This window comes from Protopterus annectens, chromosome 2.part1 (assembly GCF_019279795.1).
Source record: "Protopterus annectens isolate FY-2018-M chromosome 2.part1, PAN1.0, whole genome shotgun sequence".
Lineage (NCBI taxonomy): Eukaryota > Metazoa > Chordata > Ceratodontiformes > Protopteridae > Protopterus > Protopterus annectens.
The window spans coordinates 1361089953-1361234131 of NC_056729.1; positions in this window are offsets into that span (position 1 = coordinate 1361089953).

Sequence of the window (144179 nt, forward strand, 5' to 3'; positions counted from 1 at the left end):
TTCATCAAAAGAACTTTTTATAAGTATAAAATAGCACATTTTAACCATTCTGTTTGCTCCTTCATTGAAATTGCTAGTAAGGTGTTAGTAAGTGCCCATTTGTTCAACATTATGAGAAGCAGTGTCTGTAATTTTTGAGATGGAAGGTTTAAAGCTATGTACAGTACCAGACCCAAAATGTATGCTGAGGCCATAAAGAAAAATTTGCCAGAGCCTCAAAGATCCCAATCTTAAAACATAACAGCTTGCAACACACAAGACAACATCTATTTCTGCTCCACTAACACATTCTGAAAACCTGCATTGCTTAACCAGGGGTCACCAGGAAAGCAGGCTTAAGTCCATAAGGTCCAATAAATCTGCTTATGTGGCATCAGAATCAGTAGCATTACAAGGGCCTTAAGGTCTCTTAAACTCAAGAAGTATGAATATATTGAATCCCCAAATGGCTTAGCCATTCTGCTGTAAGGTTTGTCCCAAATAAATAATTGGTTCCAAAATCATGGACTAAAACTAAATGCCTATAAATGCAATACTGTATCCTTTGAGAAGTCATCTGCCCTAGGAGACTACCACATTGATAATATGCCCCCAGCTGTTTGGGATTTGGGAACTTATGTGAATAGTGACTTAACTTTTGACCAACATGTGTCCATTGCTCTAAGAAATTCCATCTATATTGCAGAACTTATAAACAAAAGGATTGTGTTTAGATCTAGGGATGTCATTGTCCCATTTACTCAGATCTCATTAGGTCAGTAATTGAATATAATGCCCCTTTTGGAATATATCTGTCCAGACAAATGCAACAACTGGGATGCTCACAGAGATACCTTACTAAAAGGATATAAGACCTAAACAACATATCCTATATGGACTAACTCAAAGCCCTGTTACTATACTTGGTATCCTACAGACAGTCCCAATAGTAAGTCAAACGGCATCAAAAATACTCAATCTAGGGATATAAACCTCTTCTGCAACATCAACAGAATGGTTTGGAAGGACAGGTATATCTCACAGAGGATACCACTGCCCTGGAACAGACTCTCTATCCACATAAAACAAAGTTCATCCCTGTCCATATTCAAGCACAACTTAGATCTATGGATGAGAAACAGAAACTTTACCCCAGGACTGCCCCTGTACTACTAATGAACTGAGACAGCTCCTAAATGCTGTATCCCATGCATGGGTCCTCTCATATTATCTACAGTATGATCGTAGTATTCTCATTAAGGGTAATATATAATTATCGACCATGGATGGGTAGGGCCAACATATAACCAAATGGGCTAGGCTATTTCGAGCACAAAAATGGAAATTGCTAGGCTTAAAATGGCTCACAAGGGCAGCTAGCCTATACTTACCTATGAATCTATGAACCTATTATGTATATATGGCCCCATGATCACTTACCTAGCATTTCTCTTACATTCCTATGTTTCTATCAACTAAAATATGCTTCATATTTTGAAATCATTTAAAACAGTAAACAGAAACATAAAATTATCGTTATAGTTAATTAGGAGTCATATTTGAGGCTGGGTCAAGACTGTTCATTCCATTTATTCATGAATAGCCTCAGCTGACATTTGTTATTACTACTGCCAATGCTGCATTCTCACTGCTTCATCCTTGTCATAATTCATTTGTTATAAATCAAATCCACGTTCCAAAGCCTAATAAGCTACTTTTAAGTACCACAATACGAATCACATTAAATGATGAGACTTTTTTATCATGAGTGTCACTACACCATACCACTGAACCTCTAAGCACAAAAAAATATGGAGAAAGCTAAAAATAATTAGGGGCAAAGAGCCAAAAACAGGGGCACATTTTAAACATTGCTGTTATAAACTCAAAAAGTTGATAGAATAAAAGATGCTGCGTTACCATGTATTTTCTGAAAGATATGATGTCTGAAAGTGAAATGTTGTCATTATTTAATGACATCAGCCCTCAGTAATTCAACAGAAAGCAACAGATTCTTTGAGGAACAGACCAAAAATAAGAAGCAAAAATCTACAGACCAAAAATAAGAAGCAAAAATCTGGAAATTGTGCAAAATTCTGGACAGTTGAGAGTTATGAGTCACACACACACACACACACACACACACACACACACACACACACACACACACACACACACACACACACACACACACACATAATCTTTGGGCACTTCATTTTATCGCATGTGCCCCATGTACCATGGTGTATTTGGGCACTACTGTGTGTAGTACATATGCCTGATGTACTGTGCTGTAATGTGTATCACATAATCAATTCACATGCGATGGATGTATTTACACAGATATGGCGTGATGTGAGTTTGCTCACTTTGCTATAATTTGGGTGTGGTATGCATTCTTTCTGGCAGTGGTATGGATGTTATTGATACCATCACCACTTGTGTAATGTTAAGACAGCTCTGCTGAAATGTATCCAGGTGCATAGTACAGTGGAGGGTTCCGGCGTTTAGGTCGTGAGACATTTCACTGCAAGTTGCAGCTCTGTAACCAGAAGGCCAGAGCACTACTTCATCATAGAGCTGAATAGCCAAGAAACATAATTACTACTGTGTTAAACACTGATGAGAAACTTGCCATATCGCGATGATCTTTAAAGACAGCTACTAGCTGTATTCTAACAGCAGAAACAGTTGTTCTAGAAGAGTTATTGCCACAATGTACACAAGTGCAAGGAAACTGGACAAAGTCTAACAGTCTGGGCAAATAGTTTCAATAGTTTAGCTTGTCCCTATTTTGAGACTTTGTCCACTCACTATTTTAGACTTTGTTCAGGTTCTTCATACTTGTGTACATCATGACAATAACTGTTTCAGCTGTACAGCTCTACAATGAAGCAGTGGTGCAGCCTTATGGTTTCAACTTTGTAGCTTGCAGGAAAATGTCTCATGACCTAAATGCCAGAACACATCGTGGAGTATACCACTGATGCCTGTGCTTTCTTGATGCATGACATGAGGAACACATGATGCCTGCTGTAACACATGCCCTCATTGACAGGAGCTGTGGAACACATACACCACCACTGCCCCCACAACAAAGTGTTCTAGACACTTGGACATATACATGCATGCACAACACTACAGCTACTGCCTTAGCCCTTACTCTAGCCCTACCTTCAAACAAACACTCCCACACCTTAAAGCAGAGATCTTCAGAATATCTTGAAGTTTTGAAATTAGTTTCCCAAACCCATACTTTACCCTCATGCAGTTATTAAATACCAGTCATGCTTCAATACATTACATTTGTGGTCAGAATCAAAGTGCTTAGTTCTCTATGTGTGGCATAAGCTGTAGCAATTGCTTCCTACAAATGTAGCAAATGGTTTGCTACAATATAAAACAAAAGAAAGAAGAGCTTTTTTAAAAAAAAATAAGTTGAGTGCTTTAGTCATCCATGTGCATAAACTGCAGCAACTGCTTGCTACAAATTTGGTAGCAGTTTGTTGCAGTTTAAACCAAAAAGTTTTTTTTTTCTTTTTTCTTATATAATTTAAGCACTTCAGCATCTCATGTACATAAACTGTAGCAAACTGTTTGTTACAAATGTAGCAAAGTGCTTGTTGCAAAACTAGCAAGCAGTTTACTACAATTTAAACTAAAATATTTTTTTTCTTTTTTGTATTATTTAAGCACTTTAGAATTCTGTGAGCATGAACTGTAGCAACTGCTTGCAACAGTTTAAGGAAAGAGAAGAGCTTTTTTGGTCTTCAAGTTGAAAGAGCTGTTGATAGGAGGTATCAGATTAAGAAACAGCGCAAGGCACCAGAGTAACTAGCTACTCCTCTGTCCTCATGCATTTGATGCTCTGTTCATTCAAAATCTTAATATTTTGATAAACAGAAAACTCAATGGCATGTCAACATAACAGATATAGATTGTCTAGGCAACATGTTGCTTTCTGTGACACCCGCATGACCCACATGTGAGAGAATTGCTGCATGACTGCACACACACACACACACACACACACACACACACACACACACACACACACACACACACACACACACGCACACGCATGCACACACACACATACACACACACACACACACACACACACACACACACACACACACACATGTGTGTGTGTATATATATATATATATATATATATATATATATATATATATATATATATATATATATGTTCCCTACGGTAGACCGACAGCTCAGAAGATCGACAGTCACATCACCGACGCCAGAAGACTGATGGAGCAAATAACCGTCAGCTTGTAATCCCGACAGCGAAAACACTGACATGGGAAACATGTGAGCACGACTCGGTAAGTGTGCAATAGTGATGGATTTAGGGTTAGGGTGCGGGTAACGTAAGTGTGCGATAGTGAGGGATTTAGGGTTAGGGTGCAGGTAAGGTGAGTGTCCGATATTGAGGGACTTAGGGTTAGGGTGCAGGTAAGGTAAGTGTGCGATAGTGAGGAATTTAGGGTTAGGGTGCGGGTAAGGTGTGTGTGAGATAGTGAGGGATTTAGGGTTAGGGTACAGTAAGGTAAGTGCACGATAGTAAGGGACTTAGGGTTAGGGTACAGGTAAGGTAAGTGTGTGATAGTGAGAGCTTAGGGTTAGGGTGCGGGGTAAGGTAAGTGTGCAGTAGTGTCAGACTTTAGGGTTAGGGTGCAGGTAAGGTAAGTGTGCGATAGTGACAGACCTTAGGGTTAGGTTTTGGGTTAAAGTTAGTGCATAGATAGTTGTGTGTAAGGTACACTGTAGGTTTTTAGGTTGTTGGTGTGCTTGTGTTGTGTGTGTGTTGCGTGGAACAGCGAATTTTTTGTTTTGTTAACTGTCGGGATTGTGGTTTGTCGGGCATGTGAACTTTCGTGTTTTTGCGATTTCGTTCTTGTGGTGTCGGTGTTTATATATAGCTAGATAGATATTGACCATCTCATGCCTGTGGGTGACTCTGCACTTCAGCATCCATCTGATGTATCTTCTATGTGTGGGCCTGCAGCCATACATGATGGTGGTGACTTGAAGCATGCTGGTGTGCTCACCTGTTTTTCATGGTACATGATGTGCCAGGGTGCTCCATGTGATGTGCACACATGGGAGTGTATACTATGTAGGAGGGTAACACAGTCTGACTGTGTTATATAGCATTTGGCATGCCATATACACACACCACATGTGTTTGTTGTGTAGGTTGTTTGTCACAAGGAAGCATGCATTGTTTGTTGCATGATATAATATAATGTGATGTGAAGTCACAGTTGCATTGTGTGGAGACATCCCCTCATGCACTGTTGACATGAACAGTGTGCACACCTCCTTGATATTTGCTGTTCTACTGATATGATTGTGCTGTCAACAAATGTGCCACTAGCCAATTTGTCCAATGTGTTGTGTGATTACTTTCATGTCATCTGCCACAGCGCATATAGTGGCACATTATATGCCATTAATAAGCACTTCTGCCATTGTTTACATAGCTGTTATCCATATATGTATAGACACATCTTCTCTGACTCTATATGGTGCATTAAATATACAGTGCTGTATTACAGTTGTGTAGTGACAAAGCTTCTGCGTTATATATGATAGAGGCATGTGGTATATTGACAAGAAATGCCTGTGTTCAGCATTCTTTTCAGAGGACAGCCTTCCTACTGGGGCATCCAGATGATCATGATACACCACACTATCATGGACACTGATATGAAGGAGCCAAAGGCAGATGCACATCTTGCCAGCCTATGCCAGTGATGTACCCAGTAATTTGGATGTTCATAGGTTCACAGATTGTTACTAGCCTCATGACTGCTAGGATCCTTACAATCTGGCCATGCAACCTAAACCATTTGGGTTCCCCAGTATCATGGCTGTCTAGATTTGAACACCAGCACCCCCTTTATCATGGTAATAAAACTTAAGATGCACATGTTAGTAGGGAGGCAAGGAAGGAATTTGTTGGGGGGGGGGTGTTAGAATAAAACTTTTCTTACTGATGGCCTCTGTCTAGAAGGGTCATGGGGCCAGACTAGGGGTAAATTTACCATTTTTCATCCAGTTGTCAAGGCTTTGTTTTGAATAGGGTGAGGGATGATGTCTGTTTTACATGGATGAGGAGCCTGTTCCTTAGTGCAGGGATCCTTTGGGACACACATCTGTCTCTCCAATATGTCCTTTTTATGTCACAAGTGAAGTTCATATCTTTGGATATTGTGTTTCTGGTGCTGTTTGTTTTGCACATGTGCAACAAATCCATCAGGGCTGGGTCTGAGGAAGCCCTGTAAAGATCCCCTCTCTCCAGCCTGTAGGAGACTGAATACGGTGACACAGCCTTGAGGCAATCAGTGTAGGGCAGGGTATTCATGCCCTGAATTATCTTTGTGAGAAACCTTTGTGGGCATTCCAACTGTTAAAAGTGTCTGGTTAGATACTGGACAAATGGAAGACTGTATTCAGCGTTAGGTCTGATAAGGTGAGTAGAGTTGTACTATAACTTCCTTGGACCTGGATGCCATACCCTTACTTATAAGTTAGGTGATATAGAATGATTTCCTAATGATCTTAGCTATATGTTGATCAAAGGCCAAATTGCTGTCTGCATATGTTCCCAGATCCCTTACTACTGGATCAACTCTTAGGGGTGTTTTATCAATGGAGTAATTAACTTTGGTTGACAGTTTCCCAAAGGAAATTACAATGCAGTTCTTGGCATTGACTTTCCGGCCATGGCTTTGGAACAAATAACTTGTTTGTGTTAAACTCTCTTGTAAAACATTGTTGTCTTGAGGGGAATCTATAATAGCTCCCAATTAATAACAATCTGCAAACTTGGTGAGCTAGATGCCTTGAACATTAGCCTTGACTTCCAAGAAGTAGATGCCAAACAGGAGTGAGCCCAACATGGAGCCCTGGGGTTCTCTGCTGGTGACCGGTCTCTTGGTGGAGGTGGTCTCACCAATACTGAATTCTCAGGTTCTGTCTGTGAGCCAGACGCAATCCAGTGAGTTATGTAGGGACTAATGACTAATTCAGAGACCTTGTCAAAAATGTCTGAGTAGGGTATTGTATCAAATGCCTTGACCAAGTTACATTAAGCAGTATTTACTGTTTTATACTCATCCATTGCCTTGGTGATGCTCTTGAAGAAGTTATCCAGGTTAAGTAGACATGACCTTCCCTTAGCAAAGCTAAACTGGGATGTGTCCAGCGTCTGCAGATTAACAGTGGTCTTGTTTATCATTCACATAATTCATTCCATGACTTTGCATATTAGACTTGTTAGACTGATGAGTCTGTAGTTCCCTGGGTCGGTTGATGGTCCACCCTTATGGAGGGTAAGGAATGTTGTGGTCCTCCATTCACTTGGAACATAACCTGTTTCAAGACTGTAGTTGAAGAGTGCCTGAAGTAGTCCTGATAGATCATGTTTTAGACTGTTGTCAGGAACCATGGAGGTGGTGTTCCTGACTTTAGTGAGTGCTGCCAGCACCTGGTCACTGCTGATGGCGGGAGGAAGAATATTGGACAGGATTCCACTTAATGGAGCTGGTGGGAGTGGGGAGTAAAGTTTGAGCTGAATTTATCAGCTGTGTCACTCTGATCTGGGTAGGTGGCACTGTTCATCATAATAATAAAACCTAAGATGCTCAACCTACAAAACACTGCTGTGTGCTACCTCTAAGGTTCCAGACAAAGCTGAAGAATGCCTTCTGATTGCCCTTATCCTATGAGGCTATCCTGACCTCATTGTTGGCCTTGTTGGACTTAATCACACCTCTTAAATTACTGTTTATTTGTATAAGAAAGCACTTGTCTTCAAGGGAGTTGCTCTTCCTGATTTTGGCCATGAGTTTGTTCTTTTATTATATACCCTTTTTAAGTGAGGATTGCACCACTGGGGTTTGTTTTTGCTGGGTAAAGTGACTTGCTCAATGTCACACAGTAAGTATAATCAAACACTATATCTTAGCTTCAGGGGTAGGAGCTTTAATCCTTCACACCATTATTCCCATTTTGTTACAGGTAGTGGACTGTGTCATTTGGATGGTATATGTGCACCGCTACATATGCATACACTGTATCTCCAGAATTGCTGGGTATCATAGGCTCATATCCCTACTTAAAGAAGGACATGGAGCTACCATGTTTTATATCCAAAGGAAGTCTATTCCATAAAGGAGAGGGGTTCTCTGGGGGAAATATATATATTTATAGATATAGATAGATAAATATAGTTATAGTTATAGGTATCTTGCTAGCAGGTCCTATTTATATTTCAGTGGAATTTAAGATTTCAGTCCAATCGTGGCTTTCTTTTGTCTTTTGTACCCTCTACAGACCGCTACCCATGGTAGTCCCTCAATATCATGATGTGACATGCATATTATCCCTGAAGGACCTTGTCATATACGCTTTGTGATGCATCTTGCCATACTGCAGTATAATTTGCCATATGCTAGCACTGTGTTGTCACTGTTCTGATATGGTGCAGTGTGGCAATGAGGACATGGCCTCCACTATGTATGTTACATACGTATTCCTTTTGCATACCTTTCCACTGAAGCCGACAACCATCATATGACAGTAACATCACCTGTTTATCTGAGTATGTGTCCCTACCCTGCCATATCCCATTGCCTTCAGTTTCCTGCAGCTGTCCTATACAAAGTTCTGTACATTACCTGTCCCTGTCATGAGTACAACACACCTCTGGGATAAGTGTGGGTACATTACAGTGATAGTGGCATTCATGGTAGCAGCACATGGAACAACATGGCTGCTGGCATCTCACAACCATGACTATACAATTGCAGGAAACTGTCCCTAGTAAGTGGCGTATGGGGGTATCTGTGTGTGTGTGTGTGTGTGTGTGTGTGTGTGTGTGTGTGTGTGTGTGTGTGTGTGTGTGTGTGTGAATTTTGAGAAATTCAAATTATACATCAGATTCTCATGCTTTTTGTAACACAAATACTGACTCTAACGATTAATTTTCTGTGGGCAAAAAAGTTACCCCTTTAGTTATAAAAAAGGGGTAGGAAACATAGGAAATATGGACTTAAAAGGTTTTGTAGGTTGAGCATCTTAGGTTTTATTATTATGATAAGTGGGGCACTGGTGTTCAAATCTAGACAACATTCTAAATTTCATAAACGTAATTTTCAACATCCTACAGTACTTATGTTTGAACAGTCTATTATGAAAGAATGGCACATGTACCAGGGTAAAACTTTAGGAGGAATGGCAAGAACATCAACCTTTGGTCAGACTTCAGAATGACTCTTCCAGTGTTGTCATATGAGGTAAAAGTCAATATGACAATGAGACACAGAGACAGCTCACTGATGACAAGTTTTGTGTAAAATTATACCAAGAACCTATTATGGACAAATGTAACATGTTCACTATAGAATACTTGGATAAACAGTTTTTACATTAGTGGATGGAGTGGTTAAGACTTCTTTGTTCCAGAAACCTTTTACCAGAAATAACTTGCCAGCTGCCAGCAGCTGCCATCTGAAGAAATTATCCAAAAGATCCCCACAGCCCAGTTTTTAAATATTCACAGGATATGCAGTAGTAACCTGGATGTTAATAACTGGTTTGACCAACTGTAAAAAAAAGTACAGTGAGAGGGGGCTATAAGCTTAACTCCATTTCTAGAGGAAGGCAATCCCTGGACATGAGTTGTTGAAGTACAATGAATGGATGAACAATATATATTGATAGTATTTTTTATTACAACTTACAAGTCTAATACTCAGATGACGATAACAGATTATTAATAAATTCTGGCCTATATTAACAACTGACATTTTTTTTTATCAGTTGTTCCCATTTTTTGCCAGTTTTCTTATGAGAGGGATAGAAATGTTGCGTAAAAATTGTCAACATTTAAGAGACTTGTGACAGAGGTTTCCCACATTCATGAGTTTAGGGGAAGTTCACACTGTCGGCATTACAGTATGTGCAATTATGTATGCAAATCAAAGTATTTTACCAGACAATGCTCATAGAATCGAGGAAATTATGCATCTCATCACTTGCAGAACTATTGTGCATGAGACTAACTGCAATTTTGACCATATACTTCTATACACATCACTGATTTGAGATGTGAAAAGTTATGCAGAGCTTTGTATGACCACAAGGTGGCCCATCAAGATGTTTGTTTTGTTCTAACAGCTATTGGTCCCAATGGCAATAAAAATCTAGGCAGGAGAAATATGAAAAAAAATGAGTTAAGAAAGTAAAACATGGATTGGAAATGTGAGAACATTATATTTCCCTGGACTTAATGAAGTTTTATAGACCAATGTTTGCCTTAGCTTAATGTTATAATATATTTAACAAATAGATAGGATCTGGAATAATTCAGATGTATGACTAAATGGGTATTTCTATGTACATTTATACATTTATTTATTTATTTATTTAATTATATTGATACCATTGGTAAAACAACTTCAGCATGAATGAAAAAAAATAGATAAGAAACAGAAATGTGGCTTGCCAGTTTAGGGGTATTCTATCTGCTTGGACTGAAAGAAATGTTATACAAGGGTCTTAGATTCTTGCTATAATATATTTAACCACTAGATGGAGGCAGGAATAAATCAAATGTGTATCTAAACGGATACTGCTTGTGTGTTTACTCATGTATTTACTCATTTTAATATAAACATTTTATTACATGAAATATTTACAAGGTTCTCTGTATAGAAAAGATAAGACGGCAAATTTCTTTTATGTTGTGTGGTTTTGCTTTCTACATTTAGGGAAACTATTGCCATTATATTTTCATGTGTTGTAAAAAAAACAGAAACATACACCATGGTGAGAAAGTCTTCTGATTTGTTGATGAGGAACATATGACATTGTGATTAGTTTTTATATATAACAAAGTGCACTGTGGTGTAAATTGCAGTGAAAAGGCTTGCTTAGCCAAAACATGGCTTGCTGTGTTTTTTTTTGGATTTGTGGTTCATAAAATTTTGGACTTATTTACACATTTTGAGGTACAGACATTGTGTTTTCTTTATATATATAAAATCATCTTGATCATGTATTTAAGAGACAAGATGGAAGGACAGAGTAGTAAAGCCACTTGGGTTGGGATCCACAGTCTGCAACTCAAGAGGGGACAGGCTAGGAATGGTGTGGGTATTGTGGTGAGAGGGATGCTTCAGAAGGCAGTGAGGGATATCATCAGAATTAATGACAGACTCACAGCAGTCAGTCTCCAGTGTAATGATAGGGCAGTATTCATAATCTCAGCCTATGCTCCACAGGAGGGTTGTGATAGTGAGGAAAATAGTGCATTCAGACAGCAGTTACAGGACCTACTAGATAAAGCAGGACAACATGAATTGGTGTTGATAATGGGTGACTTGAATACACATATCGGGACAGACAGAACAGGATATGAGGACTGCCTAGGTCCACATGAATGGGGCAACAGGAATAAAGAAGGAGGAGCCATTCTAGACTTCGGTCTGGCAAATACCCTGGTATTAGTCAACACATGCTTCAGAAAGAGAGACCATCACAAGATCACATACAAGAGTAGCCAACATGCAACTCAGGTAGACTTTTTCCTAGTAAGGAAAAGGCACTAAGGTAGAATCCACGATTGCAAAGTCATCTCTAGTGAAACAGTCAGCCCACAGCAAAAAACACTGGTTGTCACAATTAGCTGCAAGCAGTGGTCAGGGAAGGCTCTAAGCTCAACAGAGACCAGGCAGAAGACCTGCAAGTTGACTGGTGAGAAAGTACAACAGTTCAAGGAATCACTCAGGGCTCTAACCCCCCAAGAAGAGGAGGAAATAGATGGAGTTGAAGAAGAATGGCAGCACCTCAAAACATCATGTGTGAGGACTACAGAACAGATATGCGGCTGAGACAGGTTTGGAAATAATGGTACATAAGGAATGCTGGTAGTGGAATGCAGAAGTCCAGGAAGTCATCAAAAGAAAGGAGTGCAGGAAAAAGTGTGAGATAGAAAAGACTAACCAGGCTAGGAAGGAATACTGGTTGGCTAGGAAAGAAGCTAAGAAAGGAGTTACAATAACAAAGAATAGGGCATCAGAGGCACTCTACCAACTTCTGGAAAGTGACTCAGTAGGTGGTACAAAGAAACTCCTATCAGGATGCAAGGCAAAGACAAAAAGATAAAGAAGATATTCAAACCCTTCATAAGAAATGTCAGCAACAACCTACTCACCAGTCTACAGGACATCAGAGGCAGATGGAAGGAGAATTTCCAGCAGCTTCTGAATGACGAAAACCCCACAGATGCTGTACTGCCCCAGAAACAGCATACAATGACAAAGAAGAGGAGACCACCTTAAAAGAAGTAAGAATAGCACTAAGGAAAATGAAGTCATGGAAAGCAGCAAGCTCAGATGAGGTCACAGCAGATATGCTGGGTGAGATACAGGAGAAATGGCTCCTGAGGGCACCTACAGCAGTATGGAGAGAAAGGTGTATCCCAGAACACTGGAGAATAAGCATACTCATGCCAGTGTACAAAAACAAAGGGGCATCCATAACTGTGGGCAGTACAGAGGCATCAAACTCCTATCACATTGCATGAAAGTTCTGGAGAGGGTGATTGATAAATGGATATGTAGAGTAGTAGAATGTAAGATGGGAGATGAGCATTCAGATTCAGATCAGGATGCAGCACAACTGACCTGATGTTTGCAGTGAGACAGATAGTTGAGAAGATGCTAGAGATGAGGAAAGAGTCCAAGTGGGCATTCCTAGACTTGGAGAAAGCATATGACAAGGTAACAAGAAAGCTAATCTGGGGAGTACTGCAGTGGTTCGAAGCTCCAGAAACACTGGTAGAATTAGTGTAGGCTATGTACAAGGACTCAATGACTCAAGTGCGAACTGCTCTCAGCCTCACAGAGGGGTTCTCAGTGGGAGTGGGTGTACACCAGGGTTCAGCTCTGAGCTCACTGCTGTTCATACTGATGATGGACTACATTAGCAAACAGGTTGGAGTTACTGTATGCAGACAATGTGGCATTACAGGCAGACTCTGAGTAAGAACTTCAGCAAAGGTTAGATGAATGGAATGTAAAACAAGGCATATGGGATGAAACTAACACAGATAAGACAGTGGTAATGGCAGCAAATTGGGGAAATCAGAAGAACTGAGATAGAAGGGAAGATAGTGGAACAGGTGAATAGTTTCAAATATCTGGGGGATGGTGGAGGAGAAGGGAAGTCTGAATGAAGAGATCAAAGCTAGAATCAGAGGGGCTGCAGCCAACTGGCATAGAGTCTCAGGTGTAGTCTATGAGGGAAGAATGCCAAAGAAGTTGAAAAGTAAGGTGCAACCAGTACTACTGTATGGTACTGAAACCTAGGCAATAAAGGCAGAGCAGATGAAGAAGCAAGAGATGGTGGAAATGAAGTGGTTGAGAAGGGTGGTAGGATGCACACTGTGGGACAGATGAAGAGATGAGGACATAAGAGCAGGAGCCAAAGTAGCTCCAATTGCAGAAAAGACCAAAGAGCACAGATTACGGTAATTCTGTCATATGTGCAGAAAAGCAGAAGACAATCTGGTAAAGAAGATTTGGGACAGACAGGAAGAAGTTAAGAGGAAATGAGGACATCCAGAAAAGAGGTGGATGGATTGTTTGAAAGAAGATCTGTGACAGTCAGGCATGAGTGTTGAAGAAAGCAGGAGTGCGGCACTGAATCGAAAGAGATGGCAACAGTTAACATGATACCCTGACACACGCACACACACACACACACACACACACACACACACACACACACACACACACACACACACACACACACACACACACACACAGATACATAGATACACACACACACACACTATATATATATATATATATATATATATATATATATATATATATATAGGTCTCCTTCAGAGCATCGAAATTGCAGAACATCAAACTCCACAGCACCCCCCCCACTCCCTGCTACTTAAATATGCCAACACTGAGATTGCACTAGAGTGAAGAAAAGCGCACAGCATGGAACAGGAAATTTACTGTTCTCTTCAGTGTAGTGTGATCTCGGAGTTGGTATATTTAAGTAGCAGGGGTGTCCTCTGCAAAAACTTACAAGAAGACTTTTTATCTGTTTTAATTTGTTCTGCTTTAATGTTCAGTGTTATAGAACATCGATCATTTTGTCCTCGATGATCTGTGTTTCGACGTTCTGCAACTTTGATCATTTAAACTGGACCTATATAATTGCTTATGTTCTTTTTTTTTTAAAGATAAGGCTGGCTATTCGTTTTTAGGCCACTTTGCCATCTGTTTGTTTACTAGAGTAGTACACTGATCACAATGGACCATTTGCAGGCATAGCCCAGGTGACTAGTGAATATGGAAGGCATCAGCAAGTGAGAACACAAGGAGGCAATACAGTTAATTTAGGTGAGTGTAATAGTTAGGTGATGTGTCCAGTGCTAAAACCCTTATGTATTATTTATGTATTTATTTGTCTTTGTTGACTGGGAATGTATGACTGGGCTGAGCTCATTTTCAGTGGAGAGGCTGAGAGAAAAGCTCTATCAACTACAATTTAATTTAATTTACAGCTTCTTTAATGCATATGTCACTGCAGTTTCATTTATGACATTCTCTCAGTTTCATTAAGACATATTTACAGAATTATTCAATAGGTAGAATTACATTACAGATCAATAAGAGGTGTTGACTTACATGTAGTAAGAAAGTGTTTCAAAAACAGTATAGAGGACTTACAGTGTCTTGAGAGTTTTACACAGAAAGGCTTAGTAAGAAGTGTAGGTAGTGTAGGAGTATAGGAGTATAGTAAAGACGGTTTGAGGAAGGTAAGTTATCATGTAACTAGTAGGTAAATAGTAGGAGATATAGGTTTAAGTGACAGTGTGAAGGTACCGGGATTTTGGTGGGAAAAGCAAGATGTGGGACTAGTCATACAGTAATGTGAGTTTAGAAGGAGCTGCTCATTAGACTAATTAATAGGACTGATTAGGAATCTGTTTTCGGATCTTACTTAGGTGTGTACAGAAATGCATGGGAGTGAAGAGAAATGTATTAGTGAGCTCGTTACAGATGAGGTTATAGGAGAGGAGAGGGGAGTATTTTAGTGAGGTGATGAAGAAAAGAAAGAAGAAGAGAGGTAAGTTGTGAGTAGAAAGTGCTGAATATATAAACCTGTCAGCCTGGAGTTGAGCATGTGCGGGACCACCATGGTTTAGATATTGTTTAAACAGTGGTTTTAAAACCTGGCAGTTTGTCAGCATGTTTTATTTGTAAGGGGATAGTATTCCACAACATAACAGGAGTATATTCATTCACCTGATGAGTTATTTGACTTACTTGCTATTAATAACTTTTCATCAGAAAAGCACCTCTAGTACAGAACTGGAGCAGTAAGATATGTTTAGTGCCGAGCATTTATCTGGATAGTAAATCAGTTTGTATGTATATACTAACTGTGAGTATTTTAGGTAGTTATTTAGCTTCAGCCAGTTCAGCTGTTTTAAGGGTTGGCACTGCAGGGTTCTATGTCCCACATTAGTGACAAATTTAGCAACTTTGTTAAAGCTGGAAGCTAGCTTGCCTTTATGTGTGGTGTCTAAGTTTTATCAGGATGGGTGAAGCAAGTAAGTTGGTTGGGAATAGATAGGATGAGGTCAGAGTTTTTCTTGGTGTGTCCGTAAGGTATTGTTTGGTCCTGTAAAGGGAGCCTAGTTTCTGATGAGTCTTTTTAATGGTTTGCAGAATGTGGTGGTCAAATTAAGACTGACCTCTATCATGATGCCCAGTGAATTGGTACGGGTTATGATTTCAATTTTAGTGTTATTTGCTGATGTTGTTAAGAAAGATTGGTTTTGATTATAATAGTTTTAAGGGGTGAAGAGCATCAATTTTGTTTTTTTTGGGGGGGGGGTTAAGAAGCACAAATTCATTTTTCAGCCAGGTTTTGACAGAAGAAAAGAGGTTTGGGTGTTCTCTTGGAGTTTAGATATTGTTGGGGCTGTGCATATTAAAGTTGTATCATCTGCATATTGAAGTATAGTAGCTTGATGTATGCAGTATGGAGCTTATTTATGAAGATGTTGAAGTGTAGGGATCCTAGTACTGAACCATGTGGGACTCCTATGGTAACCTGTAGAAATAGGGAATAATCCTGTTACTTATTTAACTGCTTGTTGCCTTCTAGACAGGTAACTAAGGAACTATCTGAGGGAAGATTGTGAGAAACCTATAGAAGAAAGTTTAGAGAGCAGGTGTTGGTGTCATACATTGTCAAATGCTTTAGATAAATGTAAGAAGATAGTGAGCCCTAGAATGTTATTCTTCCTATGTTGGTTTATAGCATTTGTGAAGTTTAGGAAAGCAGCAGTTGTACTGTCATAGGGTCTAAAATTGTTCTATGTTTTGGAGAGAAGGTTATTTGAATTTAGCTGCTATATAAGCTGCACATGGATACACTTTTTTTGAAAGTGGGGAAAAGATTTTAATAGAGTCAATTCCAAATAATAATTCAAAAAAACACCACAGGAGCAAGACGCAGGCTGTAAAGTCTTTTATTTGCAGCTAATAACACATTGGTACCTCGGCTTCTCGCCTTCAACGGATAAAATACCTAATCCACAGCCATTCATTTATACCATAACCCAAAACCCTTAAACCACTAATTAACTTAAAGTGACATAACCCTAATTTCATAAATACTCTTATTTAAATATACGAAAACTTTTTTTTTATAAATTTCAACAATAACATATTATAATGTTCAATTACCTTCATTCAATGATTAAAAATACAATTTAAATACATCTGCTTTTTGAAAAATGAGCATCCTAAATAGTACAAATTAATGCAAACTTTTGTCCAAGATTACATGGTCTTAAATGGACAACACCTAATACACTAAATTTACCTCTAAATTCAGACCCCTCGGTGACAATGTTCTATAATTTAAAAAAACTTGCTCTCTAGTTCCAGTAATTTCCTAACTATATCACCCCTCCTCATATGATATGGGCTGGGGAATAACAGTAAAGAAAAAACAAGAAATATCCCCCTCATGCTTATTAATAAAGTGCTCTGCAACTGGACTTTTCATATTTTTGTTCCGAATGTCCCTCAAATGTTTCATAATTTTAACCTTGATGCCCCTCTTGGTTTGACCAATATACCATCTAATATTCTCACACCCACAACCTATAGCATAAACTACCCCACATGAATGGGAGCTAAATTTACCTTTGCATATAAACCTCCTGCCATTAGTAAAGTTACCTGAAATATTTTTAATATATATGCAAACTTTACAATGCTCGCAGGCAAACACACCAAAACTTTCCTGTGAACCATTTGAACACCCCATATTTAAAAGTTCCTTCAAATTAGCATAATGCCCATAAGAGAATCTAATAAATTTGGGAATTCTCACATTTATAACTTCACATACAACATGCCACATATTCAAAATAATTTTCCTCATGGTCTCTGAAAACCCAGAAAATTCCATTACAAAAAAATATATATTTTCCTTCTACCTCACAAGTCCTATTACTGCAAATCCTCGCACTCATTTTTCTACATTCAGATTTACCATTTATAACTTCATCCAGGGCATGTTACAAAATTTCTTCACTATATCCTCTTACACAGAGCCTAACTTTAGCTTCCAAAAGAAATTTCATCTTATAAGCCTCCTCAGATGTATTACAGGCAACGTGCTTAAACTCACCCACAGGCAAAGAATTAATTAAATGTGGGGTGTGCATACTATCTGCATGTAAAATATTATTTACTGCAGTAACCTTTCTATAGGGTCTAAACTGAATATTCTTTTCCAAGTCTACATAGAATTCAATGTCCAAAAATTCAATTGTTGACTTAGCTTTAACCATAGAAAACCTCAGGTTATGGTGATTAGAATTTAGGTCAGAAAACAATAAGTCAAACTCACATGGTTTACCCTTACAAAGAAAAATAAGATCATCAATATATCGCTTATACAGCACAACATGATTCTTATAAAAATCTGTAGCATAAATGAATTTTCTTTCAAAGAGACCCATGTATAACACAGAATACGTAGGAGCATATGATGCCCCCATTGTCGTCCCTCTTAATTGAAGGAAAATCTCATTCTCAAACTTAAAATAGTTGTGCGTTAAGCAAAATTTCAACAATCTTACCACAAAAGCAGTTTTAGGGCCATCACCCATAACATCACACACAGTCTCCAAACCCCACTTCATCTGAATATTAGTGTACAGCAAGTTGGCATCAACTACCACCCAATAATATTCCTCATGCCAAGACAGTTTTTTAACTTCCCTACATAACTCTTCAGTATTTACTACATAGGTTCATAGGTAGGGTAATAGCTAGGTTTTCAAATAAAAGTAACCAAAACCAAAGCCAGCAAGGTCCCAAGCTTACTTCAGCAGTTATTTTCCTGTGCTCCCGTCATCCAGTATCAGATCAAGAGTTTCTATTTCCTATTTTTTCCTATTTCCCACAGACTCATCAAGATTTTTGCTAAATGCTTGGGTTGAAGAACTTGGCTTGCAGAGCTTAGGAAGCTTCAGAGTCCTCTGGGAATCCTCTCTATGTGTCATGTTCCTTGTAGGTCCAGTGGAGGTGAGTGGTGAGGCTTGCGTGTGGCTATTGGGTAGGTCTTGGATTGTTACTTTTAGGTCTGGTGCAGCATACAGCTCTGGGTGATAGTAGGCATGTTGGCAGCAGAGCACACCTCGAGACAGTCAGCTTTGTGATTTTTTTGAGGCAAGGTGTAGTGTAGGGGTTTTGAGCCCTCCTTGTAACTTGCAAAGGTACTCTGGTTCCCTTTCATTCCAGTGATGTGTCTTGTGAGGTACATTCCAAAAGGGGCTTAATGATATAATGGGTCTAATGAGTGACGAGTAGAGGGGAACCTTTTTTTTTTTTTCCTGGATGAGAAGAATTTTTAAGATGAGACTGAGGATAGAAGGACTACATGTGAGGTGTGATGTGGGAACTACTGTCCACCATGGGTCCACCTTCCTTATCATGCATTCATATCATCATAGATAAGTAGATTGCTGCCTATGTGTGGGTTCATAGTTTTACCATTTTTAGTTTACCAAAGCATTTGCTGCATTTTTTTGGCATTGAGCTTGAGGCCATGGCTGCACTGACCATGCATCTGTCTCAGTGAGGCCCTTTGTAGATGTCCATCATCATATAGGGGACTGACTATGGTCTAGTTTGCAGTCATCTGAACTTCATCAACCAGAGACCTGTGCCTGTACTTCAGAGAAGTAGATACCAAACAGGAGAGGTCCCAGGACGAAACTCTGTGGCACTCCACTTGTCAGTACCTGTGCAAGAATCCTCTTCAGATACTTTTTCAACAAATAATCCTAAAACATACCTACATATTCTAAATATGAACCCACCCCCAAGACAATAGCTCTCCCTGGTGAATTCAACACATCCTTATGTATTTTTGGTAGGGCATAACAAGTGGGATAATTAGGTTTCTCTATATACAATTTCTTAACATTCTCCCTAGTCAGAAAACATGGCCTCTCCCCTCTTTTGAAAAGTTCAAGCAACTGCTCATTAAAATTTTGCACAGGATTAGAATTTAACTTTAAATAATCTTCCTTTATCAACAAAAGCTTGTGCACCATGCTATTTTATTTTTCCTTTGACATAACCACCCAGTTACCTCCTTTATCTGCCTGCTTGAAAAAAAATTTAGAAAACTGACCCCTGAGTATGTTTAACATATTCCATTCCTCCTTAAATATGTTATAACATTTAACATTTCTAATGAATTTTTCATACTCATGTTCAACGTTTTTTAACTAACATTTGCTCAAATAAGACAACTACTGGTGATAACTTGGGTGGCATAAACCTACTTTGGGTCAAGAGGTTAGGGTCAATAAGTCTGCCATATCCTGTTGCAAAACTATTACACTTCTCATCTTCTTCAGAAACATTTTCTAACAAAACATTTTCTAGCAAATCATTATAAATGGAAACATTCAGAAGTGTATCATCATCCATTACATTATTTTCATCACAATTCACATCAGTAGTAACATTTTTATTTTTACTGTGATAGAATACTGTTAAATGTAATTTCCTACAAAATCTTTTTACCTCCAAAATTAAATCTGCAAGAGTAGATAACTTGCAGGGCACAAATTTTGTTAATCTAGAAAGCAAGTCTATAGCAATACTATTTAACTCTAAATCAGATAAATTCAGAACTTTCAGTGCGTTATCAGCATTATTTTGTACATTCACAATATCAGCATTAATTTGCACACTTACATTGCCACCAAAAAAAGAGTCGATTTTACAAACTTTATTTAATGAATCCTTTACCTTAACTAAAGTATTGATAACACTAAATGTAAATGAAGGTCCCTACCTGAATAAGACAAATACATATTTGTTATGGACAATACTTGCTATTTCTAGGAAATGCGTAACCAGAAGGTAGAATTCAAATACACCCCCGACCTTGGAAGAATTCTACACTTTACTGAAGACAACTGCATTGATGGAAATAAAAATCAATGAACTACGAATTTATCCCAAGCTATTGGTAAATAATCCTTGGAAGAAAGTTATATCTTTGTTGGACACTCTGCAATAATCAATATTGTATCTCTGATAACTGATCTGTTAATTCTATATTTAATAATATACAGTGTATATAACTGAAACTCAGGCTATTGTAAATATTGTATATAGTTGTTTAAAATGATATTTAAAAATATTATGTAAATGTTATTTTAACTGAAAATAAAAAAAAAAAAATTTGATAAAAAGAAAGAGTCTATGGAAAAAGAGTCCAAAAAGGAAAAATCCAAAGAGGAAAAAGTCTTTTGTACTTTTAAACAGGAGAGACACTAGTTGGTTCTCTGCTCCATGGTGTCTCACTGATCCTTCTTCCCTCTGTAGTGATTTTGTTTTAACTTTCCCTCCACTGAACAAGAGCTTGATGAACCAGCTTCACTTACAACAACATGAGAGGAATCTGAAAGGGATTCCCCCTCAATTGTTTCAAACAAAACACTTTTTTTAGATTTATTTTTTATTTATTTCCAGTTTGATTACCGGGGAATTCCACTGGGCCGAAATTACCCATTTTCAGTGGAGGCCCGGGGAGAAAAGCTCTAGAAAGAAAGAAACATCTAACAAAGATGCTGATGAATCCCGTGCTGCTTTGTGACTGGAATCAAACTTCCTGCCACTTTTGGATCACCCTCTACACTGAGAATGCTGCCAACCATATATAGATCCATTCTGGAAGTCATTTACATCACATAGCAGTTTTTTTCTTTTTTCTGTCCATAACCAGTCGTTCATTTTCCTCCCTTTAATATCACTCATATATTTAGAAAACATATCATTTGACAACATTCCAGCCAGCTTTTTTTGCAAGTCAATAATTTGAAGCTGCAATTTTTTCATTATTATGAAGATTTCTCTTAACAAGTTCCCGAATCCACCCCAACATGCATTCAAGAGAAATCTGTCTCCATTCCTGTAACAAATCCTGTTCCTTCTCAGAAAAGTCCTATGCAGGCAAATTATCAATTCTAAAACCCCTAGGAGTCACATTCAAGCTCTAATACTTTTCCAAGAGCTTAGTATCATAAAAGAGATTCCTCTCTTACCATTAGACGTTCTAATTGAACAAACTGCACGTTATGATCAGGCTTACCAATAGTTTACCATAAATCCTTTTCAACGAGCTTAGCTTTATGCTCTTTCAAAAGTTCAGTAAAAAGCAGCCTATTCAAATCTGCTGCGGATTTGAAGATACCTGGCATAGCATCAGCTTCTTCCAATGACATTATAAAGACCATTCTAAATAAAAATTTGAAAAAAACGCCACAAAAACAAAAAACAAAAACTTTTAAACAGTAACATATAATGTTTCATTACCTTCATTCAATGTTTAAAAATACAATTTAAATACATCTGCTTTTTGAAAAATGAGCATCCTAAATAGTACAAATTAAGGCAAATGTTTGACCAAGATTACATGGTCTTAAATTGTTAAAAGTTTTTGTATATTTAAATAAGTGTATTTATGAAATTAGGCTTATGTCATTTTAAGTTAATTAGTGGTTTAAGGATTTTGGGTTCTGGTATAAAAGAATGGCTGTGGATTAGGTATTTTATCCATTGAAGGTGAGAAGCCGAGGTACCAGTGTGTTATTAGCTGTGAATAAAAGACTTTACAGCCTGGGTCTTGCTCTTGTGGTGTTTTTTTGAAAAGATTTGAATAGGTCTGTAGTCATTGAACTATGTTGACGTAGTTGCTAAATAATGCCAAACTTTTTCCAAATGGATGGGATGGATTTTTCAGATATGGACCTATTTATCAATATGTAGATTGGAAAAGCAATAACATCAGCAGTCATTTTTAAGTAGTCAGAAGGAAATTTGTCAGCAGAAGAAGTGGTAAGTTTTAGATTAACTAAGAGCTTTTTTAAAACTAGAGGTGATACAAGTTTGAACTTACATAAATGAAGAATGCTAACACAAGACAATGGTACTAAGAGGGGACCAGTGGTATCAATGTTTACTAGAGACAGTACAGTCCAAGATTAGGGTACATAGAGGGGACCAGTGGTATCAATGTTTACTAGAGACAGTACAGCCCAAGATTAGGGTACATAGAGGGGACCAGTGGTATCAATGTTTACTAGAGACTGTAGAGTCCAAGATGAGGGTACCTAGAGGGGACCACTGGTATCAATGTTTACTAGATTCATAGATTCATACATTAGTATTAGGCTAACTGACCTTGCGAGCCATTTTAAGCCTAGCCAATTATCCCTTGTGAGACTCAAACCCTGTACCTTGTGTTTATAAGGCAAACACCTTAACCATTAGGCCACCCTCCCAACTGGGTACTAGAGACAGTACCTTCCAAGATTAGGGTCCATAGAGGGGACCAATGGTATCAATGTTTACTACAGACAATACAGTCCAAGATGAGGGTACATAGAGGGGACCAGTGGTATCAATGTTTACTAAAGACAGTATGGTCACCAGGCTGAACAAGGAGAAGGTCACGGTGAGCTGCCTGTCGGGCGCTAGGATCCGCCACATAACACAAGCACTCAGGTCACTCCAAGGCAAGTACAAATATGACTCAGTCATTGTCCATGCTGGTGTGAATGACCTGAGACGTACCTCCCTGGACTACATGAAAAGATACATAGAGGAGCTCTCTGAGCATGTAGCCCAGGCCGGTATGACCCTGACCTTGAGTAGCATCTTACCCTTACCAAGAATGATGCCACAATATGAAGACAAGATGATCAATTTTAACAATTGGCTTAAGTATTGGTGTCATTCAAAGGGGATCCAATGCCTGTCAGCCTGGGATGACATGCTCGACAAGCCACGATGCTTCGCTAGGGACGGCTTGCACCTGTCACCCCTGGGCTTACAGATATTGGCAAAGGCTCTTGCCACCCCCATAGTGCCTTTTTTAGGCAAGGCTCAAAAGACAAACCCACCTACATAGGTATCACAATGGATAAGAAACTAAGAGTAATGCTACTCAACGCCAGAAGTCTAAACTTCAAGATGCACACACTCAAAACTCTCCTTAGCATGGAGAACATCGATATCTGTGCAGTAACAGAAACCTGGTTCAAGGCTCCCAAGAGCACCCCAGCACTACCAGGTTATACCTCATACCATGCTTTTCGGCCCCAAAACTTGGACCGAACCACAAAAGGAGGGGGAGTATCAATATTCGTCAAAGATACCCACACCTCCAGGTTGGTGGCACAGCATGAGGCATCAGAGACTATCCATGTGCAGCTAACAGTGGGTAAAACTGCCTTCCAGTTTATAGCCTGCTACAGACCACCCTCCCAAACCCAGGAACCCCACTCGGCCTTCCTGAGAACACTGGAAAATATGAAGGTCTCTCCAAACACCATTATATTGGGCGACTTCAACTACCCAAACATAGACTGGGAGCATTACTCTAGCTCCAACACCCTAGCCTAAAGGTTCCTAGAATTTATAAACTCAAATGCTATGGAACAACTTGTTACCACTCCCACAAGAGGGGAAAACATACTGGACCTGATCATCACCAACATGGGGACTCTATGCTCCAGACCAGAAGTGTATCCCTCACTGGTAAGATCAGACCATAAACTAATCTCACTGGATATTCACATCCCGACCCCACCCCTGCCCAGAAAACCACAGTGAAAAACTTCTAATGCAAATTTCACACTACTCAAAACCGAGGTGGAATCCTTCAAAGCCCCTGGGCCTGTGGAAAATACGGCCCAGACCGCAGAATCCTTTATAAACACATTCTATGAACACCTTCAGGAATGCATGGATCATGCAATCCCAAATAAAACCAAGACCCAATCCTCCAAAGGCAGACGTCCTGTCTGGCGGACCCCAGCCATAAACAAACTATACAATAGAAGGAGGAAGCTACTACATGATAGAGCAAAATCCCAAAAAGGGAAGGCATCTCTGATCAGTATTAGCAAATAACTACGGGCACTCATAAAATCGTCTAAGGCCAGCTTAGAGATAAAAATTGCACAGGACACTAAGGATAATCACAAAGCTTTCTTTAGTTATGTCAGGAACCTGGGTGGGAATCCCCAGATATGCTCAGAATTAGTCCAAAATGACAAAAAATACACCGAACCCAGAGACATTGCCAACATCCTAGCTGACAGGTTCAGTGCAACCCCCCCCCCCACCAAAAGGGCAAATATCTATCCCAGCAGTGTGCTGCCCCCCTGACATCTCAGATGCTCAGGTAAGAGCTGCCCTCTCCAAAGCAAAAAGCACAGCATCAATGGGACCAGACGGTGTCCCGGACATGAACTCCAAGAAGAGCTAAACCCAAACATAAAACTACTGTTCACTCTCAGCCTTACTACAGGATATGTACCCAAAGAGTGGCGTACAGCAACAGTGATCCCTCTCCACAAAGGTGGTGCCTCAACAGATCCTGGAAACTATCGCCCCATAAGCCTGACTAGCTTGGTCTGCAAAGCTATGGAAAGGATCATCATGGACCTCATAAATAAAGATATTGGGGACCTACAGACACTGCATCCTACCCAGTTCGGCTTTGTTAAGGGCAGATCCTGCCTCTTAAACCTGGTCGATTTCTTTGAAACAGTCACCAAGGCCATTGACGAGGGGAAGGTGGTCCACACAGCCTACCTGGACCTCGCAAAAGCCTTCGATACAATACCCCACTTGGGCATTATAGATAAGCTCACCAGCTTAAATATAATCCCCTATGTCACTAGATGGGTTGCAAACTGGCTCAAGGACAGAACCCACATGGTTAGAATTGCTGGAGCCATGTCAGACTCCAAACCAGTTACAAGTGGTGTCCCACAAGACTCAGTCCTGGGACCTCTCTTGTTCGGTATATATTTCTCGGAGGTACAGGCCAACAGGGGAGGACTGTGGCTGACCAAGTTCGCAGATGACTGCAAACTGGGTGCCATAATTGACTCTCCAGCCGACACAAGCATCCTCCTAAAGGGCCTCATAGAAACAGACAACTGGTGCCAGAGCCATGGCCTCAAGCTAAATGCCAAAAAGTGTATAGTCACCCCCTTTGCCAAAAACAAAGTGCCCACAAATTACCACATAGGTGGTAATCCATTAAGTACAGAAGAAGTAATTAGGGACCTGGGGACCCAAGTTGATAGCAATCTCTCATTTGACAACCACATGGCCAAAGTGGTTAGAAAAACATTTTATATAGCCCACCTAATCATGAAGGGATTCACATCTAGATCAGGGGAGGTCATCGTGCCTCTTTACTCATCCCTCATCAGGCCCATAATTGAGTACAATGCCCCTTTTTGGATGTACCTTACCAGACACCTGCAGCAACTGGAAAGACCCCAAAAGTACCTCAGCAAGAGGATCAAAGGGCTCAAACAGATGCCATATGCTGCCCGGTTAAAGAAACTCCAGCTTTACTCAGTGGCATACTGCCTGCTCAGAGTGTGCCTGACATATAAAGCCATGTCCAACCCGGAATTAATGGACATGCTGCACCTCAGAAAATCCAAATCCCATCGAGCTACGCGCTCAAGAGACTTGAACCTCAGCACTGAAATAAATAGGACATGTTGGAGGGACAGATTCATAACCCAGGGGCTCCCTTCACTCTGGAATAAAATCCCAGTCCAGGTTAGGCAGAGTCCCTCATTGACTCTCTTCAAGAGGAATCTTAATGAGTGGATGGGAGATCGTAGGTTTACCCCGAGTATCACTTCTGTGTCACTGTTAGACAGAGGCACAGTATACTAACCTCGAAAAAGGGCATAGCAAAATTAATTTAAAATGGGTGGCGAAAGCCAAACACACTCTGGCTAGGCTTATAAATGCCCTAGGGAGATAGCCTAGTATGAACCTATGAACCTATGAACAAGGGTACATAGAGGGGACCAGTGGTACCAATGTATATGAGACACAGTATGGCCTGTATGAATTAAAAGTTAAACTGATTGTAGAATCAATAATGTGAATCAATAATGTTTATAGCTGGGTGGGAGGCAGTGGTGATTTGGACAGCTGTAGCATTTTATTTAGGGATATCCAGAAGAGTTTTTGGTTATTTTGATGTTTATGGTGGAGATTGTTATAGTAAATTTGTTGATCCTGTTTATATGCTATTTTGTAAGGTTTCTGAAGCATCTAACTTGCAGAAATATGTTTTCTGTTCTATAATTAATATAATTCGTTCCAGGCTTTATTTTGTTGTAGCATTAGTTTCATTGTTTCCTTTTTTAGCCATAGTAAAAGGTTGGATTTGACCTTTTTAATGTGGATTGGAGCTAGGTTATTAAGAATTTTTAGAAAGATGTCACTAAAGTGTGAAACTGTCATGTCTAGAGGCAAGGACTTTAGTCAAGTCCATGTATACTGTGGTAGTGTTTTGATAAAAATATCTTTGTTGAAACTGATTGAGTTGCAAAGTTGATTACAAATGATTTGTTTGTCTTAGGTATTATAACTTCTAATTACATAAGTTGGCAGATGATCACTTATGCTGGCTGATAGGCATAACTGTCGTTACTTTGTTTGGTGTGTTAGTAAGTACCAAATCTAAGGTTGATTGCCTACCAGAACTTTTGTGGACTGTTGTGGTAGATGTGATTGAGTAAAACCATTTAAAATATAAATTCATGGATTCTTTTGGAGTGTTACTAGTGATAAGCTGTCAGTCTGACTTTTTGATGGAGGAGTTTTTGTATTGTTCTCTGAAAGAGGAAGAAGAGGAATTTCCTTTAAGATAAGTGGTGAAGGAGTCCCAGAGTTTGGGGTCTGGGTTAAGGTTGTCCCTTGGGAGAAGTTCTGGGAGTCATTTTACTTTGAATTTTGTCAGCTCAAGGCAGGAAGGTATTTGATGGAAAGAGTTTGAAGAGAAGGAAACTAGGAGTATCACAACCCTGTAGGTGAATGGGAGCCACCTGGCTTTGCACAGTGTGATACAGTGGTATTCTTGAGGGAGAAATCAATGGATTTTGTTTTTGAGAGACTACAGAGTAGAAGAGTTTCTGTTAGAGGCTGTAACTATGATGGAGACGCCATACTTGAGTTGTGTTTGGAGGACTGCTCCTATTTCCCTTGCTGGTCTTAATAGAAAGGGTGTGATTTTCCAGGATCAGAATAAATGATAGTTTATTTTTTTCCTGGAGTTTTCAATATGGACATGGATGTCTAGAGACTGTTCCAGCCATAAACATAATCTTTTAAAAGATTGATGTGTTTCTTTTGGGTAACCATCGAGATCTGTGACGATGGGATTTTAGGTGCTTTCTTCAACTTTTGTTTGATTACAAATATCAGACTTTTTGTTTTGGAGGAGTTTAAAAGTACCTCATGGATCAAAGGTTGATCATGTCATCTGTGTAAAGAATGATAGGAATGTTTAGGAATTCAGAGGGCAGTTTGTTAATGAAGAATGAAAACAGCAGTGAGGCAAGTATGGAACCTGGGGCACTCCTTTGATGAGGGGAGCCAGAAGTGAAAGGGACAAGTCTGTTATAACTCTAAACTGTCTATCTGTAAGGAAGGCTTGGAAACAGGTGACAATGTTTGAACTAACTCTGATTTCTTGAAGGAAGTGAAGGAGAAGGGGGTTGTCAATACAATCAAAGCTTTGGAAAGGTCAATGAAGAGGGTTCCAAACCATGTTTGAGAAGAATGTCATCAGTAAGTGACCATGTTCATGTCATTGACCTGCCCAGAAACAATTTTGTTTAAGAGTCAAGAGATGGTATTTTTGGATGATACATATTGGTCGACAGGCTGCTCCCACTGACATGCTTATTATGTGGTTTGCCAATATTCCATACCAATATGATCAGCATAGCATGTACGCCAGTTTCAGTGACATCTGAATCTGAGATCCGTTGTTTTAAATCTGGTTCATTATCTTGAATCCTGTCTTAAATGCAAAACAAAACAGGAACTGCATTTCTTATTCCATTTACCATGACTACATTGAACTTTAAAATAATAAAACTAGTTGGCTGGGAAGGAAATGTGGCTAGCAGAAGTGGGGTATACTGATGTCAATAATGAATGAGGTCAATGACCATGGAGTAGGAAGACATTTCTGAAATCAGTTTGCCTTGGCATTTGCTGTTGACGAACAGCAATAAGTAAAGGTGTAGTCAGATTGATGCAAAAATATGAAACCCCACAAAGTTATAAACACTAAATTAATTATGCAAAGATAGGTATGTTGTTCTGGTGATTTCTAACATTTGCCGCAGCAATTAAACGGCTGTTTTTTTTTCTTTTATTCCTTTCTTTTGTGTGTGTGTGTGTGTGTGTGTGTGTGTGTGTGTGTGTGTGTGTGTGTGTGTGTGTGTGTGTGTGTGTGTGTGTGTGTGTGTGTGTGTGTGTGTGTGTGTGTTTATTGACACTGTGGATTATTGGAAAAGGCCAACTGGATATGTGCTCATTTTCAGTCGAGGCTAGGGAGAAAGGCTCCAAAGTATTACAAAAACATTCAAAAATAATACAAAAACATCTACAGTCTAAATAATTACTTTAAATTAGATATTTTATGTATTATTTATTTTATTTTACATTTGTTAACCGGGTAGAGTCAGGCTGGGCAAGTAGCCCATTTTCAGTGGAGACCCGGAGAAATAGGCTCCATAACAATTGTACAAAAAGATTACAAACATTTTTAAAAGATTTACAAACAATATATAACAAGTTTGACAGTTGCCAACAATCACAATTTACAATAATGTGAATGTAAAACAGAAAACATTACATTTCTTAAGCATTAATGCAGACAGTAATATGAAACTCATTAGATATATATAACTAAAAACCATTGTGGTATTTTTATTTTGTAGAAGACAAGAAGATAGCAGAATAGAAGACATTTGATCAAAGCCATGAGAAACTAGCCAGGTGTATTACAGGAGCATAGCCATTGTTGAGTAAGGTATTCCTTTAGGAGTTTTTTTGAAGCCATGACGATCTGTGATTTTTAAGATATTCTGGGGTAATAGGTTCCACTGCTTGGCTATTTTGTAGGAGAAGAGTGAGTCACTGAAGTAATTATGGAACTTTGTTACCTTGAGTATAAGATTATCGGATGATCCAAGGGTCCTGGGGTTGGTATTTAATTGCACTAGGTTGGAGAGTGCATGGGCATTTTTCAGGTTTGTGGCTAATGGAGTGGGCAGTGGTGAGCTGATTGAGCAATAACAAACTGGGAAATCCAAGCCAGTGTAATTTTTGAAGAACAAGTCTATGATGGGTTCTTTTGGGTATATTTGCAGCACATTTTGCTATTTTGTTACAGCAGGAATCAAGTATATGTAAATCAAACTTGTGCAGATTAGTGACAAGTTGAGAACAGCAGAGAACAGTAGATAGGAGGTGGGATCTGGCTGTGGCTAGCCTGGCATTTTGAGAAAGGTAAGGTTTGGCCCTATATAGAGCACCAAGTTTGATGTGAACTTTCTTTACTATGAGTGATATGTGTTTATTGAATGTTAGGTTGTTGTCTATCATGACACCAAGTAGTTTTGTTTGGTTAACGGGTTCTATTATAGTGGCATTAGTGGAGTAGATGGAGAAAGGAGGTGGTTTTGTTTTGGATTTCCTGTTAGAAAAGATCATTCATTTTGTTTTGTTTGGGTTTAGGATGAGTTGAAGTTCATTGAGATAATTTTTAATATCTAGAAATTGCTTTTGCAGTTTATAGGTTCATAGGTTCATAGGTTCATACTAGGCTATCTGCTCTAGGGCATTTATAAGCCTAGCCAGAATGTGTTTGGCTTTCGCCACCCATTTTAAATTAATTTTGCTATGCCCTTTTTTTATTTTAGTATACTGTGCCTCTGTCTAACAGTGACACAGAAGTGATACGGATAAACCTACGATCTCCCATCCACTCATCAAGATTCCTGGACTTGAAGAGAGTCAATGAGGACTCCTGCCTAACCTGGACTGGGATTTTATTCCAGAGTGAAGGGAGCCTCTGGGTTATGAATCTGTCCCTCCAGCATGTCCTATTTATTTCAGTGCTGAGGTTCAAGTCTCTCGATAGGATTTGGATTTTCTGAAGTGCAGCATGTCCATTAATTCAACAGGTGGTATGCCACTGAGTAGAGCTGGAGTTTCTTTAACCGGGCAGTATATGGCATCTGTTTGAGCCCTTTGATCCTCTTGATGAGGTACTTTTGGGGTCTTTCCAGTTGCTGCAGGTATCTGGTAAGGTACATCCCAAAAGGGCATTGTACTCAATTATGGGCCTGATGAGGGAGATGATGAAGAAGAGATGACCTCCCCCTGATCTAGATGTGAAATCCTTCATGATTAGGTGGGCTATATAAAATGTTTTTCTAACCACTTTGGCCACGTGGTTGTCAAATGAGAGATTGCTATCAACTTGGGTCCCCAGGTCCCTAATTACTTCTTCTGTACTTAATGGATTACCACCTGTGGTAATTTGAGCACTTTTTTTTGCCAGGGGATGATGCCACAGGAATCCTTCAAAGCCCCGGCCTGTGTCCTTTATAAACGCATTCTATGAATCAATATGATATGGATCCTGTGATCATGCCCAAGACCACCCCAAAAAAGCAAAACCCAGACCCAGAAGTCTGTGGACCTGTCCTGTCTGGTGGATATACATATACAAAGAAGAAGCTAGCTGAGAAACAAAAAAAAAAAAAAAAAAATTCCAAAAAGGCATCATCTCTCATTATTAAAAAAAAAACGGGCACTCATAAAATATCCTAAGGCTAGCAGAAAAGAAAAAAAAAACAGACAGGAAGGATAGGATAATTTCTTTTTTTTTTTATGTAGGAACCTGGGTGGTAATTCCTAGATATACTCAGAATTAGTCCAAAATGACAAAACCACAGACATTGCCAACATCCTAGCTGACAGGTTACCAAAAGGTTATCTTGGAGTTCTTGGGGTGTGGGAGCAGAACAAACAAGAGTAGCGTTGTCAGCATATTGAATAATAAAAGCAGATTTTGTGGCAGTGTTTAGACTATTTGTGAATATAATAAAAAGGAGAGGGCCAAGGATGGAACCCTGAGGAACCCCAATGGAGGCTGGGAGGAATGTGGAGAGTTTATTATCCCATTTAGTTGCCTGTTGTCGATTAATAAGGTAGCTAAAGAACCAGATTAATATATTGGTTAAGACTAGATACAACTTATATAGGTTCATAGCTGTGTACTAGGTGGCTAATGGCCTTGGAGCATTTACAAGCCTAGCCCATAGGATTACCCTGGCATCGTGCCACCTTACCTTAGTTCCCAGTGCCTCTGTTGAGTAAAGTGATTGGCGTGATCCCTGGGCTGAATTTTCTATTTCTCATCCACTCATCAAGATTTGTCTTGAAGAGGGCCAGTGAGGTGCTCTGTTTGACATGTATGGAAAGTCTGTTCTGTAGCATAGGTAGTCTCTGGGTTATGAACCTGTCTCTTCAGCTTGTTCTGTTGATTGTAGCAATGAGCTTGAGGTCTCTGGAGCGTATGGTGTAGAGGGATTGTGATTTCTTTAGATGTAGCATTTCTAACAGAACTGGGTCAGACATGGCTTTGTAAGTCAAGCAGATATTGCCTCTAAGTAGGTGATATGAGACAGACAATAGTTGGAGTTTTTTGGTCTGTCCATATAGGACAAGTGTTTAAGGCCTAGGATCCTCTTTGTGAGGTACTTTTGCGGCCTCGCCAGTTGTTGCAGGTGTCTAGTGAGGTACATACCAAATGGGGCTTTGTACTAGATGATTGGCCTAATGAGGGAAGAGTAGAGGGAGACAATGACCTATTTCTTCCTGGATGCAAAACCCTTAGTAATGAGATGTGCCACATAGAAGGACTTTCTGACCACAGTGGCAATGGGATGGTCAAAAGAGAAGTTGCTGTCAACCTGTGTTCCCAGATCTCATTTTATAACACCTTCTGTGTTCAGTGGACTACCAGCAATGTGTTAATTCATGGGAACTGGGTTTTTCCTAAAGGGGATGACAACACATATTTTTGGCATTGAGCTTAAGGCCATGGTTCAAACACCAGCCGATGGTTTCAGTGAGGCCTTTCTGTAGGATGTCAACATCACTTGGGGAGTTAATAATAGCTCCCAACTTGCAATCATCTGTGAACTTTGTCAGCTAGAGTCCGTTCATGTTGGCATGGACTTCAGAGAGGTAGATACCAAACAGGAGAAGACCCAGGACCTTACCCTGTGGGACTCCATTCGTGATTGGTCGGCAGTCTGACTTGAAGTCAGCTACTTTCACACTGGGGGTTCTATCTGTGAGCCAGTTTGCAACCCACCTAGTGATATAAGGGTTGATGCCTAGCTTAGTGAGTTTTTCTATGATTCTTGAGTGGGGAAAGGTAAAGGCCTTGGCCAGATCAAGGTAGGCTGTATGAACCACCTTGCCTTCATTCACACTCTGGTGACTGACTCAAAGAAGTTGGCCAGGTTGAGCAGGCATGATCTATCCTTCACAAAACCAAACTGTGTGGGATCCAGAGTTTGGAGATTCCCTATATCCTTGTTTATTAGGTCCATGATGATGCATTCCATAGATTTGCATATCAAACTCGTCAGGCTAATGGGGCAATAGTTCCCAGGGTCTGTAGTCATCCTCCTTTGTGGAGAGGGATGACTGTGGCAGTGCACCATTCGGTAGGGACAAAGCCTGAGGTGAGGCTGTGATTTAATAGGGCACACAGGTGAGGTGCCAGTTCACTCTGTAGTTTATGTAGAACACAGCCAGGGATATTTTCAGGTCCCATAGAAGCTATATTCTTAATCTTGGACAGTGCTGTTTTAACCTGTGCAGAAGGAATACTGGGTGCCTGGCAATCTACTGGTATTGTGACTGGTCCTTTGGTGGGGGAGAGAGGGGTAAAGTTGGCACTGAATCTGTCGGCCAGTATATTGGCAATATCTGTTGGCTCAGTATAGGAGGTGCCATTGTGCAGCAGCTCAGAGTAAATCTGGGTATTGCCGTGGAGATTCTTTATTTAACTATAGAAGACCTTGTGGTTGTTTTTACTATCTGCTGCAATTCTGTTCTCATAGCTAGCTTTAGAGGATTTGATGAGGGATTTCAACTTTTTGTTGAGGCTGATAAGAGAGTTTTTCCAGTCTTGGACTTCACCTTACTCCACATCAATTCCTCCTTCTGTTGTAGAGTTTGTTTATGGCAGGGGACCACCAGATTGGCTTCCTTTTTTTGGAGGAGATTGTCTTGGTTCTATTGGGCATGGAGAGATCCATGCATTGGTGTACGTGTTCATACAGTGCATTGCTCTATGATTTGGTGGTCATCCAACTATTGTCCAATTGCATGGGTGCCGTGAAGTTGACCACCTCTGTTTTTCGGAGCCCAAATTTAGCTTTGGAGAAGTTTTTCATAATTGTCATCTTTCTCACAAAATATTCTTTTTTCTCCTCCCACTATGGATGATGCCCAAAAAGGAGAGCATCATTGACTGGATTCTTACTAATAAGAATCCTAACAACTATACCACAGGGACCCTTACCAATGACCTTAGTGACCACCTTGCCACCTTTATTATAAAACACAAATGTCCTACTACAAATCCCCCCATAACTAGACTAGTTAGGAACAGCAAGAATGTTGTCCCAGACCAATTTCTAGCTGATCTCAAGGCTTGTAACTGGCATATCCTAAAATCCTACCTTAGAGTGTATCATACTTTAATGACACCTTCCTCAAGATACTTGACTCTCATGCTCCGGCTAACACAAGATACTAAATCTAAAAGAGAGACCTGGCCTGGAAACAAATGAACCAAAACCCCACCCTAGATCATCAAAGTTCTCTAGCTAGAAGAAATTCAAAAAAAGCAGCCATTATGTCTGATTAGACCAGAGACCTGGCCTGGAACAAATGGAGAACCACAAACCCCCCCTTAGATCCATCAAGTTTCCCAGCTTAGAAATCAACCAAAGCAGCCATTATGTCTGGATAAAAACAATATTTCTGTCACCTCCAAGATAAACATCAGTATAATCCTAAAAGGGCTGGTTTCATACATCCAGGTAAACCCTGAAAAGATCCACTCATGGATAAAGATCCAACTGAAATAGCTAACACTTTTAATTATTTTTGGCAACCTCAACCAAAGATCCAACCCAAACTGCCTTCAACCTACAACCTGACTTGCTCCCAGCCAAATAGCATCTGACGCCATAGCCTACCCTGTCCACAAACAACTCATTACCCTGGTCAACCACCAACAATTGCTCCACACACTGGAAACCTTTCATCTTAGCAAACCAACCATAAGTTGGTTTAATCAGTGGCAAAATAAGCTATCAGACCTACTCCCTCCAACAATGGTTAAATTGATATGCATGTAAATCTAACCATTGGTCCATGTATAGAATAAAGACCTTCCCTCATTGAACAAACTACTTCAGGTCTTCCAAAAGTCTACAAGTACTGACCATTAAATCTAACAACTGGTGAAGCACTATATGCTAATTCCATTGGCAAATCCTGGAATGCCCTCCCAAACAACCTAAGACTTAAGTCTTATGTCCTCTCTGCACCAATTTAAAACCTAGGCCTCTCTAAGCCTCCACCCAACCCTAAAACCTAAGGGTCTACAATATAGCCCTGTTAGTCCTTCTGTTCAAGTCTGTATCTCTTTTAAATTATATATATAACTACTTGCTTGCTTTATTTTGCCTTTAATCATCAGTGTATTTACTTGTTTCAACTTTGTCTTTGTATTTGTTTATGTAACCATGATCTTGGCCTCCACTGAAAATGGACATGTATCCAGTTGGACTAGCCCGGTCAACAAATGTAAAATAAAATAAATAAAATAAATAAAATTGTTGGGGGGGGGTGTTGGATTTCCAAGGTGACTAGTTTGTGGTCGGATCTAACCATGGAGGAGTTGACTATTGGTGTAGAGCAACAGTTGCCCATGTTAGTAATAACCCAGTCAAGGATGTTGCTACCTCTAGTGGGGGTAAGAATGAGCTGGTCCAGGGCTTTGGAATTAATGAATTCCAGGAAATGTTGGTCAAGTGTACTGGTACATGAGCAGTTTTCCCAGTTAATGGAGGGGCAGTTGAAGTCACCTAGTATGAGAGTGTTAGGTTGGACCCTAATATTCTCCAGGGTGCTTAAGAACATGGAGCATGAGTCTTGGGACATGGTTGGGGACCTATAGCAGGCTATGAGCTGAATCACTGTCTTACCCAATGTCAGCTGCACCTGTAATATCTCTGATGTATTATGCTGGGCTACCAGTTTGGAGGTGTGCACATCCTTTATGAATATGGAAACACCACCGTCTTTGGAGCTTCGGTCCAAGTTCTGAGGCTGAAAGGTGTGGAATGAGTTATAGCCTGATAGTGAAGGGGTGCTTTCTGCTGCCTATACCAAATCTCTGTTACAGCACAAATGTCAATGTTCTCCATTTTAATGAGTGCTTCAAGCGAGTGCATTTTGAGATTTAGACTTTTAGCACTGAGCAGCATAACCCTCAGACTGCATTTGTTTGTAGCTGTTTCAGTGGTAATTTAGTCTTTGGAACACCACCTAAAAAAGGCACTATAGGAGTGGCAAGAGCTTTGGCCAGTATCTGGAAGCCCAGGGGTGACAGATGCAAGCCATCTCTGGCAAAGCATTGAGATCTGTCAATCATGTCATTCCAGGCAGACAGATACTGGATCCCCTTAGAATGACACCAGAGACTTAGCCAATTGTTGAAATCAATAATTTTCTGCTTGTACTGTGGTATCATTCTGGGTGATGGTAGGATGCTGCTCAGGGCTAGGGTCATACTTGCCTGGGCTACATACTCCTGAGAGCTCCTTCATTCTCTTTTCATGTAGTCCAGAGAGGTATGTCTCAGGTCATTCACACCCACATGTACAATGACAGAGTCATACTTGTACCTGTTGTTGAGGGACCCAAGTGCATGCATTTTGTGGTGGATCCTGGCACCTGACAGGCAGCTGACTGTTACTTTCTCCTTATTCAACCTAGTGAGTGGGACTTCAGTGTGCCTCACTATTGAGTCACCTATGACTAATGTGTTGGGCATGCTGTTTTGCCTTAGGGGTTTTGGCTGAGTGGAACACTGTTTAGGAAAGTTATGTCTCTCGTGATTAGTGTTGTATTGTGGTGGTCGAGTTTATTTCTGCCTTGGAGGTCTCTGCTGTTTGGGTAGATTTTTATTGAGAGCCTTTGCAAAGGTGGGTGTTTGGTATGTGTTTTTATGTGAAGGCAGTGCTGGTGTGTGTTCTGGTGGGCTATGTGCTCCATGTGGCGTGGTGCAGGTGTTGACTTCTCCTCTTGGCCAGCTATTCTGGTTTTAGCTGGAGAGTGTGTGACTTTCAATTTGGATATATAAGTGCATCTCTCACAAGTCTGAATGTTGGGGGGTAAGAGGAGAGGGTTGCCAGTGTACATGATGCAGTTTCTACATTGCCTCAGGAGGCCCATGTTCACCAGGTTAATAGGAGAAAGCACAGGGAACTGACCTTTAGACATGACTGGAGGGGTGGGCATTAATAATACGTACTGGAGCTGTTTCCCTGTAGAACATTTAGTACTGGTAGCACTTTTGTGTGCTATAATAATTGCTACAAGAAGTCTGGTAAAGCGCTAGTCTAATAAGCTAGTAAAAGTGCAGGAGAGGAGAGAACTAGCAGATCTAAGGTAAAAATTGAAGAGCAGACTTTTATGACAATGGTCTAATTTTTAGAGAGATTTCAGGGAGTTTAGAGAAATTAAAGTTAAATTAGTATAATACAACTGGGAATTGCAATATGAAGTGGGAAAAAATATCATTAAGGCATATTTAGAGTCAGGGGAGAGTAATTGACTGAGTAAGGAAGTGAGTGAAGAAGGGAGAATAAGGGGATGTAAGGTATGAAGAGGTACATGTTCATATTTAGGGATATAGTTTATCCTGGTGATGAACAAGAACAGATCCACAGTTTGGCTAGGACATCTTTCAGGATGGATTCAGAATGCTGGAGGGAAAATATTAACCTGATGGATACAGGTAAGGAGTTCCAGGCCTTAGCAACATGGTATGAGTTCAGACCATGCCCAGCAGATTTGATAGGTTTCTAGACAGACAGGGGTTTTTGGTCACTGGATCATACTTGTATAGAATGGCAATTTACTGCTGGACAAGCAAATAGATTCTGGCTAATTTTATAGGTGTTAAGAAGCTGTGTTTATGTTAATGGGATAGTTCTAACCAATTTAAAGTGCTGTACAGATGGTGAGTTCTGATGGGGGTATTTGTTGCAAATTTAGCCAGTTTATAATAGCATTGTTCAAGCTTTGTTTTTTGTGATGCCTAGAGGTTAATAAGCATGGGAGCAATATAAAGTGGTGAGGGGAGTAAGTAATGGCAAGTGTAGTTTTAGTTGCACTGGTGAGAACAGACGTTTTTTGGCTCTATAAAACATCCCTAGTTTTTGGTGATTTTTTATGCAATTTTGTATATGCAGGTTGAATTTAAGATCATTACCCACTATCATCCCTAATAATTTGCTTTGAGAAGTGACATCAATTGTTGTGTTATTAAGAGAGCTTATTTTAAATTTTGTTTTTTCATGAGAGGGATTTGTGGAAAAAGTAGTTTGTTTTTTTTGGGGGGGTTACGTTGTGAGTCATAAAGCATTGTTTCAGTGGCTGTTACAGCTTCCTGAGTAACTTTTTTGGAGATGTGTTGGGTTGTCTGATGTGCATATGATTGTGGAGTAATCTGCTTATTGTATTAAGGAGGCTTGTTGTGTGGCTGTGTAGAGGGTGAGAATGTTTTAGAGGAGGTGACTGAGGACAAATCCTTGTGGTACACTGGTGGTGACTGGGATGTAAGGAGAGAAGGTGAAGTGCCCTTTTACTGACTGACACCTATTGGACAAATACTTGTTGAAGCATAGACGGGAGGACCAAAATAGACCTAGAGAGGACATTTGAAGTAGAAGTTTGGATGACAAACTTTGTCAAAGAGTTTAGACAAGTCTAGAAATAAGTAGTTTTCCATTAGCTCTAGCTTTATTAAAAATATCTATAAAGGTTGTAAGTGCTGTGTAAGTACTATGGGAATGATGGAAGCCATATTGTGTGGGGTATAGGAATTCTTCCTGCAAGAGATAGTTTAGTAATTGTTTCAGAACACATTTTTTGAAGTATTTTGTTGAAAGGGAATAAGATTGCTATATGTCTAAAGTTAGTAATGTCTGTTGAATTTCATCCTATGTTTAGAGGGGTGATATGTGATTTTTTGAGAGAGAGGTAATGTGGGATTCCAGGATAGATAGACCTTTTATAAGGATTGAGACAGGATAGGCAATGTTATTGACTTCAGTTTTAAGGTGCTCCCTTTGAAGGCCATCAGCTGAAGTAGAATATGGTTTCAATTTATTAAAGAGTCATTTTAAATACAATGCGGGATAGGTATGAAAGTGAAAGTGGATGTGGTGACATATAGCTGTTAGGCATGGTTGGAGTTAGATGCTGGGGAATCCTTGGGTAGGGGTGCTTACCACTTATGAAATAAGAGTTTAATTCTATTGTGGTTTCAAGTCACGAATTATTGGCAGAGGGGTTGAATTTGTGGCCTGAATGTAAGATTTCTATAATGAATATCCAGAATTTTTAGAGTTGTATTTACTATTGTTCTGAATGTTGTTATAATGTAATTTTTGTCTTCATTTATTTGCTCTTTAGTATGGTTATGGACATTTTGAAGTTTTTGACATATTGTGGTGTTTTATGTTTTTGTCATTCTCTCCATGTTTTTTTCTCTATCCTGCATTAGCATTCTACTCCTTTGGTTATACAAATTGATTATTTGTTTTTAGTCTCTTCCTTCCAGGAGGCACACATCTGTTTGGGATATTTAGGAAAGTTGTACTGCATTTCTTTATAGCATTATCTAAGTGGATGATTTTTAGTATGTTTCAGTTAACAGACGACAGGTTAGTAATGAGTATTTCTGGGTTAAACTTGGACTTGTTGCATGTTCTTTTATAAATGTGCTGTTTAAGTGAATTTGTTAGATGTCCAGATGTACAAACTGGGAGATGGTCGCTGAGTGATGGCAAATTTGCTAGGGTCTGATAGTAGGATCCAGTCTAATAAGAAAATATGATGCCTTGCTATAATGTGTGGCACTATTAATTAGTTGTGTGAAACCATATATGTTTATGCTAGATGTAGGGGTGTCACGGGTTATGTCCAACCAACTGATATTGGCATCATCTAGTTGTATTTGTTCTTGTAGAATTGTTATGGATATCCAGTGTAGGATACCTTCTAGTGTAGCTGTATTGTCATCTGGAGGGATGTAAATGACAGAATACATACTTGTTTATATTTATTTTCAGGAAAGTAATAAAAAGCTCTGCTTAACTGAACTTTGTATTGGTTTGTTGTAGAGGAAAATTTGGTAATTGTCGGGGATGTGTAAAACAATATCACCACCTTTTCTCTTTATATAGTCATTACTGATAATATTATAGCTAGGGTGTAATTTCAGAGTCATTTATGCTGGGTTTAAGCCAAATTTCAGTCACAATGAGAATATCAGGCTTGTGTTGGGTAATCCACACACGTGGTTCAGTAGTTTTATTCTTATGCTTCTAATATTTATGGTGGAAATCATTAGTGTGTGGAAGGGAATTGCCTTAATGTTGGTTGTGATAGGTAGGAACAGGATTAGGGTGAATGTCTCTTCCTAGGTAGATTTTAGTATATTGCGGTATTATTGATTCTTGTTTTTTGCAGAGCATTTTTCCTCTTACTTTTATTATGATTTGAGTTGAAATGGAGTTAATTAGTCTATGTTTGGAAAAAAGGCAAGGGATGTCATTAAATAGATTTGGTGCAATTTGTGGAGAGTTTAGGGAGGAAGTATGGATACGCTGTTGGGACAGAGTAGAAGAGATATTGAGAGCTATTATCTAGTCTACTGATGACAGGTAGCGGGGAAGAAGGAATCAAGAAAAAATCGACAAGTTGCAGGGCTGTATGAACTGCAGTGGTGATGGACTCCACTACTACACATTGATAAAATCATACAAAATCATTGGGCTACATACACTTACATTTCATACTATGAATACAGGTATCCACTCCATACCTCTCAACTGTCCCTGATTTTCAGGGGCATCCCTGATTTTGACTCAAATTTTATCTCTGTCCCTCTTAATCCCTCCTAAAACTAGTGACTTTTGGAGGAAAGGTGGTGAATTACACTTAACGAATAATGACAATAATTAAGAGTTATAAATTTCTTTTACTTCAGAAAATGTGTATTAATTCATATGCTCTGATGCTGTCAATGTTTCAAGTTAATAGCACTAATATTTTAAAAGTGTCCCTGACTGTCCCTGATTTTTTCTTGACTTGTCCCTGATTCTGTTGAAATTTGTCCCCAATTGGTTGAGAGGTCTGATCCACTCACTAGAACTCTGTCATATTTTATCATTACATACATGCCTTAATACATAATACATCTGAATCTGCATGCTGTAATCCTCACTGTAATTCCCAAGTATGCTGGTTTACTGACAGCAATTTGAAAAAAAAGTTTGTTTCTTTGGAAACGACACATTTCAGAAAGTGTGTGTGGTTTCTCATTATACTTATAGTAAAATAAACACTCTGAAAAAACTATATAATATAGTATCAGAACTTTTTTAAAATCTCCCTTTGAGTGTTGTGCTGGCAGCCAAAACAACAGCACACATTCAGTGACCTTGAAGAAGTATTTCTTATCGGAAGGTTTAGTGGCAAAACATTCTTAGGAAGAATAGTTTTTCAGGGTCATGATGAGTGATGTGGATCATGTGACACCAAGTTAATTAAAAATAGACGTCCTAGACCAATCCATTTTTAAACAGGTCTTTGCCACAAGGTATCATTGATTCTATATTGTACATATCTGAGGGACTACAGCATTCTTGCACCAGATTGAAAACAACATGTGAAAAAAAAGATTAAATACCAAGGAAGTAGTGTCAGTACAACTGGCAACTTATAAGGAAAAACACTGCAGTGAAAACATTAGATTCTGACTGATCAAACTCCATGACTGTGTTCATCATTCAGTGAATGCTAATCTTTTTTTTCATGATGATTATTGTTTGTAAAAATGTTGAAAAACCAGTTTAGCTGGAAATGGATACCAAGCCTTCCAGACCTTTGTACTTCAAGTGGTATGTATTTTGCTTAAAGACAAATAACATCAAATAATAGAAACTATGAGATTAGCAATAAAGCATTCTCCAAAAATATAAAAAGCATCAACAATGGACTGTGCAAATGAACCTGCTTTATATAAATGCAACGTGTACAAGTGTAAAAGCCTTAGTTTTATATTTAACTATTATTCTAAACAGCAATTACATGTGATACTACAACCAGTTATGCTGAACATACACAAATATCATGACTCAGTTTGTCTGTAAAATATCCAAAACTGTATATTGAAGGCATCTTATGTGAAATTAGATCATAATATTAAAATAATTTTTTACAATCGCATACATTTGAAACTAGATGGTATTACATACATATTGCTTCTGATACAGTCTTTATCTAACAGGAATGTAGAAAAGCACATGAGCATACATAACAAACTTATTTACATACATAACAGATTATCCTGTGCTTCCTTGATGAGTGCTCCCTTGTAAATTACTTGCTCATTCAGGTTACAGTGAAAATAGTGATTGCTCAAGATCGCTGAGCAATGTTTTGGGGAGTTCCTCCTTTTCACAGTGTTGTGTATTCACCGGGCTGGGTAGTTAGTGCAGAGGATTAAAACTGTTAATGATCTACTTCTTGTAGCTACCACTGCTGTTGGACTCCCTCGGTCTTCATTTGCCTTCTGTGAGCAAGTCACTTAATCAGACAGCACTCTGTAACAAGTAGGTTAGGCTTCTCAATGGTCAATGGGATGGTAAGTGTAACAGCTGCCAATGGCATATATATATATTTGGGGTCACATTTGGGATGCAGGTAAGCTTGCACCCCTTGCAAAATGTACTTTTTCAATCTGCGCTATTAGTGCACATGCTATGTGCGATTTCCAAGCAGTTTTGACTGCTGCAGCTATTTTCTGCTCACTGACTCTCTTCATACTGGAAGCACATGGAAACATGCCACCTGGCTCTTTTATTATATTTCTTATCAGTAGGGCTACTAGGTAACATAATAGGAATAATACCTTCAGATTCTCTCTCTCTTTCCCTTAATGTCTACGATCTATTGACTTGTTTCATGTTGGTGACTGGGTAGTTCCCAGTAAGCTTATGGTACGTTTTCATGAGAGACCCAGTGCTGTAGTGATATTAATATAAGGGCACTTTACCATAGGACTGATTAGCAAATTCTCATTGACTGGGTCTCAATAACCAAAAGTTCCACTCACTCTGTACTGCTCTTAGTCAAGTTATCCCAGTTGTCAAGTATACTTTTAGGTCCTTTAACTGACAAAATGCATTGCTTCAGGAGAGATTGTGCATGCATGGGCTAAGGGGCATAGCCAGTTAAATACTGTGATGGCAGTTAACCTTTCCCCTGTTTATTCAATATTGGAGTTAATCTATATGTACATAGGAAAATATGTGAAAGCACAGGCTCCACAAATGGTGAGTGCAGCCAAACTATATAGGTGGCCATTTATGGAACGATGTTTTCATTGTAGGTCACTACTTGATGCATTCTAGTCACTGAGTGGAGACTTGATGAATATTTATATAATATTATGTCGTAGTTCCTTTATAATTACTAGGTAATTTTACTAGTACACTAAGGGTATGCTTTTGGCTCTTTAACACCTTCACAAACTTCAACCAGTTCAGGCTAGAGAGACCTCAGTTTAAGGATTCCTCTGTAGAATGGAATAGGAGGAATGCAGCTGTTCACTCTCAGTGCTGGAACAAGAATTCAAGCCGCTAATGTGGGTCTGGGATCCATAACCCTCTGCTCTTGATAACACCCAAGGCTACTTGATGAAGAAATTACAATGCAATCCATTACATCTGACCCAAGCTCCTTAATACAAGCTTGGACTAGGAGTTGTCATGATTACCCAAGTTTCTTTGACTTCACTATGTGCATTTCTGTAACTGCTACATTACAATTTGCAAAGTACCTTAGAGTATATTTGGTGGGTGGTGGATGTGTCATTCATATGGTTTGACAAACAAGTTTTAAGACGTGCCAACAATCATCATCATAAGGGGCACTAAGTTATGGTTATTAAAAATGACTGCATCTGTTTAATCAAAGCACTACTTGCCAGGTTCTGATCCTTTAAAATCCAGTATTCAGTTGCAGCCATTCCTAGACAAGGATATTTCCAAATCAAGTATTCAATTGTAGACATTCCTGAAGAGACTACTAAAAGAAAGATGACTTCCCTTCAATGTAAATAAAGTGCCAGAGAACTAGTACAAAACTATGCACACAAAAAATTATATTGGAAACTTAACACACAGAATATTAAAGACTCCCCATATGATATCTGCTTTAACCTAAAACATAAAAACAACCTTCAGATGTAACCTTATATGTGTACTCCTCCAGGCTTGCACATTCTAACCAGTGTTTCCCTGACTCCAGCCTCAAAACTGATCACCGATTTACTTTAAGAGCTTCCACTTAACTATACCTCCAGCCTCCCCACAAATATATTTTCTTCTCTTGGGCCACCATTTACTCCACTACTTTAATACCTCAACAATCACCATTCACCATTGGGTTCTTCCAGCAAATTCCTTCTTTTTCAACCTCAAATGAGAAATTGTTACCTTCCACATTTTCCATGGGAAATTCTCATTTGTTTTCTTTTCCCACTAAACCCATCATTACCAGTAATGTCTGACTGGGTGGGTGCCCATTTCCAGTGGAGGCCGAAGGAGAAAAGTTTCAAAGTATTATAAAAACAATTTAAGAACAACAGTTTTACAATATTCAAAAATTATCCAACAAATTCTACAGTTTAAATAATTATAATTGTGAAAATGGTATTTAGTGCTGACAAGCAGATGGATGCCAGATAATTTTACAGGTGGCAAGAAGCTGTGTTGTTTATGTTTGTAGATGGGGTAGTTTTAACCAATTTATGCTTTTTAGTGCTATACAGTGGAAGGTTCTGAATGGTGTATTTTTTTACTTATTTATTTAACATTTGTTTACAGGGATAGTCTGTCTGGGTATGTACTCATGTTTAGCAGAGGTCAGAGGAGAAAAGCTCCGGTTATAGATCACACTGCACATTGTAACACTTGTAGCATTTGCATTTGTAGCAGTAAATACAAAATTACATTTGAAACACTAATATAATGATTCAAATATTTGCAAGAATACAGATAAACTGGGTATATAGAGTCAAATATTTACATAATTGAGATGCAATATGGTAGGGTATGATAGAATGGAATAAGTTGTTGACAAGACCATCTAGGATTGTTATGAGAGTGTTTTAGTTTGATATACAAGTGAAGATAGACATGGCTCCTAATTATTGTGAGAAGAGAGTTGTATTGAATGCAGTAAAACAATAAGACCGCTCTAGACAAACTTTGGTTAAATGTGCATTACAGACAGATGGAGGTTGTGATACAGTTTTCATTGATGATTGAAGCACAATGGGTGAGTTTTTATGTGGAAATATTAGAGTTTAAGGAGAGTTAGAGGAATTATGAAGAAAATACAATGTTTATACAGACACTAAGAGAGATTCAATAGGAATGCTTTCATGAATAAGGGGTTGAAAGTATATTTGAGCTTTAAGTAGGACAGTAGATGGCTATCCTGTTGTAGAGCAGGAGGACTGATATTCCTTTTTTGGTGGTCTTTTACACAGAGGTTGAAAGATTGGTAAAAGGTAGTGTTTCTAATTGAAGTAGGGTGGGAATTCAAGGCTTTGGTGACAGAGTAGGAGTGAAGTGAATCTGATGATTTGTTTGGTCTATAGATAGTAAGTTGCTTTTGGTCATTTGATCACAGAGGGTGACTGGACAAGTATTTTTGTAGGGTTGGATTTAGAGCAGTACACATGTCAGTATATGTAGTGATCTTTTATGCAGTGAGTCATTGAGTATACATTAGGTAGTTGGATAGTTCTAGCCATTTAAGAGTTTTAGTGCAGTTCATTAATAGGTACCATACTGAGCAGTAGTAGCAAAATTAGCAACTTTATTATATTGTATGCAGTAATCAAATCTAAGAGTGTCAACTATTATTATTCCTAGCAGCTTAGTTTGAGAGGTTAGTTCAGTATTGGTGCTATTGAGGTAATATATTTTGAAATAGTTTTTTTCATGGGACTTTGATGTGAAGAAAAATAATAGTAGTTTAGTTTTGCTGGGATTAATCATAAGTTGATAGTTTTGTAACCATGTTTCTGTGGCAGTGAAGGATTCCAGAGTGATTTGCTGTAGGTGGGTTAGATCATTTGATAGGCATGTAAGTGTTGGATCATCGGCATATTGTATAATAGAGGCATGTTGTGTGCATGTATGGAGTGAGTTAGTAACTATATTAAGCAGTTTGTGGAACACCTGTATTTACAGGGAAAAAGGGGATAGACTGTTCTGCCATTTTACTAATTGGAATCTATGTTTGAGATAGCTCTGAAGCCAGTTTAAGCTATTTGCTGTAAGACCTAATGATGATATTTCTGTTAGAAGTTTTGTGTGGCTAACAGTATTGGAGGCTTTTGATGGATCAAGGAATAATGCAGATACAAATTTGTCGCTATCGCTGTCTTTATTAACTGTTTCCATGAATGAGAATAAAGCTGTATGAGTACTATGGGAGGGTCAAAAACCATGCTGGGGTGAGGTTAAAAGTTGTTCCTGTGGGAGATATTGTTAAAGTTGCTTAAGGACACATTTTTCCAATAATTCTGAAAGTGGGGATAGTATTGCTATTGGCCTGAAGTTTGTGATGTCAGTTGGATTCCATCCTTTGTGGAGGGGGAATGATGTGTGACTTTTTCCACAGCTTGGAGACATATAATTCTTGTATAAATCTGTTTATGAGGATGGAAATGGGGTAGGTTACGCAACTAGCTGCTATTTTTAGAACTGACTAGGTAAATTATCTGCAGGGGTAGAGCAGAGTTTTGATCGTGATTATTGGCAAAGTCCGAAGGTTGAACGTAGAAATTTAGCTACTTTATTATAGCATTCTTCATGTCTTGCTTTTTGTGATGCCCAGAGGTTAGTAAGAATGGAAGCACCTTAATGTAGGGAAGGGAGGAGGTATGTAGTGGCAAGTGTAGTTTTAGTTGTATTGATGAGAAAGTTTTTGGCTGTATATAGCAGCCCTAGTTTTTTGGTAAGTCTTTTATGCAGTTTTGTATATGGTATTCAAAATGTAGATTATCATCCACTGTCATCCCTTATAATTTGCTTTGAGAAGTGACTTCGTTTGTTGTATTGTTAAGAGATGGGATTTCAAATTTTGTTTTTTAATGCGAGAGGGATTTGGGGAAAAAAGTAGAAGTTGTTTTTTTTTGGGGGGGTGAGGGTGAGCATGAGTTGTGAGTTACAAAGCCATGTTACAGAGGCTAATAAAGCTTCCTGAATAATTGTATATGTGCCAGGTTCTCTGATATACATATGAATGTGGAATCACCTGCATATTGTAATAGGGAGGCCTGTTGTGTTGATGTTTCGAGGGTGTTGGTGAGAATGTTAAAGAGGAGGGGACCAACGATAGGTGACTGGGACATATGGTGAGAGGATGGAGTTCCATTTTACTAATAGATACTTATCAAACAAGAAGCTTTTAAACTATAGAAGAATAGGTTGAGATAGACCAAGTGAGGACATTTGAAATAGAAGTTTGCTGTGACAAACTGCGTCTGAGGCTTTAGTCAAGCCTAGAAATATGGAAGAGACTACTTTGCCATTATTTCTAGCTTTATTGACTGTATCTATAAAGGTTAGAAGTACAGTGTTAGTATTATGAGAGGGACAAAAGCTGTGTTGTTTTGGGAATAGGAGATCTTCCTTCAGGAGATAGCTTAACAATTGTTTTTGAATACATTTTCCCATACATATATCCCATGTGTCTTCACTACAGGAGGTTTAAGGTATTACACAATGAAGACTCTAGCTTGGCTGAGTCTTTCTTGTAGTCTACATATATATATATATATATATATATATATATATATATATATATATATATATAAGCCGTTTATAACCTCGAAATACTGAAATGTCGAATTTCAGTATCTCGAGACTATAAACCCAAATGTTTAAAATAGTGAAAGTTCATAATCGCGAATTCAAATATCTCAAATTTGCGGTTATGGCCTTACGCTACGTGATGTCCGGGATTGTGTGTTTATGGTGCGTGGTGCCGTGTGTGGATCTAGCTGTTTTGTCAGGTAAGTGAGTGTTTTGTAAGGGATTTGAGTGGGGTTTAGAATGTGTTTGAGTGTGCTGATATGTTTGATGTGTGTCTGAGGGACTGGAGAATGTGTGTGTGCGAGTTTGCTTTTGCTTCCTGTTTGTACAATCTCGGAGTTAGTATATATTAGTAAGGGGGTGTGCAGGGGGGCTTGCCCCCCTGCTTATTTGTGTATGAGTTGTGTATGTGTGTAGGTTTTGTTTGTTTATGTTGTGATGTGGGTGTTGTGGTGTATGTATGGTGTAGTGTATGCGGTTTGTTTGGTGTTTTGAATTTTGCGGTTTTGGGTTCGGGGTTTTGTAGTTTTGGTGTTTTCTGGATTCAGTTTCATAGCTTTGAGATACTGAAATTCGATGTTTCAGTATTTTGAGATTATGAAATGAATCTATATATATATATATATATATATATATATATATATATATATATATATATATATATATATAGGGTAGGTTGCCTTTGCAGAATAGTTTCTAGATGAAGTGTGTATTAATAATATTTTTTTCTTTATTTAAATATAAAGACAGAATGGCTGGTGGAGCATTCTTTCCTTTTCTTTCTATACTGTACTCTGAAAAGTTTACAAGTGACATGCGGAGGAAGGCAGCTTGTGAACAGACATATGCAGAGATAGGCTGACATGGAATGCTAAGATAAAGATGTTGTGGACTCTTGCCAGCAGTGCATCACATAATCAGAGAAGTAAGGACACCTGACTGCATCTTTATATTCTTGGAGGGAATTATGTGGTGTTGATTTCCATAAAAGATCTGTTGATAAGTATGTTGACAGATACATTTTATTTGAAGCAAATATGTAGTGGCGTTAGAATTTAATAGTCAGATATTATTCCAAGGATTATTTGGAAGAAAGGGCTTAGTCATTAATTAGTCTAGCAGCTGGTGCAGAGGATTAAGGAGATGTTAACAATTTGTTTCCTTAAGTCCAATAGTCCAGGGTTTGATTCTCTCAGCTTCCATTGTTTAACTATGTGACTCTGAGCAAGTCACTTAACCAGACAGCGCTTCCAGGCTGAGTCTGTAAAAGGTACGTGGAAATCAGTGCTGTACCCCAGTTAACAAATGCAAACAAACCAATTCTATCAACGAGTTGATTATAGACAGTCAGAGGTAGGGGAGTAGAGGCATTTACAGCCATTAGGCACTATGATCTGGAATATGGCAACTCCTTATGGTATAGAATGGAAATGGTGCACCTCACAAACATGATTTTTGGATCTCTTTCACTTAAACTTATGATTGCTGCTGCAGGACCACCAAGATATAAAATAGAAAGGGGGGGGGTTATAGAGATAGGTGGACAGCGACAAATGTAGGTAAATATATATATATGTGTGTGTGTGTGTGTGTGTGTGTGTGTGTGTGTGTGTGTGTGTGTGTGTGTGTGTGTGTGTGTATACATGTGTGTATATATGGGGATAGTTGGGGTAAGAACATGGAGAAACAGGTTATCATTTATGCAGCACAGAAGATGATGGCCTGGTGGGCAAAAGACAATCTCTAGGGCAGGGTGTTCATACAGAGGGTGTGCAGCCCGGTAGCTTAAGACAGACTATAAGAATTGTTTTAACCCTGTCCCTTCTCTTATTCTACCCTCCATGTCCTTCTGTTTTATTTTACAGTTCTCTGCCCTTTCAAACCTACTTACAACATGTAAACAACTGACCTTTACCTTAAACCATAAAAGCTTATATATAATTAATTTGAAGCAACCCTGCTTCTTCTTTAATGCTATACTGCATTAAATGCATTTTCTTTTTTTTCTTATTCATCCATGTATCTCTGTTGTTTATGTTTGTGAATTGCATCTTTTCCATTCTAAACCATAAGTAATTGCCGTATTCCAAATCACCGAGCCTAATGGTAGCTTTGATTCTCTTTATGAATTACTCTATGGCTATTGTTTTTCTCATTTTTACCTCTAACTCCAAGGGCTGTGGCTGAAATTGGTTCTTCATGGAATAGTCCATTGTCCCGGGCAACAAAGTTTTTAAATAAATAAAAATACAAAAACTAAGGGGTGGATGGTAGAATGGTGGACAAGGGGATGAACTAAAACAAACTGGGTTAGTGTTTCAGGCCGGCTGTGCTATGACATGTCTCAGTTTGAGCAATAAATGCTGATTAAATAATCATTTAACTTACCAATACATTGTAATAAACTGGTCATATGGCACTAACTAATGGTACATTGTTTTCAGGAGGTGGGGGCTAAAGCTGGAAAATGAAACTCTTGGAACATTAATTTGACTCTAAGTCGTATTTATTTATTTATTTTATTTTTTTTACTTCAGTATTTAATATCTCATTTTAATTGTTCTTCAGTTTGAAGTTCTTATATTGAAAAAGACAAAAGCATAACTACAACAAAGGATTTCTTGCAATAAAACTGAGTTATTTATTTTCTGCGCTTTGTTTCTGTTTTGTTTTCATTTTGACTGGGCCCACTTCTCCTGTAGGCCTTAGGTTCTATCCTTCAGTACCATTCCTTATGTTTGGGGCACCACTGTCTCAGTTATCAAGTCATCAGAACCTCTTTCAAATGTAGTGACATATGCTTCTGATTTGCTCTTTATCAGGAAATGATAATCCTGCAAACATAAAATTCATTTGAGCCATGGCCTCATGGCACATGCATTCCTGTAGTAGCCAAGTAGCAGGAAGAAACTCTAGGATTCACTTTGTACTTTCTTTGAACATACTTTCAAGCATTAACTGTCGTAAGTATTACACACTGAAACTGCAGTCAGGCTGCCATACTGTATACTAGGGCAAATGACTTTAGGTATTGCAAGCAACAAACTTTTCTAACCCCGAGAAATTTGATCACAGTGTCAGATTCCTTCTACATAGGGTTAGCTCTTACCCCGTTATTGCCATTCTGCCCCTCCTAAATGAGATTATTACTGCAAGCGATACACTTTACATAGCCCTTTGCTATGAGCTCCTACTCTTTGCCAAAGAGAGATTAAAGAAGGATCCCAGAAATTTCTGTCAGAATATATGTATTTTTGTTTAAACAATAGAGTAACAGGATAGTAGAGGTATTTTAAGAGTTTTAGTTTCCATTCCTGCAGCGTTTTATTTACAAGTGTTTTAGGCCATATACTGTTTGTAACGCATAAAATAATATTTTGCCAACACCAGATGCTTTTTTCATAGCCTTTTTTTTACTTACTCTTAGATCTGTTTGCTGGTGGATTATTTTATTAGGAAGTTATCCCTCTGTACTTGATATGTATAATGCAAACAAAAAAATAAAAAAACACGTAGTGCATGGAGCTTGGTGATTATGCTCAGATATTCTGAAAAAAACAAACCAGTTAAGCACCAGAGTGATGTATGACCCATCCGTAACAAATGTTAAGACTCCTACTAAAATTGTTAAGGATGGGTCTAGCACCAGGCAATAAAATCTGCTTGCAATGACTAGCAAATAGCAGCAGAAGTAAAAGACTTGTTTCTGCCTACTGTCCGTACCAGTAATGTGTCCCTAGGTTCCTCTAATGAACTTAGAAAGTTGCTAGAATAACAGGATCTGTCAGCGTGTATTTTCTGAAGGATATGAACTCTGAAACTCTAATGTATGTCATTATTTAGTGACTACAATCCTCAGTGGTTTGTCCAAAAAGCATATTTTATGAGGAGCAAACCAAAAATATGAAGCAATGATCTGAACATTCTGCAAAAATCTATACAGTTGAGAGGCATGAAAGGTAAGTGTAAACATGACAGACATCATTACACTGACTTTCTGAAGCATCTGCTAAGTGTTTTACAGCTCTGAACGCTGGCAAAACACTTCACAGTTTTTTGCTCTGTAATTAATAGTACATGGAGTAGATAAAGCTCCATGCACTTCAAAGAATTATGATATGGATGCTAAGATTTGTGAATTTCTTGGCATCCATGTCGCAATCATTTAATAAGCAGGCTATAATCGGTGACCTGATCACAGCCCTCTATATTATTGTGCATAAATGTTTGTTACTGGAGTTTTTGATCTGTAGCTGGAACCCATTTATTATGTGATTTTTAGGGCACTATATCTGTTTTCTTTCTTTTTTCATTGGTGGTAAAACTTTTGGTTAAGTATACTGTGGAACATAACTAGGTATTTGATTAGCTAGATCAAACATGTGGCCTACATGTACTTGTTGGGGTATCCAGTAGGGAGAAAGCCAAGAACTAGAGATTATGTTTTTAATAAAGAAAAAATACTTTTGTGATAAATCCATATATTGGCTCCTGTTGACTTCACATGAGCACCAGGTTATTGTTTTATTCACTGACTACAGGAGGGAGTGAGACGAGAGCTTCTTCTTCACTGTTACTTTGTATGAGGTATTTGGATGTTTTACAGAGAAATGTAGGGTAGGAATGGAGGAAGGTTGTTTAGCTGTTAAACTGCAGATAAGGGGTCAGTTCCTGGTGCATTTATCAAATCAATACCAAAAATTAAGGGGGAGACAGGCCAGGAAGCATCAGTAGTCTTGGGGTGAAGCATAGGTACTTCCACAAAAGCTACCCAAGGACACTATGGGTGTAAAGTTTTAAATTTTATCTCTGGGCCATGCTGGTGGAGGAGGGGTGTGGGAGAATAAAGGGAAGGTATGTGGATGTTGTCTATGGGGTCTATGAATAATCCCCATTAAGACAGTGAGGGTTATCAGCAGGTACAAAAGAGAAAAGCTGTATTATTTATTTATTTTATTTTACATTTGTTGACCTGGATAATCCGACTGGATACATGTCCATTCTCAGCGGAGGCCCGGGGAGAAAAGCTCCAAAGGTATACATATACAATCATTACAATGTCATGTCGAACAGGAGTAATCATAACATAATACAAATATAACACATTTTACAGTCTAGTTAAATTTACCACTTATTCTAGTACATTTCAATTTGTACATTCTAACAAACAGCATTATTAATGTAGAATACAAAGTTAACAAGGTGGGAAATGGTCAAACTGAATGATAACAGATTTCAAGCTATGAGTCTGGACTATGCTAAAGTAGGAGATAAAAGAGGGATACAGCTTTTGTTATTGAAGAAGCTGGACTAGTTGACAGATGAGGAAAAGAGAAGAATGGGCAGGCTGGATCCTTATAATATGTTATATAAAAGTTAGGTTTATGCCTAAGACGTGGTGAACCTCACTGTACGATGGGGCTTTCAGGCTACTGAGTCACGTGACATGAAGGAGGAATTTGTGACAGTGTGGTGGGTATTTGTGACATTAGCTGATGAGAAGAATTGAGTCTTTAGGGAAAAACTGTGTCACATAGATGTACTTGAAGCTAGAGTTAAAAAGTTGCAGTCTCAATAAATATTTGATAATTTGTTATAATTCGTCTCACGGAGACCTGGCTAAAACCACAAATCAATGCTAATGAATTTGTCAGCCCCCCCCCCCCGAGACAAGACAGTACATCCAAAAGAGGTGGAGGTATTGCACTATTCTTTGATTTGAGTGATGTGCTAGTCACCAACTAACCAAAATTCAATAATGCAGAAACTTTAATCACCAAGCTAAGAAACAATCCAAAAAACACCTAAATATAATCGGCACCTGTATACCCCATGGCAACAACATTAATACAGTACAATCCATTTTAGACTGTGCTTCCCAAAACATCCTCCAAGTAACAATCTTAATGGGAAACCTAAATATCGACTGGTCATCCTCTGACTCACTCCACCCTTCCAACCACAGAAACCTACATGGTTTCATTAAACTAATAAAAAATGTAACCTGAGTGGATAAAGCATCTACAAAGGAGTCCATCCTAGGTTGGAGCCTCACTAACTGGCCATCTCAACCCTATCACTCCGGCTCCCTTCCAGCCACCCTCAGTGACCACCTACCCACCTTTGTAATAAGACACCAATTGAACCCTATAAAATCCACCACCCTCCAACAAATTAGATGTACAAAGAATTTCAAAACCCAAGATTTCATATCTACACTAAATCAGTGCAACTGGAGACCACTCTCATTTCTCTCCCTGGATAGTGCTGTTAACTACTTCAACAACACTTTCCTTAACATTCAAAATTACCTCGCCCCTATCAGAACTGTTAGAACTAAATCCATCTATGGCCACTGGCTTACCAAAGATACCCAACTACTACTAAAACAAAGAGATAAAGCATGGGACTTATGGCATGACAATAAAATCCCAACTAATAAACAGGCATTCCTGGAACTAATGAACAAAGCCAAAAAACAAATTAGGATAGACAAAAATAACCACTATACAAACATCCAATCTAGACACAGAAATAACCACAAAAGTTCTGGGCTGCCATTAATAAAATCATGCAGCTGGATAAGACCAGTACTCCACCCCAAATGTTGATATCACCTCCAATAATATTGCAACAAAATTCAAAGAATACTTCACCAAATCCATTCTAGCCCTACCAATAATAATTCTCCAACTTCAGTCCCAATCCTAGCATCCTCACCTATTAGCCAAAACTGCTTCTCCTTGCAACCTGTTCCTGCTATCATAATATACAAGCATCTGAATAAACATAAATCTACAGCTCTGGCTGCTGCCAACGTACCTACAGAATACCTCAAGATCACAGCCAAAGCCATCTCTTATTCCATTTCCTTTTTAATCAATCACTCTCTGTCAGATCAATGCATTCCCTCTCTATGGAAAATTTCACATATAATACCTCTTCATAAGGGTGGTAACTCATGGAACTATCTAATTACCATCCAATTGCCATTCTATCTCCCCTGTCAAAAATCCTTGAAAAATGTATACATTCCCAAATAATGAAGTATCTCCTTACTAACAATCTGCTGACAAAAGACAAACATGGATTCTGTCCCAATCACAGTGCCACCACAGCCCTTATTAGGTTTACCAATACTGTGAATCAACATCACAACAAGTGCAGCCTTGTCTCCACTGTTTTCCTAGATCTTTCCAAGGCCTTTGATATGGTCTCTCATTCTAAACTCCTAACTGCTTTCTCCAATATTAATCTAAGCCACTCTACTCTTGACTGGTTTCAGGACTATCTAGCTAACTGCCAACAGACAGTAAAATGGCAAAATTCTCTTTCTCACTGCCTATCTGTCACCCTGGGTTCCCCCAAGGATTCATCATCAGTCCTCTCCTATTCAATACCTTTACCAACCAACTTCACAAAGCCATCCAACATACAACCCTTGTCCAGTACACCAATAACTCCACCCTAATTTGTTCTGCCCCATCACTCCCTCAACTCCAAAAATTGACTCAAGAATCCTTTGCCATTGTTGAAACCTGGTTAGCCAACTCTCAACTAATACTTGACCCAAAAAAAAAAAAACAGCTAATGATATTCCATCCCATAAGAGCCTTATTCCCCATACCTCCATTTACAATATACTCAGATAACAACACCCCTATCACACCTGTCCAGCACACCAAAATGCTAGGAGTTATCATAGATCACAACATGAAGTTCGATATGCATATTGCACAGACAATAATAAAGTCCATAAAAAATTTGGAACCCTATATAGATGCAAAAATTACCTCACCAACAATAGTAAAGCCAACATTGCTAGAACCCACCTAATCTCTACACTGCTCTATGACTTTGCCATACTCATCAACCTAAACAAAACAGACTTAAGGAAATTAAACACCTGCTACAATAAAATTGCTAAATTTGCTATTAACTCTTCCTCCACTACACATGACTGCCTAGCAATCAAGCAATTATCTTGGCTAGACTTACCTAACCTACTTACATATAACCAACTTACAATGGCCCACCAAATCCTATACAGGCCCGACAAAGTTTCTGCACTACAGGGCCTTCTTAAAAGCTATTCTAACCAATGCCAACTAAGATCCACCAACAAAGTATTGGTTAACATTACCAAAAGCAAAAGTAGTTCTGGGACTCCCTCTATTCCACTTATATTGCAAAAACATGGAATTCAACCCCCAGATATTAGGACAACAGAAAACAAAAATAACTTCAAAAAGCTCCTCCAGTCACATTTAAACAGACTTTGGTTATGTATTTGTTCAGAACCTGGTTAACCTCCCATAATGGTACATATTTATACAGTATACTGGTACCTATGTTGAAATTACTGTGCTATCTTACAACAGTTACTTTCAATGTTCAGAACTCAAACAACTTGTGTTTTATTAACTATTATATGACTGAACCATATAACTGTATGGTTTGTCCTACAACTGAATTGTACATTTTTCATATGTTGTCTTATATAGTATACTTTTCTATGCTTATTTTACTGTGTTAGCATACAACAGCTGCTGTACTTTGTACTGTACTTTATTAACTTGTGTATTTCAGTTATTGTACTAACATTTGTGAAGCTTTCTACCCAGGCCTCCACTGAAAATGGGACTCATGCCAAGTCAGACTCTCCCAGTAAATAAATGAAAAATAAATGAACAAATAAATAAATAAATAAATAAATAAATAAATAAATATTAGTTGCAGGGAAACAGGCTTTACTTACTCAAGAAACAGTTCAGTACAGACCAGTAGGATAGACTCTTTGTTTATAGATGACAATCACATAAACAAAATTAGGTAAGCATATTAGATCATGCTAAGTCTCAGTGGGTAGCAGACCTCTTAGAGTATGAAATCTGGATAAAGCCATAAATAATGGGGGGGGGGGACAACGGCCCAGAAACAGGGACAATTTTTAAACACTGTTCTTACAGACTTAGAAAGTTGATAGAAGAATAAGTTTTTCATGGATCTTCTGAAGCATATGAAGTTTGAAACCAAAATGTCTATCATTATTTTCTGACTTCAATCATTGATGAATTTCCAGTGATTTTGCCAGAAAAACAACATTTTATGAGCTTAAAACCAAAATATGAGGCAAAAATCCTGACTTTCTGCAAAAGTCTGGACAGTTGAGAGGTATGGCAAATGGGTAGTACTAGCAGCACTGGAAGTAGAAACCTCCAAGAAGACTGAAGTAAGCAGATTCAACTGGTGTTCAGGCCAAAATCAGGAACTGAGGAATGTACATCTGTACTCTAGGGGAGGTGAGATTTGGTTATTAGCTTTCAAGCTGGAAAACATAGCAGAGTTATGCAGAAACTGTTGGATGGATTGTTGATATATACATACATACATATATATATATATATATATATATATATATATATATATATATATATATATATATATATATATATATATATACGTATATGTCTGTGTATGTATGTTTATGAGTTATAATGAATAATTGCCATCAAGTTTAATCAAAACACAAAACATCAAACAAACTTATCACAGATTGCCATTAATCACCATTAAAATCACTGAAAAAATAGTGATCTCAAATATAAACCAATAGGTTACATTTGCGATAACCAAAATAAAAACAAAAAATAACTTTTATGTGGGGGGGTGGCTTTACTTTCTACATTTCACTTCATGGGGGCTCCACTCCTTGTGCCTCAGAAATTAAATATACTAACAACAGGGTTGCACAAACTCAAAAAAGGGGAAAAGCCCTGTAATTATGTAACATTTTAATGAACTTCGACCATTACAAGCTGTACCACCCATGACAAACAGCAGTGTTTTAGCACACAATGAAATGGTTGCAGCTATAGAGTACATACCACTTAAACTAACATTGCCGAAGTGCATTTTAGTGAACTGCTGAATGTAAAGCTGGTAGTGAGAGAAGTACATGTATACATTGTTTATGTATCATCTCGTCTACCTTACCAGCTGTGTTGCATGGGGGATATGTAGATAATGTGTTGAGTTTAGAGCATATGGAAAATTATTTTTACAGAAGCTGTGCATTTAAATGGAGATTGCACTACAGCTGAGATTATCAAATCCACCATTGCTGTTACTGTAGTCCGATCTTAGAGTTGGTACATATAAATAGCAGGGGGTCGCCCCCTGCCCACATGGGGCTGCAGTGGGGCTTGCCCCCTGAAAAACTGTTAGGAAATGTATGCTTTTTTGTGTTTGCTTTGTAGATAGGTATATTTCAGTGTTTTGTTTTTAGGCAATGTTAGACTTCTGAATACTGAATATTCGGCAAAGTGCACTCGGTTAACTGATGTTCAGAGAAACATCATTTCGATAAGTAGAAGTAAACCAACATATATATTGTGACGATTGGGGAGAGATGGGCCAAGGCTGCCAGCCTAGTCAATTAGAATTTAAAACATAATTCTATCAACTGTATAAATAAATGTAAAATACAGGCTTGTGTTTTTAAATGTAAGAAAACACTGTAAAATGTGAACTTCAAGATTGTTGCAACATTGCCATCTGCTGTAAGGAAAACCAAACCAAGTATTTCAAATGTGTCTTTTTAAGTTGAAAAGATCTTATGAATCTCTTTAATGTTTTACAATTTGGCTCCAGTGTGGCTGGATGAAGGTTTCATGCCCATTGTTTTAAGGCTAAAGTTTATGACCAGAATTTAGATGTGGAAGGTGCTTTATTGCTCTAATTTCTGCTAGAATGTATATGTGAAATGCCTTGTGTTGTTTTAAGTTTCTGAGTAGGTGTTAGATTGCTAAATAATGCAGTTTGTGGCCTGAGAACTTAGACCAGGTGTTAAGATGATGCAATATGAATACTGGGAAAACCTAAGTGTCAAAGATGATGTAATTTGGTGAGGGCCTTAGAGACATGTTTGTTAGTAATGTTTAAATACTATTTCTCAAAAGAGACTAAAAGCATTTTGACTTTGGACATCCAGCTTATCAGCACTCTGCCTTATGCTCACATGTAAGTTTTAGCACTGTGATTTCTTGTAGGAATAGTTAAAGCTAGTAAAGATTAATTAGGTAATTTTCTTTGAAATCAGACCTGTCCTACTGTATTATTTTAAGTTTCTGTGTGATCTCTGAACTCTTAGATATCTCTGTGGTGTAGTAGTTTTGTCTTGTGTTTTAATTATTCATTATTAAATATTTTTAAAACCTTCTATCTGTGGCTGATTTGTGTAGAGATAAGCTCTAGACTTCATTGCATATATATAGACGTTATTGCAACAGGCCACTCTAAAGTAAGCCTTGACTGTTTGCCATACTACCATTGGATAATAATATTGCACAGTAATAATTGGACACCCTTTTAAGGGCCTTTTAGTAGCTGATATTATTAACTGGGTGATAGCAATAATTACTACCATATAGTCTGGGTAAAGGGGCACAGTTGGAGAATACTGTGCCTCAGTCTAGTAGTGACACAGTGAAGACCCCCTTACATAATAGAATTAGTTTACTGTGCCTCTGTCTAGTAGTGACACAGAGATGACCCAAGATTTCTCTTGAAGAGAGTCAGTGAGGGGCACTGCCTAACATGAACTGGGATTCTGTTCCAGAGTATGGGAAGCCTCTGAGTTATGAATCTGTCCCTCCAGCATGTCCTATTCATATTTGTGCTGAGGTTCAAATCTTTCTGATGGATTTGGATTTTTGAGGTGGAGCATGTCCATCAAATTCTGACTGGACATGGCCATGCTGCTGAATAGAGTTGGAGTTTCTTTAGTCTGGCAGCATATGACATATGTTGGAGACCCTTGATCCTCTTGGTGAGGTACTTTCCAAATGGGGCATTGTACTCAATCATACACAGGGGCACAATGACCTCCTTTGATCTGGATGTGAATCCCTTCATGATAAGGTGGGCAGGGTAGAAAGTCTTTCTGACCACTTTGGCAATGTGGGTGTCAAATGAGAGGTCACTATCGACTTGGGTCCCCAGGTCTCTGATTACTTTTGGACAGTGATTTTGGAAGAGAGATGATTAAAGGTTGGAATTATAGAAGACAGGATCTGGGTTTGGTTGGAAATCTCCACACCAAAGTGGGATTTGATACTTTATTATATATTTTTTTCAGGAGAGTAATTAGGAAAGAGACATTATATGTATTAGTTGTAATGTAATATTTTGAACTGAACTTTGTTTTCAGTAGAGGGGAAGGCATGAAATTGCTGTTCAATAAAGTGATATTGTTTGAAGCACTTAATGAAGCAAGTTTCTGTGAAGTAATTACAGCACAACGGTGGGCAAACTACTAATTTTAATCCCCACAAGAAAAACAGAAGTCTTCTGCTTGTCAACTCTTGGAAAGTCAGAGAAAACTGATAAATGAACTATCCATGACAGAAAGGTTGAGAGCCTTAATGGTTTCAAAAAAACTAAGAAAAATGAAGATGGCATGCAGTAAAATCAGTCTGACATATTAGAGCATTACAAGTAATGACAGCAGAGATTACTCTGAGATGGATACCACCTCTCACCACAGGAACTCACAATGGATGCAAAACTAGCCAGAAGACAAACAGCATTTGGCTTTAAGAAACCTTAGTGTCATCCTGATATCAAGTATCTGTTTTAGACTGTTTACAGACGTTACCATCTACAACATGTACCTGAATAATAGCAACAATCTTATCATACAAGGCACATTCTACCACTTTTAATAGTCTTTTTACCTGTAAGTAGTTCAATCCAACTCTGAACAGTTTCTGGTGGATCTGTTGCTTTTATATGCTTGATTGTTTCATCCAATAATACGTCACCAGTGGGGCTATCAGACTTCAAGATCACAATCTGGAAAGTTTGTCAGTTGGAGAATCTGTGTCAGCCTTTCCCAGGAGTGTCTGTGAAGTTGTATAAATACTTATCTCAAAGTGTGTGTGTGTGTTGTGTCAGCTACTTGGCAGGTACATGAAGCACTGGTTGGACAGAGAGGGTACTGGAGGATTTAGCTTGCCCAGTTAGGCTGAGACCTGGACCCTATAGTTGTGCCAGTGGGGAGTCTTATTGGGGACCTGGTGAGCAAAGGAGCAACCCGCCCCAGACTGACTGTGATCTCTGTGTGCACTTAAGGGAAATTGTACTTTACTGTGTGTATTAGTTATCCTTTCCTCTTCTATGAGACAACCTCCCTGGTGTTAGTGGTGAGGATTGAGGCTCCTTGGTTCCTGCGCCAGGGCACGGTCATCACACAAACACACACACACACACACACACACACACACACACACACATATATATATATATATATATATATATATATATACACATATATGTGTGTGTGTACAATATATATATATATATATATATATATATATATATATATATATATATATATATATATATATATATATATCATAGGTTCATAGGTAGGTACTGGGCTATCTGGCTGAAGGCATATATTAGCCCAGCCATGTTGTGTGGTATTCACTGCCCCTTTAGTAGTTCCCTAGACCCTTGTACTAGCAGCTAGTACCCTTGGCCCCCATCTAGTAGTGCTGTTGGTGTGATCCCTGCTGTGAACTTTCTGTTACCCATCCACTCGTCAAGGCTCCTCTTGAAGAGTGATAGTGAGTGGCTCTGTCTTATGTAGATCAGGACCTTGTTCTGTAGCAAGGGAAGTCTATGTGAAGGCAATCTATCCCCCCAGCATGTTCTATTCATTGTTGTGCTGAGGTTTATATCCATAGAGCGTGTAGCTCAAGTAGATTTGGTTTTGCTAAGATGGAGCATGTTCAGCAGCACTGGGTTGGACATGGCTCTGTATGTTGGACAGAGATCACCCCTGAGAAGGCGGTATGCAACAGAGAAAAGCCTTAGTTTTTTCAGTTGTGCTGCATAGGGCAACTGTTTGAGGCCAGTAATCCTCTTAGTGAGGTACCTCTGTGGTCTCTCCAGCTGCTGGAGATGCCTAGCCAGGTACATTCAAATTGGTGCATTGTACTCAATAATGGGTCTGATGAGGTAAGAGTAGAGGGGCACCACTACATCCTTAGATCTTAATGCAAACTCTTTCATGATCAGATAGGTCACATAGAAGGATTTTCTAACCACCTTGGCAACATGGTTATCAAAGGAAAGCTGACTATCTACTTGGGTCCCTAGATCCCTTATTACTTCTTCAGATTTCACAGGGTTACCTCCTATGTGGTAGTTCGCGGGTACTCTGTTTTTTCCAAAGGGGATTACTACGCATTTTTTAGCATTTAGCTTGAGACCATGGCTTTGACACCATGCATCAGTCTCATTAAGGCCCTTCTGGAGGATATCCATGTCAGCCAGAGACTCTATTATAGCACCCAGTTTGTAGTCGCCCGCAAACTTGGTCAGCCACAGCCCTTCACTGCTTGCCTGTACTTCTGAGATGTATATGCCAAACAGGAGGGGCTCCAAGACAGAGCCCTGAGGCACACTACTCATTACTGGTCTGGATTCGGACATAGAACCCGCTACTCTTACTTTGTGGGATCTGTCTGAGAGCCAGTCTGTGATCCATCTTGTGACGTAAGGGTTTATGCCCAGGTTGGTGAGTTTATCAATAATACCCAAATGGAGAATGGTGTCAAATGCTTTAGCAAGGTCAAGGTAAGCTGTGTGTACCTCCTTTCCCTTATCTATAGCCTGAGTAACTGTCTCAAAGAAGTCCACCAGGTTCAGGAGGCATGATCTGCCCTTGACGAAGCTGAACTGTGAGGGGTCAAGTGTTTGGAGGTTCCCAATCTCTCCATTTATGAGTTCCATAATGATTTGCTTCATTGCCTTACAGATCAGACTGGTCAGGCTTATTGGTCGGTAGTTCCCAGGGTCGGTTGTGGGCCCACCCTTGTGCAGCGGAACCACCATTGCTGTGAGCCATTCTATGGGCACATACCCTGTCGAGAGGCTGAGACTGAACAGGGTATTCAGATGCGGGTTAATTCATTTTGGAGCTGACGTATGACACAGCCTGGGACACCATCTGGTCCCATGGAGGCAGTGTTTTTAGCTTTAGATAGAGCCTTATTAACCAATGTATCAGTAATAATTGGAGTTACACAATCCCCTGGAATAGTAATAGGCCCTGTAGGTGGTGGGGGGGGGATTTTCACTGAACCTGTCAGCCAAGATGGTGGCAATGTCAGTGGGGTCAGTGTATTTTGTTCCATTTTGTACTAGTTCAGAACATACCTGAGCGTTGCCATTTAGGTTTTTGACGTAACCATAAAAGGTCTTATGGTTATCCTTGGCATCCTGGGCAACTTTCTTTTCAAAATTGGCTTTAGTTGGCTTGATGAGGGCCCTCAATTTCTTACTAATGCTGATCAGGGATGATTTTTCTACTTGAGATTTGGCCTTTTTTGTATAAGTCTCCTCCTTTTATTGTATAGTTTGCTTATGGCCGGGGTCCACCAGACTGGTTTCTTCTTGCTTGAGGAAGGAGTTTTGGTTTTATTTGGGATAGCACGGTCCATGCAATCCTGAAGATGTATATAAAGTGCCGTGGTGTAGGATTCTGCATCCTGGATATCATTATCCTTCTGCAAGGTAATAGTGAAGCTTTCCACTTCTGACGCAAGTAGTTTGAAGTTTGCTTTGGAAAGTTTTTTTACGATGGTTTCTTTGACTGGGGGAGGTGGAGGGGTGAGGATGTCCAGGGTTATCAGTGTGTGGTCTGATCTGACTAAAGAGGGAGTGATAACGGGTGTGGTACAATGGGCGCCCATATTTGTGATGACTAAATCCAATATGTTGTCCCCTCTAGTGGGAGAACATACCAGTTGTTCAAGGGCATTTGAATTTATAAATTCTATGAACCGCTGGGCATAGGAGTTAGAACTTTGGTAGTTCACCCAGTCTATACCAGGGTAGTTGAAATCACCCAGAATTATGGTGTTGGGTAGGACCTTTATATTTTCCAATGCCTCAAGGAATGCTGACTGAGCATCTTTGGACATGGTAGGCTACAGGCTACAACTTGAAATGTGGTTTTGCCTGCTGATAGTTGCGCATGGATGATCTCTGGGGCATCATGCTGCGCCACTAACCTGGAGATGTGGGTATCCTTGATGAATATGGATACACCTCCGCTCTTTGTACTGTGATCCGGTAACTGAGGCCAGAAGGTATGATATGAATTGTAACCTGGTAGTGCTGGGGTGCTCTCTGGAGCCTTGAACCAGGTTTCCGTCACTGCACAAACATCGATTTTCTCCATACTGAGAAGTGCTGTGAGTGCGTGCATTTTGAGGTTGAGACTTCTGGCGTTGAGTAGCCTTACCCTTAGTTTTTGGTTACCTGTGCTGGTCACGGTGGTTGGTTTGCCCTTTGAGCCTTGCCTAAAAAAGGCACTATGGGGACGGCAAGAGCCTTGGCCAGTATTTGAAAACCTAGGGGTGACAGGTGCAAACCATCTCTGGCAAAACAGCGAGGCTTGTCTATCATGTCATCCCAGGCAGACAGACACTGGATCCCCTTAGAATGACACCAGAAGCTTAGCCAATTGTTGAAATTGATCATTTTGTCTTTGTATTGTGGTATCATTCTAGGTGAAGGTAGTATGCTACTCAAGGTCAGGGTTATACCAGCTTGGGCTACATGATCAGAGAGCTCCTCAATGTCTCTTTTCATGTAGTTCAGGGAGGTACATCTTAGATTATTCACACCAACATTTACAATGACAGCATCATACTTGTACTTGTTCTGGAGGGACCTAAGTGCCTGTGTTATGTGGCAGATCCTAGCACCCAACAGGCAGCTGACAGTAACCTTCTCCTTGTTCAGCCTGGTGAGTGGAACATCTGTGTGCCTTACTATAGAGTCTCCTATTACTAGCATGTTGGGTATGGTGTTTTGCCTTAGAGGCTGTCGTGAGGCACACTGCTAAGGTGAATTATGTGTTTTCTAGCTTGTGTTTGGAGGTGTAGGTTGCTTGCTTGTCTGCTTGCTTGCTTGTCTGCTTTGGAGGGCCCTGTTTTTTTTATGTACCTAGTGCCTCCGAATATGTTTTTGTGTATTTATGTGTATGTTTTGCCGGTGCTTGTTTTGTAGATCCATGTGTGACTGGTGGTATGATGCTAGTGTGTCTCTTCTCCTCGACTGTCTGTTACAGTCATGGGTTGAGAGCGCTTAGCCTCCAGTCTGGCTGTGTATTTGCATCTCTCACAAGTGTTTGTGTCTAGAGGTAAGAGGAGAGGGTTGTCTGTATACTTGAGGCAGTTGTGACATTGCCTCAGGATGCCCAATTCCACCAGATGAACTGGAGAGTACACCTGAAGATGACCTCTGGACATGCTTGGAAAAGTAACTTTCACTTGTCTTGGGGACAATCGAGGGTCTTATGCTGTATTATAATAGTGCTGTCTAGGAGATTTGGAAAATAATAGTGCTGTCTAGGAGATTTGGACAAGTGCTGATTTGGGTTATGCAAGTGCTGCAATAAGAGCAGTTGATCTGAAGAACTTGAGTTGAGGCTTGCCTAGTTCTAAGGGAAAATTTGCAGTGCAGACTTTGTGGAGTCAGGAATAGCAAACCCCAGCTAACCGGCATTGCCCGACGCTGCTCTGTGCGCATAACCGCGCAAAAAGACAGTTGCAGGGTTTTAAGAGAAATAGATTAAGGAGTTTGGAATTGACCAAAATGGCCAATAAAACTACAGTTTCTAGGCAGTAACCACTCCTACAGGGACAGGCAGGCTGCTCAGTGTTAACCACTGCCACTGGTGAACACAGAGAACTTCCCTTTAGCCCAAGTAAGCACTGGCCTCTATATATATCAATATATATATATATATATATATATATATATATATATATATCAATATATATATATATATATATATATATATATATGTGTGTGTGTGTGTGTGTGTGTAAATGGAATCATATCAACAGATCAACACCTTTTTCCCCTGACAGCTAAACACTCTGAAAATGTTTCACCAATAGCACTTTTGGTGAAACTGAAAATAAATCTGTTTTTGCAGGGGGGATAGCCCCACTGCCACCTTATGTGGGGCACCTCTCCACAAACTTAAATATACTTACCACAAGACCACACAACAGCAAATGGTAAAAATGGAATTCTCTACTGCTGGCGAAAGTTCTTTCAGCAAAACATTTTGCTGAAACAGCAGTCTCCAAAACTGAGGTTTGTATAAATGTGTGTGAATGTGTGTGTGTGTGTGTGTGTGTGTGTGTGTGTGTGTGTGTGTGTGTGTGTGTGTGTGTGTGTGTGTGTGTGTGTGTGTGTGTGTGTGTGTGTAAGGGCAGAAAAGTGGCAGAGCGGATAGCATTGTCACCGTACAGCAAGAGGTTCTCTGGTTTGATTCTCTGTTGGTGTGCCTACTTTGTGGAGTTTGCATGGGTTTTCTTCAGGTGCTTCAGTTTCCTCTCACATTTCAAAGACATTCAGTTGGTGGACGGGCTACTGACTCTTGTTATGACACCCTGGCTCTTTGTGTAAAATGTGAAGAAGGAATTCTGCATGGATGTATGGATGTATGGAATGGAGTTAAGTGTGACTATGTATGTGTATACATAAATAAATATACAGTATATATGTATATATATATATATATATATATATATATATATATATATATATATATATATATATATATATATATATATATATATATAGGTGTGGCTTACTATCAAAATCTCAAAATTTTAAACAAAATCCATTCAGAACCTTGAATGGTAATGCTGAATCACAAAATATTACTTATGTGAAATGTCGACTCTGCTGAATGAATTCAGCAGATTCGACATTTTCGCCAAATATCGAATATGATGTCCATATTGGAGCTCAGGTAAGTGTAACTCCTATACTTCACATCACGTTTTTGCAAGGGGAGCAAGCCCCCCTGCAACCCCCTGCTAACTATATATTCCAGCTCCAAGATCGCACTGCAGTGAGGAAAGGGATGAATGTCCCATTCCACACTGTACCATGATCTCTAGTCATTAGATCGAGTTCATATCAGAGAATACACAATGGCATTCACTGATATGAACTATCGGGCATGTAATGGTTGGCAACATGTAAAGTGGCCATCTGATGTCCAATATCCTGTCTACAGAGAATGTACATTCGAGATTTTGATTGCAAACCATATACATACACACACACATATATATATATATATATATATATATATATATATATATATATATATATATATATATATGGGTCCACTATGTAATTTCGAAATACTGAAATCCCGAAATTCAGTATTTCGAAATTACATCGCCGAAAACTCAAAGTTCTGAAACTGGCAGAAGCACGAAATTCAAAATCCCAAAGCACAGAGATGTTGAATTTCTGCTTCTGCTGGTGCGGTGTGTGGATGTATCAGTTGAATTTAGGTAAGTTTGTGTGTGTAAATGTGTTGGTTAAGGGCTTTAGTGTGTGTGTGTGTTGTGACTGTGATGTGTGTGTGTGAGGGACTGTAAGATGTGCGTGTGTGTGAGTTTCATTTGTGTTTCTGTTTGTACGATCTTGGAGTTAGAATATATAAGTAGGTGGGGGGGCACAGCCCCCCTATGGGGGGTGCAGGGTGGCTTTCTCCCCTGCTTATCTATAGTGTAAATACATTTATTTGATTGTGGGGGGAGTTTTGTGTTTGTTTATGTGTGTACTGTATGTGTAGTGTAGTTTCGGCATTTTGAATTTCGCGGTTGTGTGTTTTTGGAATTGTGAGTTGTGCTTGGTTTTTCGGCTATGTAATTTCGAAATACTGAATTTCAGGATTTCAGGATTTCGAGATTACATAGTGGACCCATATATGCATGTCTATATATATATATATATATATATATATATATATATATATACACAAACACACACACACACACACACACACACACACACACACACATATATATATATATATATATATATATATATATATATATATATATATATATATAGTTCCCTTTCAGAAGGTTGAACAGCTGAAATCTCGAAATACATATTTTCGAGACCATATGCTCGAAATTTCAGAAGCTCGACCATCTGAATTGGGATCGGCATATAGTGCAGAATAGGAGATTTCCCTTTCTGCGCTGTAGTGCGATCTCGGAGTTGGAATAAATAAGTAGCGGGGGGTGTGGGGTGTGCAGGGGGGCTTGCCCCCCTGCAGAAACATTGTTTTGTTTTTTGTTGTTTTTTTTTTATTTCCCTTTCAGAAGGTCGAGCTTCTGAAATTCGAGCATATGGCTTCGGCCATATGCATTTCGAAATTTCAGCCGTTCAACCTTCTGAAGGGGAACCATATACACACACATATATATATATATATATATATATATATATATATATATATATATATATATATATATATATATATATATATATATATATATATATGTATATATATATATATATATATATATATATATATATATATATATATAGATAGATATATATATATAGATATAAAATCATTCAGTATGCTTTAAATGAGATTGTTATTCAAACTGTGCAAGCTGGTAGCTGAAGAAATTTATTAGTATGTATTGTAGAGAGTGCAACTGTCCACAATAATATGCAGATATGCAAGTCTGCATCTAGACAGTAGATAAGGCATGTGCATATTGTATACAAACAGTTGCATATCACTTCAGCTAAATTCTTTGGTTATAAGAATATCAGTCTGATTTTTCAGTTCTTTGCTTTGGTGGCCTAGAGAGGGGCATATCACTAGCATTTGATCCACAGGATTGATGTTTTGCTGAGGTTATGATTTGTTGGTGGGATAAAACTTTTCAGTTACTTGTTTGCAGAGACATACAAATGGTTGGGACAGGTAGGAAACTTTCCTAGGCACAAAGGGTTAGGGTGAACAATTGTCAGATGTGGACTGAACAGTAGTGAAGTACCATCGTTCAGAAATGAATGCTGATATTGTATTTGTGGGTACGGTTGGAATGCTTCAAGTGCTTTATTTGTGTTAGCTGCTGCAGTTTTTGTTCCTCACCTTCGAAGTAGAACTGCATAGGGCACCAGAATAGGTATAGTTCTGCTTGTTGGGAATGCAGTCCAAAGTTCTGCGATGTATACAGTACATAGACAGTAACCACTATGATTGTTATATGTTTGCATAAATACTAGATGCTGGTTTTGTAAGCACAGGTGTCTGTAGGTCATGCATCAGTTTAATAATTGACCGGTGGCCTGGAATTTTTCAGGGCTGTAGAAGACCAAGCAACTTTAAACTGTATGTTTTTTGGATTGGGTAATTCCAACCGGTCACTGCCTATATACTGTATACATCACAGAACTTTGGAATGCAGCCCAACAAGCAGAACTTTAGCTATTCTGGTGCCCTATGTAAGGAACAAGAACTGCTGCAGCTAATAAAAAGCACTGAAGCAAGCAGTTGAATGACTTTAGCATTAGATAATGGTTTGTTTAGTTGATGTGATTAGTTATGAACTTTGTAAATGTTGTGATAAATTTGCTTTTGTTTAGTTAGGTGACTTGATTATCTGTTAGTGAAAACTGATGAGGTATACAGGACATTTGAGATCAGGAATGTTTAGGGTTTTGTCTTCCCTACTTGCTATATCAGACAGTATTTGATTTTCTAAAGCAGTGGTAGTTTACATTTTATTTTGAAGTTATTTGTGGAATGTGCTGGTTGAATCTTACATTTTGATAATTATTATTTCTAGCAGTTTTGTATTTTGTACCAGCTTGATTGTAGTTGTTTGCTGGTGTGCAGGAATTAATATCAATAATTTAGTTTTGTTGGGATTTAAGAGCAGTTCAGGTTGTTCTAGGCAGTTTTTCGGCTTTTGTAAAGACATGCTGCAGAAAGCATTGAGTTTTTTTATTGTTTGAAGAAGATGTGCATGTTATTATTGAATGGATTTTGTTCATGTGGATAGTAAAGAATAAAGATCTAACACTAGCCCATGTGGCGCACTTACTGCTATTTGCTGTTTTTATTATATTGTGGATATCCTCAAAGGGAATTGGGTAGGAAAGATATTATAAATTATAGAGTTATTTCCCAGCAAATGTAAAAACAAGTCTGGCAGTTAGCTTAGAGGAGTAGTTAATGAAGTGCTTCCTGCAGTGCACAGGTTGATTCCCTAAGCTTTGATTTGCCTACTGTGTGACCTTGAGTAAGTCACTTAACCAGACATTGTTTTGGAAATTTGGACTAGGCTCCTCAATATTCTCCCCGACTGCATGCCTACTAATAACAGATGAACCTATATTTTAGAGTACTGGGGCCAAACTGAAACTGTTATATTAGTCGATGAAGAACAGGTGGGTTCCATGAAGGGTATTGGTCAGTAGCCCATTGGCATTTTCTTTGTCTCAAAGTTGTTTATGGTTTTTAAAAGAACTAATAGGTTCATAGGTAGTTTCTAGGCATGCAATCTAGGAGGCTATTAAGGAGCCTAGCAAAAATTATCAGTTGCCACAAGGCACTGTCTGTCTAAACTTGTTGCTCAAGTCTACACAGTAGGCAAATGGGGGAGAAAAAACTCATATGTTGTACCCTTGGAACAGGAAGCAGTTCATTAACAAGTTCGTAGGTTCATAGGTAGGTACTAGGCTATCGGCCCAAGGGCCTACATAAGCCTAGCCAACAAGGTTCCCTGGCTTACGCCACCCAATAAAGTTATTTTCTTGTGCCACTGTCGAGCAGAGACACAGAAGTGATCCCCGGGGTGTATTTCCTATTTCCCATCCACTCATCAAGATTTTTCTTGAAGAGTGCTAATGAAGAAATTTGCTTGACATAGATGGGTAGCCTGTTCCAGAGTATGGGAAGTCTCTAGGACAGGAATCTATCCCCTCAGCATGTCCTGTTTATTGTGGTGACAAGGTTTAGGTCCCTAGAGTGTATAACTCAGAGGGATTGGGATTTCTTAAGGTGTAGCATGTCTAGCAGTTCTGGGTTTAGCATAGCTTTATATGTTAGGCAGAGATCACCTTGGAGTAGGCGATATGCTATGGAGTAAAGCTGGAGTTTTTTGAGATGATCAGTGTAGGGCATTTGTTTGAGGCCAGTAATCCTCTTTGTGAGGTACTTCTGTGGCCTTTCCAGCTGCTGCAGATGTCTTGTGAGGTACATTCCAAAAGGGGCGTTGTACTCTATAATGGGTCTAATGAGTGTCAAGTAGAGGCTAACAATTACCTCTTTTTTCCTGGATGAGAACCCTTTTATGATGAGGTGTGCAACATAGAAGGACTTCTTGACTACTGTGGCCATGTGACTATCAAAGGAGAGACTACAGTCCACCTGGGTCCCAAGGTGTCTTATCACGCATTCGGTGTTAAGTAGACTGCTGCCTATCTGGTAGTTCATGGGTACAGAGTTTTTACCAAAGGGGATGACACTGCACTTTTTGGCATTGAGCTTGAGGCCATGGCTCTGACACCAGGCATTTAGTCCTCTGTACTAAGTGATACTGATAACTTTTTCACACAGAATGTTGTTTTTATAAACTTTACATTGACTACCTCTTCTTTTTTGCAAAAGGTTACTTTTACTAATTTAAATTGTTTTTCGATAGATTGCAGAACAACCATTATTGAATTTAATTTGCATTTGTGTTTCATCCTTGTCAGGCATGCATATATATTTCAGGAATGGAAAAACACAGCCAGCTTACCAAAAACAGCCTACAGCAGTTAACAGCTTTTCAAGCACAGATAGCCCACTTCCTGTCCATTTCATTAAGTATTGACTTTATGGAGAGTTTTTAAGGGCTAGAGGCATGCCTCTCAACCTCTTAGAGCAAGAAATCTGGGCAAAGCCATAAATGAAAGTGGGACAAATGCCCAAAAGTAGGGACAATTTTTAAATATTGTTTTTACAAACTTAGAAAGTTGATAGAATCACACGTTTTGCATTAACATGAATTTTCTGAAGGGTATGAAGTGTGAAACTCAAATGTCTGTCATTATTTTCTAACTTTAATCTTTAATGATTTCCTACTAATTTGCCAGAAAAACAGAATTTTATGAAAAAAGGACAAAAACCATGAGGCAAAAATCTGGACAGTCTGCGAAAATTTGTACAGTTGATAGGTATGGAGCCTAGAGGACGTTATTCAAATGTTGACAATTTTTAGCAAGAGACATATGATATAGTGCAGAGGTTAATGAAGAGGGGTCAGCTCAGAAGAAGGGCATGTGAGAGAGCTCACAGGTTAATATAAAGGACAACTCAGTAGAGGCGATGTCATATAGTGCAGAGGTTAATGCAGTGGGGTTATTTGGAATGAGGGCATATTATATAGTGCAGAGATTAATGAAGAAGAGTCACTCAGAAAGAGGACATGTGATATATTGCAGAGGTTAATGTAGAGGGGTAACTCAGAAGGAGGGGATGTAATATAGTGCAGAGGTTAATAAAGAGATGTTACTTAGAAGGAGGGCATGTGATAAAGTGCAGAGGTTAATGCAGAGGGGGTATCTGGAAGGAGGGCATGTGATATAGTGCAGGCATGTGATACATTGCAGAGGTTAATGAAGAGGGGCCATTCAGAATTAATGAAAGGATCAATCAAAATGGTGACCTGTGATAGTGCAGAGGTTAACGAAGGGGTGTCACTCAGAGGGGCATATGATAATGGTGCAGCGGTTATTGAAGAGGGGTTACTCAGAAGGAGGGGATATGATATAGGCAGAGGTTAATAAGTAGAGGCCACTCAGAAGGAGGCATGTCATGTAGTGCAGAGGTTTATGAAGAGGATCACTCAGAGGAGGGTGCATGTTATAGTACAGAGGTTTATGAAAAGGGTCACTCAGGTGTGTATTATACTGCAGAGGTTATGAAGAGTGGACACTCAGAAGGGTATGTGGTATACTGCAGAGGTTATTGAAGTGGGGGTAACTCAGAAGGGCATATGACAGAGTGCAGAAGTGAATGGGGAGTAGTTACTCTGAAGGAGGGCATGTAATATACTGCAGAGATTATTGAAGAAGGGGTAACTCAGAAAGATATATGATATAGTGCAGAGACGAATGAAGAGGACTCACTCAGAAGGGGGCCATGTGATATAGTGCAAAGTTTAAAAACGAGGGGTCACTCAGGAGGACATGTGATGCAGTGTAGAGTTTAATAAGGAGAGGTCACTCAGAAGGAAGGTGTTTGATATAGTGCTGAGGTTAATAAGGAGAGGTCACTCAGAAGGAGGGCATGTTTTGTGGAGGCTAATAAGGGGTCACTCAGAAGGATGGCATGTAACATAGTGCAGAGGTTAATATGGAGGGGTCAGTTAAAAGGAGGGCATGTGATATAATGCATAAGAAGCTTTACTGTTGTCTCTTCCGAAGTTGTAATGAAGGACTGAATGTTCATGTAAGAGGCCCTCTACACATGGTGAAAGATGTAATAAACACAAATATTTGAATAAGGACATATATATATATATATATATATATATATATATATATATATATATATCTGTGTGTGTGTGTATATAAATATATATATATATATATATATATATATATATATATATATATATATATATACATACACACACACACACACACACACACACACACACACACACACACACATATATATATATATATATATATATATATATATATATATATATATATATATATTCTTACATTGTATGCCCTTTTATTGAAGGAGCTTGAGGGATAGTTGCAAGTTCTGGGATATTATCAACAGTGATTCAATATTGTTAGATTTGTAACTGAAAAAGGGTGGTTCATTTTAATTTTTGTAGGGAAATTGTAAGGGGGGGTGTCGCTCGTCTTGGTTTACAATTGAAGACGAAGAGTTGGGGTAGTCTGTTTATATGCTTTATTACATAGACCCACATTAGGATGGATAGCAGCAGTACAAAATATAACAAAATATAAACAAACTGATTAAATGACAGACTGCACAGACATGCATGCTTACATCTCAACAGCTTACTACAAAATGGCAGCCAGGCTCGCACATGCTCAATATTTATGACTCTGTTCTGTATAGCTACTGGAACTTTCCAGGCCAGTCTGACAACTGGGCTGACTTCAGGTCCTAACTTCATGGAGTACAAAACTGGGAGTTTTACTAGTTTCTAAAATATCAGAATAGGTAGAGAAAATAGACTGGGCAAAATTAGAACAGTGGTCTTTTAAGCTTACATGGTGCAATTCCTTATTAAATGAAAGCAGTCCCATTTTCAAACTGTCTCTGAGGCCTGATAATGACTGTACGTGCCTTTTGAACATGTAAAATTGCAAGTCTAGCTGTTCTCAGCAAAGTAACATGAAAGCACTACTTACTTTTTGTTGAATTTCTTCACCACCATAAGCAACAAGCTTCGCACACTTTGCCAAATCAAGGTTCTCACCAGCACATACTCTAGCAAATGTTTCTGCTGATATAACATTGCAGTGTGAACTTGTGTCAACTTTGTGCTCTATGGGTCTTCCATTTATCTGAACAGTGCAAAATACTTCATTCTTTGCCCATAAATCTACTGCATTGACTGTTTCATTAAGCACAGACACACCATCAAAATAAAAAGTAGGGTTACAGTTTTCTAATTGATCAACTTGTCTCTTTGAATGTTCTCTTTTAATAAAAGAATGAGCCTCTTTTGATTTACAAAATATTTGAAAATTATTCTACTTTTTACATCTGCGACATTGCTGACCAAAAGCTAAGCACTTTTCTCTTTTAGACACATGATTGCCACCACAGCTATGGCAGCTGACTATGAGGCTAGGTGAGGGCAAATGCTTTGAGCTTGCTGACTCACCCTTGTGCTTCAGTGAAACTCTGTGAACTCTGGAATTTGCTAGAAAGTTATGGAGTTTCCCAGGCACTGTTGCAGGTTTCACAGGTTGCTGCCATGTGCTCGGGCCTGTCTCTTTTAACCACATGCTGCATACTATTAACATGAGCATTAGAAGATACTGGAAGCATGCATTTCTCATTTGTAATCATATTTGTGTGCTTTTCTGTGAGCTCATATATATCTGACAGATCTCAATGGCCTTATTCAAAGTTAAATCAATGTTATGAAGCAAAATCTTTGTCACAGCATCATCTATAATACCACATATGTCTGTCTTTTATCAACTCATCCCTTAAATCACCAACTCTTCACATTTTAGCTTTGTTTCTCAAGTCAGTATATGCTGCAAAATGTTTTCCCGGACTTTTGCTCTCTTGTGTAAAGTAAGTGCCTTTCCACTGTAATATTCATTTGGGGGTTACACGTTTCTCTAAATTTATGTGTTAAGCACTTGAGGTCTTCCCTTGATTCAGCTGGTACCACTAAATGACAGTTTCCCCCCTACGCTGAAAATACAGTAGCTGCACACACAAATGAATACTGTCTTTCTATGGCTTCTGAACCAGCTAAATTAAGCAGAACAAATGCCTTTGTATGGTCATTTTTATCAGAAAATGCAGCTTGTATGAAAATATCATACTCTTACTCAAACACACTACAGTTCTCTGCAATATTATTATCAAATACAAGAGGACCTGGTTTTCAAAGTCCGTCTGTCATGCCAACAAAATATGCCAAAACACACTGAAAAAATGGCCCTTGTAATTATGTATGAACATGAACACACAGCCAGTACTTGTAATAATATTCAAATGCACAATAAACTCTTCAAACTACTGTACTTTGTGAAATATGCTTTGAAATGTCTGTATTTTGTGAAATAACTGCACTGTAATACTGCACAAACTTGCAAACACTTTGTGTACTTAGGATATCTTGAATAGCTTTAATTAATGCCAAAAAGCAGTATATACGTTATGCAATTCAAACTCTATTTCAAACATTTTCATAACTACTTCAAATAGTTTTATTAATATATTGCAGTTTTGGACATTTAGTTTAACTAGGAATGTGTTTTGAGCATTCTGAGTGCTTTGTTTTATATTTTTTGAATAAGAAATCATTTAAGAAAGTTTTGATACCTGGAATTTGTTTCTGACCTATTCTGTCAATTATACGTGTAGAAGGGATGATCCAATCCTCTGTATTAACTAATTGCCTCTTGGCCTTGAATCTGGATTTTTGTATCCCATGTCACTTGTCTTGGTTTACAATTGAAGATAAAAATGTGGGATAGTTTGTTTATATGCTTTATTACATAGAAGCACATCAGGATGGATAGCAGCAATACAAAATATAAATGAACTGATTGACAGACTACACAGACATGCATGATTAAGCCGCGGTGGTGCAGCGGTAGTGTTGTTGCCTTACAGCAAGAGGTTCTCCCATTCGATTCTTGGCTGGAGCACCTTCTGTGTGGAGTCTGCATGTCCTCCCCATGGTTGAGTGGCATTCAAAAGACATGCGTGAATGGGTGTGCCTTTGTTGAAGGTTGGGCGTTGGGCTGGCACCTTGGCACCATAAAAATCAACTGCCAATCATTTGCAGACTGGAGTTCTGCTGTGGTGACCCCTAACTGGAAAAAGCCAAAAAAACCCCCCCAAAAAACAGACATGCATGATTACACCTCAACAGCTTACTACCAAATGGCAGTCAGGCTCACATGTTCTCAGTATTTATACACTTGTGCAAGCCCATGAAAAGCTTCTTAAAGCATACATACCTACTGATATACAGAAGGAATATATGTATGAGGGTTATTCAGTCTGTAAATATGTAGGCCATAATAATAATATGAAAGTCATTAATGTACATACATTTGTATCTTTAAATAATTGCACCTGCCCAATTAACTGACACACACACACACTGTTTGAGGTTTGATTTATGTATACACACACACACACACACACACACACACACACACACACACACACACACACACACACACACACACCTGGGAAAGGCTGGCACAGGTTTACTATGTATGACTCTTCTGCCCAGATTATAAGGCATTTCTGCCTGCTATCAGTCACTCCTTAACAAAGGTGTCTAATCTTACTGTGTAATGTTCCTATTAATGCAAATGGTAGTTTGAACAAGAGTAAAGATATTAGGAGTGGCCTACACAGTGTCATCAAATAAATATGCAAGTACTCTCAGAACTTAAATATCTCTAGACAGATCGGCCACAATGAAATGTTTAAATATATTTAAAATAAATAATAGCAGAACAAGAAAATAATCAGTATATAATAACAGTAACATCAGCATTCAAAATCACAGGAAATATTTAAAACAACTTTGCAGGACAATCACAAATAAATAAAGAAAAAACATCTAAATTAATCTTTGCTATATTTTGGACTGTATCTAAGAGAATTACTACACCCTAATAACTGACTTAATTAGAGCAGCAAGGCAAATATGTGGTGAATGGATCTTTTCAGGTCCAAGGCAGAATACAGAATGCCCAGTCTCTCTCAGGGAGTTCTTAAATTAATATCTCAAATATTACTGCTGAGATAGCTTGCAGAATGATGTCATTTCTGTTCATCTGACTCTATGCCAGGTAAAACCCCCACTGCTGAAACTAGCAGTATTTAACATCCACCATTGAAAATACATAGGCAAGGGCTTTTCCTCAGATCTGTGCAGCTGTTGGAAGTCATAAAATAATAAAACACTTCCACATCTCAAGCCTAGTACTTATTTCTTCTTCAGGACAGCACAGAGAGCTCCCTAGTATAAACATTCTGTCTCTTACTGTCATAAAGTAATTTAATTTCAGCAGTTTTTCTGAAGTTTTGCTGGAATGAAGGTAATCTCCTGTGTTCCACTTTCCACTGTTAAAATATATACATTTAAACAGTTACAGTAGTGTATGTAGATGTCTGTTCTCTTCCATTAGGGCACACTGTAGATCCATTTTTAATCTCAGTACTTTACAGAATATATTTTCAACATACATGTCTGTACAAACCTAGTTTGATATATACATGATATACAGTTCTAATACATTTATAACACAAGCATCTTACATAAAGCATGTTGACATTCACAAATGACACATAACCATTTATAAAATTCCAGACAGCTTGCTAGCAGTATCACCCTTTGTCACACTTCTATATAAATATTGTTGATATTCACAAATGACATATAATTATTTGCAAAATTTTATATAGCTGGGCTGGCAGTATCTCCTTTTGTGGCACTTCTTCTCCCCCTTGAAGACTCAAGCTAGTTTTTCAAGTGACCCTTGAGAAACATTGCTTGATAGGGATGAGCCTATCTGGGAATACCTTAATCCATTCTCTGTCTTGATAACCCATTCTGTTGGCATTGCTAACCCCACTGTTGTGCTGCAAGCCCATGGAATGCTTCTTATAGGTTCATATGTTCATAGGTAGGTACTAGGATATCAGCCCAAGGGCCTATGTAAGGCTAGCCAACAAGGTTCCCTGGCTTTTGCCACCCAAGAAGTTATTTTTCTGTGCCCCTGTTGAGCAGAGCCAGAGAAGTGATCCCCGGGGTGAATTTCCTATTTCCTATCCACTCATCAAAGACTTTTCTTGAAGAGTGTTAATGAGGAACTTTGCTCGATGTAGATAGGTAGCTTGTTCCAGAGTATGGGAAGTCTCTGGGACAGGAATATATCCCTCTAGCATGTTCTGTTTATTGTGGTGACAAGGTTTAGGTCCCTAGAGCGTGTTTCTCAGAGGTACTGGGATTTCTTTAGGTGTAGCATGTCCAACAGCTCTGTCTTTGACATAACTTTGTATGTTAGGCAGAGATCACTTCTGAGTAGGCAATATGCTACTGAGTAAAGCTGGAGTTTTTTGAGATGGTCAGCATAGGGCATCTGTTTTAGCCCCCTAATCCTCTTTGTGAGGTACTTCTGTGGTCTTTCTAGCTGTTGCAGATGTCTTGTGAGGTACATTCCAAAAAGGACATTGTACTCAATAATGAGTCTAATGAGTGTTGAGTAGAGGGGAACAATGACCTATTTTTTCCTGGATGAGAACCCCTTTGTGATGAGGTGTGCCATGTAGAAGGATTTCCTGACCACTGAAGGAGAGACTACTGTTCACCTGAGTCCCAAGGTCTCTTATCACACCTTTGGCCTTAAGTGGACTGCTGCTTATGTGGTAGTTCATGGATACAGAGTTTTTTTCAAAGGAAATGACAATGCACTTTTTGGCATTGAGCTTGAGGCCATAGCTCTGACACCAGGCATCTGCCTAGGTGAGGCCTTTTTGTAGGATGTCCACGTCGTTTTGGGACTCGACTATGGCACCTAATTTGCAGTCATCTGTGAACTTCATCAGCCACAGGCCCTCTGTGTTAGCCTGTAATTCAGAGAAGTAGATTCCAAACAGGAGAGGACCCAGGACAGAGCACTGTGATACTCCACTTGTCACTGGTTTGAAGTCAGATTTAGAGTCTGCAACTTTCACAGTGTGGGTTCTGTCAGTGAGACAGTTGGCGAACCATCTTGTGATGTATGGATTTATACCCAGTTTAGTGAGTTTATTTATAATTCTAGAATGGGGGATGGTGTCAAAAGCCTTAGCAAGGTCCAGATAGGCTGTGTGAACTGCCTTGACCTTGTCTACAGCTTTGGTGACTGTTTCAAAGAAGCCGATCAGGTTCAGGAGGCATGTCCTGCCTTTCACAAACCCGAACTGGGTAGGGTCCAGAGTTTCCAATGTCTTTCTTTAAGAGTTCCATGATGATATGTTCCATGGCCTTGCAGACCAGGCTCATCAGGCTAATAGGCCAATAGTTCCCTGAGTCTGTGGTAGCTCCCCCTTTGTGAATTGGTATGACTGTTGCTGTGCGCCATTCAGTGGGTAAAAAGCCTGATGTGAGGCCATGATTGAACATGGTGCTTAGGTGGGGGGCCAGTTCTTTCTGAAGGTTCATAGGTTCATAGGTTGGTACTAGGCTATCGGCCCTTGGGCCTATACAAGCCTAGCCATAAGTTCATAAGTTCATGTAGAACGCAGCCAGGGATGTTGTCCAGTCCCATGGATACTGTGTTCTTGGCTTTGGAGAGTGCACTTTTTACCTGCACAGTTGTGATTCCAGGGGCTACGGAATCTTCTGGTATAGATATGGGCCCTTTAGGGGGTGAGAGGGGGGTAAAGTTAGCACTGAACCTATCAGCCAGGATTTTGGCAATATCAGTTGGTTCTGTGATTTTCGTGCCATTGTGCTGTAACTCAGAGCAGATCTGGGTGTTACCATTGAGATTCTAGACATAGCTATAGAATGTTTTGTGGCTGTCTTTGGATTCAGTGGCAATCTTGTTTTTGTAGCTAGCTTTGGAGGATTTTATGAGGGATCTCAGCTTCTTACTGAGGTTGACCAGGTAGCTCTTCCACTCATGGGTTTTTACTCTTTTTTGCAACAGTTTCTTCTTTCTGTTGTAGAGTTTGTTTATAGCAGGGGACCACCAGATTGGCTTCCTTTTTTTGGAGGATAGCATCTTGGTTCTTTTGGGGATAGCATGATCCATGCACTCACAAGTGCTTATAGAGTGCATTTGTGTAGGATTCAGCAGTCATAACTGTATTGTCCAACTGCATGGATGTCGTGAAGTTTGCCACTTCTATCTTAAGAAGCATGAAGTTGGCTTTGGAGAAATTTTTTACAGTGGGTTTCCTTAATGAAGGGTGGGGGCAGGATGCGGATATCTATGGTGATTAGCTTGTGGTTGAATCTGACCAATGAGGAGTTGACTTCAGGTGTGGAACACCAGTCACTCATGTTGGAAATGAGCAGGTCTAGGATATTGTTGCCCCTGGTGGGGGTGTGGATAAGTTGATCCAGGGCACTGGAATTTATGAATTCAAAAAAGCATTGAGTGAAAGAGTTGGTACATGAGTAGTGTTCCCAGTTAATGGTGGGGTATTTGAAATCTCAAATTATTAGGGTGTTTGGCTGAACCCTAATGTTTTCCAGTTTATAAAGAAAGGAGGAATGCGAATCCGGGGGCATGGTAGGGGCTCTGTAGCAAGCTAAAATTTGGATTGCAGTTTTGCCAAGAGTTAGTTGCACTTGGATAATTTCACATGCATTATGTTGGGCAACTAGCCTAGAGATGTGGATATCTTTAATGAATATGGGCATTCCTCCATCTTTGATGTTCCAGTCCAGGTTAGATGGCTGAATGGTGGCAGAACAGGAAGAAATGAAGAAAATCAGTGAATTGGACATTTTGGACTTAACATTACTAATGATGTTGTTGTCACGTGTAATGAGGAGCATAATAACAGGTGTGTCTGGAATAATGTAAATAGTTTACATTCAGTGAGTCAAAGTGAAATGTTAAATATTATTAATCTATCAGATTTGCAGTTAGACGATAACATGTATAGTTTACTTTTGAAAGGAATGAAATTTGTACCAACATATTTTCCAGCCTTGACAGACATAATGTTAGAAATATGTGGACGACCTGGACTCTCTATTTTAAAACTTGCACCTGCTGTCTCTTCCTATCAAGGAATAGAGGCTTACCTCTCCCTGAACTTACCCCCTCAAGGAAGCAAGAAAGTATCTTATCTACAAGATACTAATGTTACTTTGTCTAAATAACGAATGTATATATAATTATTATCCTTCCCTGCCAGGACAGCCAGCAACCTTACACCTTTTCTCTTTACCTCCTCCCCTTCCCCCTTCTTGGCTTCACTATTCCTCTCCTTTACTACCAGTTCTACTCCTTACCTTCCTTGTACCACTGCTGCTGTATAGCTTTTGCCCACTAGATGGTACCCTTTTCCTCTCTATATCTTTCCTACTGACTCACACTAGACATACTTAGGACCTCATTTTACACTACTTATTTCATTGTAGACCCACTGTAACCTTCCATATTTACTACACTCCACTGAACTACCCTACCTACTCTGACTAGTAGTTAACCTATCCCCTCCTTATCTACCTCCCCATAAACTTACCTCTAATAGTCAGTATTCCACTAGACATACTTAGGACCTCATTTTACACTACTTATTTCATTGTAGACCCACTTTAACCTTCCATATTTACTACACTCCACTGAACTACCCTACTTACTCTGACTAGTAGTTAACCTATCACCTCCTTATCTACCTCCCCCTAAACTTACCTCTAATAGTTAGTATTCCACTGATTGTTTTTTTCAGACTCTCCTCCTTCTCTTGGCTCTTCCTGCTCCATTCGCCCTGCGGGCTCACTCCGCTCCCCTACCCTACCCCAATTCCCACCCACCCCCAGTGGTCCTAATCTTATACTTCACTAACCATTCCCCCATTTTTCTCATCCTATCACTACCATCCTCATCACTAAGCCACTCCCCTAACTCTATCATTCCTCATTAGTAATAATTAACTCTCTTTGGGCTACTCACCTTTCCTCACCATTTACTGCACTGACTACTTCCCAAATCAACTCCTTTACAACCTCCACTAATTTCCTATTTGCATAATTTAACCATGCTTAATCTCTTTCAACACTCTCTCCTTTTTTTCTGCTTCACCTATTCACACAAATTACTCCTACCTCATTTCTACTTATTACAATGGCCCCGACACACAAAACTATTCTCACAAACATACTACTCTTAACTACCACAATAGCCTCTCTTACAATACCTTACTCACTAACCTTCTTAGAAATTCTTTCTTTTCCTGAACAAAACCATCACTTCCAGCAAACGTTATCATCTTATTTCATCTACTCCCTTAGCCACAGTAACATAACCTGTACCTCTAACTATATACTACCAAAATATCACAGAGCAACCCATGTTACTTACTTTACTACCAAAAAGAATTCTAATAATTTCTACAAAATCCTTAAATTTCTACAATATACCCAGCAACACCCCTCCTAGATGGTGATATTCATGCAAACCCTGGCCCCAATACTGACAATACCAATTACCTAGACAATTTAACATTGCCTGTGAGCTCTACATTAACTAAACCACCTAATTCCCTCCTGATAGCTCACCTTAACATTCGAAGTATGAACAATAAAATTTTCCACCTGCATGCACTCCTAGAAGTGCACTCATTTGATATTCTCTGCCTTACAGAGACTTGGCTAAAACCATTTACTCTGGACCAGAAAATTACCCCTCCTGGCTATAATATCCTTAGATGTGACCGTAAAACCAAAAAAGGTGGAGGTATAGCCATTCTCTATAAATCTAATCTCCAAATTTCCCCCTTTAATGTGCTCCCATCATTAGATACAAAGTCTGAAACCCTGACTGCCAAACTCCAAATCAACAACTCCAAATCTATCTGTCTAATTTGCATGTATCTCCCCCCTGGTAACAATATCAATACTCTTGAAAATTTACTTAGTTACCTCTCTACCCAACTACCCCAGGAGACCATTGTACTGGGTGACTTTTACATTGACTGGTCCACCTGCAGTTCCCCTAACCCTACTAATCACACAAATCTCTTCGGATTCTCACAAATAATAACCACTCCTACTAGAATCCACAAACCTAGCAGTAAGGAAACCATGCTCGACTGGATCCTTATTAATAGCCACCCTGAAACTTATACACCAGGAACCGTTCCTGATTATATCAGCGACCATATACTTACCTACATTATTAGACAAAAAGTCCATATCCCAACTACTAATAATTTCAAAACCTCCCGCTCTAAAAAATTCTTTAATCCAAACAGCTTCCAAAACGAACTACAAACATGTGACTGGTCACCAATGACTCATCTTGAACTTGATGAAGCAGTGACCTACTTTAACACCAAATTTCTTCAAATCCTAGATTACCATGCACCTTATTGCTCTTCTAGAATAAGAACCAAATTGGCTCCATAGCTCACAAAACAAACTAGGCAAAAGATGCTCCTCAGAAATAAAATCTGGGCTAAATGGAGAGCCTCCAAATGTCCATCAGATCACCTCCACTTTAAACAGTTAAGAAATGCCACCAAGAAAGATATTCTTAGAGACAAAAAAGACTTATACCTTCACCTCCAACAAACCAGTCAACAAACTCCACAAAAATTTTGGTCAGGGATAAACAAACTTCTTCAGCCAGGCCACTCTACTACTCCTGCCCCTGTAGGATTCAACCAGAATAACTCCAACCAGATTTCTGATGCCTTTAATAACTACTTCACAGAAGCCATTCTAACCCTAGCCAATTCTTTACCTCCTTTTACTGCTTCCCCACTAAATACCTCAAAGACTTCATCTCCTACCTTTCAAATACAACCTGTACCTACATCTCTCATCTGTAAGCTCCTTCAAAAATTGAAAGCTTGCACCCCTTCTGCTGACCGTCTCCCAGCTGAATAATTACAAATTGCCGCAAAAGTCATAGACTATCCCATCCCTATCCTTATTAATAGAACTATCTCAGAAGGCAAAATCCCTGCCATATGGAAAGTATCCCACATCATCCCTCTACATAAAGATAGATCATCTATTGAGCTTTCTAACTTTTGGCCTATTGCCTTTCTCTCCCCAATAGCTAAGATAATGGAAAAATGTATTCACAAACAACTACTTAACCACTTTCTACAAAATAATCCACTGGCAAACTGCCAACATGCCTTCAGGCCATTCCATAGCACAATGACTGCCCTGCTATCCCTCACCGACTCTATAAACAAAAATCATAACAATAACTCTTTTTCTTCTGCGCTATTTATTGACCTGTCAAAAGCCTTTGATATGGTTAACCATAATTTACTTCTAGACAAATTAAAAGCCAATTCACTCAATCCACATGCATTACAATGGTTTAGGTCTTATCTGGAAAACAGACAGCAAGCAGTACTTTGGGATAACAATCTGTCTACATTACTTCCAGTAAATAATGGAGTACCCCAAGGCTCTATCATAGGTCCCCTTCTTTTTTCCTTATTTATTAATGATATACACATAAACATTCCACAAGCCACCTGCATTCAATATGCAGATGACTCTACTTTAATCTGTACAGCTAAGAACATAGCCTCTGTCCAGTCCCTCACCCAAACTGTTTTCCATAATGCTGAAAATTGGTTTATGCAGCACTCTCTCCTCCTAATTCCCAAAAAAACAAAATTACTGCTTTTTACTCCAACTCATAAATCACCTCATCCATTCTTCTCAATAACCTCTAACAATGCTGCCAACATAACCCCAGATACTACAACCTGCCTACTAGGTGTAACAACTGATAATCGCCTCAACTATGATGACCACATTAACTCCACTATAAAGTCTGTTAATAAAAAACTTGGTACCCTCTATAGAATTAAACCCTTCCTTACCCCTTCTGCCAGAAAAACTATTGCCCAGACCCACCTTATTTCTACCCTTTTCTATGCCTCTGCTATATATACTAACCTATCTAAAAACAACCTCTCCAAACTTTCCACCTGTTATAACAGCATAGCTAGAATCATCGCTTGCTCCCCCTTTAAAACTCATCACTGCCTCAACCTCAAATAATTGGGATGGCTAGAATTACAGAACCGTATACCTTGTCAACAATTACTTATCACCCAAAAGATCCTATACCACCCCAACAACACCACTATCCTCACTAATATGATTACACCATACAAAAATCTGGCTACACTATGCTCTGCTAATAAGCTCCTAGTTTCCTCTATTAAATCTAAGAACAAAGCTGGTGACTCACTTTTCTTAAACACAGCAGGTAAAAACTGGAATCAGCTTCCTTCTGAAATATCAACTCTTGCTTCTACTTTTCTATTTAAAAAACATCTTAAAGAACATCTTAAAATTCACTGGCTTTGTCCATGTGCTAACCCAGACTAATATCTCTTTCCCCTTCCTGCTCTCACCCCTTTCTCTACTCCTCTAACCTATGCCTCTAATTCTAGTCACTACACTTTCCTTCATAGTATGAGGATAAAATAAAAGGGTTCTCTCTCCTAATTGGGTCTTGCTCAAACTTACTATTGTGCTGAGTATAATTTTTCTTTTGACCAATGTTGCCTCTGTACTGTAAACTTCGTCACCGTTCATGCTTGGAGCTTTTCTCCCCGGGCCTCTACTGAAAATGGACATATATCCAGTTAGACTAGCCCGGTCAACAAATGTAAAATAAATAAATAAAATGTGCTTTTTATCACAAACTGCATTTAAAGGCATTTTTTTCTAAAACAAATTCAGAAAATGCAAATGGAAATGTAATGTGCAGCATTGATGAGGATGAGGAACCATTGCTAGATTTGTCACTGCATGAAAATGAGTTTGTGGATATTTTTGCTTATGAACAAGAACTTGAAAGTAATAGGGATAGTGTTGGGGATGTTTTTTTATATTACACTGGCTATGGAAAATTTAGTATTCCTAAGGTTCCTTAAGTTAGCACTTTTCATCCACCTAGAACTGTCTCAGCCATAATAAATTTTGAGAAGGTGTTATACAAACAGTTGCAAGTTGAATATAAGAAGTTTTATGACAGTTACAAGCCCCATAACTTGAAAAAGCATGAACAGAATGCATTAAGACAGTTAAGAAGCTTGAATAAAGATGATGTTTTTGCACAGGCAGATAAGGGAGGTAATTGAGTAATAATGTCTAAAGTAAAATACAACAATATGGTGAAGGAATTGTTGGAGGAAGTTGGGGTTTATGAAAAGGTGCAGTCAAATGTTCTGGATGCATATAATGGGGTTTGGAGGGTGCCTAATGGTTAAGGTATTTGCCTTACAAACACAAGGTGCAGGGTTTGAGTCTCACAAGGGATAATTAACTAGGCTTAAAATCGCTCGCAAAGGCAGTTAGCCTAGTACTAATCTATGAACCTATGACTTGTTGCTGGAATTACTTGAAAAGGGAGCAAGACTGGGATTTTTTTCCACCACTGATGTCAAAACATTACATGTAAAATATCCTAGAGTGGCTAAGCTTTATGCCATTCCCAAGGTACACAAGGACTTAACAAATCCCCCTGGAAGACCCATAGTGTCAGGGGTGGGGGGATATCTCCAGAATATTGGTATTTTTCTGGATGCACAATTCAAAGCGCATTTAAAGTGAGTCCCTTCACACATTAGAAATGGTAAAGAGCTCACAGACACTTTGGGACTGAGTGGCAAGAAGATTTTTTCTGGGCAACTGTTGATGTTAAGCCCTTGTATACCAATATTTCTCATAGGTGGGGTCTGGAAGCAGTAGCCAGACTATTGGGGGAAGGTCCCTGAACAAGTTATATTTTTACAGCTGTTGGAGTTTGCACTGACACACAATGTATTTTGTTTTGAGGACAATCTTTTTTCTACAGAGAACAAGAACTGCTATGGGGGCATATTTTGCCCCATCTTATGCTATAATTTTTATGGGTTTTTTTAGGAGAGCTGTGTTTATAAGAATACATATTTTTTGGAAAATGTTATAGTTTTCAAATGCTATATTGATGATTTGTTTTTTATATGTAGAGGGGAGATTAGACTTTTTGAACAGTTCATGTTGGAACTAAATCAGAATCAGTATGGCATCACAGTATCCTATCAAACTCATAAACATAAGATACAGTTTCTAGATTTGGAGTTCTTTGTGGATTAAGACAAGCTAGTGTCCTTTAAACCATTTTATAAGGAAACAGCGGCTAATAATTTGTTTGAGTGCAGACAGCATGCATCCTGAACATTTACTTGATTCTCTCCCTTATGGAGAATTCAAGCACATTAGTGACAATGTTCATGACAGAACCACATTGGATGGGGAATTTTAACATCGTTAGATGCAAGTTGGCGAAGAGAGGGTATTCTAACCAGGTGTTAAATAGGGCTGAGGAAAAAGTGAGAAAGCAAATTGCTGGTCGGAGAGTATGGAGTCATGGAATACATCATGGGCGTGGAGATTATCATAAAGTGGGCAAGGATGATATATTTTTTGTTAACAAATTTTCCCCTTTTTCAGCTACATTGGAGGCGTTAGTGCACAGGTTTTGGCCTATTATACAGCAGGATGAGGAAATGGGCAACATTTTCAAGGGCAGGGTTGTTTTTTCTCATAGTAGATTTCACAACCTGAAGGAATTATTGAACAGTAGGGTAAGTAGGATGGAAATTAGTTCTAACACCATAGGCACCTTCGGATGTGGAAGATGCAAGGTTCGTGACAAAGTCAAGAACATTTCAGGTACTTTGATTAATGGAAAGAAGTTCATTGCCCTGGGATCTTACAACTGCAGTACCAGTGGGGTTGTTTATGCCATTGGATGTGATCGTCCTGTAATGTGGTATATAGGCAAACCAGAAGAATGGTGAAAAGAAGAATTATGGGGCATTTGGGGGATGTGAGGCATGTTAGGCTGAATAATCCTGTGGCCCAGCATTCCCACACTGTTCACAATGGTAACACTAGCAGTTTATTTTTTTCTGTTTTAAACAAACCTTATGCAGTACAAGGCATAGAATATGGACTCATTTTGTTATGGATAGAAAGTAAATATATTATTAATTTTGGAACTTTGTGGCCCCATGGTCTTAATATGAAGTTAGATTTACATGTATAGGATGGAATTTTTCAATATGCATTATTTTATAAATGCATAGACATATAGGATGAATGATTTATAGTATAGGATAAAATATTTAAATCTTCAAGCATTTGTTAATCTAAAGATATATAGGTGCATTGGCATGAACTTCTTATGCAATAGGAATGCGAGGGGTTGCATTTTAAAAGATTTTTGATGCACTTTAAATGTTTCTGAAGCACTTTAATTGCTCAGGATGCATTTTAGATTTATATTTTCTTGCTCACTGACTGATCAACTATTGTAGGGCAAAATGTTTCAGTATTTGTTAATCTACAGATGTATAAGTGCTTTTGTATGAACTTGCATTTTAAATGTTTTTTGATGCATTTTAAATGTTTCTGAAGCATTTTAATTGCTCAGGATGCACTTTAGATTTAAATTTTCTTGACACATTAATTAATTGATAAACCATTGTAGGGTAAAATGTTTTAGTATTTGTTAATCTAGAGATGCATAAATGCTTTTGCATTAACTTCTTAAATTATAATGTTAAATGCTATAGGAATGTAAGGGGTTGCACTTTATATGTTTTGATGCACTTTGAATGTTTCTGAAGCACATTACTGCTCAGGATGCACTTTAAATTTTAATTTTCTTGACTCACTGATTAATTGATCAATTATTGTATATTTGAATTGAATAATGAATGTAGTGAAATGTATGTAAAGTACAGCATTCTTGTCCATGATTATTCTCTGGAAGGCTTGATGCCGAAGTACTAGGAACACAGTAAAAGTGGATGGTACCATTTCTGCAGTTGTTCAGTGTGTTTTTTTCTTTTTATGGTATGAGTTATAGCCTGGTAATGCAGGGATGCTCTCTGGAGCCTTGCGCCAGGTGTCAGTCACTGCACAGATATCGATGTTCTCCATTTTAAGGAGTGCCTCAAGTGAGTGCATTTTGAGGTTTAGACTTCTAGCATTGAGTAGCATTACCCTCAGTTTTTTCTTGCCTGTACCTGTTACGGTGGTGGGTTTGTCATTTGAACATTGCATAAAAAAGGCACTATAGGGGCAGCAAGATTCTTAGCCAGTATCTAAAATCCCAGGAGTGACAGGTGCAGGCCATCTCTGGCAAAGCATCATGGCCTGTCGACCATGTCATCCCAGGCAGAGAGATACTGGATCCCTTTTGAATGACACCAGAAGCTTAGCCAATTATTGAATTCAATAATTTTGTCCTTGTACTGCGGTATCATTCTGGGCGAAGGTAGGATGCTACTCAGGGCTAGGGACATACCTGCCTTGATTACAAGATTGGAGAGCTCTTCCATGTCTCTTTTCATGTAGTCCAGGGAGGTACTTCTCAGGTCATTCACACCAACATGGACAATGACAGAGTCATATGTGTACTTGTTGTGGCGTGACCAGAGTGCATGGGCTATGTGGTGGATCCTGGCACCCGATAGGCAGCTAACAGTAACATTCTCCATGTTTAGTCTGGTGAGTGGGGCATCAGTGTGCCTGACTATACAGTCACCTATGACTAATGTGTTGGGTACATTTGTTTGCCTTATGGGCTGTGGTTGAGTGGCACACTGAGTTTGTGGGTTATGTGTCTTTTGGGTTGAGTTGAGGGGTGGAGGTTGCCTGCGTGTCTGCTCTGGAGGTCTCTGTTGCTTGGGCAGATTATTATTGAGAGCCTCCGCAAATGTTTTTGTGTTTCTATGTGTGGGTTTTGGCAGTGTAGGTTTAGTGAGACTATGTGATGAGTGTGGTGTGGTGCAAGTGTTAACCTTCTCCTCTTGACTGACAAGTTCAGTCCTGGTTGAAGAGAGCTTTGCCTCCACTTTAGCTAGATAAGTGTATCTCTCACAGGTTGCAGTGTTGGGTGGTAGGAGGAGAGGATTGTTTGTGTACATGAGGCAATTGCTACATTGCCCCAAGATGCCCAGATTCATCAGGTAGACGGGAGAAAACACCAGGAGCTGACCCTTGGATATGCCTGAATAAAAACTATTTTCCTCTAGACAGGAGAGGAATATACACGCGTTGTTTTCCTCTAGGCAAATGAGGACAGTAAGTACAAAAGCTGTTTTCCTCAAGGTAATGAGGAAGGTTGAGTGCTGTAGCAATTTACAGCTATTTAATGTTTACAGCAAGTTCTGAGCAACTGCTGAGATTGAAGAAGCAGATTCAAGTGCTAAAACTAAGAAACTGGCTAGTTCTAAGGGAAAAATTGAAGAGCAGACTTTACGGCACTGGGAATAGTTTAACCCTAGTTAAACAGCGATGCACATAACCGCTCAAATATGGGTTTTTAAACAGAAAGATGAACGGGATAGAAATACCCCAAAATGGCCAATAAAACTACAGATCTGAGCTGAAACCACTCCAACAGTGATAGATAAGCTGCTCCAAAGCTCACCACTCTCACTAATGAACAGAGAAGCTTCCCTCTATCTTAGAAAGGTCTGGGCAACACCGGAACTTACAAACAGCCCAGAATTCAGCAATATGTGAAAACCTGCCTTTACTAGTTTTAGAAAGGCGGGAAACGAGTAGAGGGATAGGATTTGTTTGTTTTTTTTCAAAAGTTAAAGCAAATACAGTAATAAAAACACTTTTAGCACAGAAAACAGGCTATCACACTTGAGTGTGTAGCCCTTAACAGTTAAACAGATGAAAAACACTTAAAAAAATGATAATTTAAAGTGCAAAAAGTATTTGATTTCAAACATGGTTCAGATAAGTAGCAAAGTTAATAAAAAATGGTTGGAATAATGTGGCTAGCAAAAACAAGCAATTAAAAGCAAAACAGATGTGCTTAAAGTCTCATTTTCTCTCTCTGCTGCTGTAGGACTCTGCAGGACACCCAGACAGACTCTTGCTGAGGTAATACAAGTGCAAAAAACACGCAAACATGGGTTTTTAAACAGAAAGATGAAAGGAATAGAAATAGCCCAAAATGGCCAATAAAACTACAGTTTCTGAGCTGAAACTACACCTCCAGTGACAGATAGGCTGTTCCAAAGCTCACCACTCTCACTGATGAGCAGATAAGTGTCCCTCTATCTTAGAAAGGTCTGGGCAACACAGGAACTTACAAACAGCCCAGAATTCAGCAAAATCTGAAAACCAGACTTTACTAGTTCTAGAAAGGCAGGAAACGAGTAAAGGGATAGGATTTTTTTTTCAAAAGTTAAAGCAAATACAGTAATAAAAACACTTTTAGCACAGAAAACAGGCTATCACACTTGGGTGTGTAGCCCTTAACAGTTAAACAGATGAAAAACACTTAAAAATGATAATTTAAAGTACAAACAGTATTTGATTTCAAAAACAGTTCAGATAAGTGGCAAAGTTAATAAAAAAGTGGTTGGAATAATGTGGCTAGCAAAAACAAGCAATAAAAAGCAAAACAGAGTTACTTAATCCACTCAAAGTCTCCTTTTCTCTCTCTCCTGCTGTAGCACTCTGCAGGACACTGAGGCAGTCTCTTGCTGAGGTAATACAAGTGCAAAAACTGCACAAACATGAGTTTTTAAACATAAAGATGAAAGGGATAGAAATAGCCCAAAATGATCAATAAAACTACAGTTTCTGAGCTGAAACCACACCTCCAGTGACAGATAGGCTGTTCCAAAGCTCACCACTCTCACTGATGAGCAGATAAGCTTCCCTCTATCTTAGAAAGGTCTGGGCAACACAGGAACTTACAAACATCCCCGAATTCAGCAAAATCTGAAAAGCGGACTTCTAGAAAGGTGGGAAATGAGTAGAGGGATAGGATTTTTTTTTCAAACATTAAAGCAACTACAGTAATAAAAACACTTTTAGCACAGAAAACAGTCTATTGCACTTGAGTGTGTAGCCCTTAACAGTTAAATAGATGAAAACACTCTTAAAACATGATAATTTAAGGTGCTAACAGTATTTGATTTCAAAAACAGTTCAGATAAGAAGCAAAGTTAATAAAAATTGGTCAGAATAATGCAGCTAGCAAAAACAAGCAATAAAAAAAACAGAGGTACTTAATCCACTCAGAGTCTCCTTTTCTCTTTCTCTGCTGTAGGACTCTGCAGAACACCCAGGCATGCTCTTGCTGAGGCAATACAAGCACAAAAACTGTGCAAACACAGGTTTTTAAACAGAAAGATGAAAGGGATAGAAATAGCCCAAAATGGTCAAGAAAACTACAGTTTCTGAGCTGAAACCACTCCTCTAGTGACAGATAGGCTATTCCAAAGCTCAGCACTCTCACTGATAAACAGAGAAGCTTCCCTCTATCTTAGAAAGGTCTGGGCAGCAAAGGAACTTACAAGCAGCACAGAATTCAGCAAAATCTGAAAACTGGACTTTACTAGTTCTAGAAAGGTGGGAAATAAGTAGAGGGATAGTTTTTTTTTTGTTATTTTGTTTAAAGACATACATACCTAATGATATACAGGAGGAATATATGTATGAGAGTTATTCAGTCTGTAAATATGTAGGCCATAATAATATGCAGGTAATTAATATGCATACATTTGTATATTTAAATAACTGTAATTGTTATCAGAAAGCAGTGGTATATGGTATTAATTGTATTTATGGATTTTATTGTATATGGCATGTGACACCCCACCACTAGACCAATAATCAAGGAGCCTCAATCCTCATCAATGGCACCAGTAGGGGATGTACATTGGGAGGATAACAAGTTGCATACACAGTATTTCCAGATGCAGCTCTCTACATCAAATGCAATTTCTCTTAAGAGCACACAGAGACCACAGTCAGTCCAGAACTGGTTTCTCCCTCTTTCTCCAGATACCTAATATGACCCCACATTGGCACAACTATAGCATTGAGATACCAGCTTAGTGACCACGCCAAGACCTCCAGCACCCTCTCTGTCCAACCAGTGCTTTGTGTCTCTGCCAAAGTAGCTGACACACACACTGTTTGAGGTTTGATTTATGTACACACACACACGCACACACCTGGGAAAGACTGGCACAGATTTACTAGATATGCCCCCTTCTGCCGAGGGTATAAGGTAGTTTTGTCTGCCATCAGTCACTCCTTATCAGCTGTTTTAAGGCCCTTAACAAAGGGTGTCTAATCTTATTGTGTAATGTTAGTATTAATACAAATGGTAGTCTGAACAACAGCAAAGCTATTAGAAGTGGCCTACACAGTGTCACCAAATAAATATGCAAGTACTCTCAGAACTTAAATATCTCTTAGCAGACCAGCCACAATGAAATATTTAAATATATTTAAAATAAATAATAGAAGAACAACAATATACTCAGTATAAAATAATAGTAACATCAGAGTTCAAAATCACATGAAATATTTTAACAACTTTGCAGGACAATCTCAAATTAATAAAGAAAAGAATCTAAGTTAAGCTTTGCTATATTCCTGATTGCATCTAAGAGAATTACTATATCTCAATAATTTACTTAATTAGAGCAGCAAGGCAGATGTGTGGTGAATGGATCTTGTCAGGTCCAAGGCAGAATATAGAATGCCCAATCTCTCTCAAAGTATTTAAATTAATATCTCAAATATTACTGCTGGGATAGCTTGCAGAATGACATAATTTCTTGCCATCTGACTCTATGCCAGATAAAACCCTACTGCTGAAACTAGCAGTATTTAACATCCACCAGTGAAAATACATAGGGAAGGACTTTTCCTCAGATCAGTGCAGCTGTTGGAAGTCATAAAACAATAAAAAGCATCCACATCTGAAGCCTACTAATTATTTCTCCTTCCGGACAACACAGAGAGCTCCTTAGTATAGACATCCTGTCTCTTACTGTCATAAAGTAATTTAATTTCAGCTTTTTTTCTGAAGTTTTGCGGGAATGAAGTTAACCCCCTTAGTTCCACTTTCCACTGTTAAAATATATACATTTAAAGTTACAGTAGTGTATGTAGATGTCTGTTCTCTTCCATCAGGGCACACTGTGGATTCATTTTTAAGCTCAGTACTTTATAAAATATCTTTTCAACAAACACGTCTGTACAAACCTAATTTGACATATACATGATATACAGATCTAATGCATTTGTAACACACATCTTACATGAAGCATGTTGACATTCACAGATGACACATAACCATTTATAAAAATCCAGACAGTTTGCTAGCAGTATCTCCTTTTGTCACACTTCTATATAAATCTTGTTGATATTCACAAATGACATAATTATTTACAAAATTCCATATAGTTGGGCTGGCAGTATCTCCTTTTGTGACACTTCTTCCCCCCCTTGAAGACTCCAGCTAGTTTTTCAAGTGACCTTGTGAAACACTGCTTGACACGGATGAACCTATCTGATAATACCTTACTCCAGTCCCTGTCTTGAGAGCCCATCTGCGTTGGCATTGCTAACCCCACTGTGGTGCTGCACTGTCATATCTTATGCCTGCAACCCTAGACACCACTATAGTAGCTTAGCATTTTTCTGGCTGACTCATTGTAGCCATGTTAAGGGACTGTGGGCTGTAACTACAGTGAATTTCCTTATATACAGATAAGGCTGAAAGTTCTGGAGTGCCCACACTATTGTTAGCCATTCCTTTTCTATAGCTACATAGCATTCCTCCCTGGGTTGAAGCCTATGGCTCAGATATACCACTGGGTGCTCTTCTCCCTCTGAAGAAACCTGACTGAGTACAGCCCCCACCCCTTGGTTTGAAGCATCCACCTGCACAACAAATTATTTGGTGTAATCTGGAGTGGCTTATACAGGAGGTCATCCCAAAGCTCCTTTAAGCTTCTGGAATGCCTACGCACATGCTGGGGTCCACACTACTTAATTTGGCCTATTTTTCTTTGTCAGGTCTGTGAGGGGAGCAGCTATGGTACTGTAATTGGGGCCAAACTTTCTGTAGTACCCTGCTGTCCCTATGAATGCCCTCATCTGATTTTTGGTAACAGGGGCAAGCCATCCATGAATTGCTTTCACTTTTGTAGGTCCTGGCCTAATATTACCACTCCTCACTGTATGTGCCAGGTTGCAGACCTCTTCCATACCCACCTGACACTTATTGGGCTTAATGGTCAACCCTGCCCTTTGTGAACTGATCAGCTCCTCCCTGACATGCTGAAGATTATCTTGCTAGGAATGGCTGTAAATGGACATATCATCCAGGTAAGCAAGGGCAAAATCTCCTGCTCCTGGTAGCATATGATCTACCAGCCTCTGGAAAGTCACTGGGGAATTTTTCATCCCAAAGGACATCTTTGTGCACTCATACAAGCTGAAAGGAGTAACAAAGGCTGACCTCTCTCTAGTGCTGGGAGTAAAGGGCACCTGCCAGTAACCCTTGGTAAGATCAATAGTGGTAAGATACTTAGCCCCACCTAGCTGGTCTAGGACTTTATCTGTCCTAGACATGGGGTAAGCATCTGACTCTGTAGTAGTCTTCTTTCGGCTTTTCCCAGTTAGGGGTCACCACAGTGGAACTCCGGTCCACTAATAATTGGTAGTTGGTTTTTACGTGCTGAGTTACCAGCCCTGACACACAACCTTCAATGAAGGTACGCCCATTCACGCATGTCTCCACGCAGAAATTGCTCTAGCTGAGAATCGAACCAGACAGCATCTTTCTGTGAGGTGACAATGCTACCACAGCCCCACCACTGCTGGTAAGCATCTGACTCTGTGTGACTATTTAATTTCCTGTAATCCACACAGAAACTGGTGTTAACTTCCTCCTTGGGTACCAGCACCACTGGGGAGTCCCAGCAACTGCTGAACTCCTAGATTACCCATAGTTCCAACATTCCCTGTATCTCCTCCTTCAGAGTCTGTTTGACCCTCTCAGGCACCCTATTAAGGGCTGCTTAATAGGCCTTTGGGGTCCTGTATCCACATTGTGCTGCACCAGGTGGGTGCACCATGGTTTCCCAGTGAACATGTCCCCAAACTCCTTTAACACTGCATGGATTTCTTGAACCTGGGTAGGAGATAGCTGCTGGGACATTTTTACCCCTTACACTGAGGTGTCAGCCTGAGTCTCACTGAGAAGATCAGTCACCAGATCCCTCTCAGACTCCTCCTTCCATCAACTGCAAATATTCATCACAAGGGCCTCTCTATTATGGTAAGGTTTCATCATGTTAACATAGGTTCATAGGTTCATACTAGGCTATCTGCCCTAGGGCATTTATAAGCCTAGCCAGAGTTGTGTGGCTTTCACCACCCCTTAGGTTGAAGAATACTATACCCATTAGTTTGCCGTGCCTCTGTCCAGCAGTGATACAGAGATGATCCCCGGGGTAAACCTACGATCTCCCATCCACTGGTCAAGATTCCTCTTGAACAGAGCCAGCGAGGTGCTCTGTCTCACATGGACTGGGATTCTGTTCCACAGCATAGGGAGTCTCTGGGTGATGAATCTGTCCCTCCAGCACGTCCTATTTATATCCATGTTGAGGTTTAAGTCTCTTGCTCTTGTGGCTCTGGTGGATTTGGATTTTTTGAGGTTGAGCATGTCCATTAATTCCGGGTTGGAAATGGCCTTGTATGTCAGACACAGGTCACCTCTGAGCAGACGGTATGCAACTAAATAGAGCTGGAGTTTCTTCAGTCGGGCAGCATATGGCATATTTTTGAGCCCCTTTATCCTTTTGGTGAGGAACTTTTCTTTCAATTGCTGCAGGTGTCGGGTAAGATACATTCGAATGGGGCATTGTACTCAATCATTGGTCTGATAAGTGAAGAGTACAGGGACCTCCCTTGATCTGGATGTGAATCCCTTCATAATCAGGTGGGCAATGTAGAAGGTCCTCCTAACCACTTTGGCAATGTGAGTGTCAAAAGAAAGATTACTGTCAACTTGGGTCCCCAGGTCCCTGATGACCTCTTCTGTGCTTAATGGATTGCCACCTATGTGGTAACTTGGGGTTACCTTGTTTTTACCAAAGGGTATGACTATACATTTTTTGGCGTTTAGCTTAAGGCCATGGCTCTGGCACCAGTTATCCATTTCTATGAGACCTCTCTGAAGGATATCTGTGTCTGATGGATTTTCAACTATGGCGCCCAGTTTGCAGTCATCTGCAAACTTTGTCAGCCACAATACTCCTATGTTTGCCTGCACTTCTTAAAAGTAGATGCCGAACAACAGGGGGCCCAGGACTGAGCCCTGTGGGACACTGCTTGTGACTGGCTTGGAGTCTGACATGGCACCAGCAACTCTAACCCTGTGGGTTCTGTCCTTGAGCCAGTTTGCAACCCATCTTGTGACATATGGGTTTACATTTAAGCTGGTGAGCTTTTCTATGATACCAGAGTGGGGTATTGTGTTGAAAGCTTTTGCAAGGTCAAGGTAGGCTGTGTGAACCTTACCCTCATCAACGGCCTTGGTGACTGTTTCAAAAAGTTCAAGAGGTATGATCTGCCCTTGACAAAGCGAATTGGGTAGGATCCAATGTCTATAGGTCCCTATGTCTTTATTTATGAGTTCCATTATGATCCTCTCCATAGCTTTGCAGACCAGGCTTGTTAAGCTTATGGTAATTACCAGGGTCGAGAGAAGCACCGCCTTTGTGGAGTGGGACCACAGTTGCGCCACTCTTTATCCTGTGGTAAGGCTAAGATTAAACAGCAGCCTTATGTGTGGGTTTATTTCCTCATTGAGTTCGTAGCACACAGCGGGGACACCATCGGTCCCATTGATGCTGTGTTTTTAGCTTGAGAGAGCAGCTCTCACCTGGGCATTTGAGATGATTGGGACGCTACACTCTGCTGCGATAGATATTTCTCCTTTGGGGAGGGAGGGAGAATTTTTCTGAACCTGTCTGCCAGTATGTTTGCAATGTCTGTGGGTTCAGTGATTTTTGTATCATTTTGGACTAATTCTGAGCATATCTGGGAGTTTCCACCCAGATTTCTAACATAGCTAAAGAAGGCCTTATGATTGTCTTTTGAGTCCTTGGCGATTTTCTCAAAGTTGGCCTTGGATGATTTTATGAGTGATCGTAGTTTTTACTAGTATTGATCAGAGATGTCTTCCCTTTTAGGGATTTTGCTCTATCTTGTAGTAGCTTTTCCTCTTGTTGTAAAGTTTGTTTATGGCTGGGGTCCACTAGATCAGGCTTGCCTTTGGTGGAAAGGGTCTTGATTTTATTTGGGATTGCTTGATCCATGCAATCCTGGAGGTGCTCGTAGAAAGCATTTAAGGGATTCAGCAGCGTGGGTTGTGGTTTCCAATGGCTCAGGGGCCTTGAAGGATACCACACCAGTCTTAAGAAGTGTGAAGTTGGCTTTTGAGAAGTTCTTCACTGTGGTCTTTTGTTGGGGTGGAGGCGGATGTGGATCTCCAGTGAGATTAGTTTATGGTCTGATCTCACCAATGAGGATATACTTCGGTGTGGAGCATTTTGTCCCCATGTTTGTGATGATCAGGTCTAGTATATTTTCACCTCTTGTGGGAATGGTGACAAGTTGTTCCATAGCATTTGAGTTTATGAACTCCAGGAACCTTTGGGCTAGGGTATTGGTGCTTGAGTAATGTTCCCAGTCTATGTTTGGGTAGTTGAAGTCACCCAATATGATGGTGTTTGGAGAGACATTTATACTCTCCAGTGTCTTCAGGAAGGCTGTGTGGGGTTCCTGAGTTTGAGAGGGTGGCCTGTAACATGCTACAAACTGTAGAGCAGTTTTGCCTATGGTTAATTGCACCTGAATGGTCTCTGATGCTTCGTCAGTTGCCACCAGCCTGGAGGTGTGGGTATCCTTGATGAATATGGATACACCCTCCTTTTCCGGGTTTGCATGATATGAGGTAAAACCTGATAGTGCCGGGTGCTCTCAGGAGCCTTGAACCAGGTTTCAGTCACAGCACAGACATCGATGTTCTCCACACTAAGGAGGGCTTGCATCTTGAGATTTAGACTTCTGGCATTGAGCAGCATTACCCTTAGTTTTTTTCCATTATTGTTTTCTGGGGCATTGGGTTTAGAATTTGAGCCTTGTCTAAAAAAGGCACTATGGGGGGTGGCAAGAGCCTTTGCCAATATCCGAATCAGGGTGACAGGTGCAAGCCGTCCCTTGCGAAGCAGCGTGGCTTGTCAAGCAGTTAATTCCAGACAGACAGACATTGGATCCCCTTAGAATGACACCAGAAATTAAGCCAATTATTAAAACTGATCATTTTGTCTCTGTATTGTGGCATCATTCTTGGTGAAGGTAGGATACTGCTCAGGGTCAGGGTCATACCAGCCTGGGCTACATAATCTGAGAGCTCCTTTATGTCTCTTTTCATGTAGTCCAGGGAGTACGTCTCAGGTCATTCACACGGCATGGACAATGACTGAGTCATACTTGTATTTGCTGTGGAGTGACCCGAGTGCTTGTGTTATGTGGCAGAGGCAGCTTACTGTGACCCTCTCCTTGTTCAGTCTGGTGAGTGGGACATCAGTGTGTCTGACTATGGAGTCACCTATGACAAGTGTGTCTGGCATTGTGTTTGGCCTTAAGGGCTGTGACTGATTTGCACACTGACTTTGTGATCTATGTGTTGCTTGTGTTATGTCATGAGGTGGCAGTTGTTTGGGTGTCTGCTTTGGAGGCCTCTGCTGTTTTGGTAGATTTTTGATCAGTGCCTCCAGTATGTCTTTGTGTGTTTATGTGTTTAATTTGTAGTTGTGATAGTTCTATGTGAGACTGGGTTTATGGTGTGTGTGGTTACCTTCTCCTCCTGTCTGGTTTTGCCAGTCCTGAGTTGAGAGAGCTCAGCCTCCAGTTTGGCTATATAGTTGCATCTCTCGCATGTATTTGTGTTTTGTGGGAGGAGGAGAGGGTTGTCTGTGTACATGAGGCAATTGTAACATTGCCTCAATATTCCCAGATTCACCAGCTGAGCAGGAGAGGATGCTAGCAACTGACCCTTTGACATGCTAGAAGAAATGAAAAAGTTTGCTGTGTAACTGAGTCAGAAAGGAGAACCTGGCCTGTTACAATTTGTACCCCTGCCTCCTGCCTAGCAGTTCTACCATGTAGTTAACATCACTGACCTTTCTTACCACTTTAAAGGGTCCCACCCAAGCTGCCTGCAGCTTGTTGTGTCTGACAGAAATGAGAACTATAAGCTGCTGCCCTACAGCAACTCTCTAGCTCAAGCATTCCTGTCATACCAGAACTTTTTCTGCTGTTGGGCTTCTGCCAGGTTCTCCTGGGTGAAACCCATGAATTTCCTAAGCCTTGTTCTGAAGATTAGGACATATGCTACAACAGACTGCTTGTGGGATTCACACTCACCCTCCCACTCATCAAAAATCAAATCTAGAGGTCCCCTCACTCTATGCCATTACATTAACTCAAAGGGTGAACAATCTGTGGATTCCTGGGGCACATTTCCGCAAGCAAACAACAGATGGGACAAATATTTGTCCCACACCCCCTTAAACTGGTTTGAAAATGCCCATAGCATTGCCTTTAGTGTAGAGTTTAATATCCCCACCAGGCCATTAGTCTGGGGATGGTAGGGTTGGTCTTTAAGTGCTTCACACCACAGCACTCTCACAGACAAGCCAGCAAGTCTGACATGAAATTGGCACCTCTGTCAGTCAGTATTTCTTTTGGGAACCCTACCCTGATGAAAACCTCTAACAAAGCATTTGGTACCTTTTTTGCCTCAATGGAGGATATACCCACCACCTCAGGGTATCTGGTAGCATAAAATACTACCCTAGGATATACTTCTTCCCTGTGGAACTTGGGGTGCTCAAAGGCACCAGAATATCCATAGCTATCCTCTGAATAGGCTCCTCAATCACAGGCAAAGGCATGAAAGGAGCTTTGACTTTGTCTCCTGCCTTGCTTACCTTTCGGCACTGTACACAGGTCCTGCAGTACCCTGTTTCATCTCTGGAAATCCAAGGCCAGTAAAAGTTCTGCAGAATACGTGTCTTTATATGGTTTATGTCCACGTCACCTGCAAAGGGAATATCATGGGCTATGGCTAGAAGTGCCAGACAGTAGGCACTGGGCACTACCATCTGCTGCATTCTCTCATCCTCTAGCCTTCTCTCGGGGGTCCACTCTCTATACAGGAACACTTTGTCCCAATATACAGATGCCCCTTTACCTTGACAATCAGATGCCTCACTGAATCCCTCCCTCAGGCCTTATAATGTAGGGTCTGAGAGCTTAGCCTGTCTCAGCTCCCACTTGGTAACCCTTCCCAGCTGACATTCCACAGGAATTCTGGTATTCTCTGAAAGGGGTGCCTCTCTGTCAGCCTAGGTACTACTACTCACCTCTGCTCTTGCAGTGACTCTGTCCAAGGGAACAGCAGTACCCACAGGCAGCTGTGGCTCACCTTCAGTCTCACTTCTACAGGGTAGCTCCTTCTCTGAGTAGCCACCTCACCAGTCCTGGCTTCAAGTGTGCGATCTGCCTTAGTCACCCCAAGCTACCAGACCCACATGCTTCTCTCTAAGCCTGACTGCATGTAACTGCATGCACACAATGTACTGTATTATCAAAATCTTTCTCTAGCAGGACATCTGCAAGGGTATCCTCATACACACCTACTTGCTTGCTTCCATTTCCATACTCCCAGTTAAGGTGAACACTAGCCAAATGTATTTGCAATGGGGTCCTCTTAAAGCTCTGACTAGAGTAGACTGCCCAAACAAGTAGTGCTCCTCTTTAACCATTGAATTCTTCATGATGATTAGGTCAGAGGCTGTGTTTCTCTTAGCAGTGGCCTGTTTCCTATCTACTAAGATAAGATATAACCTCTTGTGGTAGTTCGGTACCCCTGTTGTCTCCATATCACTTACTGTTGCCATTCTCATTCCCACTTACTGGCTCTCCCACCTTTTGTTCTCCACCTTACCTCCATGGACATCTATATGCTACATGGCCCCACTGGTTACATTTAAAACATTTAGCCCTTGGTCCTGGCCATATACCTGAACTAGTGGCTTCCCCTGCTACTGGCAGACTCTGTTGGGTCAGTTTAGACTGCCCAGCATGGGTTCCCATAGACCCTTGAGCAGCACTGGATATCCCTTTCCAGTGTAGTGATGCCCTGCTTGCTATGTATAGGTCTTCCCTTTTCCCCAACTCATCTGCTGTGTTATATTCTGTATTTGCTAACCAGATTCTCATGTCCTCAGGCAAAGTGCTAAGGGGTTGTTCCTTACCAAAAGGTGTGCCAGCCCTTCAAAGGTGATGACCTGACACCCACTCACCCATCTATGAAAGCAAGTGCTTAAATTAGCAATATATTCACACACACTTTCATTTGCCTTGCCTCTATGCTCATGAAACTTTTTTCTATAAACTTCAGGTATTAACTTAAAGCACTCTAATAAACAATTTTAACAGTATTATAATTTAAACAATCAGTATCAGGCAATTTAGAAATAGTTACAGATTTACCATGGAGTAAGGGGGTCAGGAACTGTACCCAGAGCCCTTGGTCAACATTATATTGCTTACATACCCTTTTAAACATATGGATAAAATTATCAAAATTATCACTCCCTGTAAATTGTGAAAGAAATTAATGATGCTTGTTGCTTCTATGGTTTGGTTATTCCCTTCCCAGTTACCTCCATGACCCTGGGAAAAAGTCAGCATTTCCTTTTCATGTTGCCTCCACCTCTCATTTTCTTCAGCTTCCAGATGTCTCAGTCTCTCTGCTGATTCTAATGCCATCTATTACTCCTTTTCTTCATACTCCAAATGCCGCAGTCTCTCTGCTGATTCTAGATCTAACCGTTTGGCCTCCAGTTCAAGTCTCTTTAACTCCAGACAAATTTTTAAGTCCTCTGAGGCAAAGTTGAACTGTTCATTTTCTGAGAGTTGTACATCCCCCCAGGTTGTCCTCCTGGTTGCTGCTCTGTGATACAGCTGTGACTAAGGCTGCAATCATTTCTGCTTTAGTCAGGTTGGGATGCCCCAGTCCTTTGGCTTGGCACATCTCAGCCAACTGGCTCCTTGTCAGCTTGCCATACTCCTCTGCTGACATCCTTGCCTGCTCTTCCTGACTAACTAAGCGAACAAAAAATAAATAAAACTATTGTGATATTAAACTCTGGATCTCTACTGTGTGGCTGGTTTGAGAGTACAAATAATGTCTTTAGTGATCACTGTTTACAGGCTACAGCAGTTCAATATCCATGCCACTGAATCCCAATATGTGGATATCCCTCCACTGCCACCAATAAATGACCAGAAGCAAGGATATTAGGAGTGGCCTATACAGTGTCACCAAATAATTATGTAAGTACTCTCAGAACTTAAATATCTCTAGACAGATCAGTCACAATGAAAGGTTTAAATATATTTAAAATAAATAATAAGAAAACAAGAACATACTCAGTATATAATCACAGTAACATCAGAGTTTAAAATCACAGGAAATATTTAAAACAACATTGAAGGACAGTCTCAAATAAATAAAGAAAAACATCTAACGAAAAACATCTAAATTAAGCTTTGCTATATTCCTGGCTGTATCTTAGAGAAGTGCTATACCAATAACTTACTTAATTACAGCAGCAAGGCAGAGGTGTGGTGTATGGATCATGTCAGGCCCAAGCAGAATACAGAATTCTCAGTCTCTCTCAAGAGTTCTTAAATTAATATCTCAGATATTACTGCTGGGATAGCTTACAGAATGACATAATTTCTTGTCATCTGACTTTATTCCAGGTAAAATTCCCACTGCTGAAAGCTAGCAATATTTAGCATCAACCTGTGAAAATACATAGAGCAGGGCTTTTCCTCAGATCTGTGCCACTGTTGGAAGTCATAAAACAATAAAACACTTTCACATCTCAAACCTAGTAATTATTTTTCCTTCAGGCCAACCCAGAGAGCTCCTTAGTATAGACATCCTGTCTCTTGCTGTCAAAAAGTAATCTAATTTTAACTATTTTTCTGAAGTTTTGCTGGAATGAAGTTAACCTCCTGTGTTCAAGTTTCCACTGTTAAAATATATACATTTAAACAGTTACAATAATATATGTATATTTCTGTTCTCTTCCAGCAGGGCACACTGTAGATCCATTTTTAAGCTCAGTGCTTTATAAAATATTTTTTCAACACATGTCTGTACAAACCTACTTTGATATATACATGACATACAGTTCAAATACATTTGTAACACAAGCATCTTACATGAAGCATGTTAACATTCACAAATGACACATAATCATTGCAAAATTCCAGACGGCTGTGCTGACAGTATTGCCCATTGTCACACTTCTATATAAATCATGTTGACATTCACAAATGACATATAATTATTTACAAAATTCCATGTTGCTGGTATCTCATTTCATGACATGACAAACCGGCCAAGAAGTTAGAAAAAATATATTGGTATATTTAAGAGCCTAGTATGAACCTATGAACCTATAACCTCAAAAAAGGGCATAGCAAAATTAATTTAAAATGGGTGGCGAAAGCCAAACACACTCTGGCTAGGCTTATAAATGCCCTAGGGCAGATAGCCTAGTATGAACCTATGAACCTATGAACCTATATTAGAAATGCTTGCACTAACAGTCCAGTGACTTCTCATTTTCATTTATATCATGCAGGAAATATTGAGTATCTGTAACATTTTTTATGTGTATTTATTATGAAGCTTTCTTATTTTGAAATGTGTGAGAGATTTTATTCCATAAAGAAGCACAGTTAATCTTTAATATATGAAACCCTTAATCCTAAGGTTCTTAATTAATTATTGATGAAATACATGCTGTAATGTTTTGTCCTAATAGGTGATGTGAACAGTTGCTGTTAGCCCTGTAAACTTAATGAATAGATGTTTGATAGTTTTAAAACTATGGAGGGCAGTGTGACTGAGGTGTCAATTTTCTTTTTTAAGTTTAATTTTAAATATTCAGCCATCTCTAGTGTAATGCAGTGCTTTGAAGAATTTGATTAGTTACTCTAAAAAGTGGAATGGTGTTTAAGAATGTTGACATTGTGTTCTTGATTCTTGGAAACAGAATTTTAAGGATGGGAGAAGACAAATATAACACTCTGGAGGGCATTATTACTCTTAGAGAAAGAGCTGTGTGTAAAATTGTTGTGTTTTGCTTACTTATTTATATTTTTTATTACTATATTATTTTTTTATATGCTTTAGATATAAAATAGTACCTCCGCCTAATGTTTCAAAGTTGCTGTAGCATATATAAATGGTGTTAGAGGAAGCATTTTATATCCAAAATATATCCTTTTTAAAATATATCTAGATATTTGCTTTATTTTTGGGCCCTCACTGCTAAAATGGTTTCTTGCCAGTCATTGGGTATTGAAGTCACTAAATAATGACATACATTTGACTTTCAGACTTTGTTTCCTTCAGAAAACTCATGTTAACACAAATCCTGTTATTTAAAATTACGTTTTAATTTTTTTAAGTATAATGTTTAAAATCTGTTCATATTTTGGAGCCTTTGTTCCCCCTTTATTTCAGGCTTTATCCACATTTCTTAAGCTAAAATGTCGAGAGGTAAGCAAACCTCTTATCTGCTGCTGCCAGTGTTCCATTGATCTCACTGTCTCTCCCTCTGTCACAGAGACACTTCCCATGCCCCCCACACACACATACAGACCTGTAATTCAAAAAATGCATGCCAGCACATCCTGTTATTGTAGCAACTATGATTTTTTTTTTAAAGTAATATGTTTCTGTTTTGAGCCTTTGTTCCCCTTTAAAGTTTGAACAAATACGCCAGCCAAGCAACACCAGAAAAGTCAAAAACGAAATGCTGGAGTATAAACGGATGCACAATAAATGATAACCGGTGGTGAAAGCAACTCCTTTATTTGACAATATACACAAAAGAAAACATTAAGCGCTTTCATCCACTTAATGTGGACTTCCATCAGAATGCCATAACTGATGGCTAAAACCAGCTTAAATTACTTTTTTGGTGCCAACTCCGCCTCCCTAAAAATGCCTTCTTAAAGCAACATAGTTGTATAAAAAACATATTATATAATTTAAAAACAACATTTCTCGATTGTTGACACTGACTCAAACATTTCTACTGTCAGCTTGTCTATATTCAAATAGTTGAGTTTATATAAGACAATTTCATAGATATTGGTCGACAAAAATAATAAATATTAACTGATAAAACAACAAAATAATAAAATAGTGACATACTAGGCATGGACTAAATGTATAAAAATAAATGAAATGTTCATAAAATGTACAATAATATCTATATAATAAAAAATATAAATAGTTCTATACTACATACATAATGGATTTAATAAAATATAATTATAGATACTGAACATAATTAATATGACTGTGTTTCTAAAATAGGTTTTATCATAATAAAATCATTGAGACCTGGTTTTCTAACCGCATCTGTATAGATCTGCCATAAAACTTCCTTTTTACTCAACAAGGTCTTAAAATTCCCTCCCTTAGGGTCAATCTTCACTTGGTCAATAGTACCAAATTTAAAAGTATGCTCAGATCCATTTTCAAATATATGCCTACTTAGCGTGTTGTTCATATCCTTGTTCTTAATAGAGTACAAATGGTCATAAATGCGTTTCTTAAAACAACGTTCGTTTTTTCCTATATAAAATCCTGAACATGAACCACATTGTGCTAAATATATAATATTCTTCGTATTACAATTACCCCTTAAAAATGTGATTGTTGTCCTATTAATATTGTCTAAGATAAGGTTATCTGTTTCTAATATGGCATAACACTGATTACATGAGCCACATTTTTTAGTACTACCATAGCTTTTAATACCACTAATTTTGGAAGTTGACTGTTCTAATTTCTTTTTTATATTCGGTCCAGTCCTATATACGAATAATGGTGAGGTCCCAATAAGGTCACTTACTTCTTCATCAACCAATAATATATTCCAATTATTTTTTATAATATTTTAATAAATTCCACATGTGGAGAATATTCCAATATACAAGCTCTTGTATAATTATTATTGTCATTTATATCTTCTTTGTTCTTAAATTCTCTACCTAATAATGGTTTAAAGTCAACTAAACCTCTTGACTGCTGCTGCCAGTGTTGGATCACTCTCACTCTTCACTCTCTCTCTCTCTCTCTCTCTCTCTCTCTGTCTCTCTCTCAGTCACTCACAGTTCACTTTCATGCACACATTCACACACACAGACAGAAACAGAAACACACACACACATACACACACACACACACACACACACACACACACACACACACACACACACACACACACACACACACACGCACACACGCACATACGCACACACGCTCACATGCACACACACACACACACATCTGTTTCTGTTATATTTAGATTTTACACTCGCTAAACAGCATAAATGCTGCTTAGCGAGTGTAAATTAATGGCTCAGTTATTCTTGCTTTCACTCGCATGCATACACTCGCATGCATACAGTCGCACACACAGACATAAACACACAAACACACTTCTGTTTTTTAGTTTTTTTAATATATTTTATACTCACTAAACAACAAAAGTACTGCTTAGTGAGCATAAAATAATGGCAACCGGTAGTTTTTTTCAGTCCAAGCTCTATGGCAGCTTGATATGCTGCAATTAAGCTGCAGACTTGTTTTCAGCAGGAATTACTTGTACAGTAATACTGGGGAATGTTCGTTATACAAACAGGGTACTGATGTACAGTTTGCCCATTTTCTAAAACACTATATGCTATCCTTTTCCAGAAAGTGGTAAATTATGACATCATGCTCAAGTGTGATGTATTTGACCAACAACTAAAAAATTACCTCATTGTAATTGCCTAAAAAAAACATTGCTACTTACTGAATTAACCTGATGTAATTTTGCAAATGAAAATCTCTTTTTTTATTATGTAACATTTATTTGCAATGTGTGATATGGATTTGTACTTTCTGAACTATGTATATAATATTTATTTGAAATGTATACTATGGATTTGTACTTTTTCTGCACTATGTATTTGTATTTTTCCATAGCTTTTCTCCCCAGGACTCCATTGAAAACAGGCTCCTTGTAGCCCAATGGACTATCCTGGAAAACAAACTGCAAATAAAATAAATAAATAAATAAATAATAAATAAAAGAATTAATGTTGGTAGGGGGCAAGGCACAGATAAATTATTTTGGTTCTTTTATTTTTTATTAGTTATCAAGGTCCTACCTCAGCAGTTGAGAATGCATTTAGAAGTAGGAAAAAAAAGACTGTGCTGTGGTTGATCTGTATGGTCTTAACCCATTAGCTGTTGTATGCTGCTTTGGCAGGATGTGGAGAGGCATCTCCATGGTGTCTTAGAGGAGCTACTTATTTTGCATGAGAACCCAGGGCTGGAATTTTATCTTCCAAAACATGTGATTTTTACCTGTAGGAGCATGGATATAAACCCATAGGTTGCCAGTTACCAAAGAGCGATGTGCAAGGTATGTGGAGTTCAGATTCTATATCACACGAAAAGACATGGCAGTTAAAAACTAAGAAAAGTCAGGTAAGAAAGTAGGCACACTAGTGGATTGTTTGGTTTATAAAGGAATGTCTTCTTGGCAAAAACGTAGGTAAACAAGATTCTCCATTCTGGTATTATAGACAAGCTCACCAGCCTGAACATAAACCCCTACATCATGAGACGGGTTGCCAGTTGGCTCATGGATAGAACCCACACGGTAAGAGTTGCAGGCTCTAGGTCTGACTCTAAACCAGTTACAAGTGGCGTCCCCCAGGGCTCAGTCCTGGGACCCCTCCTGTTTGGTATATACTTCTCAGAGGTACAGGCAAGCACAGGAGGACCATGACTGACCAAGTTCACAGACGACTGCAAACTGGGGGCCATAATTGTCTCTCCAGCTGATACAGACATGCTCCAGAAGGGTCTCACTGAGATGGATAGCAAAAAGTGCATAGTCATCCCCTTTGGAAAAAAACAAAGTACCCCTGAACTACCACATACGTGGTAGTCCCCTAAATACAGAAAATGTAATAAGGGATCTGGGAACTCAAGTAGATAGTAATCTCTCCTTTGATAATCATATTGCCAAGGTGGTTAGAAAATCCTTCTATGTGGCCAACCTAATCACAAAAGGGGTCACAGCTAGAACAAAAGAGGTTATTGTACCCCTCTACTCATCACTCATCAGACCCATCATAGAGTACAACGCTCCATTTGGGATGTACCTTACAAGACACCTGCAACAGCTGGAAAGCCCACATAAGTACCTCACCAAGAGGATTAATGGCCTCAAACAGATGCCCTATGCAGCCCGACTGAAGAAACTCCAGCTGTACTTGGTTGCATACCTCCTACTCAAAGGTGATCTCTGCCTGACATACAAGGCCATGTCCAACCCAGAACTGATGGACATGCTCCACCTAAAAAAAAACAAATCCCCAAGAGCCACACACTCTAGGGATCTGAACCTCACCACAATGATAAATAGAACGTGCCACAGGTATAGATTCCTGTCCCAGATACTCCCCATGCTTTGGAACAGGATTACAATCTACAATAGGCAGAGACCCTCACTGACACTCTTCAAGAGAAACCTTGACGAGTGGATGGGAAACAGAAACAGAAACAGAAAATTTAACCCGGGGTTCACTGCAGTGGATCTGCTGGATGGAGGCACAGGGAACTAATGGCTGGGGGGGGGGGGCGGCAAAAACTAACACATTCTGGCTAGGCTTATAGATGTCCTCAGGCAGATAGCCTAGTACTTACCTATGAACCTATAAACCTATGAAGGACATCACATCATCCTAGGCAAGTTGTTATTTGTCAACTTAGGTAATCAGTGTAAGGTGCTTGAACAAGATTGTCCGAGATGTTACTGGATCAGAACTGGGTGATGTGGCTGAGTTTATTAATGGTTTCCTTTCAAAACAAGCATGTAAAGGAAATGCCAATAAATAAACAAATATGCAAATGACCCTGTGGCAAAGGGAAATACTGCCAGCCCAGCTAGCTGGAATTTTGTAAATAATTATGTGTCATTTGTGAATATTAATATGATTTATATAGGAATGTAACAGAAGGAGATACCCGGCTAACTGGAATACTGTAAATAATTATAAGTCATCTGAGGATATTAATATAATTTATATAGAAGTGTGACAGAAGGAGATACTGCCAGCCCAGCTATCTGGAATTTTGTAAATAGTTATATGTAATTTGTGAATATCAGCATGATGCAATTGCTTGTGTTACCACTATATTAGAATTGTATGTTATTTGTGTATTAAATTGCTGGCACATGAGTATGTGTGAAAAGGGTTTGTAGAGTACTGACCTTAGAGGTGTGACCACAGTTGTGTAACCCTGTTGGATTAGTACAGAAATGTATATAAACTATTGTACTTATGTAAATGTATATGTTTTAACAGTGGGAACTAGAACATAGAGGGTAACCTTGCAAAACTTCAAGAAAATAGTTGAAAATAAATTGCTTTATGATTGTGCTATAAAAGTTAGTTTCAATGCAGCAAGGAGACAGGATGTCTAGAACTAGGATGCATTCTGCATTGTTTTGTAAGTGTTTTATTGCTTTATGTCTTCTAGTAGCTGCAAACATCTGAAGACTATGTATTTTCACAGGGAGATGTTAAATGCTGACAGTTTCTGACAATGGGCATTTAGTTTGGGAACAAAAAACAGGTGATACAAAGTGATGTCACACAAGCTAACCCAGACGTAATATTTGATATTAATTTAAGAACTCTCTGAAAGGGGGGCATTTTGTATTTTGTCTTTGACCTAACAAGAACATCCGCTCACCACTTCTGCCTGCTTGTTGTTCTGTAAGTAAGTTTTAGAGCATCATAACTCTTTTAGATTCAGATAGGAATATAGTAAAGCATAGCTTAGATGTTTTCTTTATTTATTTCAGACTGTCCTGCAATGTTGTTTAAATATTTCCTGTGATTTTGAACTCTGATGTAACTGATTACTTACCAAGTATTGCCTTGTTCTTTTATTATTTATTATTAAATATATTTAAACCTATCATTGTGGCTGATATCTGTGGGACATATTTAAGCTCTCAGAGTACTTACATATCTATTTTGTGACACTGTACAGCCCACTCCTAATTGCCTGGCTCTTGGCCAAACTACCATTTGGATTAATAGTAACATTATATAGTAAGATTGGACACCCTTTGCTAAGGGCCTTAAAGTAGCTGATAAGGAGCTGGCTGGTGGCAGTGAAAACTACCTTCTAGTCTGGGCAGAAGGGGGATAACTAGTAAACCTGTACCAGCCTTTCCCAGGTGTGTGTGCATGTGTGTGTGTGTGTGTGTGTGTGTGTGTGTATAAATCAAATCTCAAAGTGTGTGTGTGTGTCAGCTACTTGGGTAGGGACACAAAGCACTGATTGGACAGAGAGGGTGCTGGAGGTCTTAGCTTGACCACTCAGCTGAGATCTCAGCTCTATATCTGTTCGAGTGGGGAGTCTTATTTGAGATCTGGAGAAAGAGGGAGACACTAGCCCCAGACTGACTGTGATCTCTGTGTGCTCTTAAGGAAAATTGCACTTTACTTGTCATCCTCCCAGTGTGTATGTCCCCCACTGTTGCCAGTGGTGAGCACTGAGGCTCCTTGATTACTGGACAAGTGTTGGGACATCATATACTAATTGTTGGCAGTAGTGGGATATCCACATCACCTATTAATTGGTGGGCAGTGGTTGGATATCCACATCACATATTAATTGGTTGGCAGTGGTGGGATATCCACAACACATATTAATTGGCCTGTAATGGTGGGATATCCACATACTAGGATTCAGTGTTGTGGATATTGAATTCCTGTAGCCTGTAAATAGGGGTCACTAAGGAAGGTGTTTGTACTCTCAGTCAGCCACACAGTGAACATTCAGAGTTTCATATCACAATTGTTTTATTTTATTTATTTAGTTTTTGTTAGATTAGTTAGTCAGGGAGAGCAGGCAAGCATGTCTGCAGAGGAGTATGGCAAGCTGACAAGGAGCTGAGATGTGCCATGCTAAAGGACTGGTACATGCTAACCTTACTACATCACTACAAATCAGGGTACAACCTAACAAAACCATCTTTAAAAAACAACTTATTTCCCACCTAAACCACTCCTGGAGATGTAACTGCCTAGCACCTGGCTGACATATTCTAACACCTTTCCCCTATCCACTATCCAACCTCTTCTTTAAAATTCCAATAGATGCACTATATATTATCATACATTACTTACCAACTCAACACCACCTACTCCCCACTGTCCCATTTATACCCACTAACTCTTCCCTAGACTAAATTGAAAAGCTTTCCCTTAAAATGTCAATGAACCTGATATGAACTTAGTTTTTCCTTTATTCTCTTATCTTCATCACATCTTCAAGATTATCTGGCTAGTATTTTTTAGTTTTTCCTTTCTTGTCTTATCTTCACTACATCTTCAAGATTATCTCTGCTAAACATACTGTATGAACAACAATCATATGTTACTACCTGCTTCACTTTTAATTATATGTCTAAACCACTGTGCTTATGTAAATATCTTATGCAATCATATGCTATTATCTGCTATATTTTATAACTGTATGTCTAAACCGGGTACATTTCAATCGACCGACAAGTCGGAAGACCGACATTCACTCCACCGACACATTAAAACATCGACACGGACATTTCACAGGTAAGACTTTTAAATTCGCTAATCAAGCCTACCATGGTTTAGGAAGTGTGGCAGTGTTATGCATGTGTGGTAGGCATGATTAGCGAATTTAAAAGTCTTACCTGTGAAATGTCCGTGTTTGCGCTGTCGATGTTTTAATGTGTCGGTGGAGTGAATGTCGGTCTTCCGACTTGTCGGTCGATTGAAATGTACCCATCTAAACCACACTGCTTATGTAAATGTCTTATGTATAGTATATTAGCCAATGTTCTGGAACTTTTCTCCCTGGGCTTCCACTGAAAAAGGACCGCTCTGTCCAGTTGGACCTCTCTGGAAAACAAATGTAAAATAAAATAAATAAATAAAATAAAGCAGAAATAATTGCAGCCTTGGGCACAGCTGCATCACAGACCAGCAATCAGGAGGACAACCAGACTGACCTTGGTGATGTACAACTCTCAGAAAATGGACAGTTCAACATTTCCACAGAGAACGTAAAAATTCATCTAGAGTTAAAGAGACTTGAACTGGAGGCCAATCGTTTGGAAATAGAATCAGCAGAGAGACTACGGTAGGTGAAACAAATGGCATTAGAAGCAGCAGAGAGACTGAGATGTCTAGAAGCTGAAAAGAATGAGAGGCAGAGGCAACATGAAAAGGAGATGCTGACTCGTCGCCAGGATCATGGAGGTAATGAGGAAGGGAGTAACCTGAACCCCAGAAGCAACAAAGGTCATTCAATTTCTTCCACAATTTACAGATGGGGATCGATAGTTTTCATTCATATGTTTGAAAGGGTATGTAAACAGTATAATGTTGACAAAGGGCTCTGGGTATGGTTTCTGACCCCCTTACTCCATGGTAAAGCTGTAACTGTTATTTTTAAATTGTCTGATACTGATTTCTTAAATTATAATATTGTCAAAATTGTTTGTTAGATTATTTTAAGTTAACCCCTGAAGCTTATAGGAAAAAGTTTTGTGAGCATAGACACAAGGCAGATGAAAGCGTGTATGAATATATTGCAGAACATAGCACTTATTTTCATAGGTGGGTGAGTGGATATCAGGTTAGCTCTTCTGAAGGGCTGGCAGACCTTTTGGTGAGGGAACAAGCCCTTAGCACTTTGCCTGAGGTCATGAGAGTTTGGTTAGCATATAGAGAATGTAATACAACAGTTGAGTTGTGGAAAAAGGGAGACCTGCACCTAGCAAGCAGGGCATCACTGCACAGGAAAGTGATCCCCAGTGCTGCTCATGGGTCTAAGGGAACCCATGGTGGGAAGCCTAGACCACCTCAAAAGAGTCCCCCAGTAGCAGGGGAAGCCATTAGTCCAGGTACATGTCCAGGACCAAGGGTTAAATGTTTTAAATGCAACTTTTGGAGGCATGTAGCATATAGATATTCATGTAGGTAAGGTGGGGAACAAAAGGGGGGGGGCAGTAAATGTGAATGACAGAATGCCAGAGGTAAGTTGTCTGGAGACAACAAGGGTACCAATCTACCACAAGAGGTTATATTCTATCTTAGTAAAAGGGGAAAAGCCCACTGCTAAGAGACACAGCCTCTGACCTAGCCATTCCTGCAATGGTTAAGGAGGAGCATTTCTTGCTTAGGCAGTCTATTCCTGTCAGAGCTTTAGGAGGGATACCATTCCAAATACCTTTGCCCTGGGTTTCACCTTGACTGGGAGGGTGGAAAAGGAGGCCAGTAAGTAGGTGTGTTTGAGGAGAACCCTGCAGATGTCCTGACAGGGAATGATTTTGATAATGTAGTACCTTGTGTGCAAGCAGTTACAAGCAGTCAGGCTTGAGACAAGTATGTGGGTCTGGTAGCCTGGGGGACCCAGACAGACTGCACACTTATAGCCAGGACTGGTGAGGTGGTAACTTCAGGGGGGGGGCTACCATGTAGCACTGAGAGTGAAGGTGAGCCATAGCTGCTTGTGAGAAATGGTGTTCCCTTAGACAGAGTGGCTGCAAGGGAAGAGGTGAGTAGTAGTACCCAGGCTGACAGTGAGGCACCGCTGTCAGAGGATACCAGACTTCCTGTGGAAAAGGAGCTGGGAAAGGTTACAAAGAGAGATTTGAGACAGGCTCAGCTCTCAGACCCTACATTACAAGGTCTGAGAGAGATAGCCAATGAGGCACCTGATTTTCAAGGGAAGGGGAATCTGTGTACTGGGACAAAGGGTTATCGTATAGGCATAACAACGTACCCAACACTCTAGTCATAGGTGACTCTATAGTCAGGCACACTGATGTTCCACTCACCAGGCTAAACAAGGAGAAAGTTACTGTCAGCTGCCTGTCGGGTGCCAGGATCCGCCACATAATGCATGCACTCACTCCACAGCAGGTACAAATATGACTCTGTCATTGTCCATGTTGGTGTGAATGACCTGAGATGCACCTCCCTGAACTACACGAAAAGAGACATGCAGGATCACTCTGATCTTGTAGCCCAGGCAGGTATGATCCTAGTCCTGAGTAGCATCCTGCCATCACCCAGAATGATAACACAGTACAAGGAAAAATGATTGACTTCAATAATTGGCTAAGCTTCTGGTGTCATTCTAAGGGGATCCAGTATCTGTCTGCCTGGGATGACATGATCAACAGACCACAATGCTTTGCCAGAGATGTCCTGCACCTGTCGCCCTTGGGATTCTGGATACTGGCTAAGGCTCTTGCCACCCCTATAGTGTCTTTTTAGGCAAGGTTCAAATGAAAATTTACCATCGTAACAGGTACAAGCAAGCAAAATCTGAGGGTAATGTTACTCAATGCTAGAAGTCTAAACCTCAAAATGCATTCACTCGAGGCACTCCTTAAAATGGTGAACATCGACATCTGTGCAGTGACAGAGACCTGGTTCTAGGCTACAGAGAGCACCCCTGCATTACCAGGCTATAATTCATACCATACCTTTTGGCCACATAAACTGGACCGAAACACTAAAGGAGGAGGCATGTCCATATTCATTAAGAATATCCACACCTCCAGGCTAGTTGCTCAGCATAATGCATCCGAGATTATCCAAGTGCAACTAACTCTGGGCAAGACCGCAATCCAAACTGTAACTTGCTACAGATCCCCCACCAAGCCCCAGGATTCCCACTCCTCAATTCTAAATACACTGGAAAATATTAGGGTACAACCCAACACCCTCATAATGGGTGATTTCAACTACTCCACCATTAACTGAGTAAACTACTCATGTACCAACTCTTTTGCTTAACGTTTTCTGGAATTCATAAATTCCAGTGCCTTGGATCAACTTATCCACACCCCCTACTAGCGGCAGCAATATACTAGACTTCGTCACTACCAACATGGGTGAAAGGTGTTCCACACCAGTGGTCAATTCCTTGTTGGTCAGATTACCCTAGACATCCACATCCTGCCCCCCGCCCCCCATTAGGGAAACCACCATAAAAAAATTCTCCATAGCCAACTTCACACTTCTCAAGACAGAAGTGGCAAACTTCACGACACCCATGCAGACAGACAATAGAGGTACGACTGCTGAATCCTACACAAATGCACTTTATAAGCACTTACACAAGTGCATGGATCATGCTATCCCTAACAGAACCAAGATGCTATCCTCCAAACAAGGAAGCCAATATGGTGGTCCTCTGCCATAAACAAACTCTACAACAGAAGAAAGAAACTGTTGCAAAAAAGAGTAAAATCCCATGATTGGAAGAACTCCCTGGTCAGACTCAGTAAGAAGCTGAGATCCCTCATAAAATCCTCCAAAGCTAGTTATGAAAACAAAATTGCCACTGATTCTAAAGACAACCACAAAGCATTCTATAGCTATGTCAAGAATCTCAATGGCAACATTCAGATCTGCTCTGAGTTACAGCACAATGGTACTAAATATGCAAAACCAACTGATATTTCAAACATCCTGGCAGATAGGTTCAGTGCTAACTTTACCCCCTCTCATCCCCTAAAGGGCCCATCTCTATACCAGAAGAATGCAAAGTTCCTGTAATCATGGCTGCACAGGTAAAAAGCACACTCTCTAAAGCCAAGAACACAGCATCCATGGGACTTGACAACATTCCAGGCTGTGTTCTACATGAACAACAGAATGAACTGGCAACCCACCTAAGCACCATGTTCAATTATAGCCTCACCTCAGGCTTTGTGTCCACTGAATGGCGCACAGTGATGGTTATCCCACTCCACAAACAGGAAGCCACCACAGGAACTACCGCCCCATTAGCCTAATGAGCCTGTTCTGCAAGGCCATGGAACATATCATCATGGAACTTACAAACAAAGACATTGGTAATCTCCAAACTCTAGACCCCACCCAGTTCAGGTTTGTAAAAGGTAGATCATATCTCCTAAACCTGATAGACTTCTTTGAAGCAGTCACCAAAGCTATAGACGAGGGTAAGGTGGTTTACACAGCCTATCTAGATCTTGCCAAGGCTTTTGACACCATCCCCCACTCTGGAATTATAGCTAAACTCACTAAACTAGGTATAAATCCCTTTGTCACAAGATGGGTTGCCAACTGGCTCACTGACAGAACCCACACTGAAAGTAGCAGACTCCAAATCTGACTTCTGACCAGTGACAAGTGGAGTACTACAGGGTTCAGGCCTGGGTCCTCTCCTGTTTGGTATCTATGCTTCTGAAGTACAGGCTAACATAGAAGGTATTTGGCTAATGAAGTTCGCAGATGACTGCAAACTAGGAGCCATAATCAAAGCTCCTAATGATGTGGACATCCTACAAAAGGGCCTCACTGAGACAGATGCCTGGTGTCAAAGACATGGCCTCAAGCTCAATGCCAAAAAGTGTATTGTCATCCCCTTTGGTAAAAACTCTGTACCCATGAGCTACTTCATAGGTGGTAGTCTACTTAACACTGAAAGTGTGATAAGAGACCTTGGGACACATGTGGACAGTAGTCTCTCCTTTGATAATCACATCGCCACAGTAGTCAGGAAATCCTTCTACATGGCACACCTCAACACAAAAGGTTTCTCATCCAGGAAAAGAGAGGTAATTGTTCCCCTCTAGTTGTCACTCATTAGACCCATTATAGAGTACAATGCCCCTTTTGATATGTACTTCACAAGACATCCACAACAACTGGAAAGGCCGCAGAAATACCTCACAAACAGGATTACCAGCCTCAAAAGATGCCATATGCATACCGTCTGACAAAACTCCAGCTTTACTCTATCGCATATCACTTACTCAGAGGTGATCTCTGCCTAACATACAAAGCTATGTCAAACCCAGAGCTGTTGGACATGCTCCACTTAAAGAAATCCCAATCCCTCCAACCTACATGCTCTAGGGACATAAACCTTGCCACCACAATAAACAGAACATGCTGGAGGGATAGATTCCTGTCCCCGAGACTTTCCATACTCTGGAACAAACTACCTATCTATATCAAACAAAGCTCCTCATTAGCACTCTTCAAGAAAAATCTTGATGATTGGACGGGAAATAGGAAATTCACCTGAGGGATCACCTCTGGGGCTTTGCTCAACAGGGCCACAGGAAAATAATTTTTTTGGGTGGCGAAAGCCAGGGTACCTTTTTGACTAGGCTTATATAGGCCCTAGGGCCAATAGCCTAGTACCTATCTATGAACCTATGACAGTGGACCCCTGAAGGAGGGCTAGAGGGTGAGAGAATACAGCAGTTGGTAGTGCCCAGAGTCTACCATCTGGTACTTTTAGCTATAGCCCATGACATTCCCTTTGCAGTTCATATGGGCATAAAGCATACCAATAGATGAATTATGAAGAAGTTTTATTGGTCTCAGATTTCCAGGGATGTAACAGGGTACTGCAGGAACTGTGAGCAATGCAAAAAGGTAGGTAAGGCAGGAGACAAGGTCAAAGCTCTTTTGATACCTTTGCCTGTGATTGAGGAGCCATTTCCCAAGGTAGCTATGGAAATTATGGGGCCTCTGAGTATTCCAAGTTCCACAGGAAGAAGCATATCCTAGTGGTAGTAGATTATGCTACCAGTTACCCTAAGATAGTGGCACTATCCTCCATTGAGGCAGAAAAGGTGGTAAATGCCTTGTTAGAAATTTTCAGCAGGGTAGGTTTCCCAAAAGAAATACTGACTGATAGAGGTGCCAATTTTATGTCTGACCTGCTGGCTTGTCTGTGAGCTAAAGCACCTAAAGACCACCCTACCATCCCCAGACTAATGGTCTGGTTGGGAGGTTATATTCTGCACTCAAGACTATGCTATGAGCATTTGTAGACTAGTTTAAGAGGTAATGGGACATGTTTACTTACAGAGAAGTACCCCAGGAATCTACAGGTTTTCACCCTTTGAGTTGCTGTATGGGCATAGGGTGAGGGGACCTCTAGATTTGATTCGTGATGAGTGGGAGGGTGAGTGTGAATCCCACAAGGAGTTTGTTTTGGCATATGTCCTAAACCTCATGGCAAGGCTCAGGGAATCCATGGGCTTGGCTCAGGAGTACATGGCAGAAGCCCAACATCAGAAAAAGGTCTGGAATGGTATGAATGCTTGAGCTAAAGAGTATGCTGTAGGGCAGCAGGTAATAGTTCTTATTCCTGTCAGATGCAACAAGCTGCAGGCAGCTTGGGAGGGACCCTTCAAGGTGATAAGGAAGTGCAGTGATGTTAACTACATGGTAGAACCTCTAGGCAGGAGACGAGGGCACAAACTGTACCATGTTAATATGATGAAACTTTACCATGATAAGGAGGCCCTGGTGCTAAGTATCTGCAGTACAAGGGAGGAGGAGTCTGAGGGGGATCTATGGCTTCAGGGAGTCAGCCAGCCAAATCCCAAATTACTATGGTGGAGCCAAGGGTTGCAGGCATGCGATGGGACAGTGCAGCACTGTACTAGGGTCAGCAATGCCAAGGCAGGTGCAATCTTAAGACAGGGAATGGGGTAAGGTATTCCCAGATAGGTTCACCCTCTCAAGCAACATTTCTCAAGGGTCACATAAAAAACTAGCTTGAGTTTTCGGGGGGGGGGGGGGTGACAAATGGAAATATGGCCAGCCTAGCTAGCTGGAATTTTGTAAATAATTATATGTAATTTGTGAATACTAATATGATTTATACAGAAATGTAACATAAGGAGATACTGCCAGCCCAGTTATCTGGAATTTTGTAATTAATTATATGTCATTTGAGAATAGTAATATGATTTATATGGAAGTGTGACAGAAGGAGAAACTACCAGCCCAGCTATCTGGAATTTTGTAAATCGTTATATGTCATTTGTGAATATCAGCATGATGCAATTGCTGGTGTTACCACTATATTAGTTATGTGTATATCAAACTGCTTGCACAGAACTGTGTGTGAAAATGGTTTGTATAGTACTGAGCTTAGAGGTGTAACCACAGGGTATCCTGCTGGATTATAACATAACTGTATATAAGCTATTGTAATTGTGTAAATATACGTTTTAACAGTTGGAATAAGAACATAGAGGGTTCACTTGTAAAACGTCAAGAAAATAGTTGAAATTAAATTGTTTTATAATTGTGCAATAAAAGTTAGTTTCGATGCAGCAAGGAGACAGGATGTCTAGAACTACAGTGACTTCTGCATTGTTTTGTAAGTGCTTTATTGCTTTATGTCTTCTAGCAGCTGCAGGCATATGAAGACTACGTATTTTCACAGGGAGATGTTAAATGCTGATAGTTTCTCACAATGGGGGTTTAGCTTGGAAACAAAAATCAGGTGACAAAAAGTGATGGCAGTAATATCTGATATTAATTAAAGAACTCTGAGAGAGAGAGAGAGAGAAAGAGAGGGCACTTTGTATTTTGTCTTTGACCTAACAAGAACATCCACTCACTACTTCTGCCTGCTTGTTGTTCTGTAAGTAAGCTTTTTAGGGCATAGTAACTCTTTAGTTTCAGATAGGAATACAGTAAAGTATAGCTTAGATGTTTTCTTTATTTATTTGAGACTGTCCTGCAATGTTTTAAATATTTCCTGTGATTTGAACTCTGATGTAACTGATTACTTACTGAGTATTGTCTTGTTCTTTTATGATTTATTTATTATTAAATATATTTAAACCTATTATTATGCAATGGTGATGGACAGATTGACAGACGAGATCAGACAGGAGCCCCCGTGGACTATGATGTTTGCAGATGACATTGTGATCTGTAGTGAGAGTAGGGAACAGGTGGAGGAGACCCTGGAGAAGTGGAGATATGCTCTAGAGAGAAGAGGAATGAAGGTTAGCAGGACTAAGACAGAATATGGGAGGGTGGCTTAATGGTTAAGGTGTTTGCCTTACAAACATAAGGTGCAGGGTTTGAGTCTCACAAAGGATAATTGGCTAGGCTTAAAATGGCTCACAAGGACAGTTAGCTTTGTACTAAACTATGAACTATGAACTATATATGTGTGTGAATGAGAGGGAGGATAGAGGAATGGTGAGGATGCTGGGAGTAGAGGTGGCAAAGGTGGATGAGTTTAAGTACTTGGGATCAACAGTTCAGAGTATTGGTGAGTGTGGAAGAGAGGTGAAGAAGAGAGTACAGGCAGGATGGAGTGGGTGGAGAAGAGTGTCAGGAGTGATTTGTGACAGACGAGTACCAGTAAGAGTGAAAGGGAAGGTCTACAAGAGGGTAGTGAGACCAGCTATGTTATATGGGTTGGAGACAGTGGCATTGACAAAAAGGCAGAGTTGAAGATGTTAAGATTTGCACTGGGTGTGACGAGGATGGGCAGGATTAGGAATAGGTATATTAGGGGGTCAGTCCAGGTTGGAAGGTTTGGAGACAAAGCCAGATAGGCAAGATTATGTTGGTTTGGACATGTGCTGAGGAGGGATGCAGAGTATATTGGGAAAAAGATGCTAAGGATGAAGCTGCCAGGTAACAGGAAAAGAGGAAGGCCTGAGATAAGGTTTATGGATGTGGTGAGAGAGGATATGCAGGTAGTTGGTGTGACAGAGCAAGATGCAGATGACAGGAAGAAATGGAAACAGTTGATCTGCTGTGGTGACCCCTAATGGGAGCAGCCGAAAGAAGAAGAAGAAGAAGATTGTGGATATCTGTGAGACATATTTAAGCTCTTAAAGTTCTTGCATATCTATTTGATGACATTGTACAGGTCACTCAGAATTGCCTGGCTCTTTGCTTTAAATTAGCTGATAAGGAGCTGGCTGGTGGCAGGAAAACTACCTTATCATCTGGGTAGAAGGAGGCATAGCTAGTAAACCTGTGCCAGCCTTTCCCTGGTGTGTGTGTGTGTGTGTGTGTGTGTGTGTGTGTGTGTGTGTGTGTGTGTGTGTGTGTGTGTGTGTGTGTGTAAATCAAATCTCAAAGTGTGTGTGTGTCTGTCAGCTACTTGGGCAGGGACACAAAGCACTGTTGGACAGAGAGGGTGCTGGAGGTCTTAGCTTGGTCACTCAGCTGAGATCTCAACTCTATAGCTGTGCTAGGGAGGAGTCTTATTGCAGATCTGGAGAAGGCAGGATTAACCAGCCTGAGACTGACTGTGATCTCTGTGTGGTCTTAGGGGAAATTGCACTTTACTGTGTGTTTACTTGTCATCCTCCCAGTGTGTATGTCCCCCACTGCTGCCAGTGGTGAGGCTTGAGGCTTCTTAATTACTGGGCCAGTGTTGGGGCACCACAGGCCCCCTAAAGACAAACTACATGACTTATGAATGCCCATTTCTTTTGCTTTTTAAGTCTTTATGGATACATTTAGGTCAATAAAGCCAAACTGCACTAGCTGCAGAAATTAATTGTTTTGGGCTTTTTGTGACCACGTCAGTATAGCATAAGTGGATTGTTTGGTGGTACTTTAGAAAAACAGGGTTTAAAACCTACTGATGCTCATAAACAATAAGGTGCCTGTCATACAACTGTTACACAGTGAAGGCTCTAGCTTGGCTGAGTCTTTCTTGCAGTTTTTACTCAATGGTTTCTACAACATTTTTTACCCTTTGCTTGGATGTTGTTTGGGATGTCTTGCAGGCACCTTAATAGCTTCAGCTGACAACCCTTAAGTGCCATATTAGTTGCCAAGCCAGTCCTAAAGAGATGTGGTGAAAAGTGCTTGTCCATCACTAAATATCATGTTATACAACTATGCTGCCAGCCAGTCACTGAGATCCAGTGACCAAAACCTTATTTCTGTTGACAAACCTATCAGATCTGCTGGGAATAATCTATACTCATACCATGTTGCTAAGGCATGGAACTTCTTACCTGTATCCACCAGGTCAATATACTAAAAGTTTTCATAGCAAAATCTGGCTCACTCTTTGCTCAAGCCCAATATAAACTATATCCTTAAATATGAACACATACCTATTCCCCACTTCTTCGCTCACTTCTTAACTTCAATCAGTTTCTCTCTCATAAATCTTCCAATTGCTGCACCTCTGAAATATTGTCATAAGGAGAGGCATAAACTGGATCAATGACCTTATCTCCTTTGGTCTGACTCTTCAATATGGCTGTCTATCTCACCAAAAATACTATATCAACCTTCCCCTTTGTTAAGCTTCTTTGGAGTTGGCTTCTCTTGGACCCAGCTGGGCATAGAACCACCACATATTATTCCATCAGTATTTCTTTTCCTCAGGTAGTAAGCCTCCCTCAAAGACCTGTGAGCTCACTTATTTGAAATGCCCCCTGTACATAGAAAAGCACTAGAGAACCCACATTAAATATGCCACTTGCCACATGGAGGCCCTGTAGTAGCAGGAGTAATAAATAAACCTTCAAAGACTGTGATCCCCTGCCTACCCATATTTCTTCATCATGGCTATCCCAAAATGCTTGGTATAATGTAGTAGGTCTGGGCCTACAAGGCAAAGCTTAAGGTTACTAGATGCAACTGAATGATGTTGACTTTATCTCCCTCCTGATACAGATGTACTAAATATTGCTTTGGCACCTCTAGTTAATGTTGTGAGATGCACTATTTTAATCCATCCATCCATCCATCCATCCATCCATCCATCCATCCATCTACAACCTCTTTTTCCCCATTTTTACACATGGGGTCGAGTAGCCACTTCAACAGTGACAATCATCAAAAGCCAAGGTTTACAGCACCAGGTGGCTAGCTCAGCCATGGTAGTTATTCCACACCACATACTTGCATGCACATGCATCCTATAGCCAGTTTAGAATGTCCAATCCACCTACTGCATGTCTTTGGAATATGGAAGAAAGCAGGAGCACCCAGAGGGAACCCGTATGAACACAAGAAGGACATGCAGACTGGGGAACCTAAATGGCTTGTTGTGAGGTGACAACACTATTCCCAATTCCCCAAATGACTTGCTTTTCCCATTGTAAGCTTTTCCAGAAACTTAGTGTGCAGGATTGTTTTATTAACTGACTTGTCTCCATTGTCCAATTTCCTACACCTGCAGTTGGACAACGGTCTGTTAGCTCTCCAGTGTGGGTGCTAACCTTTGAAACCTGTGGAGCTGTAAACAAGAAAGGTATCTGAAATGTTATTGAATCTTCCTGAAAGACAGTGGTCCATGTATGGTATAAAATGTAACAAGTGGTTTGCTACATTTTCAAACAAGACAAGAAAAGCTTTTTTTTTCTGTCTTTGGATGAGCAGACATTTTTTTTCTTTTTTTTTTCTTTTTATTCTAAAGCATGAGATGACATGTTATTATAATTATATTATTATTATTATTATCTATTTATCTATTTAATTAAGTACAAGTGAAACTTTTTTATACTGTGCAACTTAAAAAAGTTAAGGGAGCAACAGTTTGTAATTCAGCACAGGTTGCCTGAAGTGATAATTACAGCTCTGTCAACAATGATTATACTCTGTCTCACTTGTGAATCTGCTTGTTCAGACTTTGTACTACAGAAAGCTTACCAACACACACAGACTTTTTTGTTACCTAGATTACAACTCCATTTCAGTATTGTCATCCATTTGAACAATCTAATCTTAACTCTGAATAATTATATCACTGAGCATGACCCCTTGATTCCCCGCCTTTCGTCTAAGTGCCTGGAACCATTTTTCTTTAAAAAAGACTTCCATGCTCACTGTACTTACTATATCAGTTTACAGCTCTAAGTCCTTGTAGTTTACTCACTCCTTTTGGCAAAAGGAAGTGCCATTGAAATAATTTGAGAGCTATTTCCAAAACTGCAGGTGTTCCTAGCCGCACATGAAGATATAAACCCTTCCAATGATCCAGTGAAAGCTGTGAGTGTATCTATTGCCATGCATGTGAAATTAAGTAGATCCAGCAATGACGTTACATCTCACACTCTACACTTTTCTCTGGTCAATATAAATCGATTTTGCCAGAGCCTACAACTTGCCTATGGTGACCAGAAACCTGGGTTTGGACATCTACTTCTCACCCCAGAGAAAGTAATTCCTTAGCTTATCAATCCAGTTTATCTAAAGTTAAATGAACCCTAAGCTCCTTGCACAAATGCTGTAGTGACTCAGTGCCTTCCTGCTTCTTTCTCTTGTTGTTCCTCACTATCAAGAAAGCAGCCATATAATGTTCAGCTGTCCCTCCCCATCTAAACTTTCCCACATCCAGTGTAGGCCAGGATAACATTTCTCAAACATGGCACAGGGCAGCACACAGCCCTTTGGCATATCCTCATCACTTCCCTTATAACCACATGTCTAGCAAATTCCAGTCCTGCTGTTAAATTTGCAAGAGACAAAATGTTGATTCTAGACCCACCTTCATTACCTCAGGTTCCAGACTGATCTGGTGAGCTTAATGACATTCTGTAGGGCAGCATACTGCACTCTGGCAGGCCCAGGAGTATGTTGTCCTTGCCTGATCTCGTACTTTGGTAAAACAAGTGATGAATATGCTAAAATTCCCTTGGGCATGTTTTTGGCAGTAGCACTAAAAGGGATATTTTACATGATGGGAAGTGTGACACCACAGATCGGCCCCCTAACCTTACTGTTGCCATCTCCTTGCCCAATAACTTTTAGAAATGTTTTTCCTGCCTTTAACCAGCTTCAGATTTTTACAGGCTGTCTCCAATAGAGTCTGCTCAGCCTACAGGCGAGCCTCCACATAAATCTATTCACTGAAGTTCTTTCTCTCTCTCTCGCGATATATATATATATATATATATATATATATATATATATATATATATATATATATATATATATATATATATATATATATATACATATATATATATACATATATATATATATACATATATATATATATATATATATATATATATATATATATATATATATATATATATATATATATATATATATATATATATATATATATATATATATATATCCCCCTCTTTCTCAGGATACTGCTGCAGGTACACCTTCAAAGCCTCCCATTTAACTGTGGTCTATATCCAGCTGGACTTGTAGCACCCCCCCTTTTTTTACCCTGAAGGGTTCCCCCTTCCTTCCACTGCATGGGTACATCTGTATCCCCTTGAGTCATTCCTATCCTGTCACTTTCTGTTATTAAAATGCCCTAGTCCATTCTCCTGAAGAATTTGAATGTTGGGTATCACATGTGGCAAAAGCTTTCATATAGTTGTCATCACCTTTCAGAATCTCTGATCACAAATCATCTGCTGTGCTTGTCTCCCTATTTTCTTAGCTACCTTTATAATTAAATAATAAGCCAACATAGGCCCAGAGTTTTTGAGAATAACCATCATCAGGTATACATTACATAGGCCAAAACCTAGTTATCTCATGTTTTAGCCTTTTATCTGATTAGTCTGCATCTGACCATGAATTGCCAGAGTTGTTGTGAGTTCTTTTTTCTCCCAGCTTATCAAATCTGATAATAGCTTGTCCCAAATCCTGGTCCAACAGATTGTCTATGAACTCCAAGTCAGACATGTCTGCAATCTCTCCTTTCCATATTTTCTTTTTTACAGACTGTGTAATGTGGGCTGCTATAGGCTCCATACCTGGGGTGTCCATCCAAACACAACAATACGACAGTTCCCTGGTTCTGCCATGTGACCACCTCCACAGCAAGTCTTGCACCACCAACTGTGGCTCAACTTCAGCTGGAAACACCTAACCTCCTACCCTTCATGTGCCACTAAGATCCCCTTCTTTCCACCGGTGTGGTAGTGTAGTCTCCCACCTTGGCCTGCTACTTTTCAAGCTGAGCCAGATTCAGCAAATCCAAGTATTTATCTAAACCATCAATATGTGGGTTGTTATTAGCCAGGTTAGGTTTCTGACCTATTAGCTGCGAACCCACTTAAATACTGTTATAAGCTATACTTGCTTACCTATTCTCTCTTTCTTCCTACTCGTCCTGCTCTTCAGACCTTCCATTCATTGTTAAATGTTGTTTTCCTGTTGCTGCTTTGCTGTCTCCTCTTCTTTCCCTCCCTGAATCTGTTCTCATTTCATTTGACATCTTTATTGTCTTATCCTATAGCTTATTGGCTTGCTTCACAAACTGTTCCAAGGTGGCGATTCCTGCAATATCTGCCATGCTGCTAAATAAATACAATAAATTAACTGTCTCAAAGTGCTGAACTTCCAGCCAATAAATAACCACTATGGCCCTCACACCTATCACATTGCACCCCCACCCACTTCACCAATACCAAGTTTCCGTTTTAGCAGAATCTGCTAGTCTAAATGTGAAACGTACATCATCCTCCTCAACTTCTACATGTATTAGTAGTTACTGTTGCATTTTACAATATTGTCCATATATATGATTTTGGGGGGAGTTGGCAGGGGAAACAAAGGGAGATGGGAAGGGTATGTGGGAACAGGCTAGAGTGAGAAGTAGAACAATGCACTCTCCTATGTGTAGAGTGCAACCCCCATCTCTATTCAATCCCCATCCCACCTTTGTATCAAGAAGTGATGTGATTTCTCTTTCCCATTTACTGCTGTCTCAAAAGATATTGTACCTGCTGAGCACTCAGTAGGTTTACTTTTCTATTTTAGTTATATTTATAGCACAGTCAGTCATTTCTCTCTCATTTTATATACGTCTGCCTGTCTATTTATTACTGAGGTACTCACATATATCAGCACACCTCTCATGCTCATTCACACCACCTGCCATTTCAGTTCACTAACCACTCACTTTACTTCTTTGAATATTTATCCTGTCCCAAGGTTCTGCATCCAGCAGTAGTAGGCCTTGTGAAAGCTATGGCCATCTTTTTCCATTTATTTTCATTATTCATTTCATGCAGCCTCAGTAATACTGCATTTCTATATTAATTCATGGAATATACATTAATCCAGTACAATATACACTGATTTTATTTTAATTCTGTTTTCAAGGATACACACACGCACACACAGACACACACACATACACACACACACACACACACACACACACACACACACACACACACACACACACACACACACACACACAAGATAGTGTCTGCCCTGGTACCCATTCCGTTTTTGTGATTTCACCAGTGCAGTGGCAAAAGCCTTCTTCCCCCTATAAACTTACTACTGCATTTTCTTGGTTCCTAACTTGTCCTATCAGTTTCACTTACAAACCTTATGATAGCAGACTCCAATATTGCAGCGACCAGCACACATGGAAGTAAATTAGGTTTTTCAGCCTTTTAAGAAAGCAAAAAGAAAAAAAATGCAGAAACCTTATTCTGGTAAGATTGGACCATAAAGCTGTCCCCCTGAGAATAAAAATAAAACCTGGGACCCCCTAGGTTTTTATGAATTAGTCTAAGGCAAACTTCCTTCCATTAATTGACTTTCTTCTTCTTTCGGCTGCTCCCCTTAATGGGTCGCCACAGCAGATCAACTGTTTCCATTTCCTCCTGTCATCTGCATCTTGCTCTGTCACACCAACCACCTGCATATCCTCTCTCACCACATCCATAAACCTTATCTTAGGCCTTCCTCTTTTCCTGTTACCTGGCAGCTTCATCCTTAGCATCTTTTTCTCAATATACTCTGCATCCCTCCTCAGCACATGTCCAAACCAATGTAATCTTGCCTATCTGACTTTGTCTCCAAACCTTCCAACCCGGGCTGAACCACAAATATACTTATTCCTAATCCTGTCCATCCTCGTCACACCCATTGCAAATCTCAACATCTTCAACTCTGCCACGTCAAGCTCTGACTTCTGCCTTTTTGTCAATGCCACTGTCTCCAACCCGTATAACATAGCTGGTCTCACTACCCTCTTGTAGACCTTCCCTTTCACTCTTACTGGTGCTCGTCTGTCAGAAATTACTCCTGACACTCTTCTCCACCCACTCCATCCTACCTGTACTCTCTTCTTCACCTCTCTTCCACACTCATCATTACTCTGAACTGTTGATCTCAAGTACTTAAACTCATTCACCTTCACCACCTTTACTCCCTGCATCCTCACCATTCCTCTATCCTTCCTCTCATTCACACACATATATTCTGTCTTAGTCCTGCCGACCTTCATTCCTCTTCTCTCTAAAGCATATCTCCACCACTCCAGGTTCTCCTCAACCTGTTCCCTACTCTCACTACAGATCACAATGTCATTTGCAAACATCATAGTCCACGGGAACTCCTGTCTGATCTCGTCTGTCAACCTGTCCATCACCATTGCAAATAAGCAAGGGCTCAGAGCTGATCCTTGATGTAATCCCACCTCCACCTTAAACGCATCCATCACTCCCACCACAGACCTCACCGCTGTCTCACTACCCTCGTACATACTTCTCAGACACTCCTGACTTCCTCATATAATACCACAACTCCTCTCTAGGCACCCTGTCATATGCTTTCTCTAAATCCACAAAGACATAATGCAACTCCTTCTGACCTTCTCTGTACTTCTCCGTCAACACTCTCAGAGCAAACATCGCATCTGTAGTGCTCTTTCCTGGCATGAAACCATACTGCTGATCACTAATCATCACCTCCCTTCTTAACCTATCTTCCACTACTCTTTTCCATAACTTCATGCTGTGACTGATCAGTTTAATCCCTCTGTAGTTACTACAGCTCTGCACATCACCCTTATTCTTAAAAATCGGTACCAAAACACTTTTTCTCCATTCCTCAGGCATCCTCTCACTTTCCAAGATTTCATTAAACAATCTAGTTAAAACTCCACTGCCATTTCACCTAAACACCTCCATGCTTCCACAGGTATGTCATCTGGACCAACAGCCTTTCCGTTCTTCATCCTCTTCATAGCTATCCTAACTTCCTCCTTGCTAATCCACTGCACTACATGATTCCCTATCCGCACATCATCCAACCTTCTCTCCCTCTCATTCTCTTCATTCATCAACCCCTCAAAGTACTCTTTCCATCTGCTCAACACACTCTCCTCGCTTGTGGGTATGTTTCCCTCATTATCCTTTATCACCCTTACCTGCTGCACATCTTTACTAGCTCGGTTCCTCTGTCTAGCCAATCGGTACAGGTCCTTTTCTCCCTCCTTAGTGTCCAACCTTTTATACAACTCTTCATACGCCTTATCCTTAGCCTTCACCACCTCTCTCTTTGCCATGCACCTCATCTCCTTATACTCTTGTCTACTTTCTTCATCTCTTTGACAATCCCACTTCTTCTTCGCCAACCTCTTTCTCTGTATACTCTCCTGTACTTCTTCATTCCACCACCAGGTCTCCTTGTCCTCCTTCCTCTTTCCAGATGTCACACCAAGCACCCTTCTAGCCATCTCTCTTACTAGCTCTGCTTTAGTTACCCAGCTATTCGGTAACTCTTCACTGCCACCCAGTGCCTGTCTTAACTCTTCCCTGAACATCACCTCACAATTACCCTTTTTCAATTTCCACCATTTGATCCTTGATGCTGCCCTCACACTCATCCTCCTCTTCTTGATCACCAGCATCATCCTACAAACCACCATCCTATGCTGCCTAACTACACTTTCCCCTGCCACCACTTTACAGTCTCCAATCTCCTTCAGATTGGCCCTTCTACATAAGATATAATCCACCTGTGTGCATCTTCCTCCACTCTTGTATGTCACCCTATGCTCCTCACTCTTGTTAAAATACATATTCATCACAGCCATGTCCATCCTTTTCACAAAATCCACTACCATCTGACCTTCTGCAGTCTTTTGCTTAACACCATACCTACCCATCACTTCCTCGTCCCCTCGGTTCCCTTCACCAACATGCCCATTGAAATCTGCTCCAATCACCAGTCTACATAGCAAAATTTAAAATCCCCTAAAACCAAGAGAAAACCACTGCCTTTGCAGAACTCTTCACAAACACCCTGTACAGTCATGATAATTGCTGCATAAAGACAACTGTACCTACCTGGAATCAGCACAGGACAAACCAAAGAAACAAGCCACGCTGGTAGAATCCCAACATCAATAGGTTGTATAGCAAAAGGAAGAAAATCATGGCATACATTAGGAAGTGCAATGCTTATCAAGGTAAAAACTCCCTGCTCAAATTAAACAAGCAACTAAGGGGGCTAATGAAGTCCACCAAATCCAAATCTGAAGTAAAAATATCATTCTAACCCAAGTCCAGTCACAAGGCATTATTCAGCTGTGTACAGAACCTCAGAGGCAATACACCATAATGTGCTGAGCTGTTTGTATATGGAGCCATCTATACTGAGCCTGAAGCTGTAGCAAATGTACTGCCCAACAGATTTAGCTCCAATTCTTACATTCTTCTCTCCTTCAAAAAACCCTCATCCATTACTCCCCCAACTATTACTAGGAAACATGTCCTCAGTGCACTCTCCAGTGTCAAGAATAGTTCATCAGTGGGCCAAATAATATCCCAGGATGCTGCCTTACTCACATGATACATGACCAATCAGGACCACAATAATCACTATTTAACCATAGCATCCAGACATGCTTTGTGTCAAGGAAATGGAACCTTGCAATTGTCATCCCCCTGCACAAGAATGGGCCATTTACAGACCCCAGTAAGTACAGATCCACAAGTCTGACTAGTTTCATATGCAAAGCCATGGTAAAAATGATCAAGGAAATCATAAACAATGATATAGGAAATTTTCAGACACTGGATCCAACCCAGTTTGGTTTCATTAAGAGCAGGTCATGCCTACTCAGACTGGTGGACTCATATATATATATATATATATATATATATATATATATATATATATATATATATATATATATATATATATATATATATATCAAGGTATCAAGTAAGAATAAAGATTAACAGCTCCTACAGCTCACTGCCCATTTGAGCCATCTGGTGCCATGATGTGGTGACTGTGACAAAGGGAGATACTGCCAGCACAGCATTTAGGTCCCTGAAATGGAATTTTGTAAATAATTATCTGTCATTTGTGAATATCAACATGATGTATAAGATGCTTGTGTTACAAATGTATTAAAACTGTATGTCATGTGTATATCAAACTGCTGGTACAGAAGTGTGTGTTGAAAAGATTTTTGCAAATTGCTGTTAGAACTGCAACTACAGTGTGCCCTACTGGAATAGAACAGAAATGTGCATGCACTACTGTAACTGTTTAAATGTATATATTTTAACAGTGGAAACTGGAATACAGGAGGTTAACTTCAGACAAATAGCTGAAATTAAATTACTTTATGGCTATGCAATAAACATCTTTCGGTTTTCAGTGCAGCCAGAGACAGAATCTGTGCTGAGAAGATTTCTGTATTGTCTTTGGAGTGAACTAATTACCACTTCTGAAAGTATGAAGGAATGCAATTATTTTATGACTTCCGACATCTTCCAAGGATCTGAGGTCTATGTATTTCACAGGTAGATGCTAAATACTGACAAAAAAATGATGTCATTCTGCAAGCTATCCCATCAGTAATATTTAAGATATTAATTTAAAAAGTCTCCTAGAAAGACAGTGCACTTTGTATTCTGTCTTTGACCTGACAACAACAGGAACCATTCACCACACATCTGCCTTGCTCTGATGAAGTAAGTTACTAGGGAATAATATAATTTTCTTAGATATAGGCAGGAATATAGCAAAGCTTAGTTTAGATTTTTATTTATGTATTTGAGACTGTCCTGCAATGTTGTTTTAAATATTTCCTTTGATTTTAAACTCTGATGTCACTGTGAATATATATTGAGTATTTTCTTGTTCTTTTATTATTTATTATTAAATATAGTTAAACCTTTCATTGTGGCTGATCTGTGTAGAGTTATTTAAGCTCTTAGAGTACTTGATATTTATTTGGTGACACTGTGTGGGCCATTCTTAATAGCTTTGCTCTTGGTCAAACTACAATTTGTATTAATATTAATATTACACAGTAAGATTGGACACCCTTTGTTAAGAGCCTTAAAGTAGCTAATAAGGAGTTGGCTGGTGGCAGTGATAACTACCTTATCGTCTGGGCAAAAGGGGGAATAGCTAGTAAATCTGTGACAGCCTTTCCCAGGTAGGTATCTGAGTGTGTGTGTGTGTGTGTGTGTGTGTGTGTGTGTGTGTGTGTGTGCAAACCAAACCTCAAAGAGTGTGTGTGTCAGCTACTTAGGCAGGGACCCGAAGCACTATTTGGACAGAGAGGGTGCTGGAGCTCTTGGCTTGGCCACTCAGCTGAGATCTTAACTCTATAGCTGTGCCAGTGGAAAGTCTTATTGGGGATCTGCAGAAAGAGGGAGAAACCAGCCTCTGACTGACTGTGGCCTTAAGGGAAATTACACTTGATGCAGAGAGATGCATCTGGAAATATTGTGTGTAGACTTGCTATCCTCCCAGTCTATGTCTCTCACTGTTGCCAGTGGTGAGAATTGAGGCTCCTTGATTACTGGTGTAATGGTGGGTCATCAGAGTAACATTTAAGAAAAAGTTAATTGAGCCTATATAGCTTCTGCAACTTTCTCTGATATCTAAATCCCTATTGGAAGTTGTAACAGAAAAGTATAAGTCCCATATTTAAAATGTCAAGTATAATATCTAAATCATGTCACACAAAGAGGCAATGATAGCCGCATTTAACTGCAGACTTGTTATAAAACAGATGGTGCTCAATAATCCTCAAGACTTAATTAATGTGACTTTTATTTAAATAAATCTTGGGTAATAATAATTAAAACAAAAGGACAGCACACATTTGTCAGCACATAATTCTTTTATTTTGTGGTGACAAATGTGTGCTGGTCTTTTGTTTTCATTTGTAGACTAGTATTTTTGGCCGTGCACCAGATTTGTACTTGTGTGACTTTGGATATTAAGTTGTAATAATAATTACCCTTTGGATCACTTACACATCCCATTATCTATGAAATTCTTTATTACTTAGGTTCATAGATTAGTACTAAGCTAACTGCCCTTGCAAGCCATTTTAAGCCTAGCCAATTATCCCTTATGAGACTCAAACCCTGCACCTTGTGTTTGTAAGGCAAACACCTTAACCATTAGGCCACCCTCCCACCCAGATTTATAACTGCCTCCACATATATCATGTACTCAGACATCAAACAACCTTACAAATATTGTTCATAGATTCATAGATTAGTCCTAGACTAACTGCCCTTGTGAGACATTTTAAGTCTAGCCAATTATCCCCTTGTAAGATGGTACTAAATTAATAAACAATTTTGCTTTATGCATGGATTATCCTTTACAATGTGGTAAAATAAGAGCCACTTCAAAAAAGGAAACTATTTCTATAAAGATGACTTTCTTCAATACTGCAACAATATTCCAACAAACATTCTGCCCTCCAGCAAGGCAGTTTCCATGTGAAAAATCAGCTAATGGTTATATTTAATATTCTGTATCATTATTTTCTATTGGCCTTGTCCTTCCTGTATTCACTAATAACCACCCCCCTTTTTACACAGACTAATTTCCTTGTCTAGTGCACATAGATAATGGAGTGTACTGCATCTGTTACTATTTTGTATTCTTCTATGATTCGTTTTCTCTTATTTTTAAACTGGCTAGTGAACTGGGCTAGTAATATAGCAACTGTCTCTCAACTTTCATCTCTGCAAGCTATTTTTTTTTAAATTTTAATTTCTTGTTTGCTTCTTGTTCTGCATCAACCCAGTTGAGAGCCTTATCGCAGTCATCCATCTGTCTGTCTTCCCTTACTGACTGATCTGTAGTTGCCTTTGGCAACAGCTGAAGTCAGATGAGCATGGATCAGTGTTATAATATCTTGGATCACAAAAGAAGGGTAGTATTTTTCTACTTCCCCTAGTGAAGGTCATGCAATTTTCCTTATTAATCTGTTATTTCAGGCATTTTACCTCTGTCAGCTATGAGATACAAGGCCCATTATATCACATGCAGAGATTCCAGGATCCCACTAAAGCTGGAATAAGGAACATTATCACTCTCCTACCTAAGACTGCAAGCAAGTCAAACACTTACCTTTCCTCTTTTCTCCCCTAGTATTAATGCTGCTAGTGAAACCCAGATGAACAGCTTTTTAGCGACATTATACCTATGGCAATGGTCAACCCAGTAAACATTGTTTTCTACCCAGTCTGGCTACTCCTTTTCCCTTACACCCTCTGTAGTCTGTCAAAGGCTGTTATTAACTAAGGAGTACCATCCATGTTGTTCTTGTTCCTTTACATGTGTGTTTCTACCAGATTTTGTAGCTTCCTGGTTGCTGTCGCTATGATCAGCAGCACATTGGTCAACTTTAATCTTCCCTTGTGTCCTTGGTCGTTTATTCTTCTAGCTGTTTAAAGCAGTTACCCTTCTCGTTGAATTTGTACTATAGACTGGAAGTCCTCAGTATTACAGGTCTAGTCAGTCTAAGCACCATAGCAGCATTACACACATTTGTGATGTTTTCACACAATTGTGTTGTTTATTTAGTGTGCAATGCAATACGTTTACCATAAACTCTTCCCTGAACTATTTAAGTTTTTATGCTGAGTATAAAAACTATTACACCCATAACACATTTCAACTAACACTTAACTGGGTAATGCTCTTTAAAAGGCTACTAATGAGTGCAAAAATAATATTTAATTAAAATTTGAATAAAACCCACATACTGGTAAGCTTTCAAAATGCTTTACTCAGAGCACATCCTATTTAATTCATTTTGCCCAAGAGACAGTTTGTTGCTTCATCTGAAATATGCACAGCTGATAACACTTTGCTCTAAATCAGATGCATGCATGGAATGAGGCTTTAAAGTCCAAAGTCAAGGTACTCATGTGATTTCAAGCAACACGTACACACCTAGCAGGTAGACGAATGGTGGCTAATCTTCGTCTGCCTTACACTTTAGAAGGCAGAGCTTACTTTATTTTTATGAGATGATTGCTTCTACCAAAAGAAAAAAAAAAAGTAAAGTAGTTTTCATCCATTTGAATAGTCTCATGTGAAATGTTAATTATGCTCCCTAAATGACTGAAGCCATTTTTTTTTTTTTGGGGGGGGGGGGTTATATGTGTGTATTTGTGTAAATGTGTTGTGAGAATTTAGCCTTAGAAATATTTGAATAAGTTGAAATGAATTTTTCATTTTCTACTAAGGCTGGGTGCTAGGCTGGCAACTCGACACCGTAAAACTCCACTTCCAATCATGAGTGGACAGGTGATCCGCTGTGGCGACACCTAACCAGGAAAAGCTGAAAGAAGAAGAAGAAGACCCAGTGTTTGATCAGGTTCAGTAGCATACCAATGCAAAAACAACTTAAAAGATGTAATAGTAAATAGGAACATTAAACTTAAGTTTTTATTGTGAATATGAAATGTCTCTACTGAGAAGCAATCCTCTTGAAGACTATTGCAAAACTATTTGAAAAGGTAAAGAAAGAGACTTTTCTTAAAGAGTAAAACACTTACATGCTGTACTCTGTATCAAGGAAGTGTTAGAGAAGCTAGTTCATTTTGGCAAGCAACTTTGTTGCCATAACAATATGTGACCTCAGTCATTAGCTAACCAATCCCTTCAAAGGAAGGTCATTGTAAAAACAATTTTGTTTCAATTGCATGTTTCACGATACTAGTGCCACATGACTCAGGCATTTTTTTAGCTTTAGTACAGGTTAATCATTAATGTGAGATTTACAGAAAACAACTGTAACAAAGAACTTCAGACTGTACCTGCAATGAGGAAATAAGGAAAATATCTGCCAAGAAAACCTTTGTTTTTAACTTACATTGCTAAACTTCATATGGAAATTTTGTTAGAAAAAATACACAAAGAAGAGTAAAATTTAAACTTAAACTGATTTTAAAGTCATCCACTTAGGTTTTTTTTCATTGTTGCTAGTAACTGCTGAGACAATAAATGTATTCAAATCATTTGCTGATCATAAAAAGAATGCAAAATATAACTGTCATACTTTTCTAGTTGTTCTGATTTATGTTACGGTATGTTACAACTACTGCTGTGTTCTCTAAACTTTCATTTTTGGCAACCATTGCCTAGTTTCCTTTTACAGTGCATCCTTACTTTTAATAATGATTTAAATAACTAAGACACTGCTGTTTCAGGCTTTACTTAGAGGAATGCTTACCACCATGTTCCAGCTATTTCATTCAGTGTTTAATAGCTGTCCAAGCAGAAAACAGATGATAGGGCCTTTAGCACCCTCAGTCACATTTAGAAATATAGTCATATTTGTCTGTTTGGTTTATCACTGGATATCTTTTTTAGCCATTTAACAGCATTTTTCTCCTCTCTTCTTGAGTATAACTTGTATTGATTAGCATGAGTGTTTGAATGTTTTTCGAACATATCCAAAGGGGCAGCATGATCACAGTGTCTTGGGTTCAGTCTTGATCTTGGCACACTGTCTGTATGGTGTTTGCATGTTAAGGCCATGTCTTGGTGTTTTTTCCAAGTACTCTGATGTCTTCCCACCTTCTGAAAGCTTGCTGGTTGATTGGCCACTCTGAAATATAAATATCTACCGTTATTCTCGTGGCCCTAGTTTGACTATAAAGAGTCCATAACCACTGGTTCATTGACCAGGTTAAAAAATGAATAAGCAGTGCTATGCATGGGACTGTGTCCATGACATAGGCAGCATAGCAGTCTGTCTGTCACCCAATACCAACCACCTCACCCAAAGAAGCAAAATATTTAAACAGAAGTGGGATTCTTCCTTCACTAGCTGACCTTAAATCATATGGATCTGTTACTGAATCAAAATTACAGGTGTTGCCAGTTAGCAGGTATTCTCTGCATCATCAGCAAGATAGGTATCACACACTGCTACTACTGGTATAAATGCAATTTTTATTAAGTACTATATGCATTCACTCATGTTCAGTAATAATGCTTTGTAAATAATTCAACATTTTTCATGTGTTGTATTAGAACATAAATATTAATAAGCCACAGCAATTAATATATGACATTTGCTATACTTCTTAAATGAAAAAAAAAAAAAAATATATATATATATATATATATATATATATATATATATATATACATATATGTGCTTATATAGCAATTTCCACAGCTGAAGACTTACTAACTGTAATTTATTTTGAGAATGTATAAAAACCCAATCAGTATTATAAAAGTTTGCTTTTTGCAAGCTGACAATCCAAAGATTTAAGCATATGGAAATAAACGAGACATGTATATATGTAACAGTACAACCAAGTGCTATATGGCACAGACCAGCAGAATGCAGTGATGTAAATCACTGCCTGTGAAAGAGATAAATGATACAGCAATTTATCATCCATTACAGTTTCTTAGAGGCTCCATAACAATATTTGTTAATTTGAACACAACTTTATTGGCTTCGTTTTTCAGGGCCATTTTAGAACATCACTGTAGTAGTTATCGTGTGAGAGAAGGACATGTTCTGCTGTTCTGGGTGTTTACTCCCTGTGTCTTTGGCATAAGCTGTAATCTATCTGGCTACTTCAGTTCACATTGTCCTGCTTCACATGCCATTACTCTACTTTTGGCTGGGGTGCTCTATGTAAACCACTGCTAAAACCTGATTTGACCTACTTACACCGGGTTTGTCTATCTTTTAGTCCTTAAAACAGCAGGAAAGTGATTATTATTCTCATATCATTTTCATCTAATATCTTGAGATAACTTTGTTTTACTGTATTTGTTATTGTGGAGACAGCTTAATTGGCCTAGTATCTGAGGGCTGTTTTATAATACTGCTGTAGTAGTTATCTTGTAAAAGGTGGTAACATACTTCTGTTCTGGGAGTTTAACCATGGCTGTCTTTGCTATAAGTTATAATCTAGCTGGCTACGTGAGCTTTTTTGCTTGTTATAGATTGCTCTGCTTTGCTTGCCTTTTTACTAAGCTGCACATCTTGCAGTAGCAGGGCACAGGAAGTGAACTGTGGTGTTCCAACTTTATTTCCTCTCACGCAGTACCTGTCATTCCAACTTGGTGCTGCACTGTTACTCAACAGGTGCCTCAGTGCTGTTAAGGGGCAACATGCTGCACCTAGCTGCAACCATCACCATCTAGCTAAGCTAATACCATTCCATTGCACTAAGTAGCACTGCAGCCCTTCTTCTCGGTGCTGTACCCTACTCACATCTAACTATGCAGTGCTAAGTGCCTCTCAACTGTACAGATTTTTGCAGAATGCCCATATTTTGGCATCATTTTTTTTATCTATTTTTCATAAAATGGTGGCTTTCTGGCAAGTTAGTGGTAAATCATTAAAGACAGAATTTTGAAAATAATGACAGACATTTGAGTTTTAGACTTCATATCCTTCAGAAAATTCATGCTAATGCAAAACGTGTTATCCTATCAACTGTCTAAGTTTGTAAAAGCAATATTTAAAAATTGTCCCTATTTTTGGGGCCTTTTCCCCACTTTTATTTATGACTTTATCCAGATTTCTTGCTCTAAGACATTGAGAGGCATGAGCAGGATATTGCTGTTACAGGGAGGCACAACTTATGAGAGTGAATTACTTTTAACATTATGCAATACCTCTGCTAGGTACTAAGTTACCCAACATAGTAGTTCCCTAGTCAGCTTAAAACACACTGTAGACAGTATCAACTCACCTTATTCTGAGATTATGGATCCGCAGAATACTTCCTTCATCTCTTCTTTTTCTTTCAGCTTTTCCCAGTTAGGGGTCACCACAGTGGATCACCTGTCTGCTCATGATTGGCATTGAAGTTTTACAGTGTCAAGTTGCCAGCTCGGCAACCAACCTTCCACAGGAGGCACACACATGCATGCACTCATGCCTAGGGCCAATTTAGAGTGTCTATTCCACCTACAGCATGTCTTTGGGATGTGGGAGGAAACCGGAGCACCTGAAGGAAACCCACGTGACCGCAGGGAGGACATGCATACTATGCACAGAAGGCACCCCAGCCGAGGATCAAACTGGAGAACCTCTTGCTGTGAGGTGGCAACGCTAACCTCTGCAGCACTGCGACCACCCAATACTTCTGTCATCTCTGCTGTAGCATTAATAACATGAGGCAGTTCTCCAACAGCCTAATACTCAATAGCAAACATTTGCTTCTATCTTCAATGCAGTCCATGCTTAGCCTCTAAGTTGAACCTCTCATGTGGTAAATGGATGAGTGTTCTTGTTTTAATGCATTTTGTCAGCCTATTCCAAAGACAGATTAGTCCAACTGTCCTTATCACAAAGGGGGTGTTTTCAGGACTGATCTAGGAGATGCACTATCAATGGGTATTTTTGACATAGTTTTTGGCTGGTGGTTTAAATGGTCACAGCTCACTAGCAATACTTCTTAGACTGGAGATATATTAAAGATGAACACTACACTAACGGACTACAGCTGTATCTAAAGGAAAAATTGTCTAAATTAGCTGTCTGGCTATGGCACACAATTGCACAGCATTGTGAGGTGCTGCATGATGCATAAAAAAGGAGAAAACCTCTCAAACTCAGGACTTAAATACCAGAAGCTAAAACCTTAAAAAAAGTAAAAAAAAAAACTTAAAAAAACTCAAAAGAAACAATGAGGGTGCTTACTCCAAGCCCTAGACTAACTACCCTTCACCAGACAGGTTCCAGTCAGCACACTTCTGTCACAAGGGTGCAGAAGGGTCACTTCCAGTCAGTGACCAATACCACAGAAAGAAGGTACAGCAAACCAAAGACCAGGCAAAAAACTTTTAATCGATCTTAGCACCTCGGCTAACAAGCCTTCAAGAGATAAAACCTTGCAACTAACAATCTACTTAATATAGAACCTACATTTATATCAATTAAAATTAATTGCACATACTTAAAGAAACACCTTCCAATTACAATTAGTATTTAATTCATTGGGTGACAAAGTACCAAATTTCAAAATACAGATAGTTTCTTTGTACAAAAGTTTTCTTTTAACTTCCATATCATCCCATCCCTGAACAGTGTCTAAAATAGTAGCCCTTAAACATTAATTTTTATCATCATGATAAAAACTAAAATTTTATGCTATGGGACTCTCTAATTTTTTATTTTTTATATCTCTCAAGTGCTCCTGTATTCTAACTCTAAACATCCTTTTAGTTTCAGCTATATAATATAGGTTACAGGAGCACGTTAAGCCATAAATTATCCCTAGGGGTAACATAAATCCCATTTATATTGTGAAAATAAGGCACAACATATTGACACACAGAGCATTTTTCACATGATTTTATACCTATTACACCTATAGTCTTATATAAATTTTCTGTAGGACATTGAAACTGACTATGAACTAAGATGTCTTTAATACTTCTATCCCTTTTAAGAGATCAAAGATGGCTTGGAAATTGTGCTCAGAATACAACAGCCACTACAAACAGACCCAGATGCAGCAAACCTGTATCTGGATTATGCTACAGCAACTAGCTACACTAATTGAGACAAAAACACTAAGAAATGTTTTAAATAGCAGAAAAACAGCAATAAAACACTAAAAATGCTTTAAACATTAGACAAACAGCAAGGAGACACTAAAGAATGTTTTAAACAACAAACAAATCAGTTATTTAAGACACTGCTTGACGGGTGAAACAGAACAAACCAAACAGATGCTTTCCAAACAGTGAAATGTAGCAACAATTACTTTGCAAACAGTGAAAATAGCAGAAAAGCTTTGCAAATATTACAAACAGCAAAAGAATACAATTTAACAGGCACAGTAAGGCAGAAAAATGCAGTACAGACAGTGCAGTTTAGTTTACAGTATTAAAATACAGTATTAAATAAACAGAACACAATAAAAGGTGCAGTAAATAGTATAATCAAGCAGAAAGACAGGCAAGTTATGTTTTTGGGGAAGCTCAGATGCCTCTAGTCATCTGGTATCTCAGATCAGAGTTGTGGCTGGTAGCCCACCTCAGTTCAGCTTGGATTAAACAAGCAGAAACCCTCTCAAACTTGGGGCTTAAATACCAGAAGGTAAAGATTAAAAAAAAAAAAAAAAAAAACTTAAAAAAAAAAAAAAAACAATGAGGGTGCTTACTCCAAGCCTTAGACCAATTACCTAACACCGGACTGGTTCCAATCAGCACACTTCTCACATGAGGGTGCAGAAGGGCACCTTCTAATCAAAGATGGCTTAGAAAATATGCTCAGAATAGAACAACCATTAAAAACAGACCCAGATGCAGCAAACATGTATCTGGACTATGCTACAGGTACTAACTACTCTAATTTAAGTGGGAAGCAATAACAAATGTTTTGAACAGCAGAAAAAACAGCAGTAAGACACTTTTGTTTTTTCTTTCAGCTTTTCCCGGTTAGGGGTCGCCACAGCGGAACTCCGGTCTACTAATGATAGGCAGTCAATTTTTTTAAGGTGCCGAGGTGCCAGCCTGACACCCAACCTTTAATGAAGGCACGCCCATTTATGCATGTCTTTTGAACATCACTCGACCGCAGGGAGGACATGCACACTCCACACAGAAGGTGCTCCAGTCGAGAATCAAACAGGAGAACCTCTTGCTGTGAGGTGACAACTCTACCGCTGCACCACCCGCGGCTTATCTAAAAATGTTTAAACAGTAGGAAAACAGCCAGGAGACACTAAAGAATGCTTTAAACAACAAACAAATCAGTTATTTAAGAACAAACCAAACAGATGCTTTGCAGACAGTGAAAACAGCAAAAAAAAAGCTTTGCAAACAGTGAAAACAGCAAAATAATACGATTTAGCAGGCACAGTAAGGCAGACAAATGTAGTACAAAAAGTGCATTTACAGTATTAAAATATTCAAATACAGTATTGAACAAGCAGAACACAATAAAAAGTGCAGTAAATAGTATAATCAAGCAAAAAAAAAAAAAAAAAAAAAAAACAGGCAACGTATTGGTGTCATTCTAAGAGGATTCAATATGTGTCACTCTGTAAGGACAATATTGACCATCCTGCCTGTTCTTCCTGGGGTGGTCTGCACCTTTCACCTCATGGCTTTCATATTTTCATATACTGGCCAAAACTTTCTCTACCAGTTTTTAGGCAATATAATCCCATGACATACACCAACCTAGCAAAACCAAATCAGGACAGTATAAGGGTAGCACTACTCATGGCTAGTATCCAAAATAAAAAAAAAACTGTACTCATTAGAACTCTTAATAACCATTAAAAATATTGTAATTTCCATTATTACTGAAACATGGTTACAAGGTAATGATAACTAACCTTCACTACCAGGGTTCAATATTCATGACATATTCAGTTCCGCTAACAAGAGTATATTTTTGAGGCTGTTCTACCACCAGACTTATACAGTTAGGTAATGATCACAGACTCATTTACATCCTAATAGCTACAAGCAATGCCCATTAAACCTCCTGGTCAACTACAGAGCCCCATTAATGTCACCCAAAACTCATGTTGCATATGTGAATAAGCTGGAGCCCCGTTCCATTGAATCAAATACTATTATAATTAGGGATTTCAATTATCTAGCCATTAACTGGGATACTTGCACTACTACAAATAAATATACTCATCTCTTCCTGGACTTCATTTATACAAAATCACTTGACCAGACAGTACACTCCCTTAAAAGATGATCAAATATATTATACCTGATCATTACAAACACAACACCATTTTGCTCTGTATCTACACCCTCTTTGGTTAGATCTGACCATCAAACAGTGGTCCTCATTATATAATCCAGCCAAAAGCACTCACAAATCATACCATCTTCAGAGATTTCTCTAAGACAAATTTACTCCAGCTACATGATGACCTGGGAGTTTCTAGCATCCCCAAAAGCAAACACTGCTACTTCTTATAGCAAGTATATTTTTACCTCAGTATCTCTCGTGATGATAGGAGGTACTGCCAGCTGTGACAGGAGAAGAGGGGTAGTGGAGATGTAACATATGCCAGCACAGCTAGCTGGAATTTGATAAAGAATTATATATAATTTGTGTATCAAACTGATTTGTACCGATGCTTGTGTTTAAAAATGTATTTGTAAAG